At 40.1% G+C, this 144179-nt stretch overlaps 6 protein-coding genes and 2 long non-coding RNA genes across 9 annotated transcripts in view; 4 read left to right on the forward strand and 4 right to left on the reverse strand.

The window, feature by feature from the left end:
* The first annotated feature begins 49546 nt into the window (after nucleotides 1-49546).
* LOC117530281 lies at nucleotides 49547-49915 on the forward strand. Its single transcript, XR_004566289.1, has 2 exons — nucleotides 49547-49626; nucleotides 49711-49915. It is a non-coding gene; the product is annotated as an uncharacterized LOC117530281 (long non-coding RNA).
* Nucleotides 49916-57618: 7703 nt separating this feature from the next.
* Nucleotides 57619-58703, forward strand: LOC117531163. Its single transcript, XR_004566541.1, has 2 exons — nucleotides 57619-58091; nucleotides 58244-58703. It is a non-coding gene; the product is annotated as an uncharacterized LOC117531163 (long non-coding RNA).
* Nucleotides 58704-60148: 1445 nt separating this feature from the next.
* On the reverse strand, nucleotides 60149-77735 carry si:ch1073-13h15.3 (inactive all-trans-retinol 13,14-reductase). The gene is made up of 11 exons (XM_034194662.1): nucleotides 77525-77735; nucleotides 73870-74052; nucleotides 72102-72343; nucleotides 71813-72008; nucleotides 68513-68710; nucleotides 68311-68430; nucleotides 68075-68213; nucleotides 63804-63913; nucleotides 63498-63664; nucleotides 63257-63416; nucleotides 60149-61069 (listed from the first exon to the last, which is right to left on the reverse strand). Exons 1-11 carry the CDS (start codon nucleotides 77679-77681, stop codon nucleotides 60900-60902), a joined length of 1842 nt encoding a protein of 613 aa, XP_034050553.1. The 5' UTR covers nucleotides 77682-77735; the 3' UTR covers nucleotides 60149-60899.
* A 6757-nt stretch (nucleotides 77736-84492) lies between these two features.
* gngt2b (guanine nucleotide binding protein (G protein), gamma transducing activity polypeptide 2b) lies at nucleotides 84493-85308 on the reverse strand. The gene is made up of 3 exons (XM_034194331.1): nucleotides 85192-85308; nucleotides 84945-85033; nucleotides 84493-84798 (listed from the first exon to the last, which is right to left on the reverse strand). The coding sequence occupies exons 2-3, from the start codon at nucleotides 85026-85028 to the stop codon at nucleotides 84670-84672; spliced, it is 213 nt and encodes a 70-aa protein (XP_034050222.1). The 5' UTR covers nucleotides 85029-85033; nucleotides 85192-85308; the 3' UTR covers nucleotides 84493-84669.
* An 8801-nt stretch (nucleotides 85309-94109) lies between these two features.
* tmem101 (transmembrane protein 101) lies at nucleotides 94110-97687 on the forward strand. Its single transcript, XM_034194532.1, has 4 exons — nucleotides 94110-94264; nucleotides 96154-96334; nucleotides 96699-96845; nucleotides 97050-97687. The coding sequence occupies exons 1-4, from the start codon at nucleotides 94134-94136 to the stop codon at nucleotides 97356-97358; spliced, it is 768 nt and encodes a 255-aa protein (XP_034050423.1). The 5' UTR covers nucleotides 94110-94133; the 3' UTR covers nucleotides 97359-97687.
* Nucleotides 97688-104064: 6377 nt separating this feature from the next.
* Nucleotides 104065-106176, reverse strand: LOC117530905 (leucine-rich repeat-containing protein 17). The gene is made up of 2 exons (XM_034193861.1): nucleotides 105336-106176; nucleotides 104065-105223 (listed from the first exon to the last, which is right to left on the reverse strand). The coding sequence occupies exons 1-2, from the start codon at nucleotides 105696-105698 to the stop codon at nucleotides 104453-104455; spliced, it is 1134 nt and encodes a 377-aa protein (XP_034049752.1). The 5' UTR covers nucleotides 105699-106176; the 3' UTR covers nucleotides 104065-104452.
* A 499-nt stretch (nucleotides 106177-106675) lies between these two features.
* Nucleotides 106676-124687, reverse strand: lsm12b (LSM12 homolog b). Of its 2 annotated transcripts, none has more exons than XM_034193862.1 (5): nucleotides 124522-124686; nucleotides 121954-122087; nucleotides 114126-114235; nucleotides 112394-112520; nucleotides 106676-107282 (listed from the first exon to the last, which is right to left on the reverse strand). In XM_034193862.1, exons 1-5 carry the CDS (start codon nucleotides 124646-124648, stop codon nucleotides 107190-107192), a joined length of 591 nt encoding a protein of 196 aa, XP_034049753.1. In that variant the 5' UTR covers nucleotides 124649-124686; the 3' UTR covers nucleotides 106676-107189. The 2 variants fall into 2 exon arrangements, with proteins under 2 accessions (XP_034049753.1, XP_034049754.1); XM_034193863.1 differs by lacking the exon at nucleotides 106676-107282 and adding an exon at nucleotides 111197-111231 and having other exon boundaries at nucleotides 124522-124687.
* Nucleotides 124688-131882: 7195 nt separating this feature from the next.
* The window catches only part of g6pc3 (glucose 6 phosphatase, catalytic, 3), a 14065-nt gene continuing 1768 nt past the window's right edge, over nucleotides 131883-144179 (forward strand). The window contains exons 1-3 of the mRNA XM_034193370.1: nucleotides 131883-132200; nucleotides 132514-132620; nucleotides 132701-132791. Coding sequence (XP_034049261.1) covers nucleotides 131983-132200; nucleotides 132514-132620; nucleotides 132701-132791 — 416 coding nt within the window. The 5' untranslated portion in view covers nucleotides 131883-131982. The remainder of the gene's footprint in view (nucleotides 132201-132513; nucleotides 132621-132700; nucleotides 132792-144179) is intronic.

Genomic DNA, 144179 nt, shown 5'->3' on the forward strand with positions numbered 1-144179 from the left:
TTCTAGAATAGAATTTAAAATTCTTCTTCTTACTTATAAGGTTTTGAATAATCAGGTCCCATCTTATCTTAGGGACCTCATAGTACCGTATCACCCCAATAGAGCGCTTCGCTCTCAGACTGCAGGCTTACTTGTAGTTCCTAGGGTTTGTAAGAGTAGAATGGCAGGCAGAGCCTTCAGCTTTCAGGCTCCTCTCCTCTGGAACCAGCTCCCAATTCAGATCAGGAAGACAGACACCCTCTCTACTTTTAAGATTAGGCTTAAAACGTTCCTTTTTGCTAAAGCTTATAGTTAGGGCTGGATCAGGTGACCCTGAACCATCCCTTAGTTATGCTGCTATAGACTTAGATTGCTGGGGGGTTCCCATGATGCACTGAGTGTTTCTTTCTCTTTTTGCTCTGTATGCAGCACTCTGCATTTAATCATTAGTGATTGATCTCTGCTCCCCTCCACAGCATGTCTTTTTCTTGGTTCTCTCCCTCAGCCCCAACCAGTCCCAGCAGAAGACTGCCCCTCCCTGAGCCTGGTTCTGCTGGAGGTTTCTTCCTGTTAAAAGGGAGTTTTTCCTTCCCACTGTCGCCAAGTGCTTGCTCACAGGGGGTCGTTTTGACCGTTGGGGTTTTTCTGTAATTATTGTATGGCCTTGCCTTACAATATAAAGCACCTTGGGGCAACTGTTTGTTGTGATTTGGTGCTATATAAATAAAATTGATTTGATTTGATTTGATCATGGGAAACCCCCCAGCAGTCTAAGCCTATAGCAGCATAACTAAGGGGTGGTTTTTTCAAAAAGGAAAGTTTTAAACTTAATCTTAAAAGTAGAGAGGGTGTCTGTCTCCCTAATCCGAATTGGGAGCTGGTTCCACAGGAGAGGAGCCTGAAAGCTGAAGGCTCTGCCTCCCATTCTACTCTTACAAACCCTAGGAACTACAAGTAAGCCTGCAGTCTGAGAGCGAAGCGCTCTCTTGGGGTGATATGGTACTATGAGGTCCCTAAGATAAGATGGGACCTGATTATTCAAAACCTTATAAGTAAGAAGAAGAATTTTAAATTCTATTCTGGAATTAACAGGGAGCCAATGAAGAGTGGCCAATATGGGTGAGATATGCTCTCTCCTTCTAGTCCCTGTCAGTACTCTAGCTGCAGCATTTTGAATTAACTGAAGGCTTTTCAGGGAACTTTTAGGACAACCTGATAATAATGAATTACAATAGTCCAGCCTAGAGGAAATAAATGCATGAATTAGCTTTTCAGCATCATTCTGAGACAAGACCTTTCTAATTTTAGAGATATTGCGCAAATGCAAAAAAGCAGTCCTACATACAGTGGTCCCTCGTTTATCGCGGGAGTTACGTTCTAAAAATAGCCCGCGATATGCGAAATCCGCGAAGTGGCCAGCGTTATTTTTTATAGTTATTATAGACATTTTAAAGCTGTAAAACCCCTCACTACACACTTTATACAGTTTTCTCAATCAGGCATGAACATTTTCTCACTTTTCTCTTGTGTGTAAACACTCTCAAAGTTCAAACCTGAGTAGAAAAATAAGACCAACCTGTTTTCAGGCCCATTTGTTTGAGAAATAAAAATAGAACGTTTTCCTATAAATAATTATGATGGCTTTTAGAACTAACAAATTTAATTTTAACGATCAACGTACAAGGCTGGACACATGAGAAATTATTAATAGTGACTGACCAGTATTTCACAGTTCCTCTGATCGCGCCTCTTCGTCCTTGCGCCACTGCGCTGTCACCTCGCTGCAGGTGTCTTTTTCCGAGTGTAGAACACAGTTATGGGTACTTGTTGGTGCTATTTTTTCTTCTGGGCGAGAAGATTCTTATAAACAGACACGCAGAACACGTGCACGCAGAACGTGCTCTCCCTTCGTGGTGTCGAGACCGGCTGCTTGATGAGGCCGCGGAACACAATGCACTGTAAAAAAAAAAAGCATGCAAAATTGGACTAAAAAAAATCCGCAAAACAGCGAGGCCGCGAAAGGTGAACCGCGTTATAGCGAGGGACCACTGTATTTGCTTAATATGCGCATTGAAGGACATATCCTGATCAAAAATGACTCCAAGATTTCTCACAGTATTACTGGAGGTCAGGGTAATGCCATCCAGAGTAAGGATCTGGTTAGACACCATGTTTCTAAGATTTGTGGGGCCAAGTACAATAACTTCAGTTTTATCTGAATTTAAAAGCAGGAAATTAGAGGTCATCCATGTCTTTATGTCTGAAAGACATTCCTGCAGTTTAACTAATTGGTGTGTGTCCTCTGGCTTCATGGATAGATAAAGCTCGGTATCATCTGCGTAACAATGAAAATTTAAGCAATGCTTTCTAATAATACTGCCTAAGGGAAGCATGTATAAAATGAATAAAATCGGTCCTAGCACAGAACCTTGTGGAACTCCATAATTAACCTTAGTCCGTGAAGAAGACTCCCCATTTACATGAACAAATTGTAATCTATTAGATAAATATGATTCAAACCACTGCAGCGCAGTGCCTTTAATACCTATGGCATGCTCTAATCTCTGTAATAAAATTTTATGGTCAACAGTATCAAAAGCTGCACTGAGGTTTAACAGAACAAGCACAGAGATGAGTCCACTGTCTGAGGCCAGAAGAAGATTATTTGTAACCTTCACTAATGCTGTTTCTGTACTATGATGAATTCTGAAACCTGACTGAAACTCTTCAAATAGACCATTCCTCTGTAGATGATCAGTTAGCTGTTTTACAACTACCCTTTCGAGAATTTTTGAGAGAAAAGGAAGGTTGGAGATTGGCCTATAATTAGCTAAGATAGCTGGGTCAAGTGATGGCTTTTTAAGTAATGGTTTAATTACTGCCACCTTAAAAGCCTGTGGTGCATAGCTAACTAATAAAGATAGATTGATCATATTTAAGATCGAAGCATTACTTAACGGTAGGGCTTCCTTGAGCAGCCTGGTAGGAATGGGGTCTAATAGACATGTTGAGTGACTAATGAAAGTAACTCAGACAGAACAATCGGAGAGAAAGAGTCTAACCAAATACCAGCAATACTGAAAGCAGTCGAACATAAAGATATGTCTTTGGGATGGTTATGAATAATTTTTTCTCTAATAGTTAAAATTTGATTTGCAAAGAAAGTCATGAAGTCATTACTAGTTAAAGTTAAAGGAATACTCGGCTCAATAGAGCTCTGACTCTTTGTCAGCCTGGCTACAGTTCTGAAAAGAAACCTGGGGTTGTTCTTATTTTCTTCAATTAGTGATGAGTAGTAAGATGTCCTAGCTTTACGGAGGGCTTTTTATAGAGCAACAGACTCTTTTTCCAGGCTAAATGAAGATCTTCTAAATTAATGAGACGCCATTTCCTCTCCAGCTTATGGGTTATCTGCTTTTAGCTGCGAGTTTGTGGGTTATACCACAGAGTCAGGCACTTCTGATTTAAGGCTCTCTTTTTCAGAGGAGCTACAGCATCCAAAGTTGTGCTCAATGAGGATGTAAAGCTATTGACGAGATAATCTATCTCACTCACAGAGTTTAGGTAGCTACTCTGCACTGTGTTGGTATATGGCATTGAAGAACATAACAAAGAAGGAATCAGATCCTTAAACCTAGTTACAGCACTTTCAGAAAGACTTCTACTGTAATGAAACTTATTCCCCACTGCTGGGTAGTCCATTAAAGTAAATGTAAATGTTATTAAGAAATGATCAGACAAAAAGGGGTTTTCAGGGAATACTGTTAAGTCTTCAATTTCTATGCCATATGTCAGAACAAGATCTAAAGTGTGGTTAAGGTGGTGGGTGGACTCATTTACATTTTGAGCGAAGCCAGCTGAGTCAATAGATTAAATGCAGTGTTTAGGCTGTCATTCTCAGCATCTATGTGGATGTTAAAATCACCCACTATAATTATCTTATCTGAGCTAAGCACTAAGTCAGACAAAAGGTCTAAAAAATCACAAAGTAATAATAATGCCAGTAATAATGATGTGTGCCAGTAATAATGGGTCGGAGTCAGCCATCTTACTTTTGGTGACATCACTACTGCCTTCTGGATGACGAATATATGGCGTATACTCCTCGTACGTTTTGCTGTGAATTTTTCATGAGGATTTACTGTAGAACTTTCATAAAAGCTTAAATTATACAATTAGCTACCTTCAGAAGTATTTTGCTGATAAATTGATCATTAAAATGCAATTCTTTTTTCCATCTTGAAAACATTGGTTCCCCTTCTACACTATGACATGTGTTGTAATATTTAAAAATGTCAAATAGAGATTTGAGGTTTATGGAACGATGATCTGAGGCTAAACTCGGCCTCTGTTAGATGCTGGTTGTGAGACTGATCGGAGAGGAAAATGAGCTCAGAAATCCCGTCTGGAAATGTGGTTAGTCCAGCAGCCTACCGCCCCTTTGCTCTCACTAATAAATACTGCGGCCTTTAGAGATGCTCACATGTTAGCGTAAGGGGAGATGGTAGGAGGAACTTCAGAGATGAGAAAGAAAGTAAAAGGAGCAGGAAGGGAATTAAAAGTCCAGGATGGGGGACATTAGCTTCTTAAATGGAATCAAATGGAAAGCAGGAGTTTTAATTTGTAGATTGCTCAGAGAAAAGAGAACGAGAGACTGGGAACAACCAGGCAGTAACTTCAAACTGAAACAGACTGGAAATGGAATTAGGGAAGCCTGTAACTATGTAAAGGGGGAAAAAAAATCCCATCTGACTCATACTCTCCCTTCAGCCACAGAAAGCAAAAATTAACACTTTTTCAGCACTAAAACAGTTATACCGTCCATGTACGCATTTGTGATCGACAAGACTTTCTTGTCAATCTGTAACAAGCTGAAAAAATTTCTTTGCTGAGATTATTTGTGAATATCTACATTTTTCAAGTACTTGGACAATGAAAATGGACGCATTCTAATTCTGATTGCCTTGTCAGTACCTTGAACCATCAATCCCAGTTTTAACTCTGAGAGAGTAAAGTACAAACTTCCCTGTTATCAAAATCTTCACAGTAATGTCCTCAATGTTAATTCAACTCACAAAACTGTTGTGGAAATTAGCTTTCTAAAGGTCATGGTGTTACTTTATTGCATATACGAGGTCTATTAGAAAAGTATCCGACCTTATTATTTTTTTCAAAAATCATATGGATTTGAATCACATGTGATTACATCAGACATGCTTGAACCCTCATGGGCATGCGCAAGTTTTTTCACGCCTGTCGGTTACGTCATTCGCCTGTGGGCAGTCTTTGAGTGAGGAGTCGCCCACCCTCTCGTCGTTTTTTTCATTGTTTAGAATGGCTCAGAGACTGCTGCTTTGTTTGATCAAAATTTTTTCAAAACTGTAAGGCACAACTGAGTGGACACCATTCGATAAATTCAGTGGTCTTTCGATAAAAATTTAACGGCTGATGAGAGATTTTGGTCTGGTAGTGTCGCTTTAAGGACGGCCCACGGCGCCTGACGGCGATCTGCGCTTCGAGGCGGCAGCGTCTCACCGTTTCAAGTTGAAAATGTCCACATTTCAGGCTCTGTTGACCCAGTACGTCGTCAGAGAACAGAGAACTTTCAGAAGAAGTCGGCATGAGGAGTTTATTCGGACATTCCATTGTTAACGGACATTTTGTAATGAAAGAACGTGCGGGCAGAGTCGCATGTCGGGCCGGACCCGACCGCGGGGGGTCGCGACAGGAAAAACACCTCTGTTGGAAACCTTAACTGACAAGTTGGAACATGCCCAAGCTGTTAAACAATTCCTCAGTTACTCACTTGTTGAAAGCCATCAAAAGCTGCCTGAATTTTACAAATGGTTTTCAACACGGAGGTGTTTTTCCTGTCGCGGCACACACAGATTCGCTGAGTCATCACGGAAACGACTCGGCGAATTTGCGCGCACGTCTTTCATTACAAAATGTCCTTAAACAGTGGAATGTCCGCATAAAGTCCTCATGCCGGCCTCTTCTGAATCTTCTCTGTTCTCTCACGACGTCCTGGGTGAATTAAGCCTTTAATTAGGATGTTTTCAGGTCAAAACAGGCCGACGACGGCGCCTGGAAGCACTGCGCGACGTCCCGCTCCGTGGGAAGTCCTTACAGCGACAGAAACACCCCATAATCTCTCATCAGCCGTTAAACTTTTCACCGAAAACCAGCTTAATTTCTCGAATAGTGTCCACTCAGATATTCCTCACAGGTCCAGAAAAAATTTTGATAAAGCAACGCGCGCCGTCTTGAGCAGCGTGTGAAACAAAGGAATTCAGCCCAGAGGGCTGGACCACATCTCACTCAAGGCCTGCCCACAGGGAAATGACGTCACCGACACGCGTGAAAAAACTCACGCATGTGCACGAGGGTTCAAGCATGACTGGTGTAATCGCATGTCATTCAAATCCATATAGTTAAAAAAAAATCAAAGTGTCGGTTTCTTATCTAATACACCTCGTAAAAGTGTATTTTTAACACTACAGAGCATCTCACTCTTGTGATTTAAAAGTGTTTGGCCATTGGTTATCGGAATACAAAGGCCTCAGGTTGGGTTCGAACCAACAACTTTATGGTTATGAGGCAACGGCACCGTCACAACTTAACTCATGCACAGGGTTAAAAGGACAACCTTCAGAGAGTTAAATTGCACTCATGGAGAAGTTAACACTGATATGATCAATGCCAAGAAACAACTGGAACTCGGTTAATACCCACGTCACACCAGAGCATGAATTGCACAAATGCCGTACGAATTGACATTCGAACGACATTCGGCAAGTTGTGCTGCTATCGAACTGCACTTTCCTACAGTAATCGGCACATTCGTGTGTTGCTCGCGCTCGAAACATCCGAACAGCGGTAGAGTCAGTCATACCACATTCTTACTGTGGTAGGAATGGACATGCACGAAATGCATGAAATGCACGAATGAATGTTGTACGAACTGACATTTGTGCTACACGTGCAATTCATGTTACATTCAAGCCACATTTGAATTCCTTGGACAGCATTGTGTGGCACTTAGGGAAATACATCAAATTGGCAGGCCAGCACGAATGTAGACAACAGGCACACTACGCGTACGGTGGGCGTACTGCTGTGTGACAGCTAGCTCGAATAGCATTGGAACTGGCATCAGAAATGGCAACCCACCAGCATCAGGAGAAGTCTGATCATGAAGTCGCATCCCAATTGTGCCCCTTAAGAGCCGAACGCCCCCCCCCCCCCCCCACACACACACACACACATTCTGTTCAGTGCACAAAGGAAATATTGTAATGTGCAAAGCCTGTGGCACACAATCATCATGTGTACTAGATGTGAACATTGTGCAATCACACTGAATACACCATGTATCACAGCAAGTCAACACATCTTCATGACGTGTTGACATGCACTATAGCTGTGTGGACGGGGTCTAACAGCCATGATGACATGATATTACAGATTAATCCTCTGACACATGAGATGGAATGAGGATGGATGTGTGATTACATGCTCATCCTAGAAGTTATAATGCCATCACATGCACTGTGCCTCACCACATCTCCATGAGGCATTGACATGCACTGTGGCCGTGTGGACGTGGGCCTAACAGGTATGATGACATGATATTACAGATGAATCCTCTGACACATGAGGTGGACTGAGGCTGGATGTGTGATTACATGCTCATCCTGGACATTATACCGCGATCACAGGTGCTGTGCATCAGCGCATCCCCATGACATGTTGACACATACTGCAGCTGTGTGGACAGGGTTCTAACAAAATCAGAATAACTTTTATTCACCAAGTATCCACAGAATACAAGGAATTTGACTTCAGTTGAGCTGCACCCTCTCTGTACGGCATGTCTAAATATACACTAAACACTGAATAATTCACAGTAAAAAAAATGTGCAAATGAAATGTGCAAGTAAATAAAATGTGCAATAAGAAAAAGAATGTGTGAAACAAACAACAGATTGAAGTTGTACATGAAGTATATGAATTTGTGATGTTATTTCGCAGGTTAAATTGTACATCAGTGTGATGGCCTGTGGAAAGAAACTGTTCCTGTGTCTGCTTGTTTTGACGTGTCCACAGTGTGAGTGGTCTGCAGAGATGCAGCTCACTTGAAGATGACACATTCCTTGTTCTGGACTGGTATAAGTTCTGGATGGAGGGCAGGCTGGCTCCTATGATTTTTTTCTGCAGACCTGACAGTTAGTTGAAGTCTGTATCTGTCTTGTTTGGAGGCAGAGGGAAACCAAACAGAGATGGAGATGCACAGGACAGACCGGATGATGGATGTGTAGAAGATGATAAGCAGTTTCTGGGGCAGATTGAACTCCCTGAGCTATCTGAGGAAGTACATCCTCTACTGTTTTTTTTTCCTGATGGAGTCTATGTGGGAGGTCCACTTCAGATCTTGGGAGATGGTGGATCCCAAAACTGGAAAGTGTCCACAGTAGGCACAGTGTTGTTGAGGATTTGGGGGGTGTGGGTGGGTTCCTCCTGAAGTCTACATCATCTATACACAGTAAAGTCACCAGTGTAAAACTAACACTGACAGTGTCAAATTAACACTGCCAGTGTACATATGGTCCTACTATGGCCAGAGTGGGACCATATGCGGCTGTGTGGATGAGGTCTAATGGCCATGATGACATGATATTGATATTGATGACAGATGAATCCTCTGACACATGAGGTGTACTGATGATAGATGTGTGATTACATGCTCATCCTGGACATTATACCGCGATCACAGGCACTGTGCTCCAGTGTGTCTCAGTGACATGTTGATGCACACTGCAGCTGTGTGGACGAGGTCTAATGGCCATGATGACATGATATTACAGATGTATCCTTTGACACATGAGGGGGACTGATGATGGATGTGTGATTACATGCTCATCCTGGATGTTATACCGTGATCGCAGGCGCTGTGCATCAGCACGTCTCCATGACGTGTTGATGCACACTCCGCCCATGTGGACGGGGTCTAGCAGCCATGATGACATGATATTATAGATGAATCCTCTGATTCCACATGAGGTGGAATGATGATGGATGTGTGATTACTTGCCCAACCTGGGCATCCTACCATGATCACAGGCGCTGCATCAGTGAGTCAGTATGTCTCAGAGGCAGCTGGCCGCGCGGTTACTGTGAGGCCGGGCATCATGTGCCATGTTTGACTGTGACACAACAAGTTTTAAAGACAAGAAAATAAAGAATGACAGGTGGAATCTGTGCCCCCACTGAGGAAGAGGAGACAAATGGAGTCCATCTTTTGATGGACACCATTTGTTTTGGAGTACATTTTTATGTGAGTGACTGATACTAATTAATTCATCAGATATTTGCTCTGAAATAAAAGACTGCAGGTCTGTGCCATTAGCTTTTGTGTGAAGATCAAGAATATTTACCAAATGTTTTGCAAGTTCTTTGAAGGATCAGTCATATGTTAGCTAGCAAGGGCGTATCAATACAGTTTTGCTGGTAGAATATTTAATTTTTGGTTGCATTTCAAACTGTCCCCCATTTGCCAGTGTTTCAGTGTTCAGGTGGGCTAAGTACTTTGAAATATTTTGCTAAATTCCAAGAGAACTTGTTGACTTGTTCTTCTCAGATACTTTGCAGTACAGTCATCCTGCTCTGTGTACACTTGATCCCATCACATCTCATTAATGAAACAGAGTAGGTCGCGATTAGCATTTGGGAGTACTTCCAAGACTGCTTGGGAAGACTAGGGGCTGTGCTAGACCCTGGTGTTGCTAAACCTGGTGTTGCATCAGGATGACACCATTCTCAGATCAACTAGTCACATATTTATGTTTGGTCAGTACACCTTTGCACCAACATGACACATTGGGGAGCCCCTTCACATCATTTAGTGATTACATACACTAGTTCTAATTTCTCTCTGATAACATACAAAACTATCTGCTTGACCCCTGCATCATCCGTTGGACACCGTAGGGATATTTATTTATGGTACGGTTTGGTTAAGGTTGCGCTTAGGGTTTAGGGTTCGCACTTCACTAAAGACGCAAAAGGGCTCCCCAACTCGACACATGTTGACATTCATCACAACAAGGGTTTTACGGCAAACTATGATGATTTGGGTGTGAGAATGTGTTGGTCAGGATGGGTATCCGGCATGAAACGTCAAATCCCAGGGCAGATCTATACTCTTATCTTCTGTGGCGGCCCCGACCCTGTAGCAGCTGAAAGACCAACAAGTTTTCATATACTTTGCAAGCGCTCCATTCTTGAAGAGGCCACATTAACATCTACTAGCACTCTTCATCTGTACACCTATGTGATGATATCAATAAGGCTGACTGTCTGGAGGAAAGGAATTCTGTGCCTCTACAAAAGCTTAACTAATTTCATGCACATCTATTTGATGGGGGAAATTAAGCTATCACTAAAAAGTACTCATTGTCAACCCAAAAATGAACTGTTCTGAATATTTGGTCACCTGAATTTGTCTTTATTATTATATTCTAATAATAATAATAATAAAGTTGTTTGTTGCACTTTTCACAAGGCTGAATCTGTATCCTCGGTATGCAATTGGCAAACTTTTTTAGTAAATGTTGAACGACTGTCGTTTCACTCTGCCAGTGTTATTTATCCAAAGCCCCCGTGCTTGCCTTACAACAGGACATGGCACAGAAGGAAGAAGGAAAAAGTCTCCAAGCTTGGATTGTTGGACTCCTTCCATTACAAATCAGGAAACAGCAGAGAAAAGATGTGCTGAAGTCAACAACACTTTTATTTACATGGGAAAAAGTCTCCTTTTTTGAACATGAAGATGCAATAAGCTTAGTCGGAGAAAGTAACATGATTTACTAAGTCATGTATCAAGAGTACTCGTTACATTCAGTCAGTCAGGGTTGGGGTGCTGAGGAAAAAGTCTAGGCTACATAATATATAACTATAACAGTCATGATTTTTGCATTATTTTGTATGGCCAATAATATTTACACCAGTTTTAGAGCATTTCATGCTGCGACAAGAGGCCGCAAACTTGAACACCAATTTGCTGTAATTCTAAACAGGATGGTACCATATTCATATACAGTTGTGCAACATCTACATTTATTTTTCACCCTAGGTCAATTTATTGCTTTGCAGTTTACGGTAGAGCTGCAATCTCATATGAAATGACGGATGGTTGAACAAAAATATCCTACCTACAGTCAAAGGATTGGGGTTATTATAATTTGAAGGGCCTGCTATAACTTGGTGGAGGAATGCATTCTACTTCATACTGCTCTGGTTACCTGAAATATGTTATTTTGTAACTTTCTGAAGTATTTTTCTTACTATAGTACATTTTCAAAGTGGTGAAGTCTCAATGTGTCACACGCTGCACTGTTTCATTCTGTCGCAGGACACAAATGCGTTACCGTTCCACTGTTAAAGCTGTACGGCCTTTGGTTTTTAAGATTTAAGTCATAAAAATACTTTTCTTTGGCACCACTATAATTTTATTCCTTGGCCTTTAAATAAGGTATTCATAATATTATCTTGCCAGTATGGTCAAATTTCCCACTGTCTATTTAGAATTTAGAATTTAGACCCTTGATGGGTCAAAATTCAAGCAGTTGGATCCGATGATGTACATTTGGTAACAACATCATAGACTGCATGTGGGCTTCCCCCAAGCTGCACAAGGATGCTGGGAAGGACACAGTGGCAACCAGTCAGGGTAAAGAAAGGCAGTATCATGTCAACTGGCTGCTCACGCAAACAAAATAAACAAAGATGATGGAAAACGCGCTAAAACATCTTATTTCTGTATAAATCTAATATTTTTCTCATATATTTTGAAAAAGTTAGAGAAATAAACACTTCTAAATTTAAAACCTCAGTTTTTGTAATCAGATAAATACCTGTGAAGGATGTTAACGTGCATGTCAGGTCACAGGTGATCTCAAAACCTCACGCATGCACACATGCGCTTTCTCCTGCAGTTCATGTGCACAATGGCTTGAGGAGGAAAAGACAATATTCGCCATGCAATTCCACTCAGGTAAATAAGTTGTGTTCATTAAAATGAGCTGTAATTTTGCACCTTGTTACAAAAATCAAGCTACATTGTACCACTTAGATTTCAGTAGAAACTAAATTTTTAATTTGTAATTTGAATTGTTTACTCTGATTACATGAAGTAATTTCAAACAAGCTGCTTCTCAAAGCATCCCTGTTTAGATTGTGTTTCCATTCTCTTTTCCTGCTTCCTGATGATATGTTGATATTCTGTCACCATCAGCTTGAAACATACTTTTCCTCAGGAATTATTGACACAGGGTTTAATTGGAGGATAAATTTGGGTGGGGAAGTAAACGAGCAGCACCCTCATTACCAACACTGAAGTGCTCTTGAACAAGGTTCTTAATCCACAGCTGCTCCTGTGAGGGTGCAGTGGCCAGAACATCAGGCGGCAACGTCCAGGTGTGATGGTTTTGAGAAGAGAATCCCTGTAACCAGAGCGTTGCTGTTAATATGTGTCTGCTCTGGCCAGCTCAAGCTTTTTTAAACAATACAAAAAAAAAAATCATAATTCAACTTTGAAGAGTGGAACAATTTTTGTAATGTTGCCACTGTACACTGGGCACAATGGAGCTGAAATGAAACCATCAAGATGTGCTTGTAGTGATGCCAATCAGCTTTAATTCAAGGGGTTGAACAATAATATTACACTGTTTCTATACTCAGTTCCTTCATTTTCAGAGCTCATAAGTAATTGGACAAACTAGTAATTTCTTTTGGCTTCTCCCTTTTTTTTGCTCGGGGTCACAACAGCAGATCCATGTTGATTTGGCACAAGTTTTACCCCGAATGCCGTTCTTGATATAACTCCACATTGCATGGTGAATGGGCACAGGTGGGCATTAAACAGGAACCTTCTCTTTTGAAAGCAATTGCACTGGCTACTTGATCATCAAGTAATTGGACAAACTAAAAGTGAGCATTATTATTATTAACAGTGTTGACACAGTAACTTTGAAAAGTTACTTTATTAGATATTTTTTACAGTTACATTTTACAGTTGTACTTCATACAGTTACTTCATTAGCAGCTGCCGACAACTTGTCGGCAGCTGCTGAATGTAACTAATAAAGTAACTGGTAATTAACTTGGTTATTTTTAAGATTAAGTACTCAGAAAAATAACTATTGGTTATTTCGTTAATTAATTACTTTGCTGATAGTTACCTTATTAGTTACATTACTTATCAGATACAAGTTGTCGGCAGCTGCTAATAAACTAACTGTATAAAGTAACTTAAAAAGTACCTAATAAAGTAACGTTTCAAAGTAACTGTGGCAACACTGATTATAAAAACAAGTCATAATTTTTTACAGCCAGTTTTCTTGAGACTAACTAAGTCAGCATTTCCAAGTCAGTGAATATGTCTTTGACTTAATTTCCATTATTAAATACAAACAGTATGGTACTGAATAGTAAATCTGTCTTGAGTCGGTAGTTCTTAAAAACTAGGTGACCATGCAATGAGAGTCGTGAGGGAAGCCACCAAGACATCCAAAACAATTGTGAATGATAGGCTTCTGACACCATTAAGCTCCAAGCTTCTGTGGTTGTGACTGTATTAATTATGCCTGTTGTGCCATCAGCCACAGCATTTTCATGAAATAAAACAGATCAAATCTAGGCTCGGGTCTCCCTTGTGCTTTCTGGGAAACTGTACATAAAATGTCATGTGTTCTGTTAAAAAAAAAGTCCTTCTCTGTGCATAACCACCAAGCAACTGTAAAACTGATGATCCAACAGACAAAAGCTGCACTATGCACAGTTTCTCCACTTATAGCCGGAGAAGTCTATATCTCCTTCAGAGTTGTCCATGTGTCATGGTGGCTTCCCTCACTATTCTCCTTCTTGCACTGTCCGTCACTATTTTGGAACTGTCCAGTCCAAACAGATTCACCATATAGTACCATGTATTCCTTAATGATTAGTGTAATGATGTCCATGTATCAATCCCCTGACTTGTCTCAACAGGTCTAGCTCTAAAAGTGATGTTTTGTATTTAAAAAAAAGTCATTGTATTTACTGTATTGGGTCAATTACTTATGGTCTGTGATATTGGAGGCACGATATTTATAAATATAACTCAAGTTCAAGGCATACTCAGTGACTTTAAAATGTTCATGTATCCACCCCGACTTTCCTCAACAGGTCTGGCTGTAAAGGTGATGTTTTGTATTTATTTAAAAAAAAATCATTGTATTTAGTGTATTTAATCAATTAACTATACTCTGTGATATTAAAGGCATGAGATTTAGAAATGTAACTCCAGTTCAAGGCATATTTAATGACTTTGAAATGTTCATGTGTCCATCCCCTGACTTGCCTCAACAGGTCTGGCTGTAAAAGTGATGTTTTGCATTTATTTTTAAAACAAAAATCATTGTATTTAGTATATTGGGTCAATTACTTATGGTCTGTGATATTGGAGGCACGATATTTATAAATATAACTCAAGTTCAAGGCATATTCAGTGACTTTGAAATGTTCATGTATCCACCCCCTGACTTGCCTCAACAGGTCTGGCTGTAAAGGTGATGTTTTGTATTTATTAAAAAAAAAAAAAGCATTGTATTGAGTGTATTTAATCAATTAACTATACTCTGTGATATTAAAGGCATGATATTTAGAAATGTAACTCAAGTTAGGGGAGGTGTTGGGCTTGAGTCCAGAAGATCATGGGTTCAAATCCCCACATGACTGGAAAATCACTCAGGGCCCTTGGGCAAGGCCTTTAATCCCCTATTGCTTCTGGTGTGTAGTGAGCGCCTTGTATGGCAGCACCCTGACATTGGGGTGAATGTGAGGCATAATTGTAAAGTGCTTTGAGCGTCTGATGCAGATGGAAAAGCGCTATATAAATGCAGTCCATTTACCATTATTTACCATTTACGTTCAAGGCATATTCAGTGACTTTGAAATGTTGATGTATCCATCCCCTGACTTGCCTCAACAGGTCTGGCTGTAAAAGTGATGTTTTGCTTTTTTTTTTTTTTTAAATCATTGTATTTAGTGTATTGGGTCAATTACTTATGGTCTGTGATATTGGAGGCACAATATTTAGAAATGTATGTAATTCCAAAAAGATGAATGTCATATTTTTGTTGAACAGGTTAAGACACTCAAAAATGAATTAAAATGATCTCCATTCTATCATCATTTTAAGATTTTATTGACTGCTGTTTAATAAAGCACAATATAAAACAGTATCTTGTTTAAATAGATTATGTCTTAAGAAATCAATCAATCAATCAATCAACTTTTTTCTTATATAGCGCCAAATCACAACAAACAGTTGCCCCAAGGCGCTCCATATTGCAAGGCAAGGCCATACAATAACCATGAAAAACCCCAACGGTCAAAACGACCCCCTATGAGCAAGCACTTGGCCACAGTGGGAAGGAAAAACTCCCTTTTAACAGGAAGAAACCTCCAGCAGAACCAGGCTCAGGGAGGGGCAGTCTTCTGCTGAGACTGGTTGGGGCTGAGGGAAAGAACCAGGAAAAAGACATGCCGAGAAGGGGGGCAGAGATCGATCACTAATGATTAAATGCAGAGTGATGCATACAGAGCAAAAAAAGAAAGAAACAGTGCATCATGGGAACCCCCCACAGTCTACGTCTAAAGCAACATAACCAAGGGATGGTCCAGGGTCACCCGATCCAGCCCTAACTATAAGCCTTAGCGAAAAGGAAAGTTTTAAGCCTAATCTTAAAAGTAGAGAGGGTGTCTGTCTCCCTGATCTGAATTGGGAGCTGGTTCCACAGGAGAGGAGCCTGAAAGCTGAAGGCTCTGCCTCCCATTCTACTCTTACAAACCCTAGGAACCACAAGTAAGCCCGCAGTCTGAGAGCGAAGCACTCTAATGGGGTAATATGGTACTACGAGGTCCCTAAGATAAGATGGGACCTGATTATTCAAAACCTTATAAGTAAGAAGAAGAATTTTAAATTCTATTCTAGAATTAACAGGAAGCCAATGAAGAGAGGCCAACACGGGTGAGATATGCTCTCTCCTGCTAGTCCCCGTCAGTACTCTAGCTGCAGCATTCTGAACCAACTGAAGGCTTTTTAGGGAACTTTTAGGACAACCTGATAATAATGAATTACAATAGTCCAGCCTAGAGGAAATAAATGCATGAATTAGTTTTTCAGCATCACTCTGAGACAAGACCTTTCTGATTTTAGAGATATTGCGTAAATGCAAAAAGGCAGTCCTACATATTTGTTTAATATGCGCTTTGAATGACATATCCTGATCAAAAATAACTCCAAGATTTCTCACAGTATTACTAGAGATCAGGGAAATGCCATCCAGAGTAACGATCTGGTTAGACACCATGCTTCTAAGATTTGTGGGGCCAAGTACAATAACTTCAGTTTTATCTGAGTTTAAAAGCAGGAAATTAGAGGTCATCCATGTCTTTATGTCTGTAAGACAATCCTGCAGTTTAGCTAATTGGTGTGTATCCTCTGGCTTCATGGATAGATAAAGCTGGGTATCATCTGCGTAACAATGAAAATTTAAGCAATACCGTCTAATAATACTGCCCAAGGGAAGCATGTATAAAGTGAATAAAATTGGTCCTAGCACAGAACCTTGTGGAACTCCATAATTAACTTTAGTCTGTGAAGAAGATTCCCCATTTACATGAACAAACTGTAATCTATTAGACAAATATGATTCAAACCACCGCAGCGCAGTGCCTTTAATACCTATGACATGCTCTAATCTCTGTAATAAAATTTTATGGTCAACAGTATCAAAAGCAGCACTGAGGTCCAACAGAACAAGCACAGAGATAAGTCCACTGTCCGAAGCCATAAGAAGATCATTTGTAACCTTCACTAATGCTGTTTCTGTACTATGATGAATTCTATCCAGATGCTCTTTAAACCATTCTGTTTTGGCAGTGCAAGAGTTTAAAACTAAAAATTAAGATGATAGGGCCAACGATTCCTGCGTTGTGGCGTAGTGTTCAGGTGGAGTGTCGTGCACTGTCTTTGTCGTATCACTTCTGGGCATGTGCAGTAGAACGTCCTGCACTCCACAGTGAGAGGTTGAAGTCCAGCCCAACGCTTGCAGAGTGCTTCAGAAATGTTGAGAAGAAAAAAGTGACCTCAGTACAAAAGAATGTAGTGCGGTCTGTTCTCCCTCCCCGAGCATCCAGCACAGGCACGACTGACTTCTCCAAACCCGCTGTTTTAGTAGACGAAGCGTATATAACCGTTGCCTTCTAAAGCGACTTACTCCTCGTCCTCCCTCATTTGCACCTCATTCACGCCACGTTAAACGCTTTTTCTCTCACATTTTGACAATTTGTTCCCACGTTCCAATGAGGTCTTTGAGAAGAATTGAAAAAGCATCGTCGAAAAAGCTACGACGGCTCATCGAAGCCGAGGGCTTTGGACCCGCTGGATGGTGACGTTGATCTTTTCAGGCCTCATCCAGCCTCAGCGCAGAATCTGAGAATCCCATTTTCCTTCAGTTCTGTAAACACAGTCAGATCAGATATGCTGATAACAGTTTGTATTTCCTTTCGCCTTCCTGTTTAAACTGTATGTAATTACTTGTTGTACTGTTGTTCTCGCCTGTATTTGCTTTATGCCTCTATACATTTTAAAGCAACAGAAAAGACAACAAACTGAAAACAAGCTGAAAACAATCATTTACAACTTACCAGTAAGTGAGTGTTATGTATTTAGTACCCAATGGATTGAAGTTTGGTACCAAAGGTGTATGTGGGAGTGACGATGGACATTTCTGCGCAGTGGTGCTTTGATGATCTGAGTGACTACAGCAGACCGTAATGGCACCATGCGGTGAATAGTAAGTTATTGCACTGCGAGGTTTTTGGAAAAACCTCTGCAGAATTAAATGATTTTATGAGTAAACAGAGCGGGTCGCAGCCTCAGCTTTATCTAAAGTCTAGGTCTTTTAGTGAAACTTAGGGTTAGTGGTCGGTGATCACCTTAATATTTTTTCAGTTTTTCTTGTTGCTTAATGCTGACAAATTATACCTTATTTGTCGTTTTTCTGCCGCCTGATTCTGTTTTTTTTTTTTTTTTCCCCCTGTTTGAGGTGCGGCTCCATCCAGAAGTGGGAGTGGGTGTCTTCTTCTGCAAGCCTCCTGTCCTAGACACCAGCATGGACTCCCAAAATTTCCTGTATATTTGTATTGTCAATTGTATCGGTAGCATGGCCCAAGCAGAGGTTCACCCCTTTGAGTCTGGTCTGCTTGAGGTTTCTTCCTTAAATCATCAGAGGGAGTTTTTCCTTACCACTGTGGCCTGTGTTCTTGCTCTAAGGGTTGGTAATGATGCACTGTTTCTTTCTCTTTTTGCTCTGTATGCACCACTCTGCATTTAATCATTAGTGATCGATCTCTGCTCCCCTCCACAGCATGTCTTTTTCCTGGTTCTCTCCCTCAGCCCCAACCAGTCCCAGCAGGGGACTGCCCCTCCCTAGGCCTGGTTCTGCTTAGGGGGGAGTTTTTCCTTCCCACTGTAGCCAAGTGCTTGCTCACAGGGGGTCGTTTTGACCGTTGGGGTTTTACATAATTATTGTATGGCCTTGCCTTGCAATATAAAGCGCCTTGGGGCAACTGTTTGTTGTGATTTGGCGCTATATAAAAAAATTGATTGATTGATTGATTGATTGATTGATTGATTGGTAAGGTTAGACCTTACTTGTGTGAAGCGCCTTGAGGCAGCTTTGTTGTGATTTGGCACCATATAAATGAAATAAATTGATAAATCTTCCATATCACCATGAAAACAAGGAGGAAGAGGTCTTATACAGAGGTGAGCGTGCTTAGGTGGGAATTAAATAAAGTTTAGCAGGACAGCATTAAATAGGTGTAAAGTGTTGGATATTAGCACACCCGTATGGATGTTTCCACTTTGGGCTACTTTCAATGCCTATTCAACAACTTTTAAGAATACAATCAGAAGTATTGGCAATAATCTATGACAATAAACTGGAGAGCGCCAGGTACATAATGCTGTGGTATTGAGAAAGCAAAAGCAAATGAAAGGATTTTTGACAAGTAAAGCAATTAGCACCAACCTGTCAGAGTGTGCAGTGGACAGCAGTCACCAAAGCTCCCTGAGGTGAAGCAGCAAGGTGAGGTTTTGTGTTTTTCCATGAGCAGTTACTTTTTCTGATTAACGGTTGTGTTCAATTCACTTTTATCATGTATTTTACAGCACATAATATCTCTTGTGTCTAAAAGGGGTGGAAGTAAGTGGAGGGTGGGGATCCAACATGAACAACTTCACTTCACTTTGCAAACTCACAATCTCTGTGTCTGCAACACAAACTAGGATCCCAATGTTCATGGTATTGGGGTGCAACAGCTTTTAACATGGCTGCATATTAATATTGTCATGTTATTCATTTTATGTGTTAAATGAATTTGCCTGTTTTGTGATTGTGAGTGTTAGGTACCATAATATGCTGTCATTCAAATACGCCATTGTAGGTGACTGGCTACAACATGTGCAAGCAAACAGCAGGTATGTATGCTGTGAATCTGCTTATGTAAGGTGCATATGAGCATTAAATAATGTTTAAATAAGGAATTGCACTGCATTGGCTTTTGGTGGTCTAATATGGCAAAACATTTCTTGTGATGGGCAACATGAATGCATCACCCCATTTTTAGACTAACACACCCATGCGAAATCAAGTGGTATTGTGATCTACAGGATGCAAGAACTAAAATAAAAATAAAACAAATGCATTGGACAGAAACTGAAAATGGCATTTTGGTTTGTGCTGTGACAGGGCCCACCAACTAACACAAAGTTTGACAATTTTACTGAACCGATTTTACAGCTGCTTTACACCCTGCAAGTCCACATTTACCAGCACCTGTTAATATGTTCCAAAAAGGCAAAGGTCTTTCAACTAAAGTGTCTCCAGAAATGGTGTTATGAAATATAATAATGTTATGTCACTATCACTGAATTCATGTATTTCTGCTTTTATGTGTCACTTATGTATAATTTTGAATAATTTAATGACCTTTTTCTTATTTGTCTTCTGTATTGTTAAAGCATCAGGTTGTGTAATTAGATAAAATGCCTTGCTAGTTTTTTATTGCATTAAATACATGCAGATCACATCTTTAAATGAGCTGCAGCAACACTTCAGCTAAATAAGTCACAAATGAGTGAAACTCACGGCGACTGACTCCCATACTTTTTGGACTGCACTTAGAGTTAGCTCAGTAAACTCTCAGCCTAAAATAAATGCAAAATTAGAGGGTTATAGAATGAGGAAAGAGTCCACAGGGCTTGGTTCTTGGCCCTGTGCACTCTGTCGCTGTGGACTTCTTTTCCTGTCTCCTGTTATTGCTGGTCTTCTGTTTGGTCAGAGAGACCGAGAGAGATGGAGGAGAAGAAGAAGGAGACAAAAATGCTGGAAGGAACAATTGGAGATAGAGAGATGGAGGCAGACAGGGAGGGAAGGAAAAAGGAGGAGGAGGCCGGGAAAGAGAAAGGGGTAGGAAAAAAAAGACTCACTGCACTGCCTCCAAGGGACTGAATGACAGACTAAGTGTATGATCAAAGTGCAGCCATTTTGTGAGAAATGTAGATTCACTCCACAAAATCATTTCACTATTTGATTTAAAGGGCTCATATTAGCCACCTTTTCAACAAACTAACACCAGAAAGGGCTCATATTAGCCAGTTTTAGGGCAAGCTAACATCAAAAAGGGGTCATATTAGCCTTTTTTTAGTGCAAGCTAACATCAGAAAGGGGTCATATTAGCCTTTTTTAGGGCAAGCTAACATCAGAAAGGGGTCATATTAGCCAGTTTTTGGGCAAGCTAACATCAGAAAGTGGTCGTATTAGCCAGTTTTCGGGCACGCTAACATCAGAAAGGGGTTTTATTAGCCAGTTTTAGGGCAAGCTAACATCAGAAAGAGGTCATAGAGGGATATGGATGGGGATAAAAAAAAAAAAAATCATAGAGGGATATGCTTTGCAAACTTAATACCCATTACTACATTGGATGATGTTGAAATTGAGGATGGCCCAGTGGTTGTTCCAGCAATATCAAAGATTTTGTGTCTGCTACCTACAACACGCATGGAATGCCTCAAACCTAAACCTACTTCTAGGCATTTTATATATGCTACTCTGGAACCACCCTTAAACCCAAACTGTTCAACTGTCAACCCCACTGAGGTCCTTAGTCTGGGTCTCATTGACATAAGATCACTATCCTCAAAATCATCATTGATTAATAATCTAATTATTGATCATCACTTAGATATGATTGGGTTATGTGAAACCTGGCTTAAACATACAGCTGTCCTCCCCTTATATGGGGCCTGCCCACCAGCATATACATTTAGTCACAACCCTCGTGATGTGAAGCAAGGCGGAGGTGTTGCTCTTATTTATAAATCTAGGTTTAGCTTATTAGATGTTGGGGGTCACAAATATAACTCATTTGAGCATCTGATTCTCCGCTCTGCTCAGAATATTACTCATTGACAAGGTCAGAAGAATAAAAATCAGCCGTATTACTTTGTCACTGTATATTGGCCTCCTGGCCCATATTCTGAATTCTTAGATAAATTTGGTGCGTTCATCTCTAACTTGTCAACTAGTGCAGATAACATTCTGATCATTGGTGACTTTAAAGTTCATATAAATAAGCCTTCTGATCCCCTCTGCAAATCATTTATGGAAATTGTGCATGCATTAGGATTTCGGCAATGCATTCAGGACTCGATGCACATTCGTGGAAATACCCTGGATTTGGTTCTCGCATGTGGTATTTTTGTCACAAATATTGACATCATGCCTTACATCAGTGGTCTCTGATCACTCACTTATTAAGTTTACAGTTTCGCTGCCATGTTTAGTGGAATAACAACCTTATTTATCACTACAGCGATGCATCAACTCTTCAACTAAGACTGAACTCGAAGCTAGACTGCCTGATGTCTTAGCTTCATATTTGGCAAATGCCCAATCAGTAGACAGTCTTGTGGATAGTTTAAACTCAGTGCTCAAAACTACACTTGACATGATTACGCCACCTTTGTTAAAACCGCACATTTCCTGTATATTCGTTTTGTGAATTGTTCTGTAATTTGTGTCTGTAGCATGGCCCAAGCAGGGGGTCACCCGTTTGAGTCTGGTCTGCTTGAGGTTTCGTCCTCAGAGGGAGTTTTTCCTTACCACTGCTGCTCTGGGGGTTAGTAAGGTTAGACCTTACTTGTGTGAAGTGCCTTGAGGCAACTCTGTTGTGATTTGGAGCTATACAAATGAAAATAAATTGAAATTGAAATTGAAAGTGGTCATATTAGCCAGATTTAGGGCAAGCTAACATCAAAAAGGGGTCATATTAGCCAGCTTTAGGGCAAGCTAACATCAGAAAGGGTCATATTAAATGGAAAGGTTGTGACTGTGTTGAATGCTTGGGCTCCAAAGTAAAGGTCAAACAAGATCAATGTCCATTGGATTCTATCATATGTGACATATGTTACCCCATAACGTGATACCTAAGCATGACACATGGTGCAAACTACTACTTTTTAAAACCCTATTAACTAATAATTTGCATCACTTTTGACCAAAATTGGAGCAACTTTAACTGTACAAACCATTCTTGCTGGTTTTATCGCATAACTGCATAGAATTCAGTCATAGATAGTCCAAACGATACCTTTTTGGAATCTTTATTATCAGGCAAATAATGTGGTATAATGTTCAATATGACTGGAGCATCTTTCAATTTTTGACCCCTCTGTAATTCTTCAATTGACCCCTACCTGACCGCTGATTAAAAATTCAAGTGGCCAATCGGGTTTTTTTTCAAAAGTGTAATGTCTAAAGAGTATTTGTACCGAATTTGATGCTTGTATCACCATTTGTAGGATTCCTTTGTAAATATTTTGTTATCAATCAATCAATCAACTTTTTTCTTATATAGCGCCAAATCACAACAAACAGTTGCCCCAAGGCGCTCCATATTGTAAGGCAAGGCCATACAATAATTATGAAAAACCCCAACGGTCAAAACGACCCCCTATGAGCAAGCACTTGGCAACAGTGGGAAGGAAAAACTCCCTTTTAACAGGAAGAAACCTCCAGCAGAACCAGGCTCAGGGAGGGGCAGTCTTCTGCTGAGACTGGTTGGGGCTGAGGGAAAAAACCAGGAAAAAGACATGCCGTGAAGGGGGGCAGAGATCGATCACTAATGATTAAATGCAGAGTGATGCATACGGAGCAAAAAGAGAAAGAAACAGTGCCTCATGGAACCCCCCACCAATCTACGTCTAAAGCAGCATACCAAGGGATGGTCTATCTGCTACACTATTAGGTGGGGTTCTGGAATTGTCCAGGCTGGTAAAAATTTGCCAAAAGTCAATCATTGGTGTCAATGGTCATTGGGGTTAAAGGTCAAACTTTACATTTTTCACTCTGATCTGAACCAAACCTGGCACACATGTGGATGTGGGTCCCAGAATTGCCCAGCAAGGTCAAATTTGCCAAAGATCGCTCACTGGGACCAGGTGATGTCTGCCTGTCTGTTTGTTGGTCTGCTCCTCTGAGATCTTTTTGCTGATTTCTACTCAATCTGGTATGTCAGTGAAGGTTGACCCCAAAATTTCCCTTAAAGAATTAATCTGGGCAAAGGTCAAGGTTAAGAAATTTGATTTTCAACCTGATTTGGACAAAATTTCCATGACAAGTTCAGACAGATGTCAAACATTTGAGTGAAGGTCAAGGTCACTGGGGTCAAATGTCAGATATCTGTAGCCCTTACTGCCTTCATGTCCACAGGTACTATTACCTAGTTTGACACACAAAATAAAATATGTTCCATCTCAACCCAGGTGCAAAATCCTTTAAAAAACATTTCCGAAACTCTGTCCCATACTCCCTTACACAACATTCTCCCTAATTTCTTTTCCAGTCACCTCTTACTACAGTCTGTTTAATGGCTGAGCCATGAATGTGTCTGATGGTGACAAACTAGATAGTTTTGGACGCTGGTGCTGCAACCCGAGTGAACACTGAATCTGAACGCACAGGCCAACTTTGTGATCAATGTTGGGATTATGAAAACTCTCCTGCTTGAAACCTTCCTCAGGGAAGACCAATGTGCAATCTTTGGTATTCCTGTTTTCACACACTTGTTACCTGTTGCTCTGCAGCTTTTGACAGTGTTTTTGTTCACATTATTAAAGACCAGGATCTCCCTGTTGGATGCAAAAAAGATGCATTTAAACAAAGGGCATAATCTGAGATTATTATTCACTGACTCTCAGATGATCAAGACCACACCTCAAAAGAACACTTTTGCTGCCTTCGAGGACTTTTCCTCGAGGTGTCCTACACCTCTGGATGTTTTGCAGTTATGCAATAGGAAGCAGAGGTGGGACGAAGTCACTCTCAAGTCATTCTCAAGTCATCATTCTACAAGTCCCAAGTCAAGTCATCTTGCAAACAATTGGTGGTCATTATGACTTGACTCAGGACTTGTTCATTGATGACTTGAGAGTGGCTTGATGGTGACTTCGTTCCACCTCTGGTAGGAAGCTAGAAGTGTTAAATGTGTACTCTGAAGATACTGTACTTTGTGATCGCAGAAAATATATTTGACCAATCCAAGATGATTCCACACAGACGTCCCACCTATAGCAACCAGGAGCGGCCCACTCGCTGGGTGTCAAATCATACTATCACAATCTACGTATAATGTATGCTTGTATGAATGTGTGCAACAACACACACACAACTCCCCCCCCCCACACACACATACTCACACACCCTGCCCATCATAGTGGTTTTTTGTATGACAAAGTCAAGAACTGTCTGAAAACACTTAATTTTTGCTTGAAACTGGTTCATTTATGTCCAATTGTATTTCCTGGGTTTGAGATCCAGTTGTGTTAATCAACTTAGAACACAGCACTTTTTGTGTCAACCCAACCGATTGTTTGGTGAGCAACAATCACTTAAATAGAACCTTTGCGGCAGTGTGACATTCCACAGCTGACTAAGAAGGGCAGTGAAATTCATTTTTTAATAAAAATGCTCAAAAGCCACGTCTTAAGTGATGGTCATTGTCTCCAAGTAGCAGATCTTTCCACCCTTTGCTGTTTCAGGGTCGAATCATGACCTCTGTCATCACTCATGAACGTTAAATCTTTAAACGTTAAATAAGACAGTTGGGGCATGAAGTAAGACATATGGAAGACCTTAAAGAGGAATTTCATTTTCATTTTTGCTGGATTAAAACAGAGTTGGCAGAAACAAATGTTAGAAGCATTTGGTAACTAACTAGCAGGAACAACCGATAGGTGATCTCAGGGTTCACCTTTGTGACGTTGCTATGCAAACAGACATTAGTTTTAACCTTGAACTAAGTCATGGGGCTATTGCACAGACTGAATAGCAAATCGGGTGCATTTTAAAGTGTTGTAGTAACTTCTTGATCCAGCTTTGTCAATCTTGAACAAACTTGGTATACGTAGTAGTTACGGCCCTCATTGACACCATATTTGAAACTGGAATCCAGTTTTTGAACTGTTTAAAAATTTCATGCCAATTCTCAAAATCATTGATCGTACGTGGTAACATCAGGGTATTCGTAGTCTTAATGGCTTCGATCATCTTCAAACTTCTTTAAATGGGGTATTCATGTGGCTTGAAACTTGTTGATCGTGCACCACTGGGGTAAAAACTTGAAGCCAAAGCAGTGGTTGTTGCTGGGTTTTTTTTTGGATTTTTTTTTTGGATTGTGGGAGATTGTAGTAGAACAGCGCCCTGTGGAATAGCTGTCAGAAGGCTCTATGGGCTACAAGGCACGATGAGGAGGATAGGTGAATTAAATAAAGTCATTACAAATTGATTGGCGATGAGAGGCTCATTCTTCTGTACTGTATAATCAGGCATTTTTTTTTTAAATGTTTATTTAAATTTTGTGAAATATTCAGGATTCTCTCCATGCCACCAATTTTTTTCTAATGACATTTTCACCCATTCGTTGGTGACAAGAAACAGTTTACTTTGAGTAACTGAGTATTTAGCTTGCCCTGTACCATCACATTGTATAGATGTTCAACGTGACATGTTAGTGTTGTTACACAGTACTGGACCTGTTAAAATCACATTTGTCCCAAGCGAAAGGTTGAACCTCAAAACATCTGGAAAATAGGTTGAAAAATTCCAGAGGTGACCTTTAATTGCTGACAATGTTTTAATTTGACTAAAATTGTGAAAAGGTGAACTTGTCCTTTAACATTGCTTTAAAAGTAGGCAGTGTATATTTATTAATGTTTGTGTGTTGACCTCTTTGCCTGTGTGAGACCTCTTTGGGGAGGGGTCAGCACTCCCACATGTGCAATTGGCCTCAATAAAATACTCAAGGACTGTACTTGCTATAGAAGCACAGATGGCATTATAATGAAGATGCCCTCTGACCTCTAACCCCGAACTTCAAATGAAACTCGGTACAGAGCTTCCAGCTGGTGCTCTCACCAGTCAACTACAATCAATTGCAGACGCAGTTTAAAAAACGCCTTCTGTCGGCAATCGGGAGAAACACAATTGACGTGATGCTGGCAGCTGTTTTTGAGTGGGGGAGGGGTGACAAGACACAAGCGGATGAAGCTTCAGTTCGAAGCACACTGCAAGTATTAAACCAGATTTGGCTCCAGGTAGGCCGGCCCACAGAAAAAGTGCAATCTGGGTGGGAATTCCACATCAAAGCGTCCTGAGATGACTCAAGATGGTGACTGCAACTGAGAAATGTGATACTCTGCTGTGCACACTTAACAATGATAAACTCTCTCTTCTGCAGATGAGTCTGTAGAAATAGTTTAAAAAGTCAAACATGCTTTTCATGCATGCTAAAGACTGCTGACTTTTTGAGGCGTTAGAGGAGATATCGGGGTGCGTCAGTGTTTCAGCTGCGACGCAGACTTCATGCTTCAGAGGAAATTCCAAAGCAGATACTCTGAACTCAGTGGAGCCAACGCACCGAGCCAAAGGGATGGTGAGGAGAAACAGCAGTTTGTCGGGTCTCCACGTCACATGTTTAACTCCAACAAGGTCTGGTGAAAGGTTTCTCTGGTGAGTGGGCGGGCTAATGGAAGCTTGCGCTCTGGTTGGCTGCAGCCGCTGGCCATATTTAGATTGCCATCTTTCTCGTTGGTTTGGGTTCTGCTGTGCTTTGGGATGGAAGGCACCATGTCTGGTGGCCGTCTCCATATCACATCATGGAAATTCACAGAGCGAGCTCTCATTTTGTCATTTATTATCTTTCACTGAAGGCAATGAAAATCATGTTACCTTTAAACAGGAAGTACTTAAAGGAGTGGCTCCCAAACTTTTTAAATTGGTTCTACCCCCTATTTATATCTGAGAAGTGTGGGTTCATGTATATGGATATGTGTGTGTGCATGCATGCACACACATTCATGGACCCACACATCACACATGCATCGACACACATGCATGTGTATGTATGTGCATGCACGCATATTTTTTCTTTGCAAAAATTTAACACGTTTATAACAATTATTGCCCCCCCCCCCCCCCCCCGCCCACTTCTCTTTGGTTCATCCCCCCCAAAAAACATTTTTCATTAGTTTCTCAGCTCCCCATGAGATCTTTGGCACCCCCTAAGGGGCTTGGACCCCGCATTGGGACCTGGGGGCTTAAAGGACCTGTTATGTGTTGACTATATTACTCTCCAATAAACCTTAATTAATAAATGCAAACAACATGCAGGAACTTCATCACCCAGAACCATCCTGCAGTATTTTGTTCAACGATCCATTTCTTAAACTTGACATTGTACAGAATCCAGTTTTTTTTTTCCTCACCCCCCTTTTTGTCCACGTTAGCAACAAAAAGAGAGAAGCAAAAAAAAAAAAGAGGAGGTGCTCATTTTCAAGAGGTTTTGCCTAACATGAAATATCAACTTTTCATTTCCCAGGCCTGCCACATCAACAAAGGGTGTAGACTTGGCTGAGGCGCAGAGAGGAGGAACAGTAACTGTGTCGAGACAAAAAAAAAAATCAGAATCGACCACAGATGGACTGAAAAAGGACAGCGAAGGATGAAGGTGAATCAATATTCTGCACTCTGTGACACCATTTTTCTATGTTGTCACTGCAGTGTGTCAAATGTAGGCTTTTGAGAATTTATTTGAAAATGAACTGTTTGAAAACCAGAAAAACTGTTCTGATATACAGTGAAAACACAAAGTCTACATCCCTTCAGGCTTCTGCACATTTTAATTTCTTTCTGCTCTTATGAAAAATAATTCAGACTCCTCTATATTAAAAATTTTAAAACCGTACCTTATCGACTATGTAAGAAGGAGACCAGTGAGGGAAGCCAACAAGACATCTATAACGCTGAAGTAGTTACAGGCTTCTCTTTCTCAACTTTTGTTAGTTCCATCATGTTACACAGCTTCATGGTAGAGTGGAACAGAGAATGATTTTTCCTTAAAAGAAGAAATTTCAAACCTAGGTTTGATCTGTTTGGTCGTAACAAAGTCATTCTGTGTTCCATTCCACTGTGGAGCTGTGACTGCCAAGGCAATAGACAAACATCCTGTTTACAGTCTCTCCAATCACATCCACAAAATCCTAGAATCTTCCAGAGTTGTCATGGGTCTCTTGGTGGCTTCCCTCACTCATCTCTTTCTTGCACAGGCAGTCAGTTTTTGAGAACTGCATACTCCAGACAGATTTACCATAGAGTTCCATACTCATTCTATTTATTAATCATTGATGTAAATGAAGCCCAAAACACATTCACTGGCTTGGAGTCTTCATGTATCCATCCCCAAACTGACTCTACGAGTGATTATTTAGTTGTGTTATCATAAAACATTTTCATACTTATGCACCCCATTAGCTTGTTGCCAGTATTTTTTATTTAATTCATATCATGTTGGAGAGATTTGTTTCTGGTGTGTGTTTAAAAGACAATGTTAGAAATTTCACTCTAGACAAGCTTGAACTTTTTTTTATGGGATGAAAAAAACTGACATGTAAATGAAAGCCCAAGTTGATGTAGATTTTCTATATCCACTGACTATTTTGACTTGTCAGGTATTAATGTTTTTCTTGACAATAGAATTGGACTGAGACAGAACACAGTTTGAGCAGACCAGATCGTCTTAGCTCGCTACAGATCTCAACTCATTTAAAACAGATGTCATTCTGCAAGCTGACGTAGCCAGCTTACTTTGCACTCATGTGCCTCCCAGTGTCACTAGTTTAGAGCGTGAATAGCAGTTACAAATGTGAGCATTATCATTAGGTTAAATAGTTAGATTTAATCTGACAAAATCCGTTGCTGCCCGTATTTAAGATATGGTCCAGTGCTTCCTACCATCTCAGGCCTATCTGACAGCACTCAAGCTTTACCTTTCAGGCTTTATCAAGAAAAACATCATTATTCAAGAAAAATATGTAAAGCCATGCGGGGAACACAGGCAAAGTCCACACAGAAACGAGGTCAGAATCGAACCTGAGACCTTCTTGCTGTGAGACAACAGTGCAAACCACTCAAGATCACTCAGGGTCAAATTACAAGTTGCAACAGCCCACATGACTTCTTATTCATGTCAAATCATCACCACGGGTCTTTGTGGTAACATTAAGTCACTCGAAAGGATCAAAACCATTTTTATGCCAACATGTGACTTCCTGTTCATGCTGAATCTATATATTATTAGTGAAATGGCCTCTATGTGCATGTGTGCATGCGTGAGTGCGTGCGTGCGTGTGTGTACCTTTGATCACGGAGAAACTGGGGAGAGCTGACATTTGTTGTTTGGTATGTTTAGGATGAACGCCGTGAAAATGGAAAGATTTGATAGGGCTAATATTTATAGAGAAATTAGGGATATTACATAACAACAGTAAACAATGGATGTTGATATCACCATTAATCAGTCCCTGCTAACCAGACAAGCTCTGAACAAAGGAAATATCTCAACCTTGCCAGTTGTAAAACATGACATCATCTAAATGTGCCAAATAATAAATACAACTATTCACAACTTACTCATTTAAATTCCTGCACTTTCAGTTAAAATTATTATAGACACTTTGCATAATTTATTACCACATTTGAAAAATGTCAGCTACCTAATTTTATAAGCACTACCCAATCTAGAACTCGTGTATCCCTGCGGGCAACACGCTAGTTTGTACTGAACCTATTAATCAGTGAAAGTATGACATAGTGAAGAAAAACTGAAATAAGTCTCTTGTAACTATTTTTTTAAAATGTTATAACATGCAGATCCACCTTGGATTTGCTGTGGCGACCCCAAGTGCAAACAAGGGAGCAGCTGAAGGGTCTTACTTTTTATATAAAAAAGATTATATAAACTTTATGGGTGTCAATATCCAAACGCTCATCTGCGTCGTGACGAGGGGTTGAATATTGACAGCAATGGCTCAAGTAGGGACCTTGAGTTCCCCCGTGGCCACTACAGTAATCATGAAAGCCCAACAGAAATCCTGAACATGCGACAGCTATCAGGGCTCTGGTGAAGTCCTCACTGGCAGATCAGGCAGACGGGGTGATGGCTTGTCACTCAACAGCTGTGAATGCAGATGAATCGTCTGGGATTTCTCAGCCATCAGTCCAACCTGAGGATTTGTCAATGACCATGTGTATGTCAGCGTGCAACATTTCCACATTCAACAAACCCACACACAGGTGTCTCTAGATCAACCCTCAATGTGGAGTTTCACCACGTCCACCACCCCAACCAGGAATCGATCAAGACACAATCTTCCTCACCACAGATGGATTGCCCCAACAACAACATAAACTTTCTGTATGAATACATTGATAAAATATGTGCATTTGGGAAAAACTGAGTTTGAATGCCGTCATTCAGAGTATCTATATATTAAAAGCCAAGCGGCGTCTGTGTACGTGTATGTGTGCGTGCGTGTGTGTACCTTTGAACACAGAGAAACGGGAGAGCTGACATTTGCCATTTGGTATACTTATGAATTTTGGGTCAAAGATGAACGCTGCCAAAACAGAACTTTGAGGATGAATATTTCTGGAGAAACTACGGATACTAACAACTGTGAACAATGGATGTTGATAATTACATTCTGGACTCACACGGCATTCCAAATCATAGAAACTTTTCATGATTTATTACTACCCTTGAAAAATGTCAGCTACCTATTTTATAAACACTACCCAATCTAGAGCTCGTGGATCCTCATAGGTAACACGCTAGTGCAGGGGTGGCCAAGTTCGGTCCTCGAGAGCCACATTCCTGACACTTTTAGTTGTCTCCCTGCTCCAACACACCTGAATCCAATGAAAGGCTCATTAAAAGTCTGCTAACGAGTCTTTCATTGGATTCAGGTGTGTTGGAGCAGGGAGACAACTAAGAGTGTCAGGAATGTGGCTCTCGAGGACCGAACTTGGCCACCCCTGCGCTAGTGTAAATGTATGTTCGCAACTGTTCGTTCGCAACTGGTCGTACAATATACAAAGAAACATTTGTAAGAATATGAAATACAATCAAAATGAATAAAAACAAAAGAAAGAAACCGTGCTGGGACTAAGCCAATCAAGGCTCATGAAGTTGTTACAACGATGTGTAACATAAACGCTGCACTTCTGACCAATGAGAGGACAGTATGCTCACATGTCAATTTAATTTACATCTTTGAATCCGCATATTCAAATATTCATATATGAAAAAAATCTGAACGAAGAAAAAGAGAAACACTGATCCAGGATCGAAAAAATGAGCTATCCGTGTGCAGTTACTCTTAAAAACAGATATTAATATTTGTATAAAAAAAAAACACACACACACACAAGTGGTGATGACACGTGCTTAAGAAATAAAATTTAAAAAAATCCAATAAAAAATGAAAGGCATCAGAGAGGTGACATTCTGCACACTGGGATATGTTCCTATCTGGATAGTTCTCTGGCGTTTCTTAAATGAGCGATTACATCTCTGTTTCCTACTACTTTTTACTCTTTATTTTACTCTATCTTTTATTTGTTTTATTGCATGTTGTAATTTTATTGTTATTTTTAAGTTGTTTATTTAAGATTGGGGGTAATTTGGTGCCCATTTTTTAATTATGTACAGCACTTTGGTTGACTCCTGTCGTTTTAAACATGCTTTTAAAAATAAAGGTTGAGTTGAGCTGAGTTCATGTTACCAATCAATCACAAATATTTTGCTGGTCAATGTAAACTTTAAAACATCACTCCAGCCCTATTTTATGTGGAGATTGTATAGCAAAAAATACGTTTTTTGCACCACATTTTTCTTTATCATGGCTGTGAACTTTGTCCAGTCCTCTCCAAGAGTTAAATATCTTTGGATATCTGCCCAACTAGCATTCACACCAAGTTTGATGAAACGCCAGCCAGCTGTTTTTTAGTTATCTTGTTTACTCAAAGATACACTCAGAGGGCTGATTAGCACACACAATACACACAGGGTTAAAAAAAAAAAAGTCTATTTCAAATAAATGGCCTGTTTCTGTGCCTGTTGCTTTAAGTGGAAAGGAGGAGGTGCTGCTGGCCAAAGAGTAAAGAGCAGGCTGTCTCATTAGGAGTCTCATGGAGTCAACGTGTGGACTTCTGTGACATATGTCACAGAGGCGTTAAACGACCCATTTCAGGCCTCACTGTTGCTCAAAGCACCAGAATTCACAGCCACGGGATAATAAAGCCATGTGAATGTTGAACATGAAATCTCAACCACGTGTGAGTTTCAAAGATGGGTCAAAACATTAAAACATTTTAAATGTTTGCCACTTTTAAGAAATGGATGAAGGGTTTCAGCTGCAGAAATGTGATTTATATAAAATATATAAAATCTGGCTGCTTTGCTTTTATCTGTCTGACATGTTTGCCACATCTTCACTTTACATCTCCATGAACATGTTCTCTCTCTCTCTCCCTCTCTCTCTCTCTTTCTCTCTCTCATTTTTGTCCTGTCTCTACCTGCCTCACACATTGCTGAAGTTCTTCCACCCCCCCGCCTTTCACATCCTGCTCCACTGGGAGACACACAGCCTAAAACTGTAGCCACCCTTAGGCCTCCAAAGAGTTCACAGGGTTGGAGTGCAGACCAAGTACGAGCGCCATCATGAGACTCCACCTCGTCCCATCCACTAAACTCCGCCCAGTCCCACCAAGCTCTGCCTTCTCTCCCCATCAGTGGACTGTGAAATAGATGTTGGTCGTCTGTGTTGATCTGTCTTAATTTGCGGTTCTTGGTGAACTATATTACGCTTAAACTAAATAAGCACCTCTGCAAGTGGCAGCTCTGACAGGCTCCGCCCACTTGCGGTTGCAAGGGTTTTGTTCCACATTTACAGCAGACACGTGTCTCATTTTCTGATCTTTGTTTTCTACAATGTGTGGAACACTCTATTGTAATGTAATGCATTTGACCATATATATATATACATATATATATATATATATATATATATATATATATATATATATATATATATATATATATATATATATATATATATATATATATATGAAAGTAAGTTTGTTGTAGATGCAAACAACAGCTAATATTCCCTGTCTTCTCTTCTTGAGGTTGTGCAGAACAGAAAAAGAGAGCAGCTTGGATAAAGGGGGGAAAAAATGGGAACATCTTTTTGTTCTGTCCCAGCACATGAGTTCAATTTTAAAAGCATCTGGAATCACTTAAATCCATGCTGCTGGCTGCGTTTTGCTTAACAACTCCACACAGTGACTTCATCTTCGGAAACAAAACCTGAAGAAGGAAAAAACTGTCCTGAAATAGTCACAGGGTAAAATCGATAGTTGCTGATCATGTCAGTGTATAGAAATATGGCTTTCTTTTGGAAATTTATAGATGCTGTCATATGACAATTATTTGTCATGCAAATAAATAAATGATATACCCCTGCAGACCTACATGTCAGTAATGTAACAATCCATCATTACTGTGGTCAAATGTTTTTTAAACTTCTCCTACAGATAATGTGTATGTGGTGCGCAGTGACAGTCTTGCATGGAAGAATAGGATGTGCACCATAGAGTCCAGATTTATTTAATTATGACCTCATCTGCGATACCTTTGAGCCAGTGCTAATAACATTCATGTCTGAATTTACAGAATTTTGCTACAACAAATGAGTTTCTTGTCAAGACCAATTTTCAAAATATTTCACCTCAGCCACTCCTCTCTAACCATCCCTCCACTGCAGTGAGCAGAAGGTAAGGCAGTTGGAGTCTTAACAGGTCCTCGATGTGGAACAAGTCAGACATATGTTGATTCTAGTCTAATTTTGTTTATTTTCAGACGCATTTTATGGTCTTTGGAGGAATTTTATGAATGTCTTTTATAAATGTGGGGAAGGGCAATAGTTTCACAGGGCAGGATGGACATGCACTAAATGTGCACATACAGGAGGAATATGATGAACTAAACATGCATGCATGGCTAGACTAGAAATATCAACAAAGGACAGAAAATCTGAGATAACAACACACACAGAAGGGATGTTGCTTCACTCACTGCACAGGGTGCAATTTTGCCATTAAATATTTCATAGAAAAAGTTGCTAGCTGCTATATTAGTGTTCAAAAATGTGACGTCCCTGGAAAAGATGCTGTTTTGAAGGCAGAATATGTTTCTGTAAAATCTCCTCATTGTCCTTTTCTGCAGTAAAACTTCCATCACAGAAATGTAAATTAGCTTTATCAAGTGCACTGACACAACCCATAGCATAATAGACTCTGGCTTTTTGGATTTGATAACAGTCTGGATGATCCTTTGGTCAAGAACACACAGCATCTCTTTCATTCAAAGAACATCCAGAATACTGATTCATCTAACCACAGTACACATTTCCACTGTGTGATGGTCCAACCCAGATGCCTCAAAGCCTAGAGAAAATCAATGCCACTTTTGGTCAAGGTTTATATAAGGCTTCTTTTTTGCTCAGTAAATATTTAAGTGACATTTGTATATGTACGCCATATTGTAAAGGTAAAGGTTTTCCAAAGTAATCCCTTGCCCATGTAGTTATATCAGCTATTGATGAATAACGGTTCTTGATGCAGTGTTGTCTGAGGGACCAGAGATCAGTTTAGGCCAGTGGTGTAGTCTACGTGGAATGCAGGTAGACGCCATCTACTCACCTAAAATGACCGGGAATTTCCGTCTACCCACTTCAAATTGCCCCGGGGAACGTGACGGTGTAAATAAAATAAGCGCTTATTGACTGTAATTTTATTTTCTCCCTTTAAAAGACAGCCATCAGGCGTCCATCACTGCAGAGTGCACCGTATGTCCCACCCCCGCTCGCTCTGCTAGATAAGAGTTTTAATTGGCTCATAGATAGATGGGGGCTGGGCTACCAGCTAATCAGCGCGAAAGCCGCACATGAACAAGAAGGATGCTGGAGAAAGTATCGATGGTGATTATTACCCAAAAAAATGAATAGAAAACAGGCCTCGGTTTTAGATTTTTTTTTTCGAAAACGTCCACCTGCTGCTTCAGGGCCGATTGATGAAGTTTGCACCCTGAGTGGAGGCGATAAACCTGGCGCTGTCTGCATTGCTGGTAAGTGGGCTACGACAGCTAGGTTTTTTATTTGTTCACTAAGCTAATGGGCCTTTCACACTGAATACGTCAGACGCATCAAAAAACGGTCTAAAAAGCATTATTTTCAATGAGACGCGTTGCTTTTTAGAGGAGCGCGCATTGCTGCTTGTCGTCAGGCTGACGTGGACAAAGTTCAAGCCAATCCAACTTTCGATGCTGTGAGCCGTGACGTACCTTTGCGTTGTCCAATAGGAACGACGCGTCAGACCAAAACACCGAAGACTAGTGGCAGAAACCACTGATCTGTACAAAACAAATGTGTCACAGGACTGCTCATTTATGGAGCAGTTTTCTGACAAAAAATCCTTGGAAATGTTTTTTGTTGTTGTTTGTTACCTCAGAATTTCTGATTACTGTTTAAAAAAAGTTTAGAACACTTGTAATTAAAATAGCTAATAAATGGTTCTTTAGAAACCTTTCATCTGTAAATTAAAACCACCTGTTATTTCAGATTAGATAATTTCTTGTTTAACATAAGGAACCTCTGACATTTATTTTTAGACAAAATAACATGGAAATTTGTACATTTTGTTTTAAAGTCTGGTAGATTATTTATATCTCATTTCAACCAGAAAAACAGACACTGTAAATAAATACAAATGTTTATTATAAATGCAACAGGAAATAATTTAACAATGATTGTAGTGATTGTAAAGTAGAATTTCTGTGACATAAACCTCTTGATGAATTTTTTAATGGTCATTTCAACTTGTAATTTCGCCAAAATATGTAATTGCCTTTTAATGTTGTTATCAGGACAGAGTCATTTCTAAAATATGAATTTGAGCACAATAAGTGGAGAGCTTCTACTTGTGCAAATGTCTTTTGACTTTGATTCATGGACATTTTTAATGATCCGTTCATTCATTGTTAAATTATAAAATGAAACGGCTTAAAAAATAATTGAGTTTTCTATAATCTACAGATGTCTCTTGAGCTTGAGTCCCGTTGGCTGTTGGATCGTGTAGTTTTAAAATTACTGGAATTGGTAAGTGGCATACTCTCTGGTATTAGTTGCATGGTTGTCTTTATACTATACTTTTGTGCCACTGATTTGGCCTACAGTGTTTTTGTCATGGGTTGAAAAGGTTTCTGCAAAGTAAAGCATCTACCATATTTTCATTGTTGTATGTGAATTTTCTGGGAGCGAGCTTCTGTCCTTCAGCCTAGCTGCTGTTTTAATGGAACTTAACGTATACTAATACTAGCTTGTTTATACTGGGTAGGTTTCCTTATGGACCACAAAGCCTACAGGTTCCAGTCCCCCGTCTGGACTTGGTGATGGACTGTCAGCTTCAACAGAGATTGTGGTAGGAGGCGTGAGGCTCTGCAGCCAGTGCATGCTCATGTAGACTGGTGTGTTCTGTTTTGTTTTAGTTTATGCGTCTAAACCGTACACAAACAACGTGGGGGCATGCGGATTATATGAAGGGTGAATCTTGCAGCTGCTGAATTTGGCAGTACAGGCTCACATCTGCTACTACAACCCCTGGCAATAATTATGGAATCACCGGCCTCGGAGGATGTTCATTCAGTTGTTTAATTTTGTAGAAAAAAAGCAGATCACAGACATGACACAAAACTAAAGTCATTTCAAATGACAACTTTCTGGCTTTAAGAAACACTATAAGAAATCAGGACAAATAATTGGGGCAGTCAGTAACGGTTACTTTTTTAGACCAAGCAGAGGGAAAAAAAATATGGACTCACTCAATTCTGAGGAATAAATTATGGAATCACCCTGTAAATTTTCATTCCCAAAACTAACACCTGCATCAAATCAGATCTGCTCGTTAGTCTGTATCTAAAAAGGAGTGATCACACCTTGGAGAGCTGTTGCACCAAGTGGACTGACATGAATCATGGCTCCAACACGAGAGATGTCAATTGAAACAAAGGAGAGGATTATCAAACTCTTAAAAGAGGGTAAATCATCACAAAATGTTGCAAAAGATGTTGGTTGTTCACAGTCAGCTGTGTCTAAACTCTGGACCAAATACAAACAACATGGGAAGGTTGTTAAAGGCAAACATACTGGTAGACCAAGGAAGACATCAAAGCGTCAAGACAGAAAACTTCAATATGTCTCAAAAATCAAAAATGCACAACAAAACAAATGAGGAATGAATGGGAGGAAACTGGAGTCAACGTCTGTGACCGAACTGTAAGAAACCACCTAAAGGAAATGGGATTTACATACAGAAAAGCTAAACAAAAGCCATTATTAACACCTAAACAGAAAAAACAAGGTTACAATGGACTAAGGAAAAGCAATCGTGGACTGTGGATGACTGGATGAAAGTCATATTCAGTGATGAATCTCAAATCTGCATTGGGCAAGGTGATGATGCTGGAACTTTTGTTTGGTGCCTTTCCAGTGAGATTTATAAAGATGACTGCCTGAAGAGAACATGTAAATTTCCACAGTCATTGATGATATGGGGCTGCATGTCAGGTAAAGGCACTGGGGAGATGGCTGTCATTACATCATCAATAAATGCACAAGTTTACGTTGATATTTTGGACACTTTTCTTATCCCATCAATTGAAAGGATGTTTGGGGATGATGAAATCATTTTTCAAGATGATAATGCATCTTGCCATAGAGCAGAAACTATGAAAAAATTCCTTGCAAAAAGACACATAAGGTCAATGTCACGGCCTGCAAATAGTCCGGATCTTAATCCAATTGAAAATCTTTGGTGGAAGTTGAAGAAAATGGTCCATGACAAGGCTCCAAACTGCAAAGCTGATCTGGCAACAGCAATCAGAGAAAGTTGGAGCCAGATTGATGAAGAGTACTGTTGTCACTCATTAAGTCCATGCCTCAGAGACTGCAAGCTGTTATAAAAACCAGAGGTGGTGCAACAAAATACTAGTGATGTGTTGGAGCGTTCTTTTGTTTTTCATGATTCCATAATTTTTTCCTCAGATTTGAATGATTCCATATTTTTTTCCTCAGATTTGAATGATTCCATATTTTTTTTCCCTCTGCTTGGTCTAAAAAAGTAACCGTTACTGTCACAATTTTTTTTCCTGATTAGAGCCCGAGTAGGCAACATCCTATGAGGACCCTATTGTAATTGCGCTGTTTATTATTATTATTATTATTATTTATTCTTATTATTATTATTATTATTATTATTATCACTCTTGAAATCGAAATTTCGGCCTCTTCCCATGCTCAAAAACTCACCAAACTTTCCGAAATTCGATATTTTGGGGGCCCTCGCACATGGTCGCAGAAAAATCGCGAAATAGCGCCCCCTAGAAATTTTCAAAAAACCCCTCCGCATTGGGCTTTTTTCGTCGTAGCCTCACGAAATTCGGTACACATATTTACCATGCCAGGACGCACGAAAAAGTCTCTTACTGTCATGGTGAAATATCGGCCATTTTGATTTTAAGTTTCGATTTTGAACAAATTTTTGCCATTTTTGGCCATTTCCACTACTTACATTTGAACGAACTCGTCCTAGGGATTTCATCCGATCAACTTCAAATTTGGTCAAAATCATCACAACACAATGGTTATCAAAAGTTATCAAAAGATTCTAATTAAGTCAAAAGGTGTGGCTGCTAGGGGTCGTCAAACTTTGGCGAGCTTTTCGGAGCACGCCATTTCACTTCGAACGGCTGTCACGCCCACATACTTCATCGTAGATCCTTCAAACTTGCTGGACATGATGAGGGCTCTGCCCTGAACATCTACATATCTTAAGTTCCCACCTGCGCCATAGCGCCCCCCGGTGGTGGCGGGAAATGTCTTATTTTTCTTTAAGAGGTCCTGATGTCACATACTTAACCCAATCAACTTCATTCCACTTTTAAAACATGCAGAACAAATTGGTGAACGTAGGCGATGAACGCCGTGAAGTTACGAGTAATGGCGTCCGTGTGGCGGTGTACCAAATATTGCCCATTCGCCATGAAATTACGTTCTTCCTTTTGACGGCTTTAATTTTGTCACATCATCATGAAAATTGATACACAGGTTGAGCACGACAACCTCTTACAATTCATAGGGGCGTCGCCCATGGGCGGGGCAAAATGCCTCAATAGCGCCCCCTTGAAACTTTCAAAACCCCCTCCCATAGGGGTTTTTTTGGAGTAGGGAGATGAAAATTGGTACACATGTGTGACATGCATAGACATACAAAAACGTCTCTTGCACCATGGGTCTACTCCAAACAAGAAGTCGGCCATTTTGAATTTTCTTCTCATTTTGGCGTGATTTCCACATGTTGTATTTGAACGAACTCCTCCTAGGAATTTTGTCCAATGCACTTCAAATTTCTTACAGATCACCCAGAGATGATACTGACCAAAAGTTATCGAAAGCTTTTCTGTATGTCGAAGGGTGTGGCCGCTATGGTGCCGCCATTTTGACCCTTCGCCATATGAACATTATACTTAAACAGGTACTGAAGTCACATATTTAACCCCATCAACTTCCTTCCACTTCTAAAACATGCAGAACAACTTGGTGAACGTATGCGATGATCGCCGTGACGTTACGAGTAACGGCATCCGTGTGGCAGCGTGCCGAATATTGCCCATTCGCCATGATATTACGTTCTTCCTTTTGACGGCTTTAATTTTGTCATATCATCATGAAAATTGAAACACAAGTCAAGCATGACAACCTCTTACAATTCATAGGGGCATCGCCCGTGGGCGGGGCAAAATGCCTCAATAGCGCCCCCTTGAAACTTTCCAAAACCCCTCCCCATAGGGTTTTTTTTGGAGTAGGGAGATGAAAATTGGTACACGTGTGACTTGCATAGACGTACAAAAAGTCTCTCGCACCAAGAGTCTACTCCAAACAGGAAGTCGGCCATTTTGCATTTTCTTCTCATTTTGAAATGATTTCCACATGTTGTATTTGAACAAACTCCTCCTAGGGATTTTGTCCAATGCACTTCAAATTTCTTTGACAGCATCCAAGATGATACTGACCAAAAGTTATCGAAAGCTTTTCTCTATGTTGAAGGGTGTGGTCATTTTGTGGCCAAGTGTGTGCCGCCATTTTGACCCTTTGCCATGGAACATCAAGTCATGATAACTCCTTCATGCTTTGCCTGACTGACTTGAAACTTCACATGTATGATGACGGTTGGCACCTGAACACACCCAGCCCCTCTGTTTGTACACTGAGCGCCCCCTAGTGGATGAACAATCAACATGTCATAACTCCTTGATGCATTGTGTGATTTGTTTAAAATTTTAACTGTGTGGTGAGTGGTTGCCCCTGCATGCACATGCCCACATGTGGTCACAAGGGCACCCACTGGCCTGGGTAGGCGGTTGCGCGGAACAAGGGCCCGTATATGACTGCTTGCAGTCCTAGTTTCTTATAGTGTTTCTTAAAGCCAGAAAGTTGCCATTTGAAATGACTTTAGTTTTGTGTCATGTCTGTGATCTGCTTTTTTTCTACAAAATTAAACAACTGAATGAACATCATCCGAGGCTGGTGATTCCATAATTTTTTGCCAGGGGTTGTATATAGAGGGAGGAAAAGTCAACTCTTGCAATATACTTAGTTGGGAGGCAATAATCTGCTCCTTATTATTGTTAAGAGAACTTTTCTTTCTTAATAACAAGGAGTCACAGTCACTTTTTTTTTTTTTTTTTTTGAGTAACTGTGACTTAAAGTTGTCTTATTTACTGTTAAACAATACACAGTAGCTTGCATATGATACTTTTGGCTGGATTTAAACATTGTTTATTCCTGGTTTATGACCTGATTCAATTTCTTTGTTAAAGAATATAAATAATCAGATGGAAAGTATAGATCTATTTGTTGTTATGGTGTTAAAAATGTTAATAACCGGGGGCGCAACTCACGGGTTTGATGACGGGCAAAAAACACAGTCTACCCACTTCAAAAATGTAGACTACACCACTGGTTTAGGCTTGCACCCTTGCCTGTTACACTCTGAAATTCCTAAACATTCCTTCTTTCAATAATTTTCTCATCCACTTGTTGACAAATTTGAGATCCTATGTACTGATCATTGCACCTCAAAGAGTCATCCTTTCTTGGATACTGCTTTTGTACCAAATCATGATTACAATCATCTGTTGACGTCACCTGTTTGAAATGACATCATTAAGTTGTGATGTTGTTGTTGTTGTTGTTGTTGTTTTACTTCAATACTAGTCCTAAATTGCCCGTGCCCAACTTTCCTTGGAATGTGTTGTAGGCCTGAAATGCAGGAATGGATGTATTTTAACAAATGAAATGAAGTTTACCACACAAAACATGAAATATCTCAACTTCATACTGCCTGCAGGGAAACAGTCAAAGTAGTAAATGCAACAATAACTGCAGGTTTGTTGTTGTTTGTTTGTTTGTTTGGTCTTTGCATTTTCCATATCATCCTAAGTTTTTTTTTTTTTTTTTTTTTTTTGATTTGGTGTTGTAGACCTGTCGATCTGTATTCTCAGCTTCGTATTTGCTGAGGACACAAAGTTGGAGAAAGTGATTCCTGTAATCTTTGTCTGTGAACCATTTCTCTAGCTTAGGGGAACTACAAGCTATAACAAGTAGGGAGCCCTATGTCACTCCTTTATGTTACCCGTTGCTATATTCTACCCACGTACCCTTTAACTAGCCATAGAGGCATTATGACTGAACACTTTTTTAGACAGATTAGTCAATCAGTATATGTCATAAATTTGTGTTTTATATTATATCTCACTTAAAAGTAAGTTTATCACCATGACATAAGACTCTACAACTCTTTAAGTTGACACGACTCATTTAAAAAGTTCCACATTTGGGCTTCTCAAGCCAGGAAAACCTCACAGACCAGAAGACTTAAGGTGGAGTTTGTCATTGTGGCGACCTCGTTGTCTGTGATTTAGCATTCTCACTGGGACAGTTGACTGAATAACCAACCATTTCAGTGCACAAAGCATGAATCACACCGGAGAGCGTGTGTCAGGAAACACCAGTCTTTCCCTTTTCTTATTTTGTCTCACGGAGAGCTCCAGGCTTTCCACTTGTGGCATAACCTGCCAACACGGCCTGAGTGATGACACACAAACATGTAGGTACAACCAAACGTGGATCTTCACGCCTGGAGGCCTTGTCCTTCGCTCTGAGCCCACCAAGTGCACGCCAGAGAAAACAGTCCCTCCCAACGCGAGGACAAACACAGCAGAGATTTCACATGCAAAAAATCAGGACTGAAGAGTGGAAGTCAGCTGGTGTCCTGAGCAAAACCTGCTCATTTGTTTTCCTCGGGGAGTTTTCTTGTCAACCTCAGAGGAAACAGGCCGAGCACACTGTTTTTTGTATTTTATCTCCTCTGATAATTAGTTCTGTTACCCCAAAAGTGGTCTAATTGTCATCTGGAGATACTTCACATACTTTTATTTCTCTCCTTTGTCATTTGTCCAAAGTTTCTTTTAGTTTTTGTTATATATGACTGAAACTGAATGTCACACATACAGGAAAGGAGCCTGCCACCTGCTGGTGAAATGTTTCTCATATGTGTGCTAAGTGTAAAAGTAAACAGATGGTGTTTGAAGATCAAGACTGAAGCACGTCTCAGCAAACTGTTTGACTTTTTTGTCATGCACGTGGTAAGGATGTAAACCTTCGTCTCGCAACTAGACCAAGAACAGTTAGAAACATTTTCAAATTGATTCTAGAATTTGCATTTTGTTGCTTTTTGAAGAAAAAAAGTTAAAATATTACTTCACAGACCTAACTGGAGAGATATAGAAGTTAAAAGCTATGCGGCTTTGAAATGTGAAGTATACCTTTTGTAATCAAATCATGTGTTTGGGAATCAATGCCTTATGGAGTTCATTTGGATCATGCCCACAAACCCCCCCCCCCCCCCCCCCCAATTCATTGCCCGAGTTTCTAAAGGTTCAAGTTAGCGAGCGTACCATGTGAAATGCAAAGATGAATGCAGATGCATTGCGGGTTCCTTCAGGGAGGGTGGGGTTTTGGGTTTTTATGGTGAAGATGGAGGAGAGAAGAACTTCAAGACTACATGGTGAAATGTGAGACTGGATCAGGTCTGGGGAGGAGCCACTGTCACATTCTCTGCTTTTGAAAATCTCTCGATTTGTATAGACAGGGTCAAAATTAGAGGACCAGCCTTTCCAGTCAGTACAGACATCAAATGTGTTTATCTGTCTTCATCATCTCATACTATATAATTTGAAAACCTGTGTTTCTGTCTGTCTTTCTATCTGTTCCCCTGCCCCTTTCTGTTTTACTTGGCCCAATTTCCACCAGACATGGCACACATTGGAAGGAAAGTATCCTAAAGTGTTGCATAATCTTATGCAACATCATTCCATCAAGCTAATACAGGCCAAAAAGTGTCTTAAAGGGTACTTTAAAAAGATACTGATGCCATGTGGTCTTGCAAAATTCCTCAGGACAACGGACTCATGTTTGTGTGCTTGTCTCTTTAAATGGAAAGAAGCTGCTGTTAGCCACACCCCCACCAGATGAAGTCCCAAAGAAGCTGTTTCAGTGCTAAACTTTGCTTATGGCAGGAGCATTTCTACATGTAACCACAGAAATGGACAACTTTAACCATGTTTAACAGGAAGCCAGAACAATATTTAAATGTAAAAAAATAGCTACATAAAATATTTCACACAATTTGACCCTTTAAATTTGTAAATTCTTGAGATTCTCCAAAACAGAATCAAAGATGTCACATAGGCATGATGCAGTACAGTAGATTTAGACTTGATTTGAAATTTTATGACTTGAATGAATTTGATAAACCAACATGGATATGATTTTAACCAGTTTATCAAGTTAAATATAGCTGAAAACAACTCCATAATATGAAGTGTAAGCTTAATATTTTGTCTTTTGATGAATAATGACTCATATTGTTTGGATAACAGTAATGTAGGAACTTCTACACTGTAAAGCTGAACATTCAAATTAATTCAAAAGATTAAGCGGTGTAAACTCAATATTTTAAGAAAATGTTCTACTTACTTAAATATTTCAAGTTTGTGTAACATGTTCTTGTTTTTTGAGTATATTTAACTCATAATTTTAGATTGACTTGAACTAATTGTATATTAAGTAAGCTAAACTTCAAGGCATAACTTAAGCACAGCTTAAAAGAATGAAGTCATTATATGTGAAAAATATTTGCGTTGACTTAACGAAGACTTTAGCAGGGGTGGTGGCCAAGTGGGTAGTGCACTTGGTTTTGGTGCAGAAGGTTTCCCAGGTTAAACTCCACCCCTGTCACATTTCTCCACATAATGTGAGGTTGTGTCAGGAAGGGCATCCAGCATAAAAATTGTGCCAATTCAACATGCAAGATCCACCTCTGATCTGCTGTGGTGACCCCAAGTGAAAAACAAGGGAGCAGCCAAAGGGTCTTACTTTTACTTAATGAACACTTTAATTTAATTGTAATTGTAATGAGGTACAAGTAGCATATAACCAAAGCTTTTAAGTTCTGGGAACAATTGACTTTTAAGTTTATGAACTGAAAAGTTTTGTGGCAGATGATTGCCTCTAAATTTTTGAGTTCTGCTAACTCGTTCGGGTTTACAGTGTATATTGAAATGGCCTACAACCACCAATGCAAAAAGACGAGGGGAAAAAAAATAACTCACTGAACATCAGAGTTGTCGGCTCTGACAGGGAAATATGGCAAACTGAGTAAATAACTGTTACGACACACTGATGGAAGACATGGTTTTGTGTGTTCTTATGAGAAGCTGAGTTCTAAATCTTCCCCGTTAACCAGCCTCTTTACGTGTCCCTTCTTCCCTTTTTTTCTTTCTCATCCGAACTAAGTTACAGTTAAATGTGCAGAGCAGCCTCACAGGAAATGTGACCAACAGCAGAAAGGGGAAAGTCGAGGCTTGCCAGAAAAAAAAAAAAAATCCTGAGATCTAATTCAGAGGAGAAGCACTAGATCTAGTGAACAGCTGATTATTGTGTCCTCTAGAGGTGTCAGTGTATCACCGCATTATGTTTCATGTGGACAAATGTCAGCCATGGTAAATGTGCATATAAACCTGTGAAAAAATGTTCATATGCAAAGTGTTTTATTTTATACATTCAGTCAGCCATTGCATCAGATCAATCTTATCAATCAATCAAGCAGTAGAAATTAGCATTTTGAGGGGGGGGGGGGGTGCATATTTTTATTTCACCTCCCTGAAATCCTCAAATATTAAAGTGTTATTCAGCCTTGTTGCTATTTGAATTTGAGTTTGAAATATGCAATTAGATGCTTATTAGATTTATCTGAACTCGAGTGTATACGTAGGTTCAAGGTATGGTTCCACCGCGTTGCAGCAAGCATCTGTCTGTGTGTGAACAAAATAACCAAATTTTTACCAAGGTCTAAACTATGACCACATATATGAAGGGCTCTATAGTTATTTCAAGGAATTGATTAAAGATACACCTGTGGGTCCATCAAACACCAATATGAAATCATATATCCAGTTTTTACTGGTCAAAGGATCTTTGACCTTGAGTGCTCTTGAAACAGGGTCCTCTTCTCCGAGGACCCTGTTAAAGATACACATGTTGTTTAAACACTCATATAAAGTCATATATTAGCTTTATATGATCTGTGGTGACTGTGAAATGTCATATGCAAGGGTATAACTATTTAACTCAAGCAGCTTGGAGCCAGAATGGATTAATTGTGGTGGTAAAGTCATATGTTACAAAGGTAAAGTGGTTCAGTTATGCTATTCAAGGATTATTATTATTATTATTATTATTATTATTATTATTATTATTATTATTATTATTTGGGGTTGTTGTTTCTTTTGTTTGTTTTTTCTTCTGATTTTAAAATGTATTAAACTATGATTGTTGAGTGGAAAAAATCCACCATGGCAGAATATATACCTCATAAATCTTCCATGTATGAAGTTATAATCAAAGTTTATATCAATAGTGCATCACAGTAAATAGTGAGATGCTGGAAAAGACAAAAAAAAATGTTTTGACTGTATGCATTTGAAAACATAGAAGCAAACATACATACATTATTTCACCTCCCTGAAATCCTGAAATGTCAAAATGGGCAGCATCATGGTACTTTAACAATAAATAAATAAATCTAAACAGCATATAGGACTGATGGAGTAAGCCTGAGGAGTTAGATGTTGTTTCAGAATGTTTAAAGATGTTAGGAAGCTGCAGATGTCCTTGTTTTTCCATTTAGCTGAATAAAAAAGTTGGCCTTGAGCAGCAGCTTTTAGTTGGCATTAAGGAAGGTGTCTGTGAAACAGACATCAAGGAAACTGTTTTTACTTTTTTGCAAGACAAAGTACTGTGTGTGTCTTTAAAATGCCATCTGAAAACTTAGGAGCCAGTTGTGTCATGCGATCTTAAACGGGCTGTAATATGAACTATTTCAGCAAGTTAGTATAGGCCATCAGGTCTTTTAAGCAGATATTTTAAAGTCTGTAGCCATAAATATTACATACACACCACAAAAAGAAACCATTTTCTCCTCTCAGAGAAACATTTCTGTGCCTGCTGCTTTAAATGTGAAGGAGCTTCTACTTCACATGGCAGCAACTCAATGCATTGCGTCATCTAGATGTGGTGAAGACGACTTGCTGAAGTTCAAGCTGAGCATCAGAATGGGGTAGAAAGAGAATTTTAGTGACTTTGAACGTGGCATGGTTGTTGGTGCCAGATGGTCTGGTCTCAGTATTTCAGAAACTGCTGATCTACTGGGATTTTCACGCACAACCATCTCTGGAGGTTTCAGAGAATGGTCTGGAAAAAGAGAAGATATCCAGTGAGCAGCAGTTGTGTGGATGAAAATGCCTCGTTGATGTCAGAGGAGAATGGGCAGATTGGTTGAATGGACCAGTATCTCTGAGAAATGTTTCCAACACCCCGTTGAATCTATGCCACGAAGAACTAAGGCAGTTCTGAAGACAAAATATAAATTATAAATATTGTAATGTCAACCCATTGATATCACAAATAGCTAATACAGTAAAGAAGGTTATAAAGGGAAGTGGCCCCTGTATGTGCAACTTCGATCACAGAGAAACTGGGGAGACCTGACATTTGCCGTTTGGTATATTTATGAACTTTGGGTCAAGGATGAACGCCGCGAAAATGGAAAGTTGATAGGACTCATATTTATCGAGAAATTAGGAATATTAGGTAACAACAGTGAACAATGGATGTTGATATTATCAGTTATCAAGTTGTTCACCAATGAATATGTCTTTATACACCCTGAAGAAAACAATACACCCTGAGGCCGAAGGAGCTCTGCGGCTGCGGTTGCCAAGAGCATGCAGTGGGCGCTGCGCATCAAAACAGCAAACGCAGTCGCTGGATGTGTTGCTGCATGCAGCTCGGCACAGCAGACAGGGGGGGCGGTGTGAGTGGCCTGCTGCGGTGCTTACCGAGCCCGCAGACTCAGAAAGCGCATCGGAGGCAGTGAGAGCAATCGCCCGCCTGATAAGGAAGCAGAACACAATGCGCTGTTTAAAAAAAAAAGAAGAACCATGCAAAATTGCACAAAAAAAATCTGCAAAACTGCAAGGCCGCGAAAGGGAGTTACGTTCTAAAAAATAACCCGCAATAGGCGAAATCCGCAAAGTAGTCAGTGTTATTTTTTACAATTATTATAGATGTTTTAAGGCTGTAAAACCCCTCACGACACACTTTATACACTTTTCTCAAGCAGGCATTAACATTTTCTGACTTTTCTCTCCTGTGTAAACACTCAAAGTTCAAACCTTAGCAGAAAAAAAATAGAAAATTTTCCTATAAATAATTATGATGGCTTTCACAACTAACGAATTTAATTTTAATGATCAACCTACGAGGTTGGACACGTAAGAAATTATTAATAGTGACTCACCAGTATTTCACAGTTCCTCTGACCGCGCCTCTTCGTCGTGGCGCCGCACCGCTGACCAGATTGGCTGATTACTCAGGTGGTATGAAAAATATTACCCGTCCGTCAAAAGGATGTACTGCTATTTATTCTTTAGTGTTTTATCCAATCATATTGGCGTATCATTTATAGGTATATGATAACACCATTAATCAGTCCCTAGTAACCAGAAAACTCTGAATCTAGTTGCAAAACATGACATCAACTAAATGTGCCAAATAATAAAAACAACTATTCACAAAACTTTCTCATTTTAATTTCCTGCACTTTCAGTTAAAATCATTATAGAAACTTTGCTTAATTTATTACCACCCTTGAAAAATGTCAGCTACCTATTTTATAAACACAACCCAATCTAGATCCCGTGGATCCCCACGGACAGCTCACTAGTTCTCACCTGAAGTTGCTGTATTGTTCTTGTAGATGTTTGTTCACTGGAACTGAATTCACTGCAGATGGATTTCCATGCAGTCTTTGTCTTTTATTCCACAACAGATGTGTCCTGTTTATCTTCAATTATGGGATTACAGATTAATGCCTACTTTTGTCTTAATTTAAATCCTGTCTGGGAAACTGCTACTATACATCACAGAAACCTTAAACAAGGTGTTTTAGGACTAAATGTTGCTTATAGCAGGAGAACTTCTACATTAACAGTCATAGAATTTTGAGATTTGGGGGGATATCTTACATTAAATAAATGAGAAATAAAACATATTTTGCACAGTATGACCCCTTTAAAAGGCAGTGGAGTAATTACATGTGACTCTCGGTTGGGGTTGTTTTATTTTCCCCTGATCACACCTGTTAGCTCAGTCAGCTCTCGGTTGTGAGCCTCAGACTGGTTCTTCATCTCATCTGCACCGTCTACTCTAACCTCTATTTTTTATGAGCGTCTTCAGATTGGTAGCAGCTGTGGATTTTGGCTCCGTTCAAGCTGTGGAAGGCTGCTGCAGCTCAGTGGGGAGGAGCTCTGACATCTGGAGAAGAATGAGCTCTGAACAATGTGAGTGGGTTGTGGGTTTATTTAATGTAATGTTCACTTGAAGCAGCTAAAGTTTGAAGTAACTTTAAGCCACCCTTTCTGCAGTATTTATGTGAGTGGTGTGCATCTGGCGGGTGGAACGTTTAGGCCGCTGTGGCCGAGGCTTTCGAAAGAGTGGACTGCTGCTCAACCCTATGGGCCTCACCCCGTGCAACGACGTGTCTAAACATGTGGGGGCTGCCTGCAAAAAGGAAAAAAGGAGGATGGGGGTTGAACTGTTGCCTGTGCCGGTCAAATAAAGCGTATGACTTGCTTTTGGCATGACTCATTTTTCCCAAATGTCTGAAGTGACAGGACAGAAAGAGGTGGTGTGTGTGTGGGGGGGGGGGGATCATGATGCAGCTTAAAAGTTTTAAAAGAATCTGCACGTGCAACTTATCATGACACATGTGATGGATCGTAATAGACAAGGGTGCACATAACTGGTACCAGGGGCGTCGGACTGGGGGAGTAAAGGGTACTATGCACCCAGGGCCCAGAGCATGGGGGGCCCACAAAAAACTGACATTAAATACATTTTTGTGTTGCATGTTATTAATATCCATACAATTCATGTTGTAAAAGAATATAATTAGAATGAATTTATAAATGTTGCAAAACATAATTCTGCTCAAACAATAATACTGAAAGATCTCTGAGGGCCCTTCCCACCCCTGCACAGTTGTAAAATGGTTTAGTCCAGGCGCACAGGCAGCACTCTGCCCCACACAAACACACACACACACACACACATTAGTAGAGCTGAAACAACTAATCGATTTAATCGATTATTAAAATAGTTGTCAACTAATTTAGTCATGGATTAGTTGTTAAATAACCTTGTTTTACTGCAAATGTTTCGTTTCTTCCATATAAATCAACCGTTTCTGCAGCGCGGCTTTGCTTTGAACCTTGAACCAATCGAAGCAGTCATTCGCAGATTGAAGCAGTGCTTCGATCTGCTACTTTGTTGAGTCATTGTTTTATTTCACTTTATTTTAATTTTTCCCCACTAAAACCCCAAAGGGCATATGTCTGTGAGTAATATTTACCTTTTTATGTTCATTTGACCTGTTATCATCTTCTGAAACAATTGATAAATGTATTTTATAACTTAAAAATGGGACAGATGCTAATGCGTTAGCATGTCTATGGCGTTTTCAATGTTAAAGTTAGCATGAAGCTCTTGCAGCTGTCAGCACATTTGCGTGCTTTTGTTTTCTGTATAATAATTCATGGCTCAGCGTTTGTTGTCGTAAAAGAGTCAAATGTATTACAAATTGTAATTTTTTATTTTTTATTTTTTATTTATATATTAATAATAATAGCAACAACAATAATAGTCATAATAACCAGTAGCACTACAATACGATTTTAGAGAAACAAAAGAACCTGATTAAACACTACAGAAAAGATAAATCCAACTAACAATGAACATAAATAAATAAATATAGAAATAAATAAGTGTTTCCTGTGAACACCTAGTGACTCTTACACCTCCACTTCATCCCTGTTTTATTTAAGTTTAAGGACAATTTGTTTTGGTCAAACCACATCTAAGCTGTGTTTTTACACAAGAAAAAATAAAATGCAGTTAACTGCACATTTTTGTCTTTTTTCATGACAATATCTTATTAAAAATAACATATTACATTTTCGTCAGGCCTTTAAAATAGTATTGTGGACTCTTGCTATAATACGAGGTCTCTTAGATAATAAACCGACCCTTTTATTTTTTTTTTTAACTATATGGATTTGAATGACGTGCGATTACACCAATCATGCTTGAACCCTCGTGCGCATGCGTGAGTTTTTTCACGCATGTCGGTGATGTCATTTCCCTGTGGGCAGGCCTTGAGTGAGATGTGGTCCCGCCCTCTCGGCTGAATTCCTTTGTTTCACACGCTGCTCGAGACGGCGCGCGTTGCCTTATCAAAATTTTTTCTGGACCTGTGAGGAATATCCGAGTGGACACTATTCGAGAAATTAAGCTGGTTTTCGGTGAAAAGTTTAACGGCTGATGAGAGATTATGGGGTGTTTCTGTCGGTGTAAGGACTTCCCACAGAGCGGGACGTCGCGCAGCGCTTCCAGGCGCCGTCGTCTGCCTGTTTCGAGCTGAAAACATCTTAATTTAAGGCTTAATTCACCCAGGACATTGTGAGAGAACAGAGAAGATTCAGAAGAGGCCGGCATGAGGACTTTATGCGGACATTCCACTGTTTAAGGACATTTTTTAATGAAAGACGTGCGCGCAAATTCGCCGAGTCGTCACGGAAACGACTCGGCGAATTTTCGCGCACGTCTTTGAAAACCATTTGTAAAATTCAGGCGGCTTTTGATGGCTTTCAACAAGTGAGTAACTGAGAAATTGTTTAACAGCTTGGGCATGTTCCAACTTGCCCGTTAAGGTTTCCAACGGAGGTGTTTTTCCTGTCGCAACCCCCCGCGGTCGGGTCCGGCCCGACATGCGACTCTGCCCGCACGTTCTTTCATTACAAAATGTCCGTTAACAATGGAATGTCCGAATAAACTCCTCATGCCGACTTCTTCTGAAAGTTCTCTGTTCTCTGACGACTTCCTGGGTCAACAGAGCCTGAAATGTGGAAGTTTTCATCTTGAAACGGCGAGACGCTGCCGCCTCGAAGTGCAGATCGCCGTCAGGCGCCGTGGGCCGTCCTTAAAGCGACACTACCAGACCAAAATCTCTCATCAGCCGTTAAAATTTTTACTGAGTGTCCACTCAGTTGTGCCTTACAGTTTTGAAAAAATTTTGATCAAACAAAGCAGCAGTCTCTGAGCCATTCCTAAACAATGAAAAAAACGACGAGAGGGTGGGCGACTCCTCACTCAAAGACTGCCCACAGGCGAATGACGTAACCGACGTAAACTCTTGCATGCCCACGAGGGTTCAAGCGTGTCTGATGTAATCACACGTGATTCAAATCCATATGGTTTTTGAAAAAAATAAGGTAGGATACTTTCCTAATAGACCTCGTATGTTGTCAGTAGTTGAGATAGTTGCTGTAGGCATCTAAAAATGCTCATAATCGGGTGAAACCTGATAGAAATCTCTTTGTGGTGTGTTGGTGATGTATATGTGCAAAATAAAACAAAACACTACTCTAGGTATGTTTTTGACGAGAATATAACATCATAACTTTGTTACAAGGTCAAACGTTGATGTTGCATGATAAAGGCCTTTTAATAATAACTCACTTAAAGAAATAATGGCAAAACTCACATGTAAGTAAAACAAAACTAAAATTTTTACTTATTAAAATAATCATTAGTTGCAGCCCAAGTGTTTAGGCTGAAATAAAATACACTCAACAAAAATATAAACGCAACACTTTTGGTTTTGCTCCCATTTTGTATGAGATGAACTCAAAGATCTAAAAGTTTTTCCACATACACAATATCACCATTTCCCTCAAATATTGTTCACAAACCAGTCTAAATCTGTGATAGTGAGCACTTCTCCTTTGCTGAGATAATCCATCCCACCTCACAGGTGTGCCATATCAAGATGCTGATTAGACACCATGATTAGTGCACAGGTGTGCCTTAGACTGCCCACAATAAAAGGCCACTCTGAAAGGTGCAGTTTTGTTTTATTGGGGGGGATACCAGTCAGTATCTGGTGTGACCACCATTTGCCTCATGCAGTGCAACACATCTCCTTCACATAGAGTTGATCAGGTTGTCAATTGTGGCCTGTGGAATGTTGGTCAACTCCTCTTCAATGGCTGTGCGAAGTTGCTGGATATTGGCAGGAAAATGGCTAGTACCTAGGGCCCAGAATTTGGTGCTATGCCCCTGACTGGTACTCACTGTGCGTGGGTGTGCTAAACATCACTGATGCACAGCAGAGGGAAACACTTTTCCTACAATCTGTCATTGCTTTCCTCCAATGAAGCGCCTCCTCTGTGTTTTCTGCTACCCATCATTTATTTTTAGCACACACAAGCACCATGAGTACCAGGTATGTGCACCCCTGTTAATAGTCATTAATGGAATGGTACAGTTAAATAGAGCTACACAGCGTCCTCGTGACTAAGGTCAGTGTCGTCGACAGAGCGGTCCCCCACTAAAAAACGGTCCACCTTCACTGCTCATGCGTCATTTCAGAGATTCAATAATGTCATTTCTGAGCAATTCACCGAACATCATCTTGTTTTTGCTTCAAACTGCACTCTAGTCATCATCTATCTGAGCAACAGATATCTTAGGCTTTTGTACAACAATCATTTCCACATAAATCGAGCATTATTTCATCATAAAAGACGGGACCAATCAGAGCGCCTGTGCCAATGTCATTTCAGACCATCAGCAGCAACTCACCAATTATTGCCTTATTTCTGCTTAAAACTGGCTTTAAAATTATTTAAAAGGTTTTAATTTGTCATCTGATGGTTAATAATCACATTATTCCATTTAATCCCTTAGAGTCAGTCTCAGATGTGCTGCTGTGGTCCATAATGACACATGCGCAGTGAAGGCAGGGCGTACCGATGTTTAGGGGGACCATTCGGTTGGCAACACCAGCAATGCATTTAAAGGGGTCATTTTGTCGGCAGTCTGGAGTGGATCAGAGTTTCCTGCTTTGGAACAGTTCCACATGAATCTAACTCAGCAGTAAGGTCCTACTAGCAGAGAGCATCTTTAGGTATCAGCTCCACTGTTACTCCACTACTTACTGTTATTGAGACAATTTTAATGCCCCCACCCAAGCCACCCATAATGAAAACCACCACTCAGTCCACAAAGATATATAGATTAATGAATAAACACCTGAAACCACATTAGTCTATTATTTTTAGCTTGTTTGGTAACTCTGAGATGAGAACGTTTCAGCTTTCATTCGTCCCTCCCAGGTCATGCTAGTTTCACCCACAGTCCACTTCTATACCTAGTTATGGTGTTGGCCGGGAGTCAGGCATGGCCATAACAGAACCGCTACATTTGACCTTCAAAATCGTTCTTCAGAAAGCCTGTGGGTGATGGCATGGAGGAGTTTCTCCAGTAGGAATCATATAGAATTTTATAGGATTCTTTTGGACTTTTTAAGTAGGAAGTGCAGTAAAATTAGCAAGATGTTTTATGATTGATATTTCCCAACATAACGACAGCATGTGAATATCTGTGGAAAGTTTACCTTCACTGGTACAAAATAAACTCAAGTGTGACATTTTGTGATGATGAAATTCCGAGACAAACCTGACTAAATCACAAGATAACCTTGGGGCTAAAGCATAGCTTGTTCCTTTTTAATGACACCACGTTTGAGCAGTCTTTAAATTTTAAAGTCCTTGTCAGAAATTCAACAGTATAACAAAGGATTTGCTCTTTGGGTCAACTACCCTTGATGTCATCACATGATGTCAATGATGTCTGAGGTCTGATACATTTGATAGCTTCTGGAGAGGAGAAATCTATGTAGAAATATGTGTTTCAGTATCTCAAGTTGTTCCTGAGATACGGTCATTAATATATTTTAGGTGATGACCTCTGATTTCACCTTGATCTTAGACCAATGACCTTGATATGAATTGTGTTGTACGAAGACGGTCCAATGAGTGGCATCAAGTCAGTTCAACTTCTGGGATACTGATCTGGTCAGTTAAGTAGCACGGGGGGCATGTGACAGTGGAAAACGTTAACCCTAACCCTTTCAGCATGACCAGTTTGGTGGTGGCTCAGTAATGGTCTGGGGAGGCGCGTCCCTGAAAGGACGCACCGACCTCTACAGGCTAGACAACAGCACCCTGACTGCTATTAGGTATGTGGGTGAAATCCTTGGACCCATTGTAAGACCCTACGCTGGTGCAGTGGGTCCTGGGTTCCTCCTGGTGCAAAACAATACCTGGCTTCATATGGTGAAAGCATGCATACAGTTCCTGGAAGATGAAGGAATTGATACCACTGACTGGCCCCCATGCTCACCTGACCTAAATCCAATAGAACACATCTGGGACATTATGTTTCAGCTCATCGACACCTCCAGGTTACACCTCAGTCTGTGCAGGAGCTGCTGTAAGTGATGCCCTGGTCCAGATCTGGGAGGAGAGCCCCTAGGGCACCATCCATCATCTCATTAAGATCATACCCCAACACTGTGAGATGTGCATACAAGCAAGTGGGGGACATACAAACCTCTGGGTACCATTCTGAGTTGCTGCAATGAAATTTTGGCAAAATGGACGAGCCTGCCGCATCATTTTTTTTACTTTGATTTTCAAGGCGTCTCTGAATTCAGCCCTTTATAGACTGACAATTTTCATTTCCATCAAACAGTGTAACACATTACCCAGTCCATATCAGGAAAGATACCCAGCATGATTTTATTTTCCCATTGAGAGCTGATGTGTTTTCAAAGTGTTCCTTTAATTTTTTTTTTAGCAGTATATTTGGTTAAGTTATTTAGGTGGAAATAGGTCATAGGTCATAGGTATTAAAGGCACTGCGCTGCGGTGGTTTGAATCATATTTGTCTAATAGATTACAATTTGTTCATGTAAATGGGGAATCTTCTTCACAGACTAAAGTTAATTATGGAGTTCCACAAGGTTCTGTGCTAGGACCAATTTTATTCACTTTATACATGCTTCCCTTAGGCAGTATTATTAGACGGTATTGCTTAAATTTTCATTGTTACGCAGATGATACCCAGCTTTATCTATCCATGAAGCCAGAGGACACACACCAATTAGCTAAACTGCAGGATTGTCTTACAGACATAAAGACATGGATGACCTCTAATTTCCTGCTTTTAAACTCAGATAAAACTGAAGTTATTGTACTTGGCCCCACAAATCTTAGAAACATGGTGTCTAACCAGATCCTTACTCTGGATGGCATTACCCTGACCTCTAGTAATACTGTGAGAAATCTTGGAGTCATTTTTGATCAGGATATGTCATTCAAAGCGCATATTAAACAAATATGTAGGACTGCTTTTTTGCATTTACGCAATATCTCTAAAATCAGAAAGGTCTTGTCTCAGAGTGATGCTGAAAAACTAATTCATGCATTTATTTCCTCTAGGCTGGACTATTGCAATTCATTATTATCAGGTTGTCCTAAAAGTTCCCTAAAAAGCCTTCAGTTAATTCAAAATGCTGCAGCTAGAGTACTGACGGGGACTAGAAGGAGAGAGCATATCTCACCCATATTGGCCTCTCTTCATTGGCTTCCTGTTAATTCTAGAATAGAATTTAAAATTCTTCTTCTTACTTATAAGGTTTTGAATAATCAGGTCCCATCTTATCTTAGGGACCTCGTAGTACCATATCACCCCAATAGAGCGCTTCGCTTTCAGACTGCAGGCTTACTTGTAGTTCCTAGGGTTTGTAAGAGTGGAGTGGGAGGCAGAGCCTTCAGCTTTCAGGCTCCTCTCCTGTGGAACCAGCTCCCAATTCAGATCAGGGAGACAGACACCCTCTCTACTTTTAAGATTAGGCTTAAAACTTTCCTTTTTGCTAAAGCTTATAGTTAGGGCTGGATCAGGTGACCCTAAACCATCCCTTAGTTATGCTGCTATAGACATAGACTGCTGGGGGGTTCCCATGATGCACTGTTTCTTTCTCTTTTTGCTCTGTATGCACCACTCTGCATTTAATCATTAGTGATCGATCTCTGCTCCCCTCCACAGCATGTCTTTTTCCTGGTTCTCTCCCTCAGCCCCAATCAGTCCCAGCAGAAGACTGCCCCTCCCTGAGCCTGGTTCTGCTGGAGGTTTCTTCCTGTTAAAAGGGAGTTTTTCCTTCCCACTGTAGCCAAGTGCTTGCTCACGGGGTCGTTTTGACCGTTGGGGTTTTACATAATTATTGTATGGCCTTGCCTTACAATATAAAGCGCCTTGGGGCAACTGTTTGTTGTGATTTGGCGCTATATAAAAAAATTGATTGATTGATTGATTGAAATTGCTCTAAATAACCCCGGTCATTAGCGGTGCTAGAAAAGTTTGCATTGTGTTTGAACTGAAGCAGACCTACAAAGAAGAGTGAAGAAAACTTTCACCGCAGCAATATCACGGACTGATCTCTATATATCCAAAATGTTTTCTTGGTGTCCGATACTTTTTCACATGGGTGATATCACCATGAGGTAACTTTATTGAGTCGATAATTTAAATTATATTTTAAAACCCATTTTGTGTTAACTCATGTTGCCCATGTCGTATGTTGAATATCTAAAACAATGTAACAGTTTACTCGATTTACTCCAAATCAGCCTGCGAGTAACCATCACTCTAAGGAAGTAACCTCTGATCTCTGATTGTTCTTGTTTTTGCCGCGTCACTGCCACATGTTTGATGTCTTTAAATGAATAAAATGTTTTCTGATTATAAACCTGGGTGAATTTAATTCTTAAAGTTTGAGTTAAAGGAGTTTGAGGAGGTCTACGCTCCTCAGCTGGTTTGTTTGGAGTTCTTTGAAGCACAGAAAGTAAGAGTTACTGTTGATGTTTGTGAAACAGTACTTTATAGCCCTTTGGTAAATTATATGATGTGTCCCCCATAATTAGATCCTCACACTCCCGTTTTGCTGCTCGTTCCTTGAACATGCCTTACAGTGGCTGTCTTGGTTATCCTCTACAGCTCACCTGCAGCGGCACAGCGAGCCGTTCTTGGCTCCATATAGCAGAGCTACAGAGCAAGAGAGAGGCGGTTGGCATCCCAGTGGCTGCCTGGACAGAGGGGTCATTCTTCTCCTCGGATCCCCACGGTCGTCTCTTTCGGACCACAGTTTGTCCGTCAATCTGCTCGCCGTTTACTGAGGAAATGTTCACTTAGTGCAGGAAGTCTGAGGTTTCCCCATGTTTGATTTCAGCAGTTACCCAAACAACACTGGTGTCAGGCATCAGGTCTTAACAGCATAGGTGGGAATTTGTAAATCCACAGGGATTTACAACCTCAGGTCACTGTAGAATAATGCCAAAATAATATACAACTCATCACCTGTTATACACAGCTCTGTTAACACTAATTACTCATAGTTGATCATTTTTACACTACTTAAAGCTGTACGACTGCTTGGTTTTTTTAAGATTAAGTCTTACAAATTATTTTCTTTGGCACCATTTAATTTTATTCCTTAAGAATTTAAATATAGGACTCGTAACATTATATTGCTATGATCAAAATTTGTGCTGTCTGGAAACAATTTAATTCAAGGGACCAGACACCATGACCTACATTTGTTAGTAATGTCATAGATAACATGGGGGCTTCTCCTGATATTGGATGCTGGGAAAGACACTGCGACAGCCAATCAGAGCAAAGAAAGGCCTTTTATTGTGGCCAGCCTAAGGCACACCTGTGCAATAATCATGCTATCTAATCAGCATCTTCATATGCCACACCTGTGAGGTGGGATGGATTATCTCAACAAAGGAGAAGTGCTCACTAACACAGATTTAGACAGATTTGTGGACACATTTTGAGAGAAATAGGTATTTTTTGTGTATAGAAAATGTTTTAGATCTTTGAGTTCAGCTCATGATAAATGGGCGCAAAATCAAAAGTGTTGTGTTTATATTTTTGTTCAATGTACTTTATAATTGTCATTACAACAGTGATGCAATTACATCTGAAGAAATATGATCAGCCAAAATGTATTTTAAGATATAATATGACCAACTTGGTGTGTTTTATGTAAAATAGCTGTTTGTATCACCACAGAGACATTAGCTCAGTTTGTTGACTACAGATGTGGCGTATTTATGTTTCCTTGGAGTTCTTTCTTAATTTTTTGAATGAATAACACACTGAATATACATAGGAAACAATAGAATAAAATCAAAACCAGGCAATGTAAATAAAACAGATACAGCATCAAGTACATTGCTGCTCTCTCTGTTAAGCTAGCCAAGATGCTAGCAAAGATTTATTATTAGTCAAAGCAGCTAACATCCATCTTTTTAACTTTACGTTAGAATGAATAATAAAAATATGTGATGATTCTACAGTGGTTATTTGCAGTACAAGTACCACCAGCGGGAAACTAGATCCTCTAGAAATTTTATATCCCCAGACAGATTCATGGTGTGTTCTGAACCCTCAGAAGCTCGGAAAGACCCCACATAAAAACCCCTACTTCCAAAAAAAAGTGCATTCATGAGATTACCTCGGAGACAAACATGGATAAACTAGCCTGTCACTGTAGAGCTAGGCTAATGTTATCTTTTGGGCTAAATGAAATCAACAAATATGTTTTTGCTGATGTGTGGTGCTGGTAACTTAACAAATTGTACACAGAATATGAGTATGTTACATTACAACAGTAATGTCTTCTTAAAAATTCATTTTAAAGATGCGTTTTCAACATTTCTAACATTGTTGTCTCACTACTCGCAAACGCGCCTGCTATCACTGTGCTGTCAACTGGGATACTTCAGGTTGCTCCGTTTCCTCATGAGTTCCTGAACGAATATTCCGGCTCAAAGCAGTGTTCAAAGCATTTTTCCCAAAGCTAGAGGTCCTAATCTCAGAACGTCCAAGGGTTTTGAACACAGCAACAGTCAGGTCCAAAAGTACACTGCTCAAAGTAAGTAGGGGAACAAAGTGTTCCCCTGCTTACCGTACTTTTAGCCGTATATTTGGACAGGACAAAATCCTTCTTATTTTACCTCTGTATGTCACCACAAAGGAGCTGAAATGAAACAATCAAGATGTTCTTGTAGTGTTGACTTTTAACTTTAATTTCAGGGGCTTTACAAAAATGTTAAGAATTACAGCAATTTTTACACACAGTCCCTCCATTTTCAGAGCCCATAGTCATTGGGCAAATAAATATAAGGATACTTTTTGATGCAAACAGTCACTTTAGACAAGTCAGTGGATGGCACATGAACATTTCCAAGTCACTGAATATATCCTGAATCTAGTTACGTCAATCATTCAGAAATAGAAACAGTATGGTACTCTGTGGTTAAACTGACTGATCGTGCAAGAAGTACAATAGTGAGGGAAGCCACCAGTGACAGCTCTGAAGACATTATAGGCTCCTGTGGCTGTGGTTGGAGAATCTGCACAGTGCAACTTTTTTCTGTTGCATCACTAGATCTACGGCTTCATGGTGCACTCGATCCAAGAAGGACGTGAAATTTCAGCTACATTTTGCCAGAAGGCACATGGGAGACTCCTCCCTAAACTTCATCTGTTTTCTCTTATGAATATTTAAACCTCCCAGGGCAAATGAAGAGCATAAACTGGTGCATTTTTACCATGTTCCTGCAGAAGCAGCAGCGCACTCTCACTGCAGTTTCTTCTGAGCCCTCTGTGCCAGCTCTTTGGCTTTCCTCCTCTTCAGCTTCTTCTTGATGAAGAGTAAGTTGATGTAGACGATGTGATTTAGCACAGTAGAAGCACAGAGGAGGCCACCGTGCAGGGCGCCTGCTATCCCACAGCTGAACACATCTTGCCCTGGAACACACACACACACACACAGGCTGGACTTCTCTGCTCACTTTACAGCGTCACAAGAATTAAAGGGGACATAGTTGCAACAGGTTCCATCTTAAGAAACAGATACTACAGTATTTTGTAGACACTGAGGTCAAGCACACTACAGTGTGAACATTTTGAAGTTTCTAAGAAACAGCCTGTTTCTGTGTCTGTTCATTTAAATGGAAAGGAGCTGCTGCTAGCCACACCCTCTGCTGGCCACACCCTCTCTCCTCAAACAGGAGGCTCCTTCAAACATAAAAATTATATACTTCTACAATTTATATTACCAAACATCGAGTGAGGCCACAGGCCCTGGTTGTGTGTGTGTGTGGGGGGGGGGGGGGGGGTATCCATGCTAATGCTCCCCAGATCATTTTACTGAAAAAAAAGTCTGAAGGACTTAAATGACATGGTTAGATGGTGAGGAGCTTTTTCTCATTAATGTCCAGGACATAAACATATTATTTACTGTTATTGTAAATTACATTGATCATTCAATAAATCTATCGATCTCAAGAATACAGATGTTTCTGTTCTTGGTATTCTACTTAGCAATGATATTTTCATGAATACCTTTAGTTAACCCATATGTATGTATCATTAAAGCCTACAATAGTTTATCATTCAACTCAAGACCTTCATACAGTTTTGAACTATGGTGTATCGCATACAATCAACACAATATATTTACATCAACCTACGATGATGTTCAGTCCAAGGCAATGTTTTAGGAGGCCAGTCTGACAAGTGGGCAATTAGAGATAATGGAAAAAATTATTTAAAAATGGTTTTGATTTGAAAGTTTAAAATTACCTCAATAATATCCAATATTAAAAAAAAAAAGCAGTCAGAAGGAATAAAAGAAAGTGATATGATTTTCACACTTCAAACTGGGTCCTGTCGGGAATGGCTGGGCTAATGGGTGTAAAGCTGGTGGCTGTGTGATGAGTGGGATATCCTCTCATGAAATTAATTTATTCAGTCATTTTCTATACCTGCTTACTCCATTCAGGGGTCACAGGGGCTGGAGTCTCATGGAATTTTTCATTTAAAATTAATTTTCATGTAATATGCTTTGTTTAAGAGCCTTGATTTAAATTTGTGTTTATCTAAAGTTGAAATTTCATTGATTTTCTCATTTATTTTCTATTCCTGCTTAGAAAGTTCGAAATTCATTAAAAATGAAACAGTCTTGGCTTTTTTTTCCAAACCTACAACCAGCTGTAGCACAAGAGGGAGTATTGTTTGCAGTCCCGTGTGTCTGACCGTGCATGAGCAAAATAACTTGAAGAGTTTTGATCCAATTTGGACCAAATTTAACCCAGTGATTGAAGGCCAGGCAAAGACAAATTGATTTGATTTTCATGGAAAACTGTTAAAAATTGAAGTTGCAGGCCAAGGTCAAAATCTTGGCCCTAACCTTACATATAGTGGATATTTAGTTATGTTGAGGAATTGGTTACAGATACAAATGTGATTAATATTAAACATGAATATGAAGTCATAGTTTACCTCTCTATTGGTCACATGCCCTTTGACCTTGGATGACTTTGAAAGTTCATATAGAAGGTGATAATTGCATAACTGATACTAACCTCCGGGTGAAGCATAAGGTACAGCATTTATTGTTTAATGCATTATACAGACTACATATTAATGTTTTTCAAATGCCAAGGAATATATTTTGATAAGTGGTAGATTTATAAGAAAACACTGTAAGAACTACAAACGTAACTGCTAGAAACTTAATACGAGAAAGTTGCGCTAATACAAGACAATATAGGCTCACTGGTGGAGTGTTATCTCCACCAGAGATGATTTGAATGTTTTACCACTTTATTTATGCTGATGAGGTTTCACTTCCTGTACCTGTGGGTCGCTCGCAGATTAAGCCACATATGGAGTTCCGTGACATATGCCACACCACTCTCAATCAAGATATTTTAAGTCAAAATGTTAGTGGTAGCAGGATCATTTCTGCATGCACAGTCAGGGAAGTGTTTGACTTTGTAGATGTTAAATATCAGCCCCCAGCCACATGTAACCAATAAACGTACATAAACAGTTTGCTCAATATGACCCCTTTAAAGAGGTTTGACGCTACAACCTCTCCTGCTTTTATTGTATTTAAAACTTGGTAAATACTGTACCCATATTCCATACCTGAGAGGTACAGGTTTTTGACAGGGGTGTTGCACCTGTTCCTGGCCACGGCTTCCACGTGGAAGCGCTCCACATTGTGTTCAGCGGAGTACATAGCTCCACGCTGGGCACCCAGATAGTGAGTGTTGGTCAGCGGCGTTGCCACGTCCTGGAAAACCAGCTGGGAAACAAATCGTACCATGCAATCTTAAACGTGGAGAACCAGAACTGTGCAGTGAATGTGCAGATGTGCCAGTCCTACCTTCTCTCGGATTTTAGGGAACACCGTGCAGGCCCAGTCAAAGAGTTTATTAGCAAATCTCATTTTGTAGTCATAGTATTCGTTGCCTCTTTTGCGGACGGTGGTGTCCTTCCACTCCTCGAACCATTCATATTTTGCCATAGTCAGTATTGTCATGCAGGATTTTCCTTGGAAAGACATCACATCTCATCTATAGGGACACTCACACACGGCATTGTGCGGTATTTTGAAAAAAAAAAAATTAGTATTAGTATTATGAACTTCTCTCAATTATGAACAGGAGGAGAGAGTTGATGTGGTTTGTACCAGGGTGTCTTATTTTGGCTTCTGGATCTTTGGCTGATGGTATTGTGATGAACATCATGGGAATGTTATCAGGTGCTTCTTCTTTGCTCAGTGCAAAGTACTCCTCCAAACTGTGAACAAAACACAAAGGCAGACAACACAGATTTCTGTTCCTCAAACAATATGCAACACCTTTATTACACAAGAACCATGACTGTATGATTTTTAGGTCTTGGGATGGTCATCAGCACCATCTAGAGGCTAAAAAGGGAACTCCCCCTTTTGGGGTCATTTCTTAAATTATGCATTTTATGTAAACGTCTAATGCAAAAAAAAAAATATATATATATATATTCAATACACTTTCAGTTGTATTGTGTGTTTTATTCTAAGAAAATAAAGGTATGCATGGGCGGTGAAACTGAAGGAAACAGGAGGGCAATGCCCCCCCCATCCCCCATCACCACCACCATTTTTACAAGTGGATTCTCTCCCCACGACCTCAAAGCATTTTTTCTTCCGAAACATATTTTTCAAACTGTGTGTGTGTGTGTGTGTGTGTGTGTGTGTGTGTGTGTGTGTGTGTGTGTGTGTGTGTGTGTGTGTGTGTGTGTGTGTGTGTGTGTGTGTGTGTGTGTGTGTGTGTGTGTTTCCCTGCAGTTCATCCATCATAATCCAGCCGAGGGCATTCAATGACCCTTCAGAAAAGCCCCAGTTTACGGTTAACAAAAAGAAAGAAAAAAGAAAACTCTACTTGTATAACAAAATTGTGTCTTGATTTTCAGCTTGACAGTTTTTTAACTACATTAGCACAGGTAAATAAATTAATTAAATATATTAATTCGAGCAGCGGTGGAGTTAGCGTGTTCTCCCCGTGTTTGCGTGGGTTCTCTCCAGGTGCTCCGGTTTCCTCCCACTTCCATTGACATGCAGGTTCAGTGAATTGCAAACTTTAAATTGACTGTGAGTATAAATGTGATTTTTTTTTGTAATAGAAAGAAAAAAATTGATGCATCATTGTTGGTTCAAGGATCAGCGATTGAATGAGATGAAGTTTTTAGGTGTTATGATCGATGAACACTTGTCATGCTAATTCCACATTGATGATGTCAAAGTAAAGGTATCCCAAATTATAGCTGTGTTACATAAAGTTAAAGATTCTCTAAATAAAAGTGCACTGTTTCTATTGTATAGCTGATTGATTGTTCCATATCTGACCTATTGTATTGAAGTGTGGGGAAGTGCATGTAAAACCTACGTTAATCCACTTTTCCTTTTACAGAAAAGAGCCATTGGAGTCATCAGTGGAAGTGGACACAGAGATCCAACAAATCCATTATTTAAAGAATTAAAGACCTTGAAATTTAATGAATTGGTTGAATACAACCTTCTAAAATTTATGTATAAAGCTCATAAAGAAAAATTACCAGACAATTTACAAAACAAATTTGCTAAAAGACCAAGTGAATATCAACTAAAAAGAACTGAGGTTTTTACCAAACCCAGATTTAGAACAACTTTAAAGGAACAATTTATTTCAATCAATGGATGGAACAGTCTCGATTGTAAAATGAAAACGTCCGAGTCCATTTAAGTATTTAAAAAACATTTGAAGTCTTCTCTGTTGCAAAAATATAACTCTGCAGAGTAGTATTGCTGTTTATTATTATTTATTGTTTTATTATTGTTACCTCCACCAAGGAGGTTATGTTTTCGGTTGCGTCCGTTTGTCTGTTGGTTGGTTTGTCAGCAGGATTACTCAAAAAATCCTCAAGAGATTTCAATTAACTTTTTACCAGGGGTGTATCTTGGCCTAACTTAGAAGTCATTAAATTTTGGTAATGATCTGGAACACAATCCGGATCCAGTACTTTTTTAAGGATTCTTTATCATTGCAGGATAGGGCCAATTTCAACATTTTTGCATCTAACTTCATGAAGACGGGACACAAAGGCTGAACAAAAATTAAGTTGCAACACAACAATAATTTAGCATTTGTTTCTCCTCACTGAATAAACTTGTTATTAGAAAATACAAAAACTTGTGTAGTTCATGCAGTTTCTCTTCATAAATACATTTGCTGAAGATCTAAGGGTTTAACCACTGAATCTGAAACATGACGGTAAATGTTTTGTTACAAACCAGGAAGCTAAAAACATGATTAGAAAAACCAAGTCAGACATGAATGTACTCCATAAATATCTAAAAAGCATCAGAAAAAAGCACAAAGATTGAAAGCTTACAACAACCGGATCATCTGTTAAGCTAGTGGAGGTGACGAAATATATATATATATCTATATCTATATATATATCTATATATAGAGAGAGAGATAGATATATATATATATACGAGGTCTATTAGAAAAGTATCCGACCTTATTATTTTTTTCAAAAACCATATGGATTTGAATCACGTGTGATTACTTACATCAGACATGCTTGAACCCTCGTGGGCATGCGAGAGGTTTTTCATGCCCGTCGGTTACGTCATTCGCCTGTGGGCAGTCTTTGAGTGAGGAGTGGCCCACCCTCTCGTCGATTTTTTTCATTGTTTAGGAATGGCTCAGAGACTGCTGCTTTGTTTGAGAAAATTTTTTTCAAAACTGTAAGGCACAACTGAGTGGACACCATTCGATAAATTCAGCTGGTTTTCGGTAAAAATTTTAACGGCTGATGAGAGATTTTGGTCTGGTAGTGTCGCCGTAAAGACGGCCCACGGTGCCTGACGGCGATCTGCGCTTCGGGGCGGCAGCATCTCACCGTTTCAAGTTGAAAACTTCCACATTTCAGGCTCTGTTGACGCAGTAAGTCGTCAGAGAACAGAGAACTTTCAGAAGAAGTCGGCATGAGGAGTTTATTCGGACATTCCATTGTTAACGGACATTTTGTAATGAAAGAACGTGTGGGCAGAGTCGCATGTCGGGCCGGACCCGACCGCGGGGGGTCGCGACAGGAAAAACACCTCCGTTGGAAACCTTAACGGACAAGTTGGAACATGCCCAAGCTGTTAAACAATTTCTCAGTTACTCACTTGTTGAAAGCCATCAAAAGCCGCCTGAATTTTACAAATGGTTTTCAACACGGAGGTGTTTTTCCTGTCGCGGCGCACACAGATTCGCCGAGTCGTCACGGAAACGACTCGGCGAATTTGCGCACACATCTTTCATTAAAAAACGTCCTTAAACAGTGGAATGTCCACATAAAGTCCTCATGCCGGCCTCTTCTGAATCTTCTCTGTTCTCTCACGACGTCCTGGGTGAATTAAGCCTTAAATTAGGATGTTTTCGGCTCGAAACAGGCCGACGACGGCGCCTGGAAGAGCTGCGCGACGTCCTGCTCCGTGGGAAGTCCTTACACCGACAGAAACACCCCATAATCTCTCATCAGCCGTTAAACTTTTCACCGAAAACAGCTTAATTTCTCGAATAGTGTCCACTCGGATATTCCTCACAGGTCCAGAAAAAATTTTGATAAAGCAACGCGCTCCGTCTCGATCAGCGTGTGAAACAAAGGAATTCAGCCGAGAGGGCGGGACCACATCTCACTCAAGGCCTGCCCACAGGGAAATGACTTCACCGACACGCGTGAAAAAACTCACGCATGCGCACGAGGGTTCAAGCATGATTGGTGTAATCGCACGTCATTCAAATCCATATAGTTAAAAAAAAAATAAAAGGGTCGGTTTATTATCTAATAGACCTCGTATATAAAATAAGCAAATTATTAATCTCGCTTGCTTGGCCTGTACAGAAATATCAGACCTCTGTGTTTTTCGCAAAATGCACTCCATTTTGCACGGATCTTGCTAACTAACACTCGGTCTGTATATTCCCCCCTACAGACCTCTTGCTTGGTTAATAATCCTTTAATATTGCTGAAAATAAAGTCTGAAGGACATAAATAAGATGGTGAGGACTTTCCAGGTATGTGAGACGCAAATAAAGAAAAATGCTAAAAATGGCTCGGGGGGGGGGGGGGTCGGGGGATCGAAGCCGAAGGTTTCTGGGGGGTCGAAGCTGAAGGTTTTTAGCCATGCTAATGCTCCCCAGAAGCATTTACTGAATAGACTGGCTGAAGGACTTCAATGACATGGTGAGATGCTGAAGAACTTCGCTTGTTCATGTCCACAACATATACAAATAATTTTTTTGAAGGGGCCTGTCAAAATTTCCCACTTCTCTCACTTTCTAAACTGTTCCAATTGTATAAATTACATAAATGCTTTTATTTTATGCCTGTTCTTTATAAAATAGCACCCTGTTGTGCCCAGTGAGGGTTCTGCAGTCTTACAATTCATCCATGTCGTTGTTTTTAAACAGCCAAACGTTGGTGGACACGAGGTCTAACTCCTCTTCTGTTCCATCAAAGCCAGAGAAGACCAAGAATGAGCCCCTGCCGTGTTTCATCATGTTGAGTCGTTCCTGAATGTCTACAATAGGAGCAGGTTTCTAGTCATTTTACAGGTTCTTTGTTTAAAAGACGCCAGCCAACATTTTTTTTACTTCAACATCTCTCCTGGTGTTCACCTGGCTTGACTCGAACCTCAGGGGGGAGAAGTTTCTGGAAGGTGGTAAAAATGCCACAGTTGGAGACAATCACAGGTGCACAGACCTCCACCTCCTTCTGACCTTTCCTCACTTTCACACCTGTCACGTGGCACAAAACAGAAAAGCTTCAGTAGTTCTAATCCCACGTACAGTCTGGTGTTGGTCTTGGATCAGCTCTCACCATAGGCCACTCCATCCTCGCTGACCAGGATCTGGGAGACAGGAGCTCTGACCAGGCAGTTACCTCCGTACTTCTGAATAGTACCAATGATGTGGAAGGCGATCTCACTGGCACCGCCTAAGGGGTAGTAGGCGCCTCGTTTGTAGTGATGGATCAAAAGGGCATTAATCAGAACGCTGGAGTCTTTTGGAGGGACACCTAAATATATAAACAAGAACATTTCTTTGTCATTATTTTCATAAAATTCTTATTTAAATACAGTATTTTCCAGAGTATAAGTCACACCTGTTAAAAAATGCCTCTTGAAGAGGAAAAACCCACACATAAATCACACTGGAGTATAAGTCACAGCTTTTTTCTGTATTATCAGATCTTTAATTGTGCTCTGCTGTAATGTACTTTTTAAATGAGCATTTATTATTTTAATATTAGAGTTTATTTGCTTAGTGCTTTGATTTCTGAGAAAGTCCAATATACATAGTCATTATAAGTATTAGAATTAATAATGAATGTGTTTTTGTTTTTTGTTTTTTTTTGGTATATAAGTTGCAAGACCTCCCAAACTAGTTTTTAAAAAAATAAAATACAGTAACCACAACCAACAAGTTATCAGACCTATGTAAGGGCATGCAATTAAAATAAAGGAAGAAATTTTAAAAAATCCGCATTTTATATTGCTGACAATGATATTCTGATACAGTAGTATTATACAGTATATTATATATTAATAGTAGTAGTATTAGTAGTAGTATTTAGCAGATGTGACTTCGTATTTAAGGGTTTCTTTTCAAATCAAATCAAATCAATTTTATTTATATAGCGCCAAATCACAACAAACAGTTGCCCCAAGGCGCTTTATATTGTAAGGCAAAATCTGCACAATAATTACAGAAAAACCCCAATGGTCAAAACGACCCCCTGTGAGCAAGCACTTGGCGACAGTGGGAAGGAAAAACTCCCTTTTAACAGGAAGAAACCTCCAGCAGAACCAGGCTCAGGGAGGGGCAGTCTTCTGCTGGGACTGGTTGGTGCTGAGGGAGAGAACCAGGAAAAAGACATGCTGTGGAAGACAGCAGAGATCAATCACTAATGATTAAATGCAGAGTGGTGCATACAGAGCAAAAAGAGAAAGAAACACTCAGTGCATCATGGGAACCCCCCAGCAGTCTAAGTCTATAGCAGCATAACTAAGGGATGGTTCAGGGTCACCTGATCCAGCCCTAACTATAAGCTTTAGCAAAAAGGAAAGTTTTAAGCCTAATCTTAAAAGTAGAGAGGGTGTCTGTCTCCCTGATCTGAATTGGGAGCTGGTTCCACAGGAGAGGAGCCTGAAAGCTGAAGGCTCTGCCTCACATTCTACTCTTACAAACCCTAGGAACTACAAGTAAGCCTGCAGTCTGAGAGCGAAGCACTCTATTGGGGTGATATGGTACTACGAGGTCCCTAAGATAAGATGGGACCTGATTATTCAAAACCTTATAAGTAAGAAGAAGAATTTTAAATTCTATTCTAGAATTAACAGGAAGCCAATGAAGAGAGGCCAATATGGGTGAGATATGCTCTCTCCTTCTAGTCCCCGTTAGTACTCTAGCTGCAGCATTTTGAATTAACTGAAGGCTTTTCAGGGAACTTTTAGGACAACCTGATAATAATGAATTACAATAGTCCAGCCTAGAGGAAATAAATGCATGAATTAGTTTTTCAGCATCACTCAGAGACAAGACCTTTCTAATTTTAGAGATATTGTGCAAATGCAAAAAAGCAGTCCTACATATTTGTTTAATATGCGCATTGAAGGACATATCCTGATCAAAAATGACTCCAAGATTTCTCACAGTATTACTAGAGGTCAGGGTAATGCCATCCAGAGTAAGGATCTGGTTAGACACCATGTTTCTAAGATTGGTGGGGCCAAGTACAATAACTTTTCTGAGATGGATTCAATTTTGTCACCAAATTTTTTAAACTACTGGTCCATAATTTTCTTTTAACTAATTTTAATAATTCAGCAAATCAACGTTCTTTGGGGTTGTACTAATGAGATTAAAATAGAAACTATCACCAATGATGAAGTTTAAGGGGGACAGACCCATATATCACATGTTCCCTGTTATTAGCAGGGCCAGCACAGGATTATGGAGTCAGAGAGTCTCACCTGGCTTATCAAATGTAAGCTCTAGGATTTGTCTGCCTCCCCAGCGACAAAATTTCCATCAGTAGTTCTGTAAAAACTACTGCATATTCAGTTCTGTACCAACACTGGCCTTAGCAGCCAACGCGACCCTGTGATTAGCAACACGACCCCATAAGAAACTTGATACGTCTGTCTGTCTTTTTTATATTCTGGTCAATGTGCATGTTTAAAAATGCCAACACAGAACAAAACAAGAGGTTCACTGCTCCTCACCTGCGTCTATCAGAAGCCAAAATTTCACAGCTGAATTTGCAGCAGCTTTTATAGAAGTACTTGATAAAATTTTGGAGACACACTGCTTAATTCACATCACATGTGTATGTGGGGAAAGTGTTGAACTTTTGGAGACATTCACTTATCTCTGCAATGACATTCATGTCTCTGGGTCCTCTGCATTTGAGATCTAGAGGCACCTGGAAAAAGCGTATGGAATCATGAGGTCACTGGATTAAGATGTTAGCAATGTCAATACCTCTACAGGAGAATGAAGGTCCAAGACCTTAGGGTTCTACTGCTTAATGCCTTACTGTATGGTTGTGAGATTTGGATGCTAACGAGCCACTTAAGATGATGACTGGATGTCTTTGGTACTAGGTCTCTTCAGAGGGTCCTACGGTACAAGTTGAATGACTTTGTGTCAAATGAGAAGGTTTAGTATTACAGTACTTGCATCGTGAGGGAAAATCAGCTATGACATTTTGGCCGTGTGGTACATTTCTCTGGGGATGATCCAGTCCACAGCTGTCTCTGTGTTGAGGACCTCAAGTACTGGAAAAGACCAAGGGGATGTCCACGTTTCATCTGGCTGCAGTAGACCTTACTTTTGAGAGGCAGGGTTGGACCAGTTGTCTCTCCGGGTTCCCATCCAAGACGCAAGGTTCTTCCATTGTGTGGTGGTTGTGGCAATCTGTGGCACCAGCACATGCACCCAGACCTGACCTGTCCTCACTGAATGATTGACTCTATTAATCCTATGACACCTTTCTAACTGCAGAGAATAATCCAACTTTTAAGACTTGAGCGTAAAGTTGCACTGCAGTCCTGACACAAGTATGACACGAAGGATGAACTGACGTACAGAATATCCTCAACTTTTGAAGACCTACCATAGAAAAAGTAAGAAAAGATGACTTGAAGATCCTTGTTGCTCGTCAGGCTGTTGACAAAGTCTGTGGCACATGTGCCAGAGAGGCGGAAGACTGGGGAGACCAGGTTTGCAATGCCTGATTTAAGCAGGAATAAAGACATCCACTGTGGAATCAGCTTTAGCATTGCCAGATAATGCGTCTTCTTAGCACAGACCTGTTTGAATACAGAACAAATTTAAAAACAAGTAAATTCTTCCATTCTTAGTAAGAACATGAATTGGAACACAGTTCCTGTAATGAACTTCACCTTCATGATTTTGAAGAATGCTTCAATGGCCTGTGTGTCATTGGGGAACTGCTTCATGAGGTGTGTTTTCATCTCAGTTTTTCCAGAGAAGATGGTGTACTCCCGCTTTTCCTCACCCAGGCCAATCTGGATGGTATCAAAGTGTTGATTTAGTTCTTGGAACTCCAGCTGGCCTTCGGAGATCTGGTCGAAGGCGATACGCAACAGGCTGTTTTCATGGAGCTGTCCAATGTAGTGAAGCCCTGACCACCAAAAATGTAAGCAGGGAAACATGGGGGTTAATTTAGTTTTTGTTACATAAGAAATCATGATTGCGTTAGTGAAAAAAATTATATTTGGTAGGTTTTCATTGTTCAAATGGAGACCTGAAAATAATGAAAATGTGCCAGAAGGTGCAACAAAGAGACATAAACACACTCAGAAAACAGTGTTAAACAAACTGATTTTATGCATGACTGGAAGAAAACTCATTGCATAGCTTTCTTGAGTAGATAATGGACATATTTCACTCCCCAACAAAGAAAGGTAAAGAGTGCAGAATAAGAGGGCTTCTTAAAGAAAAATTAATTATTAAGAAAAATTATGAATTAAGAAAGAATTAAGAAAAATTAACAGGTCTGTGAGAGCCAGAATTCTTGGTGGTTGGTAGGGGATCAAATACTTATTTTATGCAATAAAATGCAAATTAATTATTTAAAAATCATACAGTGTGATTTTCTGGATTTTTTTTTTTTTTTTTTTTTTTTTTCTGTCTCTCACAGTTGAAGTGTACCTACGATAAAAATTACAGACCTCTCCATTCTTTGTAAGGTGGGAAAACCTGCAAAACTGACAGGGGGTCAAATACTTATTTTCCCCACTGTATTTCTGTTATTTTGGGCTGCCTACTTATACATGAATGAAACAGAATGGAGTGGTCACATTTTTAAACAATGTATAAGGTGAAACACTCCAGTAAAAACTGTATAAATGTAATAGGCACTTAAAATGTGTTTTTGAACATTTACAACAAATTCTGTAGCCTCACCAAATTTTCACATCTATTACAAAATTTAAGCAATTAATAATGTTTACTCTGTTAGTGTTTCTGCACAGGAAATGTGCTAAATCAGATAAATAAACTATTATTTTGCGTTTGATTAACAGCAGTTATGTTCTAAAACTCAACATGGTATTATTAGGGATGTTACCAGGACTATTTTTTTCCATCTGCGAAATATGGCGAGTATCCGCCCCATCCTGTCTATGGCTGATGCTGAGACCCTGATTCATGCTTTTGTTTCTTCTAGATTAGATTATTGTAATGTCCTATTTTCAGGGTTAGGGGAGGTGATGATTGAGTGGTTAAAACGTTGGGCTTGAGACTAGAGGATCCTCGGTTCAAATCCCAGCCTAACCGGAAAATCACTGAGGGCCCTTGGTCAAGGTTACTTGTGTTTTTTAATTATGTATTTGATTTTTTTATTTTTTTACTCACTTATTTTAAATCTTATTTTGAGCTATTCTGTGTGAGGCACCTTGAGGCAGCTTTTGTTGTGATTTGGTGCTTTATAAGCTGATTAAATTGAACTGAACATGGACACAACTCCACACAACCCAGCAGAAAGGATTTTCTATTAATGTAGCCTTCCTTTTCTCTCTGTCTCGCTCCATATTATAATGTGGTTTTGAAGGTACATGCACCTTGAAATGAGATTGTTTGTCAGTTTCTAGCATTTTCTAAGCCTAAGGTGGCCGCCATGGCTGTTTGCAGTGAAAATCCTCTTACCGACATCAAACTCAAAGCCTTTCTCAATGTACGTGTGGCAGCAGCCTCCTGCCTGGTCATGCTGTTCCAGTACCAGGACCTTCTTTCCAGCTTTGGCCAGTGTGGCTGCCGCTGTCAGCCCACCGATACCACTACCGATGACAATGACATTCAGGTTCTGGGGCACCTTCTCCAGACTGAAACCTGGTCAGAAATCAATCACATCAAGGCAAATTCAAAAACAAATTTTCATGAAGACAGTCACAGCACGCTGATCAAACATTTAACTCCAATGACCTTGACATTCACCCAAATGACTGACCTGAGTTTGGTAGAAATGGGAAAGGATCTGTTAAAAAAAAGTTGGCTAACAAACAGAGAGGTAGACCTGACTTGACCCCAATGACTGACCTTTAGCAAATTTTACCTTGCTGGCCCGACTTCATATGTGTGTCAGGATGATTTGAAGCAAATCAGAGTGAAAAACTTAAATTTTCACCTTTTACTCCAATGACTTTAACAAACAGCCAGTCTGCTCTGTGTAATCCTGATCCCATCGAATCTCAGAAGCTAAGCAGAGTGGGTCCTGTTTAATACTTGGATGGGAGACCTCTTTGGAAGACCAGGGTCTGTGGGTGTTTCTCCTGATAAAACTGGAGTTGTGTCAGGAAGGGCATCTAGTGCAAAATTTGTGCCAAATCCCAGAGTAGATCTGTGCTCTATCCGCTGCGGTGACCCTGACCTAATGGAGACACCCAAAAGGCACAAACAACAACCCCAATTACCTTGACACCAATGATTGACCTTTGGCAAATTTGACCTAGGCTGGGAAATTCCAGCCATGTGTGTGCCAGGTTTGGTGTCCATTGGCATATAAAATCATAAATTTCACCTTTGGCCACACCTTTGCCAAAACAAACCCCAGAAGGGCAATTCTGGGGGCAGTTTGGTATAAATTGGCCCAAGCACCTCAGAGTGTTACACACTCAGAAAGACCTTCTCTGGTCTGTAAGTACTTTATTTCAGAAATTGGCACAACATTGGTAGCTGTCATTTTTCTAATTTAGTGCTGCTTGTTTTCATCAATAAAACTCTGTTATTTTATTTTCTTATAAAAATCTGTGTGCAGGTTGGACTGCACAACACTCCTGTCATAAATAGCTCTTATCTGTGTTCTCTTATTGACAATAAACTGTGGATTGGATAATAAACATAATCTTTAGGTCATAATTAAATTAAGATAAACCACATTAATGAAAGACAACTACTTCCTTTTTCTAACTGAGTTATAACTTTACTTGTAACCATGAGCGCAATTTGGTGGGGGATAGGGGGGAATGTCCCCCCCACCTTTTCAACCATGGGGGACAGAATATGGTATGCCCCCCCCACCTTCTGACATATATGTGTGTACTTGAAACATGCTATGCCAGTCTTATGTGCAAAATATGTCAGTCTTATGTGCAAAACCATGTCAGAATAGTATCTTTGTTTCTGCAAGTTTGTATTTTTAGCAGCATTGACTTGTTTACACCTGTTTCTTGTTTGTCACATTCAGAATTTTCTGGGACTGCATTTGCCCACATTTGAAACCAAAAATAGTTGCCTCTAGGGACTAGTGTCCACATATAAGTATCAATGGACCTAAGGCTAATTTACTAAACTCTGAAAGTTAGAAAAGGAAATCAGAAAAGCTATCTGGGACCTCAGAAAGCCCATCTGCAATTATTGCTTGATCTCCAAAATCAGTCTATGCAAGCAAAATTATGTTCAATATGAGTGTTGTCATTAATGCCACTTTGAAAATTAAATTCATGATAAGTAATTTATCCTAAACTTATGATCTGTTGTTTTTTTCAAACTTATGCAAAAATAAATCTTGAGGAAAAATCCTGTTCTTTTATATTTATGAATACATTTTACCACATTGCAGTTGTTTTTTTAATGAGAACTCAACCTATCATTTTTTTGAGTTCTACACATATGGTGATACCTTATTTACACCAGGATGTTAATAAAATCAGTGCTGGCTATTCTCAGAATAAAGTACTTATATCCACAGTTTCAAATTGTATAAGTCAAATGGTGTCCACTTTATGGTCTTCTCAAAACATTAAAATTACTGTTCTGGATGCTCAGAATGCATCTGAGCTTATCTAGAAACCGTTGGCTTCTGGGGCCCTAAAGCGGCCCCCAGACCCCCGGCCTATGGGCTTCAGCCCTGCGGGCCTCGCACTTTGTCTTCTCCAATTTATAGTTCTAAATTGCACCCTTGCTTGTAACAACTGGTAGGCACACTTCAGCTAATAGCTAATTAGCCAAGCTAATATTTTTGTAACCACATTATATTTCCAGGTAACTCTGAAAACTATTCACAGACCAGGTAGCTTCCACTAAATTTAGTTCTGCTAATCTTAATATTTATAAAGTCTAACAAAGTTTGTAAACCCTAAAGTTATACATTATGGGGCTTATAGACCAATTCAGTTAGCTAAATTCATACATTCCATGAAAGCAACACGCATCACCTCAAGAAGACAGGAGGTCAAGCTAAAGTAAATATATTCAGTTATTCAAAAACTTTCATATGTAATTCAGTTCAGTTCAATTCAGTTCAGTTTATTTGCCATTTGCAGTAAAACTACATTGGAAAAAACTACTTCTTAATATTTTTTAGTCATGTAATACTTTCTATATTGCAAATAAACTGTATGTTGAATGGAAACTGGGCAGCACGGTGGCTTGCAGGTGGCTTGCAGTTTAACACTGTTGCCTCATGGTAAGAAGATCCCAGGTTTGCTTCCCACTTGGTCTTTCTACGTGGAGTTTGCCTGTTTTCCCCTGTGTTTGCGTGGGGTTCCTCCAGGTGCTATAGCTTCCTCCCACTTCCAAAGACATGCAGGTTAGGTAAATTGGTGACCATAAATTGGCTGTAGGTGTGAATGAGTTTGTGTGTCTATATGTCAGCCCTGCAATAGACCTGTCCAGGGTGTACCCCGCTTATCTGCCGGTGGGCACTAAGAGAGGCTCCAGGCCCTCCCTTGACTCTTGATTGGCGTAAGCTGGTATAGAAAATGAATGAAAGGAAACTTCGCGATTATTAGCCAATACTGACATGCTAAACCGTTTTGGGATCCTCCGTCTTTGCGCTTCAACATATTAAAATTTCAGCTTTTTCTTTTTTATGGTTTTGGAGCCAAAAGAAAGTCAAGGCTAAATTCATATTATAAAAGTCAGTGGTTAGTGGTAGCTTCAGCTAAATATTTTAGCGGTTTATTGGTTTAGTAGAGTTAGCAACTTTTCACTTAGAGGATTAGCAGCTATCAAAGCTAACTTTTACATTAGCTGTGGCCACCACTATCCTTGATAAACAACCTACTTCCAGTGAGTATCAGAAACTACACTCTAAGAAATGAAATACAGGGGTTTTAAATGTAATTAATACTATTATTTTAAATATACTTGCAATTGTTAATTTTAGGGATTTAAGTAATAATGTTTTATTTTATGTGGAAAAAGTTACCTTACCTTTATCAATTAAATTCAATGTTTCATTTCTTAGAGTGTACACTCAAAGAGTTGCTATTGCATTATTGGAATAACATATGACTTGAATGTCTTGTAAAACTCTACATTTGTATTCCATCATAAATCAAAATAACTGCGGTGGCTTTACCTTGCTTAATGACTTTGTCTCGCTTCTTCTGATCAAACTCACGAGGTCCAGGTGGCCTCACTGATTCCAGGGTGAAAGGACTTGGTTTCCCAAAAAGGTACCAGTAAGTGCCACCTGCCCATAAAGCCAACCATGCTAAGATGATCAGGAGCCACATCGTAGAAACGATGGCACTGGTTTGAGCTGCAGCAGCGTTTTCATTAACAGTGAGGATTTACTCTGGATGCCGGTCTCTCCGGGACCGGCTATTACATAAAGTGTCAAAGGTCTGCAGAAGGAAGGTGGAGATTTCACATATATAACACCAGTCATGTTATGACATGCAGTAAAGATAAACTGGTTACATGGACCTTTGTGTTCTTCTTCAGAGGTCAGTAGCACTGATATGACAGCCAGTATAACGCTGAACTCCTCTCTGGTGTGCAGCTATACAACAGTAATTTGTAAATTAGCTGAATGTTTTCATTATTTATACCATCACTGTAGAAATATGTCTTTGTGGCATTTGTCCAGTGCCTGAAAGTCAGTGTTGTTTAATCAGTTCTGACTCATATCTCCCACTATAGGAGCCTCAAACAAACAGTCAGAGCAACAACATTTCTATTTTTGCAGTTGCAATTCAACTAAACTCTGTTCAAATAACTTAATTCTCTTCTTTGGACAAATTTGAAAGTTAGTGTTAGCTTTACACAGTGGCCGTATCATAGCCAAGGAGGTTTAACTGAGGTGCAATTATTGCTTGTTGAACATTTTAGTAAATACGAAGTTAGGCCCTTTAACCTAAGTTTGGGTTTAATATTTTAACTTGCAGGGGGAACAAAACAACCACAGCAACTTATAACTCCCCTCATACCTTTTTCACCCTTTTGTCTACCCACTCTACACTAAGTCTGGTACAGATCTGCTTTGGGATTTGACAAATTGACTGGTACTGGAGAAACGCTCCATTATGTTACTCAAAGGTTTTCTGAACAGTAGAGGTTGGCGATACCGGGAATTTTGGTATTGATCCGATACTAAATAAATACAGGCCCAGTATCACTGATATCGATACTGATACCAATACCGATACGTTTTCATACTTAAGCTTCAAAGGATCCAAAAGACCTAGGATAGAATTTCGCCAAACATTGTACGTGACAACAAAATACTTTATTATCACAATTAACATTTTGTTTAAAAAAAATCACTCAACACAACTTAAAACAAAATCTCCTGAGGTAGATCAATCAACTTCAATCAACTTTTTTCTTATATAGCGCCAAATCACAACAAACAGTTGCCCCAAGGCGCTCCACCTTGGTAGAGGGTTGACAAACCACAATACAACAAAATTAACACACCACAACAAAAATGGCTGGCACCGCTAAGCCACGTGACGGCGCAACAACAAAACACCAAAGGGGGGAGGGTGCACTGCTCTGTGTTGTGTGACACAGCGCAGCACTGCTCTTACAGACAGACTGTAGACTGTGATGCATGCGCAGCAGTCAGTGTGTGCGGCAGAGAAAAAAAGCTTGAGTATCGATCTTTTTACACGAGGATTGTTCAATACCAATACCAGCGTTGGTATCGATATTATCGATATTAGGATCAATCCACCCACCTCTACTGAACAGCGGTTATGAAGCCAAAATTGTCACCATGTTGACAGGACTTAACTCCACCTAACTCCCCACCAACCAATAAATGGGTAACGAAGTGGCGCATGAGCAAGACTGGTGTGACCTGAGTGGAATCTGCAAGTTAATAAATAAGCTAAATCGAGCAGGCTAACCTTAGGTTAGGCATATTGTTGCTTACTGGGTGGTGGCTTTCTTAATGGGGAGAAAGGTATTAAGGCAGGTATTAAGTTTCTATCTCAATAACCATTGTGTCATCAATGCAGCTAATCTATAAATTAAATTCTAAGTTATTTTGGCTTCCTGCGATCCAGATGAGTGAGTGAGTGTTATTTTGGCTCTCCACAGCAAATCCAGTATGGATTTGTGTAATTTGTCACATTTAATAACTGCACATCTTTGGATGTTGGAGGAAGCCAGAGCACTCAGATGGAACCCTTGCAAACAGGGGAAGAATATGCAAACTCCACACAGAAAGGCCCAAATTGGGAAGCGATCCCACAACCTTCTTGCTGTGAGGCATTAATGCTAACCACTAAGCCACCATGCTGACCCATATCTGTGCTATTTTTAATAAAATGCTCATAAAAGACAAACACGATAGCCATCCGCTGCTCACATGGCCCTCAAACACAACATAGTTGTCATTCATTCATATTTTTGGCCTAAAATAGCTTAAACTGATGAGTCATATAAAAATTAACCCCCCCAGACATTTGTCACAAACAGGGAAAACTAGCTATAGAGCACAAAGCTATTTTCTTCTTCTTCTTTACCATTTATTATTTTTGCTGTAAAGTTGGTGATTTTGGGCACCTTTGGGAGTGACTCACTGTTGGAACCAACCTCGAGTGGCCATTCAAGGAACTGCAAGATTCGGCACTTTCACGGTTGCTTATTTGTTAGCACTGGAGGTTGTTGGTTGGATGTGATACAAATTAAATGCCATTTCTGACACAACTCTAGCTTTGCTATGATGTCCAGCAACTTCTTGTGGATCCCTCTTATTCTCAGTAGAGCGCCACCCGATCGACAGAATCAAATTCTGCAAAGAAGAGCTGTTGATATTCAGGCTTGCATTCAATGAGCAGTCGCGGAGCTAGCTTAAGTTAAAGGCAGAGTTTATGTTGAAAAAGTCTGTATTTTTCCTCCAGAAATGACTGTTCCTTCATTCCAAACATTTTGTACACAGTAAAACATTAGGTCAACGTAAAAATATGATGTCAAATGTTGCCTGAAGTTAAGAAAACAAAAACAGGATTCTTGCAACACCATAAAATTTTTCCTTTGAAATAAAATCCCAGTTTAAGTGAACTTGTTCCTGTACTTTATCGAGAACAGTCCATTCAATCAACCTCTAAGTCATTTAGCTAAATTAAACCAGACTGTTGGGCAAACGCTTCATTATTTTGTCCAAATCTTATTCTTTTGGTTGCTCATCACAGCGGATCCTGTGTTGATTTGTGTGTTGATCTGACAAAAGTTTTTACATCAGATGTCTTTTCTCTCACAACTCCTGATGTGTGTACAAGGAAATTGTAGGATGTGTGGATGTGAACTGAGGCAAGAGCACAAGGGACGAAGTCTGATAAGTGAGAAAGAAGCAGAGGCACAGTAACACTAAACAAGCAGACATATTATCAAAAAAGTAAAACGCCAATCTTTTTACTCAATTACCCAAAACGTTTTATGATCCGTTTTATTTTTTAGATTACTTTTTGCTTCAGTGGCTTTTATTCCCTCTTAACTTCTTCGTTAATGCAGTTTGACAATATTCATAAAAGCATGATGACACAAACATTTTAATGCACACATTCACCAACAGGCCTCCATAACAGACATGACATACATGACTGAAAGGCAGCTATATGATCTGTGAATAATCACAACTCCAGAATCAAAAATGCTTATTTTGTACTGTCCAGAGGTGTTCCCAAGCCAGTTGGGACATATAATCCCTCCAGCGTGTCCTGGGCCTCCTCTCAGCTGGCCGTGCCTGGAAGACCTCTCTAGGGAGACAACCAGGAGGTGACCATCCTCTCAAGATGCCCAAACGACCTCAGCTGGCTCCTTTCAATGCAAAGAAGCAGTGGCTCTACTCTGTATCCCTCCTGGATAGTCAAGCATCTCACCCTGTTAGCCAAGATACCTGACGGAGGAATATCACTTCTGCCGCTTGCATCTACAATCTTATTCTTTCCATCATTACCTAAAGCTCATGACCAAAGGTAAGGATAGGAGCGTAAATCGACTGGTAAATTAAGAGCCTGGCCTTCTGGCTCAGCTGCTTCTTCACCACGGTGGTCCGGTACAGTGTCTGTAAAACATCAGATGCCGCCCCAATCTATCTATTGATCTCACGCTCCAATATGATTATTTTATATTGCAAATTTTTGTATTTGTGCATTGTTGTTATAATTGTTGTTGCAGTAAAGCACTTTTTTTCTGAGGAGGCACTATATCAGTTACACGTAAACTATTATTATTATTATCATTATTATTATTATTATTATTGTATGCAGATTTTCACATTTCATAGTTCAGGCGTTGTTATTGAGCAATTTTGTGTTATTACAACATCAGTAATCTTTTGTCATACTGATATAGAATAACAAACAGGTATAATCCAGGTTTACAGTGTATGAAACTACAAAGATATGGCCAGAGTTGCTCTTATCTGATAAGACAATTTAGATATGTGTCCTGCGAGGTGTGTCTATTTTTCAGTTTATACAATCAGGTATCTGAGTGAAGTTACAGCGTGTCAGCATTTCATGTCTGACAAAAGCAGAGCTGCTGTTGCCATATCATAAAACAGAGAGGACATTAGGGGCTCGTGAAATCCAGGAAAAAGACTCCAACAAGAACAGAAATGATTGGAAACGTCTTCACAACATATTTTTTTCAACAGTGTGGTTCAAATGTTCACCTGATTCTGAGCGGAAGATTGAATCTGAAGCCAGTGATAACACTCACCACATCGCCATCACTGACAAAGACTTCTGTTACAGCACATGTACGTGCACTATTGTGCAAAATTTTTGAAAATATTAGCAATATTGGAAAAATATAACTCATGTATAATGGGGTTGGTTTATATTAACAGTTCAAGAATTTTATCCACCTCAGTAAGCTCAATTCCCTGGCATGCATTCAGAGCATAGGAGAAGAGGGTACATGTCACCAAAAACCTATAATTTATATTACGTTATCATAAATAAACCAAAGGAGCAATACTTCGACAAAATAAAGACAATTATTGGAATTAAGCCTTAAGAATGCAAAGAGTGGCTCTGTGAAGTGAAGGAGCATCCAAAAGTAGCATTTTACCCTGTCTGTGTGAACATCAAGGTCTACGTCAAGGTCCACTTTCAATTTACAAATGTGTGGATGTAGGAACTACAGATTTTCAATCAATGACCAGAATATTATTGTTTGAACTAAGGCAGGTAATCTCCACTGGCCACACAACCAGTAAATTGTCTGAAGTTAGCTATGTAGCTACCACCCTACAATATGTATCTGCAGCTAGCTGTAATTTCATAACACAAATCTGTTTCGATACTAACTTAACTTTTTTCCATGAGCAAAACATCATATTTGACAGAGTGTTGCTGAAGATTATGTTTTTCCTTTTTACAGCGGTGAACCATGCCATTCAACAACTCTTTGTCATCTCGGAGATTTGGATTCCTATGTTCAGCTTGCATTGAATTTCCCACTGGTTTTCTATGCCGGTTGTGAGAGTTGTTGACTACACAGGAAATATTTGTCATTGTAATTGAGTTTTTGATTCACTGAGTTTTTAAATTGGATCACTTCACTCAGTATTTTCTTCCAAGAATACACAATCTGTACAGGATCCTCCATATCCTGAACTCCCAGGGTGCTTTGTGTTGCTACATAAATCGAAGAAGGGCCTTTATTGTCAGTGTACTTCAACATTTAACTTCTGAATTTATTACAGCATTCTAGCTAACTCAGAAGTTGTAGGTTGCAAATGGGAATGACATCACTCTCAAGTTAAAAGCATTACCACACAAGCAACTCAGAAACCAAGATGGCTACTTCTAAGAAAGCCTTTCTTGTGCTTGTACTTCCAGAGTATGGAGAACAACGAAACAAATGCGTGATCCATCAAAGAGACCAAATGGAAGACGACAGATGGCGCAGAAGGCATGTTGGCACTTCATTTTACTGCGCAGTTTGTATCACAGTGCAGCCAGTCACTGCTACCAACATCTACCTTAGCCAATATTAGTGGCACCAGTTGAAAACATCACTGTATTTCACTCATATAAACATCACAGCAGCATGTCCACAGACAGCAGTAGGACACTGTGGTGTGGACAACTTATTAAAATGGACATTTTAAAAACAACACCACTTATCTACTGTTGTTACTCCGAGCAGCCATCTTGGATTCTCTGGGCATGTGTTGATCGAACTAGTTGAGGGGTCCTGTTCTTCTCTATAAGAGTCCAGGCAAAGTCAGATTACCAGAGCAAGAATTTTAGCTGAGGAAGCTTTTGCGATTTGAAGCGAAACATCCTCGCGTCAAGCAACCCAGTCCAGTCGAAGATTCAAGCTTCTCTACTATGGAAACCACCTGGACAACTGAGAGCCTTCACAGAAACATAGTTGAGGTGTTGGAATTATGAGTTAAGGAACGTTACAGTTGGAACTAGTTGGACCTGGGGAATTATAAACTCTGAATGCAACTGGAATGTACCATAACCCTTGGTACTTATAGGTCGATACAATCCACCCACTAGGAACGGTGGACTGCCACAGTCCAGCAACAAACTCCAGATTGAGAGACATTACTTTGTTCAAGGGCAGTGAAAGGAACATGACGAAAGGAACTCCACCCACATGGGTGCAATCAGACCTTCTTACGATGCGATAAGTGCTAACCACTGAGCCGCCATGCCGCAAATCAACTTTTATGTTGGATGATACTAAACTCAACTCAACTAAAACATTTTGAAGCACAAGTGAATAAACAAGGATCTCACTGTTTCTGAACTTCATATTTAAAGGCTACCATCTGTACACACACGAGCATCTACATTGCTTGTGAATTAGATGAAGCAAAAAGTGCATGAATCGTATTTGTCCTGCTTTGTACAGTAATAAAGATGACATCGCCAAATAGTCAGTTCCATTTAATATTAACCAGCATAATACTTCTCATTGAGTTACAGACTGACAACACATTTTCAGTCCCTCCTCATCACATTTTGACATTAGGTCATCGTCCCTTTGCGTCACTATGTCGCAAAGGAGCTACTAAGTTTGTCACATATTGACGTTCAGTCAAAATGAACCTTTTACGTTAAACTTTCATGAGTTTGGAGGGATTCTCACAACAAATGCAGTAACAGAACAGTGCCTGTAGCAAAAAAATACAACACAAATTTAACTGTTTTGCTATGTTTCTTAAACAGCAGTTCCACAAGAATATGACAGAAACTTGACCTGCTCACTTTAAAATAAAAAAGCTTGACTTTTTGCTATGTGTTATGTTACTATGCAGCCTCCCTTGTCTCCCTTATAGGGGTTCTTTTCATCTGGAACACCTTTAATCAGCGGATCGTTGGGTGCCAGACCCTCCACAAAGGCAATGGTGTCTGCACAGTTTGCTCCAACCTGTTGTTCGGAGAGAGAGGGGGAATCAAAATAAATGTTAGGATAAGATAAATCTTCTCATTTAAGATTTTAGAAATTGTCTCAACTCATTGTTTTAATGCCTTTTAGTGTTTTAAATGAAAGAATGACAAAACATATTTACTTACTGGTGTTCGTGGTGTGTTCACTTCCTTCTTTAACTGTTCAAGCTCCATTTTTAAGATGTCCTTGTCCGACATATCCCGAGCCATCCTGGCTGCAGGAAGACAATAACATCAGTTATCTAGAGGATCTATTCTCATGTTTTGCATCTTCATTTTCTTTAATGTTTTTCTCCATAACATCCAAATTAAAAGATTTAGCACCGTGCAAGTGAAGGCAGCACAGACAAATGTCAGCACTTTGCATGTTTACCTTATGAATGGCGGGATCCCCAACAATCAGAGAAAAGTTCCAACTCCTGAGTTCATAAGCTGTTTTTATTTGTCTAGTTGGGTGACTTCTTTACACTGACCGGTCCATGTCGCCCCGCTGATCTTCACCGCAGCTGATCCTTGTTACTGGCTTTTTGGAGAGGTCACCACAGGATTGGACCTGATGTCACCAATCTCCCCTGATGGGATTAAAGAATCAGCAGGTGCAACCCCTGAACAGGAAGGAGGATAGGAAGAGCACATGGATTATAACAGATAATGAAAGTGATGCAGTGAACTAAGAGCTCAAAGCATGAATGTCATGAACATTGTTGCACAATAGTGTATGCAGGGGTATTGTTTTCTGTCCTGTGTGTCTGTCAGTGTGCAAATATACCGTACAGTGCATCCGGAAAGTATTCACAGCACTTCACGGTTTTGACATTTTATGTTACAGCCTTATTCCAAAATGGAGGAAATTCCCCCCCCCCCCCCCATCAAAATTCTACTCACAACACCCCATAATGACAACATGAAAAAGTATTTCTGAAATTTTTGCAAATTTATTAAAAATTAAAAAACAAAACTAAGAAATCACATGTACGTAAGTATTCACACCTTTTGCTTAATACTTTGTTGATGCACCTCAGGCAGCAATTACAGCCTCAAGTCTTCTTGAATGTGATGCCACAAGCTTGGTTCGCCTATCTTTGGGCAGTTTTATCCATTCCTCTTTGCAGCACCTCTCAAGCTCCATCAGGTTGAATGGGGAGCGCTGGTGCACAGCCATTTTCAGATCCACTGTAATCTTATTTTAACCAGGCAGTTGCACTTTTTTAATGTATCTTAATAACAACTTGAAATCAAGCAGTTAGCTTCAGCCAGTTAAACTGCAATGGTTATTTTGTAAATAATTTGTTAAAATTGGCTCTTTATGAAGATTTTGAGTTGTGAAACAATTTGTAATAACTTTGTAACTCCAAAATAATGGCTAATTTGTGAAATTGGACCACAAATGTATCATATTTAATTCCTTCTTTGGGAAAGAAAGAAGCTCCAGGCCTTTAGCAGGACTTCTCTAAGCCATTTTCAGGATCTGGGTTAGTCTCATCTACTCAAGATTAAAGTGAAACACGTCACTGTGGATTAACAATGTGGGCACACTCCTGAATATCACCAGTGTACCATATCGTCAGTCACCAAGTGATGAAAAACAGAAGGAAAATAGTCTTTTCCAGCCCTATTTTGGTTCCACACTCTGAGTCACTATATTTAAAAATAATAATTATAAAAAAAAAAAGATAAAACTCTAACCTATTCATGAACTATTTTAGCGTACACATCACACCTAACTGCACTTTAATTTTCACAAGGAGTGTTTAAATGTTTTAGCCAGTTCAACTAGCAGCTACAAAAAGACCCACTTAATGCACTTAAAGCTTCACAGGCAGGGGTGTGGAAAAAGCTGTGAACTGATAACTATTTAATAGAATTAGATAACATTTTTTACAATTTAAAATGGAATGTCCCAGACCAACTCCTTTTTGCACCTTTTTTGCAATTCAGCATTTGTTTTTCATGTGCAAGCACTGTTTATCACTAGAAATCACTTATACTTCATTGAAATTAATTCATTGTGGATTGGCTTTTAAATGGTTGTTATGGTGTCATTCCCAAAACATTATTTATTTATTTACAGTGTGTCCAGAAAGTATTCACAGCACTTCACTTTTTCCACTTGTTTATGTTACAGCCTGATTCCAAAATGGAGTAAATTCATCTTTTCTCTCAAAATTCTACACACAACACCCCATAATGACAACATGAAAAAAAATTGGTTTTTTTGTTTTGTTTTTTTGCAAATTTATTAAAAATACAAACCTAAGAAATCACGTGTACTTAAGTATTCAAACCCTTTGCTCAGTACTTTGTTGATGCACATTTGGCAGCAATTACAGCCTCAGGTCTTCTTGAATATGATTCCACAAGTTTGGTGCACCTATCTTTGAGCAGTTTTGCCCATTCCTCTTTGCAGCACCTCTTAAGCTCCATCAGCTTGGATGGGGAGCGTCAGTGCACAGCCATATTCAGATCTCTCCAGAGATGTTCAATCAGATTCAGGTCTGAGCTCTGACTGGGCCACTCGAGGACATTCATAGAGTTGTCCTGAAGCCACTCCTTTGATATCTTGGCTATGTGCTTAGGGTCACTATCCTGCTGAAAGATGAATCGTGGAACCAGTCTAAGGTCAAGAGCACTCTGGAGCAGGTTTTCATCCAGGATGTCTCTGTACATTGCTGCTTTCATCTTTCCCTCAAGCCTGACTAGTCTCCCAGTTCCTGCCGCTGAAAAACATCACCACAGCATGATGCTACCACCATCGTTCTTCACTGTAAAAACGGTGCCTGGTTTCCTGCAAACATGACGTCTGGCATTCACACCAAAGAGTTCAATCTTTTTTTCATCAGACCAGAGAATATGGTTTGAGAGTCTGAGAGTCCTTCAGGTGCCCTTTGGCAAACTCCTGGTGGGCTGCCATGTGCCTTTTACTAAGGAGTGGCTTCAGTCTGGCCACTCTACCATACAGGCCTGATTGGTGGTTTGCTGCAGAGATGGTCGTCCTACTGGAAGATTCTCCTGTCTCCACAGAGGAATGCTGGAGCTTTGACAGAGTGACCATCGGGTTCTTGGTCACCTCCCTAACTAAGGCCCTTCTCCCCCGATTGCTCACTTTAGACGGGTGGCAAGCTCTAGGAAGAGTCCTGGTGGATCCAAACATCTCCCATTTACAGATGATGGAGTCTACTGTGCTCATTGGGACCTTCAAAGCAGCAGAAATGTTTCTGTACCCTTCCCCAGATTTGCGCCTTGAGACAATCCTGTCTTGGAGGTTTACAGACAATTCCGTTGACTTCATGCTTGGATTGTGCTCTGACATGCACTGTCAACTGTGGGACCTTATATGTAGCCAAGTGTGTGCCTTTCCAAATCATGTCTAATAAACTGAATCTATCCAAGAAACAGGATACACCTGAGCTCAAGTTTGAGCTTCATGGCAAAGGCTGTGAATATTTATGTACATGTGATTTCTTACTTTTTATTTTTAACAAATTTGCAGAAATCTAAAAAAAAAAACTTTTTCCACATTGTCATTATGGGATGTTGTGTGTAGAATCTCAAGGGGAAAAAAATATTTAATCCATTTTGGAATAAGGCTGTGACATAACATAATGTGGAAAAATGAAGTGCTGTAAAAACTTTCCGGATGCACTGTACATATTCATTGTTATTTGGGAAGCAATCAATTCATTCATCACTGGCACAGCCAAATATATTCTAGGCTTTTCCAAAGCCTAGAATGTAGAATGCACCCTGTAAAATGCAGAAAGTGAACAGACAGATAAATTAATCCATTACCTCCAGTTTGTTAACACACCAGCTGGCTTGGGAACGTCTTGGGATACCACGGGAAGAGTTACAGGACTGGGCTGAGGATAGGAAAGTGTGGAATGAGATACTTGCTCTGCTGACACCGCAACCCGGACCCAGAGAAGCATCTGAAAATGAATGATAAACAATAAATATTTGTGGTGTAGCTTTTCAGCTTTAATTCAAGGGGTTTAAGAAAAATGTTACCTTAAGGAATTATGTCCATTTGTATACACAATGTACCCATTTTCAGAGCCCGAAAATAACTGGATGAAAAAAAATATTGTAACAATTATTGGTAATACTTATCATCACTTTGACGGCCAGTTTTCTTTAGATAAGTCAAGGGATAGAAACATGATCACTTCAATGTCACAAAATATGTCTTGGACTTCATTTACATCAATCTTTAACCACCATTTGCCTCATGCAGTGCAATACATCTCGTTCGCATAGAGTTGATCAGGTTGTCAATTGTGGCCTGTGGAATGTTGGTCCATTCCTATTCAATGGCTGTGCGAAGCTGCTGGATATTGGCAGGAACTGGTACACGCTGTCATATACGCCGGTCCAGAGCATCCCAAACATGCTCAATGGGTGACATGTCCGGTGAGTATGCCGGCCAGGCAAGAACTAGGACATTTTCAGCTTCCAAGAATTGTGTACAGATCCTTGCAACATGGGACCGTGCATTATCCTGCTGCAACATGAGGTGATGTTCTTGGATGTATGGCACAACAATGGGCCTCAGGATCTCGTCACGGTATCTCTGTGCATTCAAAATGCCATCAATAAAATGTACCTGTGTTTTTCGTCCATAACAGACGCCTGCCCATACCATAACCCCACCGCCACCATGGGCCACTCGATCCACAACATTGACATCAGAAATCTGCTCACCCACACGACGCCACACACGCTGTCTGCCATCTGCCCTGGACAGTGTGAACCGGGATTCATCCGTGAAGAGAACACCTCTCCAACGTGCCAAACGCCAGCGAATGTGAGCATTTGGCCACTCAAGTCGGTTACGACGATGAACTGGAGTCAGGTTGAGACCCCGATGAGGACAACGAGCATGCAGATGAGCTTCCCTGAGACGGTTCCTGACAGTTTGTGCAGAAATTCTTTGGTTATGCAAACCGATTGTTTCAGCAGCTGTCCGAGTGGCTGGTCTCAGATGATCTTGGAGGTGAACATGCTGGATGTGGAGGTCCTGGGCTGGTGTGGTTACACGTGGTCTGTGGTTGTGAGGCTGGTTGGATGTACTGCCAAATTCACTGACTCGCCTTTGGAGACGGCTTATGGTAGAGAAATGAACATTCAATACACGAGCAACAGCTCTGGTTGACATTCCTGCTGTCAGCATGCCAATTGGACGCTCCCTCAAATCTTGCGACATCTGTGGCATTGTGCCGTGTGATAAAACTGCACCTTTCAGAGTGGCCTTTTATTGTGGGCAGTCTAAGGCATACCTGTGCACTAATCATGGTGTCTAATCAGCATCTTGGTATGGCACACCTGTGAGGTGGGATGGATTATCTCAGCAAAGGAGAAGTGCTCACTATCACAGATTTAGACTGGTTTGTGAACAATATTTGAGGGAAATGGTGATATTGTGTATGTGGAAAAAGTTTTAGATCTTTGAGTTCATCTCATACAAAATGGGAGCAAAACCAAAAGTGTTGCGTTTATATTTTTGTTGAGTATATATATATATATATATATATATATATATATATATATATATATATATATATATATATATATATATATATATATATATATATATATATATATACAGTAGTGTTCAGAATAATAGTAGTGCTATGTGACTAAAAAGATTAATCCAGTTTTTGAGTATATTTCTTATTGTTACATGGGAAACAAGGTACCAGTAGATTCAGTAGATTCTCAGAAATCCAACAAGACCAAGCATTCATGATATGCACACTCTTAAGGCTATGAAATTGGGATATTAGTAAAAAAAAAAAAAAAAGTAGAAAAGCGGGTGTTCACAATAATAGTAGTGTGGCATTCAGTCAGTGAGTTCATCAATTTTGTGGAACAAACGGGTGTGAACCAGTTCAAGGATGAAGTCAGCACCTGTTGAACATGCTTTTCTCTTTGAAAGCCTGAGGAAAATGGGAAGTTCAAGTCATTGTTCAGAAGAACAGCGTAGTTTGATTAAAAAGTTGATTGGAGAGGGGAAAACTTATATGCAGGTGCAAAAAATTATAGGCTGTTCATCTACAATGATCTCCAATGCTTTAAAATAGACAAAAAACCAGAGACGCGTGGAAGACAACGGAAAACAACCATCAAAACAGATAGAAGAATAACCAGAATGGCAAAGGCTCACCCATTGATCAGCTCCAGGATGATCAAAGACAGTCTAGAGTTACCTGTAAGTGCTGTGACAGTTAGAAGACGCCTGTGTGAAGCTAATTTATTTGCAAGAATCCCCCGCAAAGTCCCTCTGTTAAATAAAAGACGTGCAGAAGAGGTTACAATTTGCCAAAGAACACATCAACTGGCCCAAAGAGAAATGGAGGAATATTTTGTGGACTGGTGAGAGTAAAATTGTTCTTTTTGGGTCCAAGGGCCGCAGACAGTTTGTGAGACGACCCCCAAACTCTGAATTCAAGCCACAGTTCACAGTGAAGACAGTGAAGCATGGTGGTGCAAGCATCATGATATAGGCATGTTTCTCCTACTATGGTGTTGGGTCTATATATCGCATACCAGGTATCATGGATCAGTTTGGATATGTCAGAATACTTGAAGAGGTCATGTTGCCTTATGCTGAAGAGGACATGCCCTTGAAATGGGTGTTTCAACAAGACAATGACCCCAAGCACACTAGTAAACGAGCAAAATCTTGGTTCCAAACCAACAAAATTAATGCCTCGCAGATGTGAAGAAATCATGAAAAACTGTGGTTATACAACTAAATACTAGTTTAGTGATTCACAGGATTGCTAAAAAAGCAGTTTGAACATAATAGTTTTGAGTTTGTAGCGTCAACAGCAGATGCTGCTATTATTGTGAACACCCCCTTTTCTACTTTTTTTTTTTTACCAATAGCTCAATTTCATAGCCTTAAGAGTGTGCATATCATGAATGCTTGGTCTTGTTGGATTTGTGAGACTCTACTGAATCTACTGGTACCTTGTTTCCCATGTAACAATAAGAAATATACTCAAAACCTGGATTAATCTTTTTAGTCACATAGCATATATATATGGGCAGCACGGTGGCTTAGTGGTTAGCACTGTTGCCTCACAGCGAGAAGGTCATGGGTTCAATTCCCGTGGCCTTTCTGTGTGGAATTTGCATGTTCTCCCCGTGTTTGCGTGGGTTTCCTCCGGGTACTCCAATTTCCTCTCACATCCAAAGACATGCGGGTTAGGTGGATTGGAATCTTTAAAATTGTCCTTAGGTGTGCATGTGGGTGTGTCTGTGTTTGTTTGTCTATTTGTGGCCCTGCGACAGACTGGCGTCCTGTCCTGGGTGTACCCCGCCTCACGCCCTATGGGATAGGCTCCAGCCCCCCGCGACCCTTAATTGGACTAAGCGGTAGTAGACGGATGGATATATATATATATATATATATATATATATATATATATATATATATATATATATATATATATATATATATATATATATACGAGGTCTGTCCATAAAGTAACGGTCCTTTTTATTTTTTTCAAAAACTATATGGATTTCATTCATATGTTTTTACATCAGACATGCTTGAACCCTCGTGCACATGCGTGAGTTTTTCCACGCCTGTCGGTGACGTCATTCGCCTGTGAGCATGCCTTGGGAAGGAGTGGTCCCACCCCTCGTCGGATTTTCATTGTCTGGAAATGGCGGAATAAAAAGGACTTTTTTTCCATCAGAATTTTTTCAGAAGCTGTTAGAAACTGGCACCTGGAAAACATTCGAAAAATTTATCTGGCTTTCGGTGAAAATTTTACAGGCTTCACATAGAATAAGGACTATTACTACAGGTTTAAGGACCCCTTTAAGGACGGTCGGTGTGCCGCGCTCCGAGCTGCGACGTCGCGGCACAAACCACTGGATCATTTCTGAGCTGATGGCTCTGTGGATACGAGACCGTTGTGTGCTCTTTCTCTGGTTATCACAAGAGCTGGACATCAGCCATTTTCCGGCAGATTTCACTTTTAACAAGAGATTTTGTCATGGAAAGCCGCGCGGAGGCTTCGCGCGTCACGACCGATTCGCTTTGGAAGCGAGACAAAGGAACACCTCCGTTTCGGAGTGTTAGAGGACAAGTTGGGACATGTCCAGCGCTCCACAAATTCTCTTATACTCACTCGACTGGTAAGCACTGAAAGCCGAGATAGGCATGTCCCAACTGCGCATGAGGGTTCAAGCATGTCTGACGTAAAAACATATGAATGAAATCCATATAGTTTTTAAAAAAAATAAAAAGGACCGTTACTTTATGGACACACCACGTATCTCATAGAATCCAATGTACGTCAACATTGTTTGTACATTGCAGGCCAAGCATTCAACACAGTCAGAACTATTCCATTAATTAATCCTATTCGTTCAACCAATCATCTACACCACTTTTTTTTTTTTTACCAAAATTGTAGCAACTTTAACTTTTGACCCCTGTACAAATTGAAATTGACCTTTTGTCACCATTCTTAATGTTTTTTTTACTCCATAACTTCATAATATTCAGTCACAGATAGTCCAAACTACACCTTTTTGGAAAATTTATGATCAGACAAATAATGTGGCATAGTTTTCAGTATGGTTGGAGCATCTTTTAATTTTGACCCCTGTGTTAATTGTTCAGTTGACATCTACCTGGATGCCTATTAAAAATTCAAGTGGCCAATTGTTTTTTTCAAAAAAGAGTAATTGCTAAGGAATATTTGTGCCGAATTTTGTACTTCTGTCACCATTTTCAGTATTTTTTCTTCAGCTGTTCTGCTGGACTTGAAGCTTTGCTGCAGGGTCACTGTTGCTTATCTGTGATGATGCATTTGATCCACTAGATGTCGGTGTTGTGCCAAACTTTATTAATTTCTTTAACTTTATTTTGGAATCTATGGGAAATGTGAGAAACAAGGAAATTTATATTCTAGTGTGTTAATTATATTTTTTAAATTATGTTCAATTCGTTTAATCAGTGCTATTTTGTTTTTGTTTTTTTTTCTTGCTGTTTGACGTCATCTCTCTATCTTTGTTTCAGTCGTTTCTGGTATCATTATATGTCAATAAGAGCGATAGTTATATAATAATACCTTCATCTGATTTTATTCGACCCTCATCTTGATGTTTGCTAATGCAGTATCTCGGACGCGGAAATAAACTCTTTCAAAATAAAAGCACGAGAGGTTACCTCTATCAAGTCTCTGCAACGCTTCACATTAAACGACGCTTTTATTTTGGCTTGTGTATGTATTTCGGCCGGAAGACCATTGAATCTCTGCGGTCGCAGTGGCGGACTGATGGGTTGTGACTATGGCTGCTCCTAGTAGGAAGCAGGTACTCCGGTTTCTGTGCCAGTTTGGAGCGTTTATATTGACCCGGTTCGGCTTTTGGAATTGCTTTAGTATGTTGATGCTCTTTGCCGAACGAGCAGACTCAAAAAGGTAAGAAACCACAGAAGGAAGCGTTGGTTTGCTAACGAGCTACAGTTCGATCGGCCTGTCTGCTGACTTTTGACAGTAAAATTATAGCCAATAGTTTACTTTATTATTTAAACTAGATTTGGAAGCAGTTTATAGGTAGGCGCAACGCAGGTACCAGACAACAGACGTGTGCCTTTTCACGTTTCAGGGAAACCCTAAGTTCCATTTCAGGATTTAGACAAAGCCCCTCCAGGTTGAAGTCAAGTTGTTTAATTACATTGCATGTCTGTCATTTTAAATGTGGCGTTCTCATACTTGTGGTCACAACATGCATTCACTGTCTCTTTATTTAAACTAGGCGTGTATTTATGTGTGTGGCAGGCAGCCTTATATTTACTTTGAAACGTCCCCTCTCTGATTTTTCCTGTAATTACAGTTTAGGTCCTCGTCTGGACCCAGAAGTATTATGTTTCAGTTGTTATAACCCTGGTCTAGTTCCCTACTTCAGTTTTGACACGTGCGTGCATGTGCAGAATCTGAGTTCAAGGCCAGTAAATAAAAGCACATGACAAGGAAGTATAAAGTTATTTCATTTGATGAATTTAACCTGTGTGTGATCATTAATTCCATAATTAATAAAGCTCTTGTTTTGCCAAGTTCTTCTGGTGTGCTTGTTCAAGGTACTCGGCAGCGAACACTAATCATTGAGAGCTGTCTGGGTTAATCAGACTAGTAACTAAAATAAAGCCTTGTAACTACATGAAATAAGGGCTACATAGTAATGCTTGCCCCTTCGACATTGGTGAGTAAACAATGCCGTCAGACTAGTGCACCATGTATGGGTGGAAATCTTCAGGCGCCTCGCAATTCGATTACAATTCTGAGGGCTGAGATTCTATAATACAGTAAAACAACTGTTGATGAATCTTGTTTTCTCCCCGTGTCACTGTGTGACTATTTGGGTATTAACTTTTCAAAGCAAAGTATTTGTAATGATCCATTTATGAATTAATTTCTGACACATTACCGATTTTTGCACAAGGCCAACATTCCTCCAGGCAGTATCAGCCATTTTGATGATGACAAAATCACACATTGTGCAGCGAGATTGATGAGTGCTTTATTTATAGTCATAGCCATGTGCTTTTTGTTTATGCTTTAGGGTTAGGGCTAACAAAAATTGATGAAATACCTGGAGTCAACGTTGGAGGAATGTCTTCCTAGTGTTAAACTATACATTACCAGCACAGGCATATTTGCACCTGTGCAGCTTATTCACTGATTCAAAATTCCAAAACCCAGGCCTGTGTAAGTGTGGGCTCATGGATACTGACTCAGTATTTGGATTAGTACCGCTCCAGCAAAAAAAAAAAGTCAGACTCACACCTGCAGCTTGTTCCTGCCTTTATGTGGACTTCATCATGATGCATGTACACATGGGATGTAGTACACAAATGCAGTTTCTACTTGCGCCAGAATAATTAAAACAGGAATGTGCTTTCTGACAACAGTGAAACTTTGCTGCACTGCTGATTAAAACTGCAGAAAATATGACTTGACACGTTACCTTGTTCTCATCTTGCTTTGAATCCGAAGTGGTTCAGCAGGATGAACTGTGCACAAAGTGTACTTAAACGCAGTGCATGACAATACATATTAAAATGAAAATGGTGTTGGAGACAGTTTGATGTGATCAGCCATGATACTTGGCAAATGTTCTAAGGTATAGGGAAACCTTAGAACTTTCATGTTTTACTGTGTGACCTTGAAGGATGATGTGTGCAAAGTGCTGCGGACTGGTTTATTTATTCACGTCTATTTGTAAATTAGACTAAATGGGGAATGAGAACAGAGATTCATGCCCAAATAATGGAAAGCATTAACTTGAAGTTCTTGGTTGGCTCCACCAGGAAGCCAGACATCCACGTACCATACCTGTATGTGGACATGGGGATTGCAGTGCTGTGTGCCAGCTTCATGTCGTTTGGCGTAAAGAGGAGGTGGTTTGCAATGGGCGCAGCCATGCAGCTCGCCATCAGCACGTATGCTTCGTACGTCGGCGAACAGGTGCATTATGGCGAGTGGCTGAAGGTGAGCAGGTCGGCATCCATGCCAGTTCACAAGCCTTTAAAATCAATCATTTCTTTATTGAAAATGATACAGTGCTGCAAATATCATGTATTAGCCAGTACCAATGTTTAAAAACAATCTTTAGCATTACATTTTCATCTGAAAAACCCGCTTGCACAATTTGAACATTTTCAACATCTTGCATATGTCACGCTTTGTCAACTATTTATTAAATTGAAAAATTGGAGCATTTGTAGAATTTATTTTCAAAGCTTGAATTTCCACTCTGACCTTAATGTCACAAAGGCAACAACCTCTTCAGATTAAATACATGAGCTGATCTGTGTCGCCGTGTTTATAATTTAATTTTTGTTCTGTGCTGCAGGTCCGAATGTATTCCAGAGCTCTGGCTATAATCGGGGGATTTCTGGTTCTGGCCAGCGGGGCGGGGGAAGTGTACAGGCAGAAATCTCGCACCAGGTCCCTGCAGTCCACTGGACAAGTCTTCCTGGGCGTATATCTGATTTGTATAGTAAGAACAAGACAGATTAAATACACTTTAAAAAAAAAAAAAAATTTTTTATACTATACATCACTAAAGGCCTTGGATTCAAAGGCTAAAATATTGGATGTTGACTGTGTAGTCCATAGTGCTGTGTTTTGTGTACATACGTTGACAGCTTCCAAACCAGACAACTTTTATTACTGAATAAGCAGTACCACTTTCTCCCACTAGGTGTACTCCCTCCAGCACAGCAAAGAGGACCGGCTGGCCTATCTGAACCACATCTTTGGGGGGGAGATCACTCTGATGCTGCTGGAAGTTCTGTACGGGGTGCTGGCGCTGGCCTTCCTGTCCGGCTACTACATGCGGCTGGCGGCTCAGATTCTGGCCAGCGCTCTTCCTCTGGTCATCCTCTTTATCGACGGCAACCTGGGCTACTGGCACCACACTCGCAAAGTGGAGTTCTGGAACCAGATGAAGCTGATAGGACACAATGTGGGAATATTCGGTGCCGTGTTAATCCTGGCTACTGATGGTTAAGCCCCCCCCCCCCCCTTTTTTTTTTTTGGATAACACACTAAGGTGTTCGTGCAGGATCAAACTGACTGGACTGTGCACGAATTACTGTCCCTCAGTGACCTCTCAGGACTCATTCGAAATAGACTGCTGGATGATCACGTAATGTGAAACGTTTGTCTCACTGAACAGCTGTTATGTTTGCTTTTGGTGGGGTGGGGCTTTTTATATATATATATATATCTTTTTCTGTAATGCTCTGAATTTTTGAGTATTAACATTGTCTCCAGCGAAAAGTCTTAAATTGTCAAGTATTGCTTTATGGCATGTTTTAAAACTGCTAAATATTTTTGGTAGAAATACAGGAAACTGAAATGTTGACAGTTGTAATTACAGTCTACATTTCTTACAACTTGGGTTTTCCAGTGTGACTATGTTTTTTATTAAGCACGGCTTTGTATTTTCTGTGGTAATAGTTAATTAGATCCACACAAGCAACTGTTATTTTTTCATGGCTCAGTGTTAATGTAATTAAGCTTAAATACCAGAATGTGTATCGTTCAAATACATGAATGATGAATTTTACATAAATACATACAACTCCAATTCAGAAATAAAATAACTTTATATGAAAACTGCAAATAAAACAGTGATTGTTGAATTTACTTTGACTTTTCTTTACAGGCAACTCACTGTAAGCACGTCTTAGTGTACGAGTGTGTGGTCATCTTTGCATTTTTCATTTAGGAATTCTCTGCATGTTTTCTATAGACCTTCTCACCCAGCGTCTGTATATTTGACCGGAAATACGCAATTGTTGTGGAAACCTTTCCCGGCAATCTGTAATGGCTCCGTAGCAACAGTAAGGAAGAGGCTAGCGACAATAGTGTTGAAGTAATGCTCAAAAGCAGGCATACCGGTCATTTCATTCCTTCCCTGTTGATTGTGAAGTTCATCAGAAATTGATTCAAGCTATCCGGCGGGATGAAGGATAGCATCTAGCCCTCACAAACGCCATCTACTATATTTGATACTATGAAATGCAAACGCACGCACATAAACACAAACATTACCAGAGAAAAATGCCGAGCTGATATTGAAAGCATTCAGCTAACATTGTTACAAGACGTTCACTTGGACAACTATAGACAGAACCAATTGATATAATGCTACATAATAAGTAGACAATTTACAGACGGTAAGCTATATCCCCTATGTTTATGGTATACATACATTATGTCTAAAAAATGGCCACAAAAGCTGTAATCTGGATCAGATCTGGTGTTGCAGACCAAACAGTCCGCCCCTTTTATGATAAAAAAAATAATGCTGAATTCATGTGGAAATGATTGTTGTACTAAAGCTTCAGATATCTGATTACTGGTGTGCAGTTTGAAGCAGAAACAAGGTGTTAATCCGTGAACCGCGTCATCGGGGGACTGTATGGTCTGCGACACAAGATCAAACTCATTCGATAAAGGATACCATCCTACATAACGCTCTCAAATATGAAAGAGATTTTATCTTTTTTGACGGTTATGAATTTTTGAAAATTCATTCAATGGTTCAAGAGGGATTTTTGCTGACTTTGCCCTTTGACCCATGACCAGTTCTTGCCTATCAGGGTATGAATCTTCAGTAAAACTTTTATGATATATGAAAAATTGTGGGCTCCAGGCTGTTCATAAACGGGTGAAAACATAATCTCTTGCCCACCTACACTGGCGTAGGTGTGATCCTACAAGGAACCCATGATCCTTCAGTGTTGCCATATTCCAGAACTATGTACCTGGAAGGTCCAGAGCTACAAGGCATTCCGTGCTCAGACAGTCAAGGAAAGGCTGAAACATAATCACAACTGAACAAGAAATATGCCAAGTAAGATTTTCAAAAGTTTTACGGACAGATGACTGACTCTTATTGGTCAAGCTGAATAACAACACAGCACCAGTTCCTGTCGGACAACAGCAAGGTGGAGCATCAGTATGCTATCATTCAGGATGACCTACTTGGACCGTTTCAGGTTGAAGATGAGCCTTAAATCAACTCAAACTGCAGTCAGATTTTAGGCTTTGTTCAACCAGCGGTACAGGAAACTGACACTCCATATCACATGCATCCAAGTCCTCCACTGCTTGACCAGCCAGTAAAGGCCTCAGCGATGACAGAACTCCTCACCTGACTTAAACCCCATTGAAAACTTGTGGACTCTTCATAAATGTGACATTTACAGTGAGGGAACACAACACTTCTGTGCAGCATTCTCAACGCTGTGGTTACTGCTGCATCAAAAGTTGATCATAAACACATTGAGAAAATTGACATGGATGGACGGCTTATGCCAGTTATTGAAAATAAAGCAGATACCCACATCTGCACTATTTAAGTTTAGAATTTTTAACTCAGCGCGTTTTTATGGAATGGTTTTTGGAATGAGAACTGTTCTACTAGTTAATGTGTTTATAAAATGAACCCCCCCACCACCACCTCAGGGTGAGTCAATTATATAATATTTATACACAGTAGTGTTCAGAATAATAGTAGTGCTATGTGACTAAAAAGATTAATCCAGGTTTTGAGTATATTTCTTATTGTTACATGGGAAACAAGGTTTCAGTAGATTCTCACAAATCCAACAAGCCCAAGCATTCATGATATGCACACACTTAAGGCTAATTGGGCTATTAATAAAAATAAAAAAATAAAATAGAAAAGGGGGTGTTCACAATAACAGTAGCATCTGCTGTTGACGCTACAAACTCAAAACTATTATGTTCAAACTGCTTTTTTAGCAATCCTGTGAATCACTAAACTAGTATTTAGTTGTATAACCACAGTTTTTCATGATTTCTTCACATCTGCGAGGCATTAATTTTGTTGGTTTGGAACCAAGATTTTGCTCATTTACTAGTGTGCTTGGGGTCATTGTCTTGTTGAAACACCCATTTCAAGGGCATGTCCTCTTCAGCATAAGACAACATGACCTCTTCAAGTATTTTGACATAATCCAAACTGATCCATCATACCTGGTAGGTGATATATAGGCCCAACACCATAGTAGGAGAAACATGCCCATATCATGATGCTTGCACCATCATGCTTCACTGTTTTCACTGTGAACTGTGGCTTGAATTCAGAGTTTGTGGGTCTTCTCACAAAATGCGGCCCTTGGACCCAAAAAGAACAATTTTACTCTCATCAGTCCACAACATATTCCTCCATTTCTCTTTAGGCCAATTGATGTGTTCTTTGGCAAATTGTAACCTCTTCTACCCATGTCTTTTATTTAACAGAAGGACTTTACAGGGGATTCTTGCAAATAAATTAGCTTCACACAGGTGTCTTCTGTCACAGCACTTACAGGTAACTCCAGACTGTCTTTGATCATCCTGGAGCTGATCAATGGGTGAGCCTTTGCCATTCTGGTTATTCTTCTATCCATTGGTTGTTTTCCGTTTTCTTCCACACATCTCTGTTTTTTTTTAATCCATTTTAATCAGAATCAGAATCACCTTTATTGTCATTGCACAGCGATCAACAACAAAATTTGCTTGTGCATCCACAAAAACAATGATCACACTCAAACACACTCACCCATACACATACTTCAATAAATACTGAAAAAAGACATCAGGAGATTGGGGGGGAAGCTCTGAGACAAACATAACTCGTATTGCACTAATCCCACATATTGTCATTATCCCATATTGCACGTATCCCTCTAAAACATCAATTAACAGTAAAAAATACCCAACTTAATAAAACCCCTTAAATAGCATAAAAACAGTAATAAATATACCTAAAATTAAAAAATAATAAAAAATTATTGCACATGTCCGTCCTTATTTTAATTAGAATAATGCAATTGTTTCAACTGAAGCTTGGGCGTGTCTGTTCAGTTCTATAACAGCTCGAGGAAAGAAGCTGTTTTTCAGTCTTGTGGTGTGGGCTTTAAAGGCCCGAAAACGCCTGCTGGATGGAAGCAAAGAAAAAAAGTGATGTGAGGGGTGTGTTCCATCCTGCAGAATACTGCTTGCTCGGCGGAGACAGCGAGTCCTAAAAACATCATCCAATGAGGGCAGAAGGAGACCAGTGATCTTTTCTGCCGTTCTTATGACTCGTCTGATGGATTTCTTGTTTTCAGAACAGTTTGCAAACCATGCTGTAATGCAATAGGTTAAAACACTCTCGATGGAGCAGTGATAAAAGTCCTTGAGCAGCTCAGCCGACAGGTTGTTGTTCTTCAATGCTTGTAGAAAATAAAGCCTCTGATGTGCCTTTTTGACCACAGCAGATGTGTTAACTTCCCATTTAAGATCCTCAGTGATCCAGGTGCCCAGAAAATTAAAACAAGAGCATTGGAGATGATTGTAGATGACCAGCCTATAATTTTTTGCACCTGCGTGTAAGTTTTCCCCTCTCCAATCAACTTTTTAATTAAACTACGCTGTTCTTCTGAACAATGTCTTAAACGTCTCATTTTCCTCAGGCTTTCAAAGAGAAAAGCATGTTCAACAGGTGCTGGCTTCATCCTTTCTACTTTTTTTTTTTTTTACTAATAGCCCAATTTCATAGCCTTAAGAGTGTACATATCATGAATGCTTGGTCTTGTTGGATTTGTGAGAATCTACTGGTACCTTGGTTCCCATGTAACAATAAGAAATATACTCAAAACCTGGATTAATCTTTTAGTCACATAGCACTACTATTCTGAATGGTTCAAAAAAAATAAAAGTTGGAAATTCATTACTCTCACCCCTTCATTTTATGATGCTTTGGGGAAAAAAGAAAGCCTGCCAAATATTTTTGTCATACATTAATATTTAGAGGTAGCACATCATAGCTGAAGGTTGTAAATATATCAGTTATCGCTGCCCGAGTGCCCGTGCAATAGGTTATCCATTATCCAGTATCTAATCACATCACTTATAAAGAGGATAGAAGTTAACCACCTGAGTGTAACTAAAGTATAATTTTATATTCAATTTAAAACTATACCTGGGTTTAAATATTTCTCACAAACAACATACTTTCAAAAATGTTATTTTAGGCTACAAGCTGAAAATTTTGCTTCAATTCACAGCTTCTTTTCTTTCAGATCTTTGGTGATGGTGAATCTAACATGAGATAAATGTAAAAAGAGACACTTGCTGACTTAACATGCTTAACCATTAACTGGAAACTTCAGTAAAACATGTCAGCTACTAGAAGTAGAACATTTGTATACCTTATTGGTTCCACCGACTGAAATAAAGGGAAACAAATTGCCCTCAAATGGGCAAATACTCAAGGTATTTTTCTTCAAACACACTGATTTGAAGAAAACTGTCCATGATGCTGCTGTGACCTCTATAGACAGGGCAATTCCTTTTTGGGAGAGAGCTAGAATCCCACTGAGGGCAAAGCAGCATCTGATCACAAAGTTAGAAAAGGTGTTCGGAAAATGGAAAACATTGAAAAAGACCAAGAATCGGAATACAGACAAGCAGAAGAAAGATGAAACAGTGTTTTGTGAATCTTTGGAGGACTTGTTTGACATGGCACATCAGGATGTCCTAACAATGATAAAGTTTGAAGATGACAGACAGTTCCTAATTGCTCAGCGAGAGAAAGGTAGAAGGGGATGCATGACAGGCATAGATAAAATACAAACTGCCAAAGAACAAAGAGCAGAAAAAAGGAAAGCTGCAGAAGCAAAATACAAAGAGAAACTGGAGGAGCCTGGACCATCTAATGTCTCACTACCTGACACTGTCTCCAGCCAGAGTGAAGAGAACACAGAAAGTCCAGATGAAGAATTTGTTATGCCAGTGCCACAAAAAGCCAGTAAAATTAAACTGTTGTAACACCAGGACTTGCAGCAGCATTGGATAGGACCAAAACAACAGACAGATGTGCCACCTATATTCTGACTGAAACGGCAGCAAGTCTTGGTCATGATGCAAGCAACTTAAATATCATTATCATGTGAAGGATGTTCTCTTATGTTACACAGCTGTATAATTGGTTCTTGTGCTGATTCATACATTTTTTAATATTAAGTACTGCAAGGCATAAAGAATATTATTGTTTGGAGCTAGATCAAAATATATGTGGAAATATATAAAGCATAGACTTATTTAAATTTATCAATAATGAAACAGTATTTCATCAATAAAATGAAAATGCAATGTTTGATTGTTACAAAATCTTCGCTACCCCAGTATGTAGGTATTGTAGGAGCATGATACATGTATGAGAAGAACTGCATCTCACAATTCATGTTTTAGTGTTAACTATTTTATGGGATATGAAAAGATATGATTTTCCAATGTATTGCCATAATTTCTGTCCTGACATATCAATATTAAACTGACAGAAATAATTTGGAAATAACCATACTATATGACAAAGTTATTGCGAGCAAAATCTTTAAGGGCTGTGTGCTACCACTAAAAATTAGCTTTATGAAATGGTACATGTGTTTTTATGTTAGGTACAACAAATTTAGAGGGTGAGACTTGAAATTTTTTGAAAAAAAAAAAAATGACCATTTTTATGGACCACCCTTATATATATATATATATATATATATATATATATATATATATATATATATATATATATATATATATATATATATATATATATTTTTTTTTTTTTTTTCCTCTCACATAAGTTGTTCATCTAAATTACAGCCCTTTAAATAAATAAATAAATAAATGCTGGAGATTCCAAGCATTGCATTTTAAAATACTGGAGTATTATTCTTGTTAGTGCAATCAGTTAACTCCTCACCTCATGTTTAACCAGCCTTGATAAGAAATTAAATGATAAATTTGACATGGGTGTGTGTTTTTTTTGTATGGTTAAGTGCCTTTTACTAATAATCAGATTATGATGACGTTTTAAGAAAGGGTTGGGCCTCTCCTGGCATGGAACAACTGGGAGCTGCTTAAACCAGTACAGATCAATTTCAAACCCACAGCTCAAGTTTGCTCTAAAATAAAACAAGTCCTTACATTTGGAGTGGCTCTGCACAAAGAGAAGCCACTAAATGCACAAACATGTGAACACTGATACTCTGAAGTATGTGTAGAACACCACCTTCACGCCGGTCTCCTGCTGCAGCTGATGGATCATTTACGCTGCCTCTGCGAGTCAGAATCAACAGCAGGATGTCTCTGCTTAGTGTTGTGCTCCGCTTTAACCAGCGCACCGATCACAGCCAGCAGAACTGTGATGGTGATGACCAGCACGGAGACGGTCTCGGCCATGCACAGCTGGCTGTCCAGTGAGGATAAAGAGCTCCCAGCCTGCTGAGCGGGAGCGTGGCAGACGATGTTCTGGTAGTCCTCCACGTGGAGGTGCCGAACGTGCTGGATCTTGCTGAAGACTCGCTGCAGCTCGCAGTCACAGATCCATGGATTGAAGGACATCTCAAGGTGAGTGCTGGTGGTCTGGAGCATCAGGAAGGCTCTGAACTTGATGTGCTCCAGTTGGTTTCCTTGGAGATCCAGCAGAGACAGACTGCGTAATGGAGCCAGAGCCTCCGACTCGATGAGAGAGATGTTGTTGTGGCTTAGCAGCAACACTTCCAAACTCTGTTGCTGAGAAAATAGGTTCTCTTTGAGAACGTTCAGTTTGTTCCCTTTCAGCTTGAGCTGAGTCAGGCGGGACAGGCAGTGGAATGCCCTGCTCTCGATCCCAGAGATCTGGTTGTAGCTGAGGTCTAGTTTCCTCAGGTTTTCAAAGTGGTCCAGTGAAGGCGTGTCCAGATACTGCAGCAGGTTGTGATCCAGCCTCAACTCCTGGAGGGACGACAGCCTTTGGGAAAAGTCCCGAGGGAGCCAGCGCAGCCTGTTAAAACTCAAATCCAGCCTCTCCAGAAATTGCAGTGGTGACAGAGACTGAAATCATTTTAAAAGAACGATTTAAACTGTAAAACCTGCAGAAACATGAAGCTTTTCACACTTTTTGGACCACCACAGGTGAAATACAGAGCAACATTTGTTTTCATACCTGTGGATGCAGAATGTGGATGCTGTTGTTGGACATCAGGAGGACCTTCAGCGACCAAAGCCCAATGAAAGATCTGGTGCGGACCTCTGTCAGCTTGTTCCCGCTCAGCTCCAGCAGCCAGGTACTGTGAGGAACACCACCAGGGACCCGGTCCAACCCACGAGCCCGGCAATCCACCAGGTCGGAGGACTCGTAGCAGAGACAGTGGCTGGGACAAGGTTTAAAGCAACCTGCCGTGTTCAAGAGGAGAGGCAGGAAGGGCACCATGGTGACCATCATGTAGCTCCAACACTGCTCACTCCCGCTTAAAAGTGCGCCAGGAAGAGTGTGGCTTTCAGTGGAATGATGGAGATGCTGCTGCATAAAATTCTGAGTGGACACTGACTAGAGCAGGATTATGGGATTAAACAGATAATCACAACCATATCTGCGGAACAAACCTGGTCAACTTTGGAGCCAATCCTAAAATAAGGATTTACATCCGTTAAGCTATACGACTGCATGCATTTTTTAGGCATCATTCACATTTTCTTGGCATTTTAACGTTACATAAGCTTATGTTAAATCTTTCTAATGACATCTACGAATAGCTGAGGAAATCCTATAACTGGCAGAAAGTCAGCATGATTGAATACAAATACCTCAACCTTAACAAGGAAAATCTAAAATTTCAAGTACAGAACAGCAGCACCCCCCAACGCAACAGAGTATTCAGTGTAATGCAACAATGCAGCACTGCACCAAACATAATCACTGCTTTGCTATAATCACATTACAACTCTGCAAAAACAAAAACACACCCTCCTACCATTTCCAACACAATACTCAAAAACTTGTGCAGACATTTACCACATTCCCGCCCCAGTAACATTAACCATTTCATAAATATTTCAGTAATTTTTTGCACAATCACTGTGCAGGAAAAAGCTCTTTATAACCTCAAGGACAGAAAATGTCACTGAGCAGCCTTGCAGAAACCAGAGGCTTAAGACATTTAAATAATTAATTCAAGAGGCTGATGACATCACTTCCCTGTAATTTACACAGATGCATCTCAACCAACTGATGATGGAGAAGAAGAAAAAGAAAAATGTTTGTTGAAAAACTTGGACCCGAAATTTAAAAATAAAAATCCCAGACCTTAAGCTTCGTATCTGCTCTTGGTGTACAGACTTACTCTTGAAATTTGCAACCGGTGGAAAGCTCGAATGCCGAATCAACTTCCGGCTCCTTGCAAGATCCGTCGTGGTGACCGTGCAAAAATGGGAAATCCAACAAAAACAACTCTTGAAATTCTCTGCCAGCTCGTCACAAAAGTGGTTGAAATTACAATATTACAGTCAGAATTTGTTACTTTTATTTTAGAAAATGTCCTTTTAAAGTGTGGCGTTTCAAGTCACATTTTGTTTAAAATACAGAAAATACAGACAGTAGAATATGGATACAGAAAAAAAAAAGGAAACAATGACAAAATAAAGCTAACGCCTTTCTGACTGCTCTAGATTTTCTCTTTTTGACATGGAACTGAAGGCGAAGGAAGGAGGTCGGAAAATAAAAAGGACTGGAAGGACAGGAGGGGAGAAGTTGGGGGTAGAGTGAGACAAGTTAGTTAGGGAAACTATGGTCGCTTCATGGTTCATGTTTAAATTATTCTTTATAAAGTCTAATTTAAGATTTTAATCTTTCCTCTTTCTTTTTTGTCTTTTTCATTTAATGGTGTTTTGATCTTCTGGATCCAGGGCACTCAGCGCTCCTCCTTGTGGTCTCAAACTGAGGTCAAGGAATGCCGACTTAGTCTGGCAGTGGGAATAAAAGCGCCCGCGTCGCCTCTCCCGGCTGAGCCGCACTGCCAACTCAAGAAGATAAAGTCGAGTCCTTCTGTGTTTGCTGTGCTTGTGAACGTTGCATGGACTTCTGACTTTCCACATCTCTAAAATGTTTCTCAACCTGCAGGAACAGGAAAAGACACGTACGAATTACCTGGACAACTCGTGATATCCACGTAAATAATCCCAACACAGCCACACACACGCCACAAAAAAAAAAATAATCATCCAAATTATTAGTGTACTTTATAGGAGATAAACATTCATACATTTTCTGCTCCTTATCCGGGTTACACATAAACAGATCACTGTAATTGGGCTGGTGGTTTGTATGTCACGTGGCATTTATTTGTCCCACTGTACAGAAAAACAGTCCACTGTATGATTTATGTTATTTTTCATGTAATTTGTTTATATTTACTGTGCAATTTGTTAACATTCATTCACTCCATCCAACAACTCACTACCTTTTCATAACAATGCATTCATGATGTGAGGAAGCCATCTATAGCACATGGACTTTGCCTTGACTATGCGTTCACAATTTCATTAAAGACTCCCTAAGGACAGCCCACTACTGGTTACTGCAATTTATTATCCCTGGCAGCCGAGTACTCCTCCCCGTCAGTATCATCGAGCTTGTTATATCCCTTCTCGTCCCAATTACTCACTAAATAAATAAAATGGCAGAGATGGACTGGAGGAGCAGCTGATAGCAATCAACAACTTCTTCGTTCCCACTGACGAGGTCCGGCGGTGCAAGCCTTCACTGACCATTATATCAACAAGTGATTACATGAGAAATCTCACATGACCAACAGGAATCTGTAAGGGGACCTTCTCCATTCAACTTCCAAAATTACTATAGGACAGCCAAGAGTGGAGCTACAGTGGAGGCTGCGGTGGCACTGGATACCCCTGATATCTGACTGAACACCCCAGGTGCCACCCCACATGACTGACATGTCATGGCACCGCACATCTGATCGAAAGGAGCCAGATGCATTTTGAAATCGGTAACACGTATTGACTGTTAGGCCCCTCCTTTACAGTAGTTGGTGCTGTGCACCACAAAGAGTTCTAACCCACATTCTCCTCTGTTCTGTATAAAAGTGCTGGACAATGAATGGACAGAGTCAGTAAGCAGCCACAGAGGTAGACTACAGGACGCCATTTGTGAGCCATGGTGAAGTTAGTTTCAGGTAGGATATTTGACACGGTTAAACCCACAATGAATATCCTAATAACTAACCTGAATCCAACTTCACCACAGTGCTGTTGTGTTAGCTGCGGTGAAGGGAGGTGAGAGCCTGACCCTAAGAAAGCTGGTGAATTACATCAATAACACCTTATTTCTTCGGGTCGGGGACAGGTCTCTCACCGTTGTCTCGACCTACGGGCCGAGCGGCAGTGCAGAGTACCCGACCTTCCTGGAGTCCCTGGGAGGGGTACTAGATAGCGCTCCGACTGGGGACTCCATTGTTCTCCTGGGGGATTTCAACGCCCACGTGGGCGGCGACAGTGAGACCTGGAGGGGGGTGATCGGGAAGTATGGCCTCCCCGATTTGAACCCGAGTGGTGTTCAGTTGTTGGACTTCTGTGCTAGTCACAGTTTGTCCATCACGAACACTATGTTCAAGCACAAGGGTGTCCATAAGTGCACGTGGCACCAGGACACCCTGAGCCGGAGGTCGATGATCGACTATGTAGTCGTATCATCTGACCTTCGGCGGAAGCAGCTCTCCACTGGCACTGTTTACGGTGCAGGTGGGGAGCTGTTGACCCTGACTGGGGATGTTGTTGGGCGGTGGAAGGAGCACTTCGAGGATCTCCTCAATCCCATCGTCACATCTTCCGAAGAGGAAGCAGAGACGGGGGACCCAGAGGCGGACTCATCCATTACCCAGGCAGAAGTCACCGAGGTGGTTAGAAAGCTCCTCGGTGGCAAGGCTCCTGGGGTGGATGAAATCTGTCCTGAGTACCTTAAGTCTCTGGATGTTGTGGGACTGTCTTGGTTGACACGCCTCTGCAACATCGCGTGGCGATCGGGGACAGTGCCTCTGGATTGGCAGACCGGGGTGGTGGTCCCTCTGTTTAAGAAGAGGGACCGGAGGGTGTGTTCCAACTATAAGGGGATCACACTCCTCAGCCTCCCCGGTAAGGTCTATTCCAGAGTACTGGAGAGGAGAATTCGACCGATGGTCGAACCTCGGATTCAGGAGGAGCAGTGTGGTTTTCGTCCTGGTCGCAGCACACTGGACCAGCTCTACATGCTCCATCAGGTGCTTGAGGGTTCATGGGAGTTCGCCCAACCAGTCCACATGTGTTTTGTGGATCTGGAGAAGGCGTTCGACCGTGTCCCTCGGGGCACCCTGTGGGGAGTGCTCCGGGAGTACGGGGTCCGGAGTCCTTTGCTAAGGGCTATCCGGTCCCTGTACCACCGCAGCAGGAGCTTGGTTCGCATTGCCGGTAGTAAGTCAAGCCTGTTTCCAGTGCACGTTGGCCTCTGCCAGGGCTGCCCTTTGTCACCGGTTCTGTTCATTATTTTTATGGACAGAATTTCTAGGCGTAGCCACGGTGTAGAGGGGGTCTGGTTTGGGAACCACAGAATCTCGTCTCTGCTGTTTGTGGACGATGTGGTTCTGTTGGCTTCGTCAAATCAGGACCTTCAGCGTGCACTGGGGCGTTTTTCAGCTGAGTGTGAGGTGTCCGGGATGAAAATCAGCACCTCCAAATCCGAGGCCATGGTTCTCGACCGGAAAAAGGTGCTTTGCCCTCTTCAGGTCGGTGGCGTGTCCTTGCCTCAAGTGGAGGAGTTTAAGTATCTCGGGGTCTTGTTCACGAGTGAGGGACGGATGGAGCGTGAGATCGATAGACGGATCGGTGCAGCGTCTGCAGTGATGCGGTCACTGTATCGGACCGTCGTGGTGAAGAGAGAGCTGAGTAGGGGGGGCAAAGCTCTTGATTTACTGATCGATCTACGTTCCGATCCTCACCTATGGTCATGAGGTTTGGCTCATGACCGAAAGAACGAGATCGCGGGTACAAGCGGTCGAGATGAGTTTCCTCCGCAGTCAGTCACTCGGGAGGAGCTCGGAGTCGAGCCGCTGCTCCTCCACGTCGAAAGGAGTCAGTTGAGGTGGCTCGGGCATCTTTTCCGGATGCCCCCTGGACGCCTCGCTGGAGAGGTGTTCTGGGCACGTCCCATTGGGAGGAGGCCCCAGGGAAGACCCAGGACACGCTGGAAGGATTACATCTCTCGGCTGGCTTGGGAACGCCTTGGGGTTCCCCCGGAGGAGCTGGGGGAGGTGTGTGTGGATCGGGAGGTCTGGGCGGCTTTGCTTGAGCTGCTGCCCCCGCGACCCGACTCCGGATAAAGCGGAAGAAAATGGATGGATGGATGGATGGGTCAGTTGAGAATGAAAAGACAGGGGGACACGATACATTAATTCTTTGGAAAGAGAAGCAAATCAAGCAAACACAGAACTCAGCTCTGGCATCAGCAGTCCTAGCAGCGCCCAGCCTGGGACTAGTCGGGAGAGTCAGTGTCCGGCACAACCCAGCCCACCAGCCTGTCTGTGTGAGGAACTGAATGAGTAGCTATGAAAGTGGGTGTGAGCATTTTTATTCATTTCAAAATGGTGCCATTGTGTTGAAAAATTGTTTCACATTTTGTACAATGTTAATAAACTGCAAATCACAACCAAAAATCTCATCTATGTGCTTAATATTTAGCTACTTTAATGTATTTCAACATTTAGAGACTGACTGCAATTGATTGTCCGAGGACTCCCTGAAATCGCTTTGGCCACCCTCTGGCCACCGCAAGGATAAAAGACTAGCTACGGCACTGAGGATAGCTATAGTTTGCAAGATACCGCAAAAGGACCTAAGGCAGAAGAGTAGAATGGTCTTGAAAAGTAGACCTTTGTGGTTCGAGATACTCAAACAGCAGAACTTGAAAGCAGCACAAAGACGGCTGTTTTGTCAAAACATCAACAGGAGTCCGAGTGATGATGCAAATCTTACTTTTTAATTAAAATTTCTCACTAAATCATCTTTGTACAACATTGTGAACATTTAACCAGGGATGAGATTGGCAAATTTGATTTTCAGAGGAAAATAAGCCAGGGTCCAGGGGCCGCAGGCCCCGGCGGGTCCAGGGCGGAGCCAAAGCATTTTTGCTGTTTTAAAACATGTAGACTGCACTAAAATGATATTAAAACTACTATAAATGCCAGGTGGTCATATCTATAATTCAAACTGTAAACCCTTACTAAGACCATCTACTGTACATGTGTATTTTTGTGACCAAAATATTTTTTCATAACTAGACTTACTTGATTTTCAGCATTCTCCACTTTCAGCATGGCACACTTGTCAACAAACATACATGTATAATCCAATGTTCTATGTCCATTGAACTGTCAGACCATATAAGGTTTATATTTAGTCGATGTGATCTCCACCTATAACACTGTATCACAAGATCATTGCTTCACTTTATCAAACTGGACTAATTATATATGAGGACTGTTTCACTGTGTCACATCGTTTCATAAAATCTCTCTCTCTCTTATCAGTGCTGTGACTCTATAATAAACGCGCACTCGTTACATGTCAGTGCGCTCATCCAACGCCCTGATCGATCAGTCTGATCAAAGCTGAAAAGAGCTGTGACTCTAAAATGCGCACTCGCTGCATAAAAAATAATAATGGTAAATGACTCTGTTTTTGAGCCGCACCACACCATGCAGTAGAGAACAGAGCGCACTTCCACAGAGGCAGAAAATAGCACTGAAACTGGTGCAGCATGGCACACGCGACTGTGTACACACATTAAAACGCGAACACACGCAGCTGCAAGTATGAACGAACACTGTTAAAGTCTGAGTATGCGCGTATTTCGGCCGTATTTAAATGAAACAATGCTGCAATGAGCAGCTCTACGAATACGCCACTGTGAAAGCCCCTAAAGGTACTCCTGGCATTATTTTTTTTTTTTTTTTTGCATTCTTACCCCCCCTAAAATTTTCTCAACGGATTTGGACGTTTCACAAAATCGACCCCCAGGACTGTCAAATCTGCGGAAATCCGCGGATCCGCAGAAAAATCTCATCCCTGTTTAACATGTGGAGAAAAAAAAAAGGTATCAATTTAGAGTTGTGTGGATGTCATGTTTTCTGATATTAGCAACATTATGAACACAGTACTGAAAGAAATGGTACTTACTATTTTGCGTACATGACTTAAAGCGCTTCCCTCTTTGCCTTTGCAGTTCTCGACCTGATAAGGCGGTGAGATTACAACGTCGTCCATCACGATAATGTTCTTCTCCTGCCATTTACAGTCTTTGATGCTGCAAAAAAGCGTCAAAATGTGTTTTTGAAGACAGAAATTGACGCAGCACCCAAAATTATAACTTCATTCCATTTAGCAAGATGTGGTAATTAACTGCTTCAAACAGGCCATGGCCAACAAGGCAACACAAAGCACTAAAAAAAAAAAAAAAAAAAAAAAGTATTCAAAACTCATCCCACTATGCTTTGGATTTGTTTATTCTTACACAACTTTTATAAAATGTGAACACAACACTATCAAAGGCAGTTAAAAATATTAAGTTATGCTCTTGCCACTGACGAAACCAGCATCCACTCCAGAAACTAAAATAGCAAAATAAACGGGGTGGATCAGCCAAAAACGTTAAGACAATGTAACAGAAGTTACACAAGTAACAAGAAGAAGTTGTAAATATTTTTGCTGGTAGTTGAAGTTCTCTACCAAAATATTTTCAAATAATGTGAAAATGTTCTTGAATGGCTCCAAATTATTTTGGTGATTTTTTTTTCCCCTTCAGAAACCATGTAATAACTTATTTTGGGCAAATTTCCTGGTTTTCATCTGCCAAATTGAAAATAAATCCATCCAAACTATCAGAATCAAAATCTTTCGGAAACTAAACGTGAAGACACATTTTGGATAAATTTCACTGTTTTCACTACAAAGAGTCTATTTTTTACCAAAATTTTACAATTCTGTGAGGAAGAATTGTGAACAGTGCTTCAATGAATCAAATCAAAATCAATCAAGAAATGAAGTTGAAGCTTTATTTTGGGTGAATCATAACGTAAGTCCCTATAAATCAGTCCTTTCGGCTGCTCCCTTGTTTTCACTTGGGGTCACCACAGCAGATCCAAGGCAGATCTGCTTGTTGATTTGGCTCAAGTTTTACGCTGGATGCCCTTCCTGATGCAACTCCACAGCTAAAATTTTAAATTTCAGAATTCTGCATGGAAGACTTAGGAACAGTGTTTAAATGAAGCAAACATAACCATTAAAATCGAAATCCATCAAGAACTGAAGAAACATTTTCCATCAATTTTGGATGGCAACCCATGGACGATGTTCATCATGAACTCACTGAACCGTTAGTCCAGATAAGCTAGAAACAAAAAAAACAGGCATTTTCTAGAGATGGACTTGGAATATGCATGTACAAAAGACAGACTACATGAATTTTGGATGTACCATCTGATTTGACAGATGGACTGACAGAATTGTAGATTAAGTTAAAGGAATAGACCTGTTTCAATGACAATACAGTTATACATAAAGAGAACACAAAATAAGTAAACTGACCACTAAACTGCTTGGGAAGAAAGAACAGATTCTCTAATGTCACTGAAACAACCTGTGGGTGGGAAAAGCTTTAACCATTTCCTCCAATGCTGAAACAACTGAGGGGAGAAAAAGCAAACATGTCTTCTTGAGAAGAACTCATAACTGTCAAACACCAGTGGAAAATAGAACTTTCCATGTACAGTATATTTTTCCCTCCCCTTTTGTCATGTCATTTTCCTATTCAATTTCTGTCAAAACAGAATTTACAGCATCCCGAATGTTTTTTGGCATTTGGGTAACCAAGATGAGGAGCAGTGCCTGAACAATTGTTTGCTGTTCTTACGTTTTGTGAATAGTCTGGAATAGCTGCTGGCCCTCCACAGAAACCCCAGCACTGATTGCATAGGCTTGGGACAGCTTGTCCTCCTTTTCCGTCCGTGCTCGATTGGCAAGCTGGGGAGAGTTTAACAGAACATAAGGCCGTGTTAAACACAAACAGCTCATTCATATACAGTATATGTCAACAAAATGATCTCCGCTCCTTCTCACTTGAGGGAACCGTGCGTCACTTAAAGATGATCTTTGACCTCATTTGCATACAATTATGAAACAACTTTCTTCTCCTCTCTTATTCTGGCATCACAGGCAGGGTCTGCATAACTTGCAATCTCAGAAGATACTCACAGGGAGGCACAAAATAAATAAATAAATAAATAAATAAAACAGAACAGAGAACATTGCTTCTTATTGATAAGGTGAGATTTTACCTTACACTTTAGAGTCTCTCCAGAAATTTGCAATGCCGGGATTTCAATACTTAATCAAATAACTCAACCACTATATCAATACATTTCTCTACATAAATATACAGTAATATGTAAAAGTTTGAGCACCCCTGATGATTTCCATGATTTTCCTTTATAAATCATTGGTTGTTTGGATCAGAAATTTCAGTTAAATATGTCATATAGCATATTTGAGAAGTAAATGAAGTTTCTAGTATTTACAGAAAGTGTAATAATTCTTTAAAGTAGGCAGGTGCATAAACTTTGGCACCCCAACAGAAAAAAAAAAAAAAAATTTAGTAGATCCTCCTTTTGCAGAAATAACAGCCTCTAAATGCTTCCTATAGCTTCCAATGAGAGTCTGGATTCTGGTTGAAGGTATTTTGGACCATTCTTCTTTACAAAACATCTCAGATTTGTTGTTTCTGAGCATGGACAGCCTGCTTAAAATCACACCACAGATTTTCACTATTCAGGTCTGGGGACTGGGATGGCCATTCCAGAATATTGTTCTTGTTCCTCTACATTAATGCCTTAGTAGATTTTGAGCAGTGTTTAGGGTCATTGTCTTGTTGAAAGATCCAGCCCCAGCACAGCTTCAACTTTGTCACTGATTCTTGAACATTGTTCTTAAGAATTTACTGATATTGACTGGAATCCATGTGACCCTCAACTTTAACAAGATTCCCAGTACCTGCACTGGCCACACAGCATGATGGAACCACCTCCAAATTTTACTGTAGGTGTAGCAAGTGTCTTTCTTGGAATGCTGTGTTCTTTTTCTGCCATGCATACCGCCCCTTGTTATGTCCAAATAACTCTGCAGCAAGATCATGTTGTTGATCTTTGGAGCAGGTCTGTGGATTGACTATGACTGTTCTCACCATCTGTCGCTTCAGCTTATCTGAGATTTTTCTTGGCCTGCCACTGCGGGCCTTAACTAGTACTGTGCCTGCGGTCTTCCATTTCCTCACAGTGGAAACTGACAGCTCAAATCTCTGAGATAGCTTTTTGTATGCCTCCCCTAGTTGTTTAGAGGCTCCCATGTTGCCACTCATTAGAAGAGATGCAAAGAGGAGAAACATTTGTAAATGGCCACCTTAAATACCCTCTCTCATGACTTGATTCACCTGTGTAAGATGGTCAAGGGTTATTGAGCTTACCAAACCAATTTTGTGTTCCAATAATTAGTGCAAAATGTATTAAAATCAGGGCAGCACTGTGGATTAGTGGCTAGCACTGTTGCCTCACAGCGAGAAGGTCATGGGTTCGATTCCCACCTGTGGTTTTTCTGTGTGGAGTTTGCACGTTCTCCCTGTGTTTGCATGGGGTCTCTTCAGGTGCTCCGGCTTCCTCCCACATTCAGCAGCCATGCAGGTTAGGTGGATTGGAGACTTTAAAATTGTCCATGGGTGTGTGTGCGGGTGTGAATGTGTTTGTTTGTTTATATGTGGCCATGCAACAGACTAGCGTCTTGTGCTCTATGACTGCTGGGATAGGCTCCAGCCCCCCCATGACCCTTAATTGGACTAAGCGGTTTAAGATGAGTGTGTATTCAAATCAATAAAATGACAAGGGTGCCCAAATTTATGCACCTGCCTAATTTTGTTTAAATAATTATTGCACACTTTCTGTAAATACTATAAACTTAATTAATGTGTTCGTCTGCTATATATTTAACTGAAATTTCTGATCCAGACAACCAATGATTTATAAAGGAAAATCATTAAGATATCAGGGGTGCCCAAACTTTTGCATACAACTGTGTGTGTGTGTGTGTGTGTGTGTATATACACTCAACAAAAATATAAACGCAACACTTTTGGTTTTGCTCCCATTTTGTATGAGATGAACTCAAAGATCTAAAACTTTTTCCACATACACAATATCACCATTTCCCTCAAATATTGTTCACAAACCAGTCTAAATCTGTGATAGTGAGCACTTCTCCTTTGCTGAGATAATCCATCCCACCTCACAGGTGTGCCATACCAAGATGCTGATTAGACACCATGATTAGTGCACAGGTGTGCCTTAGACTGTCCACAATAAAAGGCCACTCTGAAAGGTGCAGTTTTGTTTTATTGGGGGGGGGGGAAACCAGTCAGTATCTGGTGTGACCACCATTTACCTCATGCAGTGCAACACATCTCCTTCGCATAGAGTTGATCAGGTTGTCAATTGTGGCCTGTGGAATGTTGGTCCACTCCTCTTCAATGGCTGTGCGAAGTTGCGACGACGAACTGGAGTCAGGTCGAGACCCAGATGAGGACGACGAGCATGCAGATGAGCTTCCCTGAGACATTTTCTGACAGTTTGTGCAGAAATTCTTTGGTTATCCAAACCGATTGTTTCAGCAGCTGTCCGAGTGGCTGGTCTCAGACGATCTTGGAGGTGAACATGCTGGATGTGGAGGTCCTGGGCTGGTGTGGTTACACGTGGTCTGCGGTTGTGAGGCTGGTTGGATGTACTGCCAAATTCTCTGAAATGCCTTTGGAGACAGCTTATGGTAGAGAAATGAACATTCAATACACGAGCAACAGCTCTGGTTGACATTCCTGCTGTCAGCATGCCAATTGCACGCTCCCTCAAATCTTGCGACATCTGTGGCATTGTGCTGTGTGATAAAACTGCACCTTTCAGAGTGGCCTTTTATTGTGGGCAGTCTAAGGCACACCTGTGCACTAATCATGGTGTCTAATCAGCATCTTGATATGGCAAAGGTGAGGTGGGATGGATTATCTCAGCAAAGGAGAAGTGCTCACTATCACAGATTTAGACTGGTTTGTGAACAATATTTGAGGGAAATGGTGATATTGTGTATGTGGAAAAAGTTTTAGATCTTTGAGTTCATCTCATACAAAATGGGAGCAAAACCAAAAGTGTTGCGTTTATATTTTTGTTGAGTGTATATATATATATATATATATATATATATATATATATATATATACACGTATTCCAGTTAAAGTCTTTGTTGAAATCCTGGCATCACAAATTTCTGGAGAGTCTGACCACAGGAGCCGCCAGTAAAATTCCAAAACTTGAAATAGAGATAAACTGATAAAATGTATTTTGGTGTAACAACAGTATTCAGCAACTCACATTTTGCTTAAAAGTGTGTGACTGTGAGGCATCATTGTAAAGTGCTTTGCCTGTGTTGGATTTAAAAGGTGAGATGGAAATGCAGTCCATGTAATATTTAAATTCCTATTATATGTATATTTCATTGAAAATTAAACATTCTAAAATAAAATTCAAAAATTCGCCACACCCTTAACTCCCCTGTGACAAAGCAATAAGCAGATGTGGCAAGGCGACCACAAAAATAAGTAACAAGAGAAATCAGAAGTACTCCCCTGACAGAGATTTCACAAACTGTAATTAAAAAAAAAAAAAAAACAACGTAATTTTCTACTCAAGATTTCTAGCCAGATGACTTGTGTAGACTGATATGACAGAGTCTGCACTATTCGTTATAGCAATATAATCCAAATCCATACCAGCCTCATTTATACACCATCTATACCACCCACATTCACATATGCTCAAATTGTTCACAAGGAAATGTACATTTATTGATCAAATATCATCATAAATTGACAGTGACATCTGATCTCAAAGTCTCCTCCAAAATATTTGCATGATGCCACTGTGTAAAACTACCACTGGGACAGACATTTAACTGTGTTGTTCTTGATTTCTTTCACACAAACACTGACAGATGTTGGGTAACTGAGAAACTCACTGACCCTGGTGGAGTCTGGTTTATTTGAAGACCATTTAAAATCCTTTCAGTGTATCAGTGACTCATTTCCACAACTACAAAAACGCCATTTGCGTTTCTGAAAATTTTGTACCACAAACATGCTGCAACGAGAGACAGAGGTGAGCAGTTTGTACAAACAGGTCATGACAAAATTGTATCCATCTCTGAAGGTAAGATACTTGTTCTTAGTTACAGGTTACATCCAGAGGTGCACCGATCAGAATTTTTTAGGCCGATCACCGAAATTTTGATCTGCCGATACCGATCAAGTACATATTTGGATCGTGCCCAAAATAAGAATATAGGTCTAATGTATAGGACTATTTTTGCATTAAAACTTAATGATGAAAATAAAAAACATGCATTCAAATAAAGACACTAGAATAAACTGCCAACTTTTGTTTTATTACACTGACTTTGTTCTACCAGCAAGCTTTTTTTTCCCATGTTTCATGTTGCTCAGGTTACAGCCTACAGAGAATACGTTGAGAATGTAAAATGCCGCCCTCATTCTATGGGGTTAAAATTGTCTCATTAATATTTGTAAATGCACACAGGGTGATCTACAAATAATCATTGATTTGCAAATGTGTTCAGATATCCACAAATGCAAATTTCATATTTGTAACTTGTAAATTGGTCTTTGCAAATAATGTTGTATTTGCAAATATAAAACTTAATTTGTAAAAAAAAAAAAAAATTACATTTGTAAAACTGGAAATTGTATTTGTGAATTGAGTTTCAGCATTTGTGGATCACCAATTACATGCATTCATCGCTTTCCTCTGACGTAATTTTGAGACATTTTCGCGAAATCCACAGATCCACAAACAAATCAATCAATTCAATCAATTTTTTTTAATTTCGAACTTAGTTGTCAATTCCAGTATCATGGCAGTTCACAATATAAGCAAATCAAATGAACAAAGCTTCTTTGTTAAAAAAAAAGCTAAAAAAACAAAAAAAAAAAAAACAAAATCAAAATGCCTACTGATTCACAAATACACACTCACACACACTGGATATCCACTAGATGTCAGTGTGGTTCCATTCATTACACAGCAGTCTATTTAGATCTCTCAGAGCCATTTGACTCATTTTGACTTCTGATATGAGCTGGACGGACATGGACTACATTAGATGATGGCGACTGCTCTCCTTGTCCGTCCAGCTCATATCAGAAGTCAAAATGAGTTTACGTCACAGAGGAAAGCGCGTCATGACAGGACCAAGCGCTCCCTGCGCTACTGCCTGCACTGTTGTGATCGGTCCTTTTGATCGGCACATTTTGCCGATCACCGATCAAACCGAACAAGGCGTGATCGGCCGATAATGATCGGTGCCCGATCGATCGGTGCACCACTAGTTACATCCTATGAAGTTACTCTGTTACAGTGTCAAACACTCTGGAAACATCTGTCTTTTTTACACACTTAATCCATACAGAAGTGTATTATTACTAGTAGCACAGGAGAGGGCACAAATATATGATCAACTTTTAAGTCATCATCTTCAGTCTGCAATAATGACCTGTCTGGAAAAGCTGTGTGTGATGCCTTCACACTTGTTTCCACTCTATGAGACCTCCACCAAGGAAGAAAATTTCAGGAGTAAAGGGCACCAATGACACCAGATCAAATTTCTCGTATGTGAGAACTTACTTGACAATAAATTTGATTCTGATTCATTTGGTTTCTCCTGTTATATGCTAAGTTCACCACGTCCACGTGTTGAAATGGTACAAGCTGTGACAGCAACATGCAAATGAGCATGTAAATACAGCAGCGATTGAGAGCTACAGTTCAAATAAAGAGTGAATCTTCAGTTAAAGCAGTGAAATCAGAGACATGTGGACCATTCACAATTCATTCATCAACCTACATCAACTATTTAAAGACATCAATCGTGACTCACCTTTCTGCTGATTAAAGTCGCTAACCCGGACTCTTGTCTACTGATGCTGGCAAGAAATAAGAATCGTCCGCCGTTTCACACAGGACAGTTTTATTTTGTTCCCCATTAATGTGGCTTTTTCGTGGGGCAGCACATGACAGTTCTCTGGCATGGACTGGACCATTAATATCTCCCGCTTCGCCAGTTAATAAACTGAAATTATGGTCACTCACGTAAAGGAAAATAATAACATCCTCCATGTGTTGTGGGACTTGACTGATTAAATGTCATTCCTCCTAATGCTACTGCTCTCTGCCAAGTAAAGTTGGAAAGACATTCAAAGATTCAACTTTCCAGAATCAATAACTTCAAAGCGAATTGCCGTTTTAAATCAAATGACACCTCTTTCCAAACATTGTAATACAGACAACAACCAGAACCGACAAAAACTGTTTTTCCCCCTAAATGAGACCTCTCCATTCTTTGTGAATTGCATCAATCTTGACGTCCAGCTGGCTGCGAGACTGCAGGTCAGGGGCCGTCAAATTACCACAGCAGAAGGAAATGCTTTGATAAAAACTCAATGTCACATTTTTGGTTTGTAGTACCACCAAACTCGCATCACACATCAATGAACTCCCTCTGGTTGTACTATAGCACTTAGATTGGAGAAATGTACTATTCATAAATTTCAGGGATTTTTTTATTTTGTAATAAATTTGAATAAAATCTTAACTTTTTATTTATATCTTGTAGTGCAACTGAACTCACATGACTCATCAATGAGCTCCCTCTGGCTGTGGTTGGGGGGGTAATCAGTTGTAGTTTGTTGTCTATATTACATTGTATAGAATGAGGTGTCATTTTATTTAAAACAGCGATTCACTTTGAAGTTATTGATTCCAGAAGGTCGAACATGATCGTGACGACACTCCGTTTGCTAACTCCTCACCAACAAAATTATCCCGATACTGGTAGCTCATTTTACAAGTGAAAACTCAATTTATGTTGAAATTTGCTGATTCCCAGACCATGTGAAGAAGGTGATATCTGTACTTCAAGACATAATGCTGAACCTGGCGAAACTGGCCTCAACCACTGCTATAATGCCTATTTCAACAGCAGGTATTTTGAGAGTTTCATATATGATAATTCTTTTTATTTACCCTGGTATTATGCAATACCTGGTGTTCATATACTATTGACTTGAAGAAATTTAGATTGTAGCTTTAATGAGTGCACCACCATGCTGCCAAAACAAAGAAGACACCCTTTGTTCTGGTGCACAATACTGTTTAGGTCAGATTCGTTTCTTTGTGAACACACCTGTTACCAGCGAGAGCACGGGAGCATGCTGGTTATACTACAACCTTCACAATAAAAAGCCCATGGTTCAGAGTTAAATGAGGTTTATGGGACAGGGTTAGTATTAAAAACAGAATACAAGTAAAACACGAAATTAAGTGGTCAAGACAAAAAGCTTTTGTCTTGGATGGGAACTCAAGCTCCATGGCTCAAATCTTTCTGAGAACCCATCCACTCACTCAGATATGGCGTGGAGAACATCATATGAAGTGAAAAATACAGATGTATATCAAACCCAGAGACAGACCGACTTGGATATAAGCTGAAACAGCACTGAAATTTGTCAAATTCACAGCAAACCGTACAAAATCAAATACACATATTTAAATTAATGGAGAAACGGCTGAAAAACAACTTACCTTGCTAACATTCAATGATGCTAGTGGAGGTGGAGTCTCAGTGCGGTCATTTATTATGTCCACATCAGAAACATAAGCTAAGTTGATCAGGATGACGTCATTGAGGTTTGGCTTACCGCTGGAGGAAGCGCATTCTATTGAGGAACTCAAGTCAAGGAGGAACAACAGAGAATCACAGATCAGATGTCCAATCAGTCTGTATGGAGAGGTCTCCAATACAGAAAGGTTGTACCAGTTACAGCAGGGGTGCATAAGTTCGGTCCTCGAGATCTACCTTTCTGACACTCTTTGTTGTCTCCCTGTTCCAACACATCTAAATCTAATGAAAGACTGGTTAGCAGGCTTTTAATAAGCCTTTCATTGGATTCAGGTGTGTTGGAGCAGGGAGACAACGAAGAGTGTCAGGAATATAGATCTTGAGGACTGAACTTGGGCACCTCTGAGTTACAGTACGCTAATACCAAAAGCAGCACTACCACCTACTGGAGCCATGATGAAAGTGTAGCAAGCAAAGCGTCACTTATCAAAGAAGAAATTATTTATAAATTACATGTGCATAGATGTGTATCACAGCAAACTGCCCAACAATAAAACTACCAGGCTGAGCTCAGAACTCGGGTTACACCATATTATGATATCCATGATGTTACAAATTTCTCCCTCGATAAGAATTTGTCATCCTGTGATATTATTGACATAGCTGATGATGCGTTATATATGTGCTGCATGTGGGCAAGTATCATGTAAAACAAGTATGGCAGAAAGCAGAGTTCAAAGCGTAGACGAGGAGTAAGCGTTAATCACCAAAGGAGGAGCTGGTTTGAGTTTAGAAGGTCAGAATAATTTGTTCCACCACATTAAGCAAAAACACATGGCAGAGCATGAGAAACCATCATCGAGTGAGCAAATACTTTACGGAGTGGCTATTGTTACGGCACCCATATTGACAACGTCTAATAAAACAACCTTTGTGATCATAGGGCAACCACTAACAAACGCGCTGATTATTGCGACAAAGTGTGACATCATGGTGTTGAAGCTGTGTAAAAGAAAACTGACAAATGTCAAGCGCAAAAACTTAGGGTTAGTTCAAGGTAAGAGTACAATGCACACCGAGGGGCACAAGCACAAGAGGGCCCCGATCAAAGTGTTAGGCTGACGGCTGCACACGACCGGTGACAAATCCTACTTAAAAAAGCGAAGGGGGCCACACTAATAGCAATTAGCAGTGGCTATCCGTACGCAGCGGTATTGATAATTTGCAATTGTATTTGTATGTAGCACTTCTGATTGGGCAATCTCAGTCACATAATTATGAGGCTACATACCTTTACCAATGCTCAATATGACTGGGATTTGAACCAGGCACCTTTGGCTTAGAGGTCCCATTCCCTACAGCAGCTCACACTCTCCCAAGCGCCAAAGCTTGAAGTTATCATACATGCCATGCACATGTAAAATTTTGTATTATCAATGCCGCTAGCCACTTCATTTGCGGTTTGCGCACAGCACCATATCAACAGCAACAGTAAGTCAAGAGAACTATCAGCATGTTTCCAAGCCGTATAGATGTCAACACTGGAACGAAAAGATGAAGGCAGTGGTATTAGTGTGTGCATTTTTAACTTGTGAATAAAATTCACATCACTTTTTTTTAAGCCTACTTAACTGGTATTGTGTAGCATCTGATGATGTGGACTTTAATGGACTTTCAGTGTGTCCTGTGTAAGAATATTATCTGGGAAAACAAGTATCACATCTGGATCGGCAGATATGCAATCTTAAATTACAAAAATCCGAGGCACAAAAAAAAACAACAACATTGGGAAATCCTACGTTCAAACAAAAACTACACCAGCTGTAAATGTAATGATGGGGTCCAGATCTATATGACTCCAACTTTAAAAACACACCCATCAACCTGCAGAGCTAAACTACTACACGCATGCACACTGGTGCAAAATAGGATTTTGACCGTTCATCACATGATCACCTAATATTTGCAGTCACTGTTTGTAACGGAGACAAGAAAACACCAGCTGACAAGATTGGGAAAGTTTAACCGAGCTAAGAGAGGCAGTGTGCAGCTAACGCTAGCACCGAAGCTTAGCATAGTAAACCAGGCCAGTGGAAGTTCGATCACAGTGTGGACGTGACCGTTCAACCTCTCCGAATCTTTGCTGACATATTCGAGTCCCCGCAGAGCTCAGCGATGTAAAACTATGTGGATAATTTAAGGCGACCTGCATGTCGGCTAGCTGGCTAACTAGCACACAGCCATGATGCGCTGCCAGATAGTGATCCATGCCGAGCTCCGGCGATTCAAAACACATGGACTCCCGACGAGGCACATTTAAGCCGGTTACAGCGAGAACGCCCACAACAAACGACAAGCAAAAGGACCACAACCTCCTGAATGCAAATATCAGAGCCTGACAAAAAAATGTGTAGCTCCGCTAGCACAGACTCCGCCTGCGCGGCTCACTATTTGGCAAATTTTCGCTAACAGGCCCTTTGCAGCCAGGCAGGCCAGCGAGCCGCCCACAGCTCCCAACAAACAAAGGATACTCAGAGTCAACATCTTGGACTGGTAGTCAAACGCGACCACTTCTCCTTGTAAACGTTGGCCCAAACAGGTGAGGCAAGAGACATGACTCCCGACGCTGAAATACTCCCCCGGTCCAGGAGCCGCCATCTTCTCCGCCAGGAAACCGGAGCGCCTGCCTTACGTACAAAGCGACGCGATGTCGTCATCACGCAAAAGCTGGCACGCGTGACACCGTTCATGACCATGATTCTGTTTGCAGATATCTTTAAATCGCCGCTCTAGTCCTGCCTTCCTGAGTCAAATATAAAGTAAATATAAAATAAAAATATTATAAAATATAAAGAAAATAAATGTAAAAAGAATTGTATTCAATTTTAAGTCGAAAGAAGCGGCTTTTTCAAGGTGCTCCCCCTACAGGAAACATTCAGGTGTGGGGTGTTATACTAAATTCTGTGGCCCGTTAGATTTTGTGTGCATACATATGCATAATAGAGTGTATATATATATATATATATATATATATATATATATATATATATATATATATATATATATATATATATATATCTCAGCTGGAGCCTACGTTCCGTTGTATAAACTGTAGCTGACATTTCACATCTTTTAAGGAAATACACGCTGCTCTGTCCCTCCAATCACAGCATACATATGACTTATCATGAGTTTCTTGGTGGCTTCATTCACTACTATAAAACAAACTTTCACTCTGATCAGTTTATCCAATCATAGCCACATGAGCCTATAAATCCCTGAGTTATTTTTGTGTCTTGGTGGCTCTGGTGGCAAGCACTGCACTATTCTCAGTCTTTCCAATCATAACCAAAAATACCTATAACATTTTCAGAGTTATTATTGCCCATTTCTTGTTGGCTTCCCTTGCCCATCTCCAACAGGCAAGCATTGTACTATGTTCAGTTTCTTTAATTGCACCCATAGAAATCTGTTACTCCTGAATAGTTGTTTGTCTTAGAGGATTCCCTCACTAGGCTCCAACAAATGTTGCACTGTGCTCAGCTTCTCCAATCACACAGAAGCCTGCAACCTATTAGAAATATTTGTCTTAGTGGCTTACCTCACTATAGTCTCGCAGTATTCTTTGTTTCTCCCATCACAGCCTTAGAAGGCTGCAACTCATCATACTGTAGAGCACTGTGCCTGGTTAATCTCCAAAAGGATATTGATATTCTTGAGACAGTCCAAAGAAGAGTAAAATGTATGATCTCAGGTTCCTGTGGGTTCGCTTATGTTGAGTGGTGAAGAAGTGGTCTGATGACTTTAGACAACAAAAGGCAAACCTGAGCTGTTTAAGATTGTTCACGAGTGTGAGGAGTTGGAAACCACAGTTTTATATTGTAAAATAAGAGATAGTTGCATACAGAGGCATACAAGGGGGAATTTACAAATATTAAAAAATGTTTGAATTGTGTATTTAATTAGGGTCAATTAGTCAAAATCCTGGTATTAACATTCAACAGGGTTTAACTTTTTAAAACCGCTTTTAAATATTACAAATTGGTTTGAATTTCGTTTAAATCACATATCTGTTTCAAACATACCTACAGTCAGTCAGTGAGCAAGTCTACCAGTGAGTCAATTAGTCAGTCAGTCAGTGAACCAATGAGTCTCTCAGTGATTGAATCTGTCAGTAAGTGATCCAATCAGTCAATGAGTCAGGCAGTCACTGAATGACTCACACAACGAATCACTCAATGAGTCATGCAGTAGGTCAGAGAGTCTATCAATGAATGAAACAATCAATCAATCATTGAGACAGTCAATTGCTTAGTGAATCAGGCAGTGAGTTAGTTAGTGAACATTTAATCATTCAGTCAGTGCTTCAGGCATTGAGTTAGTAAGTGAATTATTTTGTTAGTCAGGTGAGGAGTCAGGCCGTAAGTGAGTGAGAGAATCAGGCAGTGTGTCACTAAGTGAATATTTAGTCTGTTAGTCAGTGACTCAGTTGATGGGTGAATCAGGTAGTCACTGAGTCTGTCATTGAGGGAATCAGGTAGTGAGTCAGTGAGTGAATCATTTAATCAGTGATTGAGTCAGTCGCTGAGTTAGTCAGTGAGTCAATTAGTTATTCAGTCAGTGAGTCCATAAGTGAATCAGATGGTGAATGAGTAAGTCAGTCACTGATTTACTCAGTTATACAGGCAGTGAATGAGTCAGTCAGTGAGTGAATCAGTCAGTGACTGAGTGCCTCATTGAGGGAAGTGTGAGTGAATCATTTAGCCAATGAGTGAGTCAGTCGGTCAGTGATTGAGTAAGTTTGTGAGACAGTCACTGAGTCATTTAATTATTCAGTCAGTAAGTCCATAAGTGGATCAGTTAGTGAGTGAGCCAGTCAGTCAGTCACTGAGTTAATCAATTATAGTCAGTGGTGAGTCAGTCAATCAGTGAGCAAATCAGTCAGTTGCTCCATCAGTCAATGAGCAAGTCAGTGTATGAGTCAGTGTGAGTTAATACATTCCTTCTCTAGCTCTGTTAACACTAATGCATATGCATCTTTGAACTCATGGACTCATAGATATAATACAGGGGAGTACCACTGAACCACCTTTGTTGGCATCTGTTAACATAAATTGCAGTTATTCCTTTGGTTCCATACGTTTTGCACAATTGCACAACGAGGTCACCTTAATGTAAAACCATGACGTATTGATCTCATGAAATATTCTTACCATTGCACTCATAAGCATTCATTAAAAATATGGTGTAAAATATAGTGGTATTATAAGAAGGTTGCCACCCTACAGTCTGTTATTTTAACTGATTCTTTTTTATGTTTGGCTTGCCTCTACTGGTGGTTGGCTCTCACTGCGGTATTGTATCACTTCCTGTTCCGGAGCACAGCGGTGTTTTTCTGTATCTGTTAGCTGTTTAATCTGCGCAGTTAGATTGATCTAGTTATCTAGATTACGATTTGTTTCCCAGTGTAATCTTTACGTGCCTTAACTAAAGCACTCCTTCTGCTTCCATTCCAGCTTATTAATTAATCAAAAACCCAGACAGAGCTTTAATTCATTTGAAAGCTTGACTCTTAGTCTTGTCCATCCAAATTGGAAGTCCCAAAAACCAGTTTTATTTGTTATTATCTATCGTCCACCTGGTCGTTACTGTGAGTTTCTCTGTGAATTTTCAGACCTTTTGTCTGACTTAGTGCTTAGCTCAGATAAGATAATTATAGTGGGCGATTTTAACATCCACACAGATGCTGAGAATGACAGCCTCAACACTGCATTTAATCTAATTATTAGACTCTATTGGCTTTGCTCAAAAAGTAAATGAGTCCACCCACCACTTTAATCATATCTTAGATCTTGTTCTGACTTATGGTATGGAAATAGAAGACTTAACAGTATTCCCTGAAAACTCCCTTCTGTCTGATCATTTTTTAATAACATTTACATTTACTCTGATGGACTACCCAGCAGTGGGGAATAAGTTTCATTACACTAGAAGTCTTTCAGAAAGCGCTGTAACTAGGTTTAAGGATATGATTCCTTCTTTATGTTCTCTAATGCCATATACCAACACAGTGCAGAGTAGCTACCTAAACTCTGTAAGTGAGATAGAGTATCTCGTCAATAGTTTTACATCCTCATTGAAGACAACTTTGGATGCTGTAGCTCCTCTAAAAAAGAGAGCTTTAAATCAGAAGTGCCTGACTCCGTGGTATAACTCACAAACTCGTAGCTTAAAGCAGATATCCTGTAAGTTGGAGAGGAAATGGCGTCTCACTAATTTAGAAGATCTTCACTTAGCCTGGAAAAAGAGTCTGTTGCTCTATAAAAAAGCCCTCCGTAAAGCTAGGACATCTTTCTACTCATCACTAATTGAAGAAAATAAGAACAACCCCAGGTTTCTTTTCAGCACTGTAGCCAGGCTGACAAAGAGTCAGAGCTCTATTGAGCTGAGTATTCCATTAACTTTAACTAGTAATGACTTCATGACTTTATTTTCATTAGTTACTTCATCCAAACCATCAACATGTTTATTAGACCCCATTCCTACCAGGCTGCTCAAGGAAGCCTTACCATTATTTAATGCTTTGATCTTAAATATGATCAATCTATCTTTGTTAGTTGGCTATGTACCACAGGCTTTTAAGGTGGCAGTAATTAAACCATTACTTAAAAAGCCATCACTTGACCCAGCTATCTTAGCTAATTATAGGCCAATCTCCAACCTTGCTTTTCTCTCAAAAATTCTTAAAAGGGTAGTTGTAAAACAGCTAACTGATCATCTGCAGAGGAATGGTCTATTTGAAGAGTTTCAGTCAGGTTTTAGAATTCATCATAGTACAGAAACAGCATTAGTGAAGGTTACAAATGATCTTCTTATGGCCTCGGACAGTGGACTCATCTCTGTGCTTGTTCTGTTAGACCTCAGTGCTGCTTTTGATACTGTTGACCATAAAATTTTATTACAGAGATTAGAGCATGCCATAGGTATTAAAGGCATTGCGCTGCGGTGGTTTGAATCATATTTGTCTATTAGATTACAATTTGTTCATGTAAATGGGGAATCTTCTTCACAGACTAAAGTTAATTATGGAGTTCCTCAAGGTTCTGTGCTAGGACCAATTTTATTCACTTTATACATGCTTCCCTTAGGCAGTATTATTAGATGGTATTGCTTAAATTTTCATTGTTACGCAGATGATACCCAGCTTTATCTATCCATGAAGCCAGAGGACACACACCAATTAGCTAAACTGCAGGATTGTCTTACAGACATAAAGACATGGATGACCTCTAATTTCCTGCTTTTAAACTCAGATAAAACTGAAGTTATTGTACTTGGCCCCACAAATCTTAGAAACATGGTGTCTAACCAGATCCTTACTCTGGATGGCATTACCCTGACCTCTAGTAATACTGTGAGAAATCTTGGAGTCATTTTTGATCAGGATATGTCATTCAAAGTGCATATTAAACAAATATGTAGGACTGCTTTTTTGCATTTACGCAATATCTCTAAAATCAGAAAGGTCTTGTCTCAGAGTGATGCTGAAAAACTAATTCATGCATTTATTTCCTCTAGGCTGGACTATTGTAATTCATTATTATCAGGTTGTCCTAAAAGTTCCCTAAAAAGCCTTCAGTTAATTCAAAATGCTGCAGCTAGAGTACTGACGGGGACTAGAAGGAGAGAGCATATCTCACCCATATTGGCCTCTCTTCATTGGCTTCCTGTTAATTCTAGAATAGAATTTAAAATTCTTATTCTTACTTATAAGGTTTTGAATAATCAGGTCCCATCTTATCTTAGGGACCTCGTAGTACCATATCACCCCAATAGAGCGCTTCGCTCTCAGACTGCAGGCTTACTTGTAGTTCCTAGGGTTTGTAAGAGTAGAATGGGAGGCAGAGCCTTCAGCTTTCAGGCTCCTCTCCTGTGGAACCAGCTCCCAATTCAGATCAGGGAGACAGACACCCTCTCTATTTTTAAGATTAGGCTTAAAACTTTCCTTTTTGCTAAAGCTTATAGTTAGGGCTGGATCAGGTGACCCTGAACCATCCCTTAGTTATGCTGCTATAGACGTAGACTGCTGGGGGGTTCCCATGATGCACTGTTTCTTTCTCTTTTTGCTCTGTATGCACCACTCTGCATTTAATCATTAGTGATCGATCTCTGCTCCCCTCCACAGCATGTCTTTTTCCTGGTTCTCTCCCTCAGCCCCAACCAGTCCCAGCAGAAGACTGCCCCTCCCTGAGCCTGGTTCTGCTGGAGGTTTCTTCCTGTTATAAGGGAGTTTTTCCTTCCCACTGTAGCCAAGTGCTTGCTCACAGGGGGTCGTTTTGACCGTTGGGGTTTTACATAATTGTTGTATGGCCTTGCCTTACAATATGGGGCGCCTTGGGGCAACTGTTTGTTGTGATTTGGCGCTATATAAAAAAATTGATTGATTGATATGGCTGGCACATTGGTGTCCACATGATTTATGATGTCTTGTTGCTTATTACAGGGATCTGGTGGCCACTTAGGCCACCATTGCTTGTTTTAAAAACCTCTTGATTATGAAACAGCAATAACAACATCCGTCATGACTGTGCTTGGAAATTATAACCTGTATTATGACTATATTATCTAATAAATATAGTGGAGTACTTTGCAATTATGGGAGCTTATTAACGAGAAGAAATAAGGGTCTGATTAATTAATCTATATTATAATGGCCAAGTGGCCTCTGTGTGTGTATGCGTGTGTGTGTGTGTGTGTGTGTGTGTGTGTATGGCTTCGATCATGGAGAAACTGGGAAGAGCACACATTTGACATTTGGTATGCGTATGTATTTTGAGTCAAGGATGAATGCTGTGTAAATGGAAAGTTGATAGGACTAATATTTTTGGAAAAATTAGTATTATTAGCTAACAACAGTGAACAATGGAAATTGTCCTGTGATGCACCATGGGAGTTCAGGGTTTTAAATTATGTTGTTGTGATTCATGTTTAACAGTGTTGTGTTATTGATTTGTGCTTTTGTAGTTCAATTGGTTTAGTCAGTTTAGTTAAGTGTTATGTTGTCATTACCATGAGTGAAAAGTGTAGTGCTTTTGATGTCTTCTGCCACAGTCTCTGTTTGTGGGTGTGTAAAAATAAAAGCACCTGTTTGCCGCAGAATGCAGAAACGACAAAAAGCTCTGTGTGTGTGTGTGCGTATAACTTCTATCACAGACAAACTGTGGAGGACAGACATTTGCCATTTGGTATTCTTATGCATTTTGGGTCAAAAATTTTGCCAAAATGGAACATTGATAGGACTAATATTTTTGCAGAAACTACGGATGTTAGCTAAAAACACTGAACAGTGGACGCTGCTAATTACATTCCGGATGCACACAGCCTTCCAGCAGAGGGCGGTAAATCATCTATATATTAAAAGAAAAGTGTGCATTTTATTTAGTAAGTTCAATGCAAGTATATAATTGTAAATAAGTTAAAAATACATGGATGACACAAGAAAAACACTTATTTCCATTGTGGTCCATTACAAATTACAAGTAATAATAAAATAAAAATAATATTGTTAATAATAATAATTATTATCATTGTTATTGTAATATATATATATGATAACAAGAACCTAACCAGTTTATAAATACATCAAGACAGTAATTTAACATAAAAATGACATAATTAATAGGAAATAAAAGGGTTGCGTTCTTCTTCTAAAAACTCACACGCCATTCCAACTCATTATGGAAACCTTGCATCATTTATTACCACCCTTGAAAAATGTCAGCTGTATATTTTATAATATATACTACCCAACGGGCACCGCGCTCAATTTTCAGTTGGAGCCAGGTCACAGGATTCAATGTGTCACAGAATTGGCCATAACACCAGTGTTGCCTTCCGGTTCCCAAACGTGTCCGGATCCTGTCCGTACCTGTGGTCTGTCCTTTGCTTTTCACCGATCTCTGCCCCTTCGGAAACGCTTTAAAGTTTAAGTCATGGAAGCAGTTTATAGACACGGCGTTTGGATAGCTGAAAGTCTACAGGAGAAGACTAAAACGGAAGAAAAGCTGTGGCTTTTGGTGACTCACATCGGAGACCCCAAAGCAGCGTTCCTGCTCGTCTTTCCTTTCACATATTTTATCAGCAGACGGACTGGACTGGCGGTGCTTTGGGTAGCTGTCATATCCGAGTGGTTAAACTTGGTTTTTAAATGGTAAAATATGCCTTTGGAACGTCTTTTCAGTCACTTTTTTGTGTTTGTGTAACATTTTCCACCACATATAGCGGTTTTTAGCACCTTCATTTTCTGTTACATTGCCTCAGTTTATTACATTATAACGTAGTTTTTTTTTTTATTTTTTTTTATTCAATGATAATCAACTTCCGGTATAGCCAACGAACACAGTCCCACTGTGTAAACTGTCCGACGTGAAACAAAAAGCAGAACCTTTATTGAAAAAACTCCCTGGCCTAAAATAAAGTGGATTTTCTTCTGTGTTGTGTTTCTCCTCAATGATTTTCTCCAGGTTGTTATTTGGAGAAAGGCCTTACTGGTGGATTGGAGAATCTCATTTGTTTGGCAAAAACCCACCTAAAGTTCACCAGTTTGTTTCCACCTGTGAAACCGGTCCAGGTGAGCAGTGCTCAGAGGGAGAGAGCCATCAGTGTTATTTGTTGTAATTTTTTCTTGACTGTAATGTGTGTGTGTGTCAGGCAGCCCATCAGGACACTCCATGGTGACTGCCGCAGTCTGGTGGGTGGTGGTGTCCTCCCTGGGGTCATTTGTGTATTCCCGGACTCGCAGGTAGTCTGACCCCTGATACACGTGTGGGAAATGTGGTATTTACAAAACAAAATTTAACAAGGTTTTTAAACAAAGTATATCTTATAGATAAATGTGCAAGTGTCATCTAGTTAAACTTCACCAGCTTCAAATATCAGGTGCATCCAAAAAATTAGAATATCATGAAAAAGTTCCATAATTTATGTCAGGCATTCACAACTTTGTGCTTTCTGTCCTGTCTGTCCATACTGCAAAACCTTCCACGTAATAAAACTCAACAACCACAAAACTCAAAATCTAAAGCTCAAACATTAATATTGTGAGGTCAAAGCTTTGCATGCATAAATAAATAAATTCTGACATTTATTAAGATCTTTTTTTAATACTACATTTTGGGATTCAAGTAGGAAAAGTACCAGAAGCCCTGAAATGCTCACATTGCCCACTAGATGACCAAAAAAGCTGCTCAAATGTGCAGCAAAGTTTAGACTGTTTAGTCATTTGAGAACTTAAATTTGGTGAAAATACGATGGACTGACAGCCAAAAATCAAATTACAGTTGTGTCCCTGACCTTATGTGCCAATCATATATACAGTAAAACTTGCATATAATGGATTCAGGTGGACCAGCAACATTTGTCCATTATAATCGAAATCCGTTGTATGTATAAAATGGACAAAATCTGTTATATGTATGTAACGGATTAGCAGTGGTAGCACAGTTCCGCTAACCGCTAATTAGCAAAGTTAACTTTTTTGTTAGCGGATTAGCTTTTCAGCTAACTTTGAAAACCATCAACGGACCAATTAGCTTCTCCTAAATTTAGTTTCGCTAACTTTTAGTCCACTAACATTTTTTTTGCTGACATAGTAAGTAAAGCCAAACAGTCAAAAATGTTTGTAAACCCTAAAATCACAAGTTAATTTCTGCCTGTTATATGTTTTGCAGCAGTCAGGCAGCTGTGAGGAGCTGAGCTCAACCCTACCCCAGCAGAAGGGACCTGGCTGCCCAGCTGCTACAAGGAAAAAAAAAAGTAATTTACATTCAACTTAGAGTGCCCCAGAAGTGTGGCAAAACGCATAAAAAGCAAAGCAGGTTGACTTATGGTTTGATCAATCAATCAATCAACTTTTTTCTTGTATAGCGCCAAATCACAACAAACAGTTGCCCCAAGGCGCTCCACATTGCAAGGCAAGGCCATACAATAATTATGAAACACAGTCTACGTCTAAAGCAACATAACCAAGGGATGGTCCAGGGTCACCCGATCCAGCCCTAACTATAAGCCTTAGCGAAAAGGAAAGTTTTAAGCCTAATCTTAAAAGTAGAGAGGGTATCTGTCTCCCTGATCTGAATTGGGAGCTGGTTCCACAGGAGAGGAGCCTGAAAGCTGAAGGCTCTGCCTCCCATTCTACTCTTACAAACCCTAGGAACTACAAGTAAGCCCGCAGTCTGAGAGCGAAGCGCTCTAATGGGGTAATATGGTACTACGAGGTCCCTAAGATAAGATGGGACCTGATTATTCAAAACCTTATAAGTAAGAAGAAGAATTTTAAATTCTATTCTAGCATTAACAGGAAGCCAATGAAGGGAGGCCAACACGGGTGAGATATGCTCTCTCCTGCTAGTCCCCGTCAGTACTCTAGCTGCAGCATTCTGAACCAACTGAAGGCTTTTTAGGGAACTTTTAGGACAACCTGATAATAATGAATTACAATAGTCCAGCCTAGAGGAAATAAATGCATGAATTAGTTTTTCAGCATCACTCTGAGACAAGACCTTTCTGATTTTAGAGATATTGCGTAAATGCAAAAAGGCAGTCCTACATATTTGTTTAATATGCGCTTTGAATGACATATCCTGATCAAAAATAACTCCAAGATTTCTCACAGTATTACTAGAGATCAGGGAAATGCCATCCAGAGTAACGATCTGGTTAGACACCATGCTTCTAAGATTTGTGGGGCCAAGTACAATAACTTCAGTTTTATCTGAGTTTAAAAGCAGGAAATTAGAGGTCATCCATGTCTTTATGTCTGTAAGACAATCCTGCAGTTTAGCTAATTGGTGCGTATCCTCTGGCTTCATGGATAGATAAAGCTGGGTATCATCTGCGTAACAATGAAAATTTAAGCAATACCGTCTAATAATACTGCCCAAGGGAAGCATGTATAAAGTGAATAAAATTGGTCCTAGCACAGAACCTTGTGGAACTCCATAATTAACTTTAGTCTGTGAAGAAGATTCCCCATTTACATGAACAAACTGTAATCTATTAGACAAATATGATTCAAACCACCGCAGCGCAATGCCTTTAATACCTATGACATGCTCTAATCTCTGTAATAAAATTTTATGGTCAACAGTATCAAAAGCAGCACTGAGGTCCAACAGAACAAGCACAGAGATAAGTCCACTGTCCGAAGCCATAAGAAGATCATTTGTAACCTTCACTAATGCTGTTTCTGTACTATGATGAATTCTAAAACCTGACTGAAACTCTTCAAATAGACCATTCCTCTGCAGGTGATCAGTTAGCTGTTTTACAACTACCCTCTCAAGAATCTTTGAGAGAAAAGGAAGGTTGGAGATTGGCCTATAATTAGCTAAGATAGCTGGGTCAAGTGATGGCTTTTTAAGTAATGGTTTAATTACTGCCACCTTAAAGGCCTGTGGTACATAACCAACTAACAAAGATAGATTGATCATATTTAAGATTGAAGCATTAAATAATGGTAGGACTTCCTTGAGCAGCCTGGCAGGAATGGGGTCTAATAAGCATGTTGATGGTTTGGATGAAGTAACTAATGAAAATAACTCAGACAGAACAATCGGAGAGAAAGAGTCTAACCAAATACCGGCATCACTGAAAGCAGCCAAAGATAACGATACATCTTTGGGATGGTTATGAGTAATTTTTTCTCTAATAGTCAAAATTTTGTTAGCAAAGAAAGTCATGAAGTCATTACTAGTTAAAGTTAATGGAATACTCAGCTCAATAGAGCTCTGACTCTTTGTCAGCCTGGCTACAGTGCTGAAAAGAAACCTGGGGTTGTTCTTATTTTCTTCAATTAGTGATGAGTAGAAAGATGTCCTAGCTTCACGAAGGGCTTTCTTATAGAGCAACAAACTCTTTTTCCAGGCTAAGTGAAGATCTTCTAAATTAGTGAGACGCCATTTCCTCTCCAACTTACGGGTTATCTGCTTTAAGCTACGAGTTTGTGAGTTATACCACGGAGTCAGACACTTCTGATTTAAAGCTCTCTTTTTCAGAGGAGCTACAGCATCCAAAGTTGTCTTCAATGAGGATGTAAAACTATTGACAAGATACTCTAACTCCCTTACAGAGTTTAGGTAGCTACTCTGCTCTGTGTTGGTATATGACATTAGAGAACATAAAGAAGGAATCATATCCTTAAACCTAGTTACAGCGCTTTCTGAAAGACTTCTAGTGTAATGAAACTTATTCCCCACTGCAGGGTAGTCCATCAGGGTAAATGTAAATGTTATTAAAAAATGATCAGACAAAAGGGAGTTTTCAGGGAATACTGTTAAGTCTTCTATTTCCATACCATAAGTCAGAACAAGATCTAAAATATGATTAAAGTGGTGGGTGGACTCATTTACTTTTTGAGCAAAGCCGATAGAGTCTAATAATAGATTAAATGCAGTGTTGAGGCTGTCATTCTCAGCATCTGTGTGGATGTTAAAATCGCCCACTATAATTATCTTATCTGAGCTAAGCACTAAGTCAGACAAAAGGTCTGAAAATTCACAGAGAAACTCACAGTAACGACCAGGTGGACGATAGATAATAACAAATAAAACTGGTTTTTGGGACTTCCAATTTGGATGGACAAGACTAAGAGACAAGCTTTCAAATGAATTAAAGCTCTGTCTAGGTTTTTGATTAATTAATAAGCTGGAATGGAAGATTGCTGCTATTCCTCCGCCCCGGCCCGTGCTACGAGCATTCTGACAGTTAGTGTGACTCGGGGGTGTTGACTCATTTAAACTAACATATTCATCCTGCTGTAACCAAGTTTCTGTTAGGCAGAATAAATCAATACGTTGATCAATTATTATATCATTTACCAACAGGGACTTAGAAGAAAGAGACCTAATGTTTAATAGACCACATTTAACTGTTTTAGTCTGTGGTGCAATTGAAGGTGCTATATTATTTTTTCTTTTTGAATTTTTATGCTTAAATAGATTTTTGCTAGTTATTGGTGGTCTGGGAGCAGGCACCGTCTCTACGGGGATGGGGTAATAGGGGGATGGCAGGGGGAGAGAAGCTGCAGAGAGGTGTATAAGACCACAGCTCTGCCTCCTGGTCCCAACGCTAGACAGTCACAGTTTTGTTTGATTTAAAAAACAAACTAATTCCATCCGTTTTATTGATTTTAACGTCAACTGTTATTTTTACAAATTGAAAATATCACAAATATCTTTTAGTTTTAAATTAATGCGCTAATTCCAAAGGTTTGAACCTTAAAACTCACAGATGCCAAAAGGCATTATGAGAAAATCAGCTTCCTCATCACTGGTTGGTTGGTTTATTTGTAGAAAACCCACACACAAGTTACTGTAATGTGTGTGTGGGTTTTTGACAAATAAATGTGTGTTTGTAAATATGTAATTTGTTTTTCATTTGTTAAAAAAGCCATTTGCAAAACTGAAAATTCTGTGTGATTCAGCACACCGAATGGCAACTGTGTGACAGTTGGATGGTATTTACACTCCCATCCAGTAGATTGCAGTGTTGTATGGATTTTGACCCAAAATTCTGCCCGGAATTAGTTTGATTTTTAAATCAAAACAGAAGTCAAACCTGCTTTGCTTTTTATGCCTTTTGCCTCACATCTGGGGCAGTATATGTTGAATTTAAATGACTCTTCCTTAAAGCAGTGGGCAGGGCGCACAAAGACAGAAGCTCTGATACATTGTTTGTGTTGGGTTTGTGATTGCCTTTGATTCTATTCAGAAGCATCGGCGGTGTTTAAACTCAAAACTGGCTTGTCAGTAGCTGATAGTGTACCGGAGTCAATACAAAAAGTTAGAGATTAGCAGTTAGCTGTAGCTTCTGCTGTTTTTTTTTTCACTTTATTGGTTTATTGTTATAAAAGTTAACTTTTCAGATAGCGGATTAGTGGGTATTGAAGCTAACTTTTTGGTTAGCCAAACCCACTGCTGCGGATTAGTTACAGCCAGGAGACGCCGAACGATCTACGGGGAATTCCCAGCACCAGTTACGCTTACATACGAGGTCTATTAGATAAGAAACCGACACTTTTATTTATTTATTTTTTAACTATATGGATTTGAATGACGTGCGATTACACCAATCATGCTTGAACCCTCGTGCGCATGCGTGAGTTTTTTCACGCGTGTCGGTGACGTCATTTCCCTGTGGGCAGGCCTTGAGTGAGATGTGGTCCCGCCCTCTCGGCTGAATTCCTTTGTTTCACACGCTGCTCATTTCCGTGACGACTCGGCGAATCTGTGTGCGCCGCAACAGGAAAAACACCTCCGTGTTGAAAACCATTTGTAAAATTCAGGCGGCTTTTGATGGCTTTCAACAAGTGAGTAACTGAGAAATTGTTTAACAGCTTGGGCATGTTCCAACTTGCCCGTTAAGGTTTCCAACGGAGGTGTTTTTCCTGTCGCGACCCCCCGCGGTCGGGTCCGGCCCGACATGCGACTCTGCCCGCACGTTCTTTCATTACAAAATGTCCGTTAACAATGGAATGTCCGAATAAACTCCTCATGCCGACTTCTTCTGAAAGTTCTCTGTTCTCTGACAACTTACTGGGTCAACAGAGCCTGAAATGTGGAAGTTTTCAACTTGAAAGGCGAGACGCTGCCGCCTCGAAGCGCAGATCGCCATCAGGCGCCGTGGGCTGTCCTTACGGCGACACTACCAGACCAAAATCTCTCATCAGCCATTAAAATTTTTACCGAAAACCAGCTGAATTTATCGAATGGTGTCCACTCAGTTGTGCCTTACAGTTTTGAAAAAATTTTGATCAAACAAAGCAGCAGTCTCTGAGCCATTCTAAACAATGAAAAAATCGACGAGAGGGTGGGCGACTCCTCACTCAAAGACTGCCCACAGGCGAATGACGTAACCGACAGGCGTGAAAAAACTCTTGCATGCCCACGAGGGTTCAAGCATGTCTGATGTAATCACATGTGATTCAAATCCATATGGTTTTTGAAAAAAATAAGGTCGGATACTTTTCTAATAGACCTCGTATTTCCTTGATTAAAAGCCTGACCTTGAATCAGGACCTGCCTCATTTAATGACCAGGTCAAAACTGCATCTGAAAAAAGTAAACGTCTGCCTTAAATAAGCGCCAGATATTATGTGCAATGTGCATTAAAAAGATTACATTTGGTTGAGTTACTCTTTTCTAAATACACTGTGGCATGGTACCTTAAAATCCTAAATCCTAAGTTATGCTTCTACAACTCCGTGGCCATGCAATGACGCTGACGTGCGTGTGACCCTTTTAAAGTTGTCAGTTGTGTCTTTATGCAATTTACTGCAGGAACAGTGGCTTTTTCTGGATTAATTTGTCCCTCAGTAAGGTTCACTTCTTTATATAATCATCAATCTCCAAACCAATGGTATGGTACGTACAATTTCCTCCATGAATTGCGGCTCATTTGAGCATCTTTTTCTGACTCTGTGTTGTGAAGTTGGTCATATTTGCGGAGTTTTCTGCCAAATGTATTTGATCCATGATGGATATATAATGGGCAGGCATACTGCAAAAACTTTTAAAATATGACGGTCAAAGAAGCCGGAAAAGTGACAAATCACAGTCCTTTGTGGTGTGTGTTGTTTAGCAGGAGCATATCAGGCTCCGGAGAGCCACACAGCAGGACTCTGATCTGAAGTGGTTTGGTTCGTCAGACCCAAGGGTATGTGTGAAACCTAACTCCATATTACAATGCAGGCAACAAGCAACATTTTGTTAATAATCACCAGCCTTGAATTACACCCTGCCTCGTTTAGGTTCCGTGACTGTGCACGGTTTGAAAAAAAATAAATGGCCAGGCTTTTAATCATGGAAATATGGTAACCACTTTCTTCAAATCTTCAAATTCACCTCTGTTACTGGGCACACCCAGACTGATCTGTCTGGTACACATGAGGGATTTTTAACGGATATGTATTGCGATCGGACGGGACATTGTGTTCAATTTAAGCAAAAATCCATTATACAAAATCTATTATATATGAGCTTTATGACATGGAAAACCATTCAAAAACATTGGGACTTTTGCTTTTGTCCGGTGAGTGTGAATATCCGGTTTATATGATGACGGTTTAGGTGAGTTGTACTGTATTGTAGAATCATTGCATACAAATTGCTTCAAGCATTTTTTTATTTTCACAATTATGGTCTATAGCTCCAAATAAAGTGTATGTGGATTGGGGGGATGCTATCTCAAAATATTAGAATATTTCATAAGGTAAATCCAGAGAAGGATTTATAATACAAAAATGTACTTTTGAAAAGTGCTCATTTATGCACTCAGTAATTGGTAGTAATTAGTAATTACTACATCATTGCAGCCTGTGGTGCTGCTGAGATCTTATGGAAGCCCAGGTTGCTTTGATAGCAGCTTTGTGTTTTTGGGCAATACTATGGTCAACAAAGCAGTTACTTGTATTTTTGGCACTGTGGGTGTTTAAAATTTGGGATTGTTGTCAATATTTCATGTAGTTCTTGAGATATGGTCATAAAAGTGTTTTTGGTGATGGCCTCTGATTTGATCTTAGACCTTAAGATGACCTGTGTTGTGAGAGGACAGTCCACAGAGTTTATCCACCAAGTTTGATTGAATTTGCTCTTTTGTGTTGTTGTTTGCATTTGTTTTGATGACATCACTGCAGAGAGGCAAGGACAGACATCACAATGACCTGTTTGTACTTCGCAACGTAGCTGATAACACTACTTGAAAATGTTTTAAAACACACACTGAAAAATGATAAAAGCAGAAGATACACTGATTGGCTACATTATTACATACCGTTGTTCTACTGCTCATTAAAGCTAATATCTGATCAGCCAATCACATAGCAGAGACTCAATGCATTGAGCCATGTGGGTGTGGCCAAGAGGGTCTGTTGAAGTAAAAAGCAAGCATCAGATTCAAGTGGCTTTGAATGTGGCTCAATCTGGGTGCCAACCATGTCAGCTGAGGACAGGAATGTTTGACAGTTGATATATGGAGACATGTTGGCAGGTCTGATGAGTTTCTGCTGCGACAAGACAGTCAAGGCAGAAGTCGGTGTAAGCACATGTAAGTGTGGATCAGAGCGCATACATCAGCCAACTTAATATTGACTGACTGCCATTACCGTTTACAGCCATCAGGGGGCGGTTAGAATTCTTTAGTCTAAAGCTGATCTTTGTGATGCCAGTAGGGATAACAGTGGTGGGCACAGATAACCAAAAAATTAACTTCGATAACAGATAATCAGATAACTGAAAAGTTATCTTTGATAAAGATAGAGCAATAAACCACCCAAAAATGTATCAGAAGTTACAGATAACTGATAAATTCCAATATTGTCTCTGGTACATTTGTAACTATTAACAAACTGAATCTGAGTTTTAACGCCACAATAGCTTCTAGTAATATTAAAAGTGACAACAGACCCAAACAATGAGGCCACGCTTTTGTCTTTGAACATCCTGCCCCTGCTGGAAGCTCTTGTTTACTGCACAGCTTCCAGCACAGAGGCACTCAGCCATAAAGCCAGCTCTCTATCAATCACAACACTCCGGTCAGGCGGAGGTCTTGGAAAATAAAGTCATGCTGACTTATGTTTTTGATTTATAAATCACATTAATACCAGTAGAATAACTCCATTAATGTCAATTCTGTCATTTGTACAAAGTTAAAATATAACATATCTTTTAATGTTGAATAATGCACTATTTCTGAGGTTTTGTAACAAACACAGACAGATCGCAAAGGATTCTGGGTAAAAGTGCCTCTGCTAAACACCGATTGGTTCAGTCATTCATTATGTAAACCAACACGTTAATGTGCCATGTGTTGGTGTTTACAGATAAATGTGCTTTTGTAAAATATTCCATTTTTATTTGTAAAAATAGGCATTTTTATGGAGCCCTGGAAGTGTCATCGCAAAATGTTTTGTACGCTCATTTTATTAGTGCCGTGTGCACGTTTGATGATGTTGTAAAATGTGCACTCAATAATGTCTTGACACATAAATGTTGGCTTTACACTGTGCGAGTTTTGGCCCTTTTTCAGATGATTTTTCATTCGTGCAAGAATTTTTTGGACCGAGTTTCAGGTTAATCGCGTGTCCTGCATCGTGTAGTGTACATGGAGTAACAAGCTGTGTTTAACATCTGACGACCACCTCCTGATCGCCGATCGTATGGTTGAATGAAAATCAAACCTGTTTGATATTGTTCTGGTCAGCCGTCGTGAGGGTATCGTGCTGCTGAGGGGCTACAAGCATCCAACCGCTCGCAGTGTGCCTATGCAAACACTGCAGAGCTGTCTTGTAATGTTATTTTTTTGTTATTGTTTTGTTTTTAAACTTAATTTGTAAAAAAAAAAAAAAAAAAAGCCATTTGCAAAGCCAAAAAGTTGATTTGACAACCATCTGATATAACCAGGGTCAAAATAAATAGAACACTGCCATCTACTGGTGGTCAGACGCTTAGTACTTAGGGCGAATACTGCCATGAACACTACTGGCCAGTAGATCGCAGTAGAGGCCTGAAAAACGTGCCAAAACAAAATCCCAGATAATCTGTGTCTACTACATTTAAGATGCGTGGAATTTAACAAATGCAAATACAATAATGTCTATAAACCCAGAGAATATATTCATGAGAGTTTTAGGCACTAGAGTTTAATGCTACTGTCTGTAGAGCCTGAACAGAGTGTCTGAAATGCATTTGTCCTGTCGTGAACATACTGAGATTAGACTATCCTTCCCATAATGCACTGCTGGGCACAGCATGTGCTCACTAAAACCTTAAAATTAGCACATTACTTTAAAACTAAAACATATATCTGATATTTTCACTTTATAAAACGTCAGACATGACAGTAATTTTAAATAACTTGTCCAAAATTAGTTTGGTTAAAATTTGAACCATAAGTTAAAATGTGTGCCTCTGGATGACTTGGGTGATTAGTATGGTGTTAAAGGAAATTATTATTTTTTTTTTTTTGTGAGATCAGTTCTTTCTTGCCTGTAGAGGATAGAGTGGTTTCTTCTGGAAGCAGCTCTCTTCTGTTTGCAGAGGGTAGAACTATCCATCTGTTAGGAAACTTTTAAAGTAGACCTGCATTGAAATAAATGTGGTCAGATCTCAGAAAGAAATAGCTGATATGTATTTATAAGACCCTTATGAATGCAGTAAAGTAAATCTGCAAGCCCAAATTTGTAATTCAGCGGAGAAATCTTCATTTAAAAATGACAAATTTGCAGCTAAAATTTGTCCCTCAGCGAAAACTGTTTGTACATCCGGGTCATTGCAGTGACGTCCGGCAGAAGACGGAACGCTCCCACCTTCAGTCCGATCCCGCATTGAAATTGATTTTATCTGTTAGTAATGTTACTGTTATACACATCCTGGTTTCAACATCCAAAAGTAAGCAGCAAAGAATGTGAGATACAGCTCTGCATGCTCAGATCAGCGGCGACATCGACAGCGGGCGACGTTCTTCCCTGACGCCTCGCTCTCTCTGCCTCCGCTGTGCTTACTGAGTCTGCGTGCTCGGTAAACGCTGAAGCGGGCCACTCACACCACCCCCGTGTCTGCTGTGCAGCCGGCACCACTTCCTTGTCTACTGAATGGAGGTGCAGCCAACTTGGCAAAAGTCCAGAGACTACGCTCGCTGTTTTGATGTGGAGCGGCCGGTGACACCTGTTGCTGCAAGGACAGACTTTCCGCAGCGCCGCACGTCTCGGTAATTGGAGGCGCAGAGCTCCGTGGCCGCTGAGAGAGGTTTATATCTTTTTAATGACTTGGATTCTTTGCAGGTCCCGCCTCCGTACCCCGCGATGGTAACACCGGAGGCGAAAGACAGTAGATTTTCAATGCGACACCACTCAATCAAACGGGCATATGAAAAAGTCCCCCAAAATAATTTTCAAGCACAAATAAAAGAAATGTGTACTCACCAAACGTGCCGCAAGACAATATGAAGTTTGAAAAAAGTAGATCCTTCCGTATAAGACAAGAAAAAGGTGCAGATGCAAACTGACGTAAATCCACAAATTACAGTTGGCGAGCGCAATGCATGCTGGGATAGGATCTTCTCTCTGACGTCTCGGCAGCGTCCCGGATGTGCAGTACAGTTTTGCGGAGGGCTAAATTTTAGCTGTAAATTTGTC

The sequence above is a fragment of the Thalassophryne amazonica genome, chromosome 18 (assembly GCF_902500255.1).
Source record: "Thalassophryne amazonica chromosome 18, fThaAma1.1, whole genome shotgun sequence".
NCBI lineage: Eukaryota > Metazoa > Chordata > Actinopteri > Batrachoidiformes > Batrachoididae > Thalassophryne > Thalassophryne amazonica.

Bases quoted from the DNA above. Each gene is read 5' to 3' on its own strand.
- gngt2b (XM_034194331.1), bottom strand. From the start codon at position 85,028: ATGGCTCGGGATATGTCGGACAAGGACATCTTAAAAATGGAGCTTGAA. The intron at 84,799-84,944 runs GTAAGTAAATAT...TCCGAACAACAG, and splicing joins TGAACACACCACGAACACCA to GTTGGAGCAAACTGTGCAGA.
- lsm12b (XM_034193862.1), bottom strand. From the start codon at position 124,648: ATGGCGGCTCCTGGACCGGGGGAGTATTTCAGCGTCGGGAGTCATGTC. The intron at 122,088-124,521 runs GTATCCTTTGTT...GTTCCTCAATAG, and splicing joins GTCCAAGATGTTGACTCTGA to AATGCGCTTCCTCCAGCGGT. The intron at 114,236-121,953 runs GTAAGTTGTTTT...AACTCTCCCCAG, and splicing joins CATCATTGAATGTTAGCAAG to CTTGCCAATCGAGCACGGAC.
- LOC117530905 (XM_034193861.1), bottom strand. From the start codon at position 105,698: ATGCAGCAGCATCTCCATCATTCCACTGAAAGCCACACTCTTCCTGGC. The intron at 105,224-105,335 runs GTATGAAAACAA...AAATGATTTCAG, and splicing joins TCCACATTCTGCATCCACAG to TCTCTGTCACCACTGCAATT.
- si:ch1073-13h15.3 (XM_034194662.1), bottom strand. From the start codon at position 77,681: ATGTGGCTCCTGATCATCTTAGCATGGTTGGCTTTATGGGCAGGTGGC. The intron at 68,711-71,812 runs GTAGGTCTTCAA...TTATATATTTAG, and splicing joins CTTTTCTTACTTTTTCTATG to GTGTCCCTCCAAAAGACTCC. The intron at 63,914-68,074 runs GTAAGACTGCAG...TTTTGTTCACAG, and splicing joins AACAACGACATGGATGAATT to TTTGGAGGAGTACTTTGCAC.
- tmem101 (XM_034194532.1), top strand. From the start codon at position 94,134: ATGGCTGCTCCTAGTAGGAAGCAGGTACTCCGGTTTCTGTGCCAGTTT. The intron at 94,265-96,153 runs GTAAGAAACCAC...TGGCTCCACCAG, and splicing joins GAACGAGCAGACTCAAAAAG to GAAGCCAGACATCCACGTAC. The intron at 96,846-97,049 runs GTAAGAACAAGA...TTCTCCCACTAG, and splicing joins GCGTATATCTGATTTGTATA to GTGTACTCCCTCCAGCACAG.